General features: G+C 32.3%; 14 protein-coding genes, 2 long non-coding RNA genes and 1 pseudogene across 20 annotated transcripts; 8 read left to right on the top strand and 9 right to left on the bottom strand.

The window, feature by feature from the left end:
- The first annotated feature begins 10,218 nt into the window (after positions 1 to 10,218).
- On the top strand, positions 10,219 to 16,461 carry LOC100792741 (glutamate receptor 3.4). 2 transcript variants are annotated; one of them, XM_006582284.3, is made up of 7 exons: positions 10,219 to 10,438; positions 10,877 to 11,302; positions 11,957 to 13,302; positions 13,468 to 13,745; positions 14,083 to 14,114; positions 14,224 to 14,633; positions 15,756 to 16,461. In XM_006582284.3, the coding sequence occupies exons 2-7, from the start codon at positions 10,993 to 10,995 to the stop codon at positions 16,167 to 16,169; spliced, it is 2,790 nt and encodes a 929-aa protein (XP_006582347.1). In that variant the 5' UTR covers positions 10,219 to 10,438; positions 10,877 to 10,992; the 3' UTR covers positions 16,170 to 16,461. The 2 variants fall into 2 exon arrangements, with proteins under 2 accessions (XP_006582347.1, XP_006582348.1); XM_006582285.3 differs by lacking the exon at positions 10,219 to 10,438 and having other exon boundaries at positions 11,164 to 11,302; positions 11,965 to 13,302.
- Positions 16,462 to 18,595: 2,134 nt separating this feature from the next.
- Positions 18,596 to 21,977, top strand: LOC100792211 (septum-promoting GTP-binding protein 1). The gene is made up of 6 exons (XM_003527443.5): positions 18,596 to 19,272; positions 19,623 to 19,746; positions 19,874 to 19,970; positions 20,106 to 20,145; positions 20,243 to 20,326; positions 21,813 to 21,977. Exons 1-6 carry the CDS (start codon positions 18,943 to 18,945, stop codon positions 21,975 to 21,977), a joined length of 840 nt encoding a protein of 279 aa, XP_003527491.1. The 5' UTR covers positions 18,596 to 18,942.
- Positions 21,978 to 22,884: 907 nt separating this feature from the next.
- LOC100789905 (UPF0481 protein At3g47200-like) lies at positions 22,885 to 24,971 on the bottom strand (annotated as a pseudogene).
- A 3,941-nt stretch (positions 24,972 to 28,912) lies between these two features.
- Positions 28,913 to 30,823, bottom strand: LOC102668692 (putative UPF0481 protein At3g02645). Its single transcript, XM_006582281.4, has 2 exons — positions 29,382 to 30,823; positions 28,913 to 29,276 (listed from the first exon to the last, which is right to left on the bottom strand). The coding sequence occupies exon 1, from the start codon at positions 30,680 to 30,682 to the stop codon at positions 29,417 to 29,419; it is 1,266 nt and encodes a 421-aa protein (XP_006582344.1). The 5' UTR covers positions 30,683 to 30,823; the 3' UTR covers positions 28,913 to 29,276; positions 29,382 to 29,416.
- Positions 30,824 to 31,110: 287 nt separating this feature from the next.
- LOC113001903 (septum-promoting GTP-binding protein 1-like) lies at positions 31,111 to 38,048 on the top strand. The gene is made up of 4 exons (XM_041016749.1): positions 31,111 to 31,145; positions 31,281 to 31,320; positions 31,416 to 31,499; positions 37,884 to 38,048. The coding sequence occupies exons 1-4, from the start codon at positions 31,111 to 31,113 to the stop codon at positions 38,046 to 38,048; spliced, it is 324 nt and encodes a 107-aa protein (XP_040872683.1).
- LOC121175089 (uncharacterized) lies at positions 31,671 to 35,953 on the bottom strand. Its single transcript, XR_005892112.1, has 3 exons — positions 35,676 to 35,953; positions 34,877 to 34,940; positions 31,671 to 31,824 (listed from the first exon to the last, which is right to left on the bottom strand). It is a non-coding gene; the product is annotated as an uncharacterized lncRNA (long non-coding RNA).
- A 6,264-nt stretch (positions 38,049 to 44,312) lies between the features above and the next one.
- Positions 44,313 to 46,193, bottom strand: LOC100789378 (UPF0481 protein At3g47200). Its single transcript, XM_003526277.5, has 2 exons — positions 44,971 to 46,193; positions 44,313 to 44,864 (listed from the first exon to the last, which is right to left on the bottom strand). Exon 1 carries the CDS (start codon positions 45,984 to 45,986, stop codon positions 45,006 to 45,008), a length of 981 nt encoding a protein of 326 aa, XP_003526325.1. The 5' UTR covers positions 45,987 to 46,193; the 3' UTR covers positions 44,313 to 44,864; positions 44,971 to 45,005.
- Positions 46,194 to 47,889: 1,696 nt separating this feature from the next.
- Positions 47,890 to 50,403, bottom strand: LOC100788850 (uncharacterized). The gene is made up of 2 exons (XM_003526276.5): positions 49,003 to 50,403; positions 47,890 to 48,897 (listed from the first exon to the last, which is right to left on the bottom strand). The coding sequence occupies exon 1, from the start codon at positions 50,280 to 50,282 to the stop codon at positions 49,038 to 49,040; it is 1,245 nt and encodes a 414-aa protein (XP_003526324.1). The 5' UTR covers positions 50,283 to 50,403; the 3' UTR covers positions 47,890 to 48,897; positions 49,003 to 49,037.
- A 2,520-nt stretch (positions 50,404 to 52,923) lies between these two features.
- LOC106798988 (uncharacterized) lies at positions 52,924 to 56,769 on the top strand. The gene is made up of 3 exons (XR_001388832.2): positions 52,924 to 53,107; positions 53,200 to 53,362; positions 55,287 to 56,769. It is a non-coding gene; the product is annotated as an uncharacterized lncRNA (long non-coding RNA).
- On the bottom strand, positions 54,828 to 56,566 carry LOC102669263 (putative UPF0481 protein At3g02645). The gene is made up of 2 exons (XM_006582282.4): positions 55,281 to 56,566; positions 54,828 to 55,175 (listed from the first exon to the last, which is right to left on the bottom strand). The coding sequence occupies exon 1, from the start codon at positions 56,564 to 56,566 to the stop codon at positions 55,316 to 55,318; it is 1,251 nt and encodes a 416-aa protein (XP_006582345.1). The 3' UTR covers positions 54,828 to 55,175; positions 55,281 to 55,315.
- A 2,278-nt stretch (positions 56,770 to 59,047) lies between the features above and the next one.
- LOC100787781 (O-fucosyltransferase 1) lies at positions 59,048 to 64,935 on the top strand. Of its 3 annotated transcripts, XR_005892108.1 has the most exons (10): positions 59,048 to 59,231; positions 59,324 to 59,486; positions 59,751 to 59,829; positions 59,955 to 60,025; positions 60,255 to 60,343; positions 62,367 to 62,490; positions 62,578 to 62,861; positions 63,576 to 63,705; positions 63,879 to 64,576; positions 64,675 to 64,935. XR_005892108.1 is itself a non-coding variant. In XM_003526274.5 (9 exons), exons 1-9 carry the CDS (start codon positions 59,224 to 59,226, stop codon positions 64,464 to 64,466), a joined length of 1,536 nt encoding a protein of 511 aa, XP_003526322.1. In that variant the 5' UTR covers positions 59,048 to 59,223; the 3' UTR covers positions 64,467 to 64,935. The 3 variants fall into 3 exon arrangements, 2 of the variants coding, with proteins under 2 accessions (XP_003526322.1, XP_040872666.1); XM_003526274.5 differs by having other exon boundaries at positions 63,879 to 64,935; XM_041016732.1 differs by lacking the exon at positions 59,048 to 59,231 and having other exon boundaries at positions 59,383 to 59,486; positions 59,751 to 59,825; positions 63,879 to 64,935.
- A 1,676-nt stretch (positions 64,936 to 66,611) lies between these two features.
- LOC121172619 (putative UPF0481 protein At3g02645) lies at positions 66,612 to 68,630 on the bottom strand. The gene is made up of 2 exons (XM_041016743.1): positions 67,167 to 68,630; positions 66,612 to 67,061 (listed from the first exon to the last, which is right to left on the bottom strand). Exon 1 carries the CDS (start codon positions 68,453 to 68,455, stop codon positions 67,202 to 67,204), a length of 1,254 nt encoding a protein of 417 aa, XP_040872677.1. The 5' UTR covers positions 68,456 to 68,630; the 3' UTR covers positions 66,612 to 67,061; positions 67,167 to 67,201.
- A 5,840-nt stretch (positions 68,631 to 74,470) lies between these two features.
- On the top strand, positions 74,471 to 75,448 carry LOC102662783 (O-fucosyltransferase 1). Its single transcript, XM_041016748.1, has one exon. It carries the CDS (start codon positions 74,479 to 74,481, stop codon positions 74,977 to 74,979), a length of 501 nt encoding a protein of 166 aa, XP_040872682.1. The 5' UTR covers positions 74,471 to 74,478; the 3' UTR covers positions 74,980 to 75,448.
- Positions 75,449 to 77,259: 1,811 nt separating this feature from the next.
- Positions 77,260 to 79,217, bottom strand: LOC100787258 (UPF0481 protein At3g47200). Its single transcript, XM_003526273.5, has 2 exons — positions 77,719 to 79,217; positions 77,260 to 77,613 (listed from the first exon to the last, which is right to left on the bottom strand). The coding sequence occupies exon 1, from the start codon at positions 79,005 to 79,007 to the stop codon at positions 77,757 to 77,759; it is 1,251 nt and encodes a 416-aa protein (XP_003526321.1). The 5' UTR covers positions 79,008 to 79,217; the 3' UTR covers positions 77,260 to 77,613; positions 77,719 to 77,756.
- A 4,797-nt stretch (positions 79,218 to 84,014) lies between these two features.
- LOC102662304 (O-fucosyltransferase 1-like) lies at positions 84,015 to 84,911 on the top strand (the record flags this gene model as incomplete). Its single annotated transcript, XM_014777102.2, has 1 exon — positions 84,015 to 84,911. A coding segment is annotated over one exon (534 nt), but the record flags the coding sequence as incomplete, so codon positions are not given.
- A 1,635-nt stretch (positions 84,912 to 86,546) lies between these two features.
- On the top strand, positions 86,547 to 88,707 carry LOC100790628 (uncharacterized). The gene is made up of 2 exons (XM_003527440.5): positions 86,547 to 87,067; positions 88,305 to 88,707. The coding sequence occupies exons 1-2, from the start codon at positions 86,741 to 86,743 to the stop codon at positions 88,482 to 88,484; spliced, it is 507 nt and encodes a 168-aa protein (XP_003527488.1). The 5' UTR covers positions 86,547 to 86,740; the 3' UTR covers positions 88,485 to 88,707.
- Positions 88,708 to 93,296: 4,589 nt separating this feature from the next.
- On the bottom strand, positions 93,297 to 101,511 carry LOC100790101 (homeobox-leucine zipper protein HDG2). Of its 2 annotated transcripts, XM_014776825.3 has the most exons (13): positions 101,179 to 101,511; positions 100,355 to 100,607; positions 99,674 to 99,876; positions 99,275 to 99,392; positions 98,992 to 99,180; positions 98,175 to 98,621; positions 97,682 to 97,783; positions 97,376 to 97,576; positions 96,879 to 97,053; positions 96,002 to 96,273; positions 95,026 to 95,121; positions 94,505 to 94,906; positions 93,297 to 93,658 (listed from the first exon to the last, which is right to left on the bottom strand). In XM_014776825.3, the coding sequence occupies exons 2-12, from the start codon at positions 100,469 to 100,471 to the stop codon at positions 94,529 to 94,531; spliced, it is 2,298 nt and encodes a 765-aa protein (XP_014632311.1). In that variant the 5' UTR covers positions 100,472 to 100,607; positions 101,179 to 101,511; the 3' UTR covers positions 93,297 to 93,658; positions 94,505 to 94,528. The 2 variants fall into 2 exon arrangements, with proteins under 2 accessions (XP_014632311.1, XP_025984806.1); XM_026129021.2 differs by lacking the exon at positions 101,179 to 101,511 and having other exon boundaries at positions 99,674 to 99,942; positions 100,355 to 100,495.
- Between the last annotated feature and the right edge of the window lie 12,051 nt (positions 101,512 to 113,562).

The raw sequence follows: 113,562 nt of genomic DNA, 5'->3' as shown, positions 1-113,562 counted from the left end.
GGTGTTTGTTCGTCCGCCGCCGCCGGACACGGTTGGGCCACCGGACACGCGCTGTTAGACGCAGCCCACCAGCTGGACGCGGGCACGTTGAGTTCTCCTTCACATTTGCCGCTCTGCAAGCGAATCAAACACCATTGTCGGACCTCCGTCGCCGCTCGCAGAAGTGTCTAAGTCCCTCACTTACGATCCTAGCCGAGTTGCATCAGTGTCTTTGAAGCCATCACCGTAACTAATCCGTGGTCGCCGTAGCCGTGCCGCGCCACCGTCGCTCTGTCGACGTTTGCGCATGTGTGAGTGCGAGGTACGTACCTCCTCCCTCTCTCTCAACGTTCTGTTGCGTGCACAACGCGAAAAGCCCCTTTTTGCTTTAGAGTGAGAGAATGTGACTCGTTCATATCACTGTTCTCTTAGTTAATTTTTTTTGTTAGACCTGATGTTTTTTAGTCTTAGTATTTTTTTTGGACATATCTCTTGATGGTTCTTAATAGTTGGTATTTTTAAAAAAATTTATTATCATATGAATATATAAATTTTATTGTTATGTTTAGTTATTTAAATTTTTATCATATTCATATTGATCATATTTTACATATTTTGCATAGAGCTCTCCCTATTGGTGCAAGATAACCTCTGACCCCATAATTACAATGGTGTATGTTAGTTTTTCGATTGTATGATTACTATATATTAAAAACTGATTTGATTCTTTAAAGTGAGGAAATATATTTTAGAGAATAAAACAGAGTTAAAGTTGTTATTGATTAGATTTTGGAGAGCTTGTGTCAATCTTGGGTCAGAGGTTATCTTGCACCAATAGGGAGAGCTCTATGCAATTGGAAGAGATTGGACTCCAAAATTATCAGATAAAAAATCATCACAAGATGATATAGCCTGATGGGAAAAAAATAATCCAAAAATAGGGTAAAAAAAAGCCTATCCAGAATCCAGCAATACTAAAAAACAAAAGAAACATGAAATACATGAACCAATTGTGTAACTGATAACCATTAGAAATATCCACAAAGAGGTTGGAGAAGCCAAAAATATGAAGAAATTAGGCATAAAGTACATGACTATTGGCTATTGTGTCATGAAACAAGATAGCATGTTGGAGTAGTTATTATAAAAAAAAATGTTGGAGTACGTAGTTGACTTAAAAGAGATTTGGCAAACAAAGAGCATGCAAGACTTATAGCCCCTTGAACTAGCAGCAACAAACTAAATACTTGTAGATGGAGTGATGCAAATTAAAGCAACATTTGAGATTAAAGCCACAAGATTTAGAAGGAACTCAATATTTGCATGCTTCTCTGTCAACAATTTTGATGTATAAACTGAATTATAAGTAGTTAACCACAAATTAATTTGCACTACTATATTAAAATCAATAATTTCTTTATCTTGTGACTAAACTGTTTAGCAGAAAGGAATCTTAACATTAATTAGTAGCATAAAGAAAACACATTAAATGATAATCAAATTAAGTCTAGTATGATTAAGATTGCAGTTTGTTGAATCAACATTTTAGTTATATAATTGCAAACACTTGATACTATTGTGCAAACATGAAAGTGAAAAAAATTATGGATTGACATTGAACGCGGTCTCTAACACCTTTTTCTAAGTGTGTTTGTTTTAACATTTGTACACTTTCTAACGTAGTTCAATGTGACTAGGACGAAAAGATTGGATTGACATTAAATGGAAAAACAAACACAACTTAAGCCATAAAAATTCACATTGCTATGAATGTTAGTGCAAAAACAAAAGTGAAACACTAATTAATTTCAATTTAAATTTGGCATACGTGACTTCACTGTCACCATTTTGTTCAAAACAAAGTAAGAATCAAACTACTAAAGAAAACTCCAAGTATTTTTTTAAAACAATATATACTCTTCACAAATATTATAGTAGTAAAATATCGGATGCATTATCATAGTTAAAAAATTTAAAGGAGCATTTGTAAGAAATATAAAACCCCACTAAACATAAAATAGAAAAATAGAAGAATTAACTTCATTAAAATAAACATCGACACACTTCTCTGTCAATGTATAAACTAAAAAGAACAGGTAGTTACCACAAATTAGTGTATAGTGGCGAGGAATTTTGAGTAATATGCAGAAGTTTTAGGTTCAAACTCAATAAGATCATAGTTAAAAAGAAAAAGTGGGTGAGTATATATACGCACATGACGCATCTCTATATCATGTCAAAGCCAATTGAAAATTTTCCAAACACGGCACAAATTGTAGACAAATTTAGCTAGTTCCAAAAAAACTTGTTACATGCACATTCCAAGGAGATTTTAGATAATTTAACTACTAAAATAAATAGTCCTGATCCAAATAAATAAATAAATCGTCCAGTACAATATTGGTTCAACAACCAAAAATCATAGGTTTCCTAAGCTATTGGATAAGCCGCAAAGGTGCAAAATAATAAAATAAATAAAAATTAGCACTATAGTTAAAGTGAACCCAACAACGTATAAGGAAGGAAAGAATATGAGTATGAGATGTGTTAACATTTACCCAAAGGCAACAACGTGACCAAGTGCCTAGCAGCAATTTGGACGCAACATCACAACTCAACTAAGCGAAAATTTTAGGCCCAATTTATATATGTATAAAGAAAGCAAGAGCCAATATTAAAAATTTCATTTTATCTCAAAGGATCAATTTGATGAGAGAAGAATTAGTTAATATCAAATAAAAAATCTCAAATACCTTTTGGATGTAAAAAAAAAAACAAGACATTTATAAAATATCTTAATATTAAATTGTAGTTAATTGTGAAGTTCTCAAATAAGAGACAATTACTCAATGCACCTTATTTTTTGCTTGACACACTCCTAAAATTCTTAATGTTTCCTTCTTATCTTTCCTCTTCCAGGAAAATCCTACTTGCCTCTCCTCCAAACCTCCATGACCATCGCACCCCACCTCCACCCAATACCAACACCAACACCATTGTCACCCCTAAACACCACCTACACACTACACTGAACCCACCACCATGCCACCACCCAACCACCCACCACTTCTAGGCAAATCACTATGATCCACAAGCCTCCACATCCCATAAAACTCACCATCGTGCCACACCACCCACATATGGTTCTAGATTGAGTAATCCATAATACATTTGTATTATGAATTAAGTAATTCATAGTACCAATGTATTACGAATTACTCAATCCAAGACACATGTCAACTTATCTATAAGGGTTTGAGTGAGTATTGTGGATCATCCAACAAAGATAGGTCTCCAACTACATGCCAACTTATCTCTAAAGGGCGACCGGGCATCATTAAACTTGGCGACATACCAAGTTAATTTGTGCACCACATCTTTGACATTAAAGACCCGCAGCAATGCATACGTATCAACTATAGAGCCAACATGAATGTATATACCTAGACACCTGCCTCTTAAGGGTCAATGCTAATAGAACACGTGTAAAGAGCTATTAGATGGTATCTTGTATAAATAGAGATGAGCATATACTTAAACTCAAGTTCATGGTTAGGACGGAGTTAAGAAAACATGCAGAGTCATCCCTCCAATGTTTTTACAATGTGAACAAGTAAGTTTACTCTTATCTCATTCGAAAAACTATGCATTAAACTCAACATTTAAAAATTCATTAGGTCAGTCAAGTATGGCAAATTTAGGTAGTTTGTACAAAGTTCTAAATTAAAAATTTGTGGTCAATATATATATACAGTGACTTTTATGCTTCGTCTAGATTAATGAAGAAAAGAAAAAAGGAAAGGATGAAAGAATAAAGTATGTGACTCACGTGTTTCACTAATCAGAACCAATAGGTAAAGGATGTAAAAGACACGATCGTTGAATTTTGATTGCAGGTCTTCCTCCGGGTCCCACGTGCACATGATCCATTATTTGATATTGGAGCGCAGCTGGTTTTTACACACAGTGAAACTGCGTGGCTGTGTACGTATATATAATAGATATGATAGAATCTCAAGGTAAGCAAAATATTAAAGAATATGGACAAAACACATCTCATTATTAAGTCCCTACCAGAGGTAAATATGGACAAAACACGCCTCTGCGCTTGTTGTTCTTAATCATAGTATAGATCAGTTGTGTTAATAACATGAATATATATGCATAGATTTATGTAAATATTGACTCCATGCACATGACTAAATGATGCTTTTATAGTTTACATTTGTCTTAAATTAGAATTCATTAAGGACATTTTTGTAAAAAAAATTAATGTAAAAATCAGATTGAATTTTATAAAGAGTTTAATGAATATATATTGATATTGGATAAAACAGTTTAATTTTATACTATTATTTAATTATAAATTTTGGTTTAAATTATTTTAAAAAAATTATTTTAAACATTTATGCATAATGTGTTATAATTGGATAACTTTATCAATAAATAATTCTTTTTCTCTTTTATAAAAAAGAGCAAGTCACATTTTAATTTGAATGTATTATAAAGACTTAACATGTATAGCATTAAATTTATGTTAAATTGATATTTATTAGTACTTTATTTTCTAATGGGTGTAATCTTCTCACATTTTTAGAGAAGTCAAATTCTATTATGATACTTTTAAAACATTTACAAAGTCAATGTACGAAATCGTTTATTGTATGTATAGTATTTTAACCAATTGCAAGAGTAAATTCCATAGTTTATTAATATTTAAAAATAAATAAAAATAAGTATAAATGATTATTTAATTTAATATTCAAATAGAAGTATTGAAAAAATAAAGAGATCTTTTAATTTATTAATTATTTGCTTATTATAATTAAAAAAAAAAAATTCAAAACTTCTCTAACGTTAAAAAAAAAAACTAATTTAATATATTTTAAAGATGAATGCTAGGAATCTAGGCTGATTACCGCAATAATTTGGTGCACTTTCTACGCCAATTTATTTTCTTCTTTCATGTCTCGTTCAACAAGGTCTCCTCCCAGCTCAAAAACTCCATCCATGATCACATGTCGATGACTGTCATGTATATAACCTTCTTGTCCACTCTACTATTCAACTATTCTATTCTAAATAACTAAAAGTTGATATAGATAATACTATTAGACAAAAACAAATTAAATTTTTTATAATATTTTTTTCAATTTTCGTTTCAACTTTGTTTCCGTTGATTTATGTATTTTGTTGAAGCAACTTTTCAATTTATTAACAAATATTTATTAAATGATGAAGTCACTAAAGATTAAAAAAATAGTTTAAAACTTTTTTATTCTCAATAATTATACTACACTTAAAAAAAATATAAGAAAAAGAATATAGGAAATAAATTAATTACGAGAATAAAAAAGTAAGAAAAAGCAGGAGTGTCATTTGCTATTAAAACTTTTAGTACCATTATTTGCATGATTTTTTTTAACCAATAAATAAATAGCATTGACTAATTCGGATAAGGGTTTGACTTAATGGGTAGGAGAGAGAGAAAACTAAAACTAAAACACCAATCTCGTCGTCTTTCGAATTTGGATGCAATTATCATCCATTTTATCTTAACGCTGTCAGTACGGACCATTTATTGAGCAATAAATTTGCACGGTCAATATATTTATACTCCTTTAATAATTGGCCTGGGTGAAATTAATTTCATTTTTTTTAATTAATGTTTTAGATTCGAACATTGAATCTGGAAAAAAAAATTCAGATTTTATTAAAAGAGACCAACCAAAATTTTCAACAAATAAAATTATAAAATCAATAAATATTTTCAACAAATATTTCATCACCGTAATAATCTAAAAAACTATTTAAATGATCATAAATTAGAACTCTAACAAAATATACACAATGAAAATTGTGAAAGAAGAGCATATTATTAACCCTTTTCGTATTTAACTTGTTTCTCTTTTCGGAATTTTATGTTCCCCACTTTGTTCATTCATTTGACATATGAAAAATATCTTCATCACTATTTCAACTTTATTATGTAAAAAAAAACTTTATTGTGTAACCACCATTCATAGCTTTCACACTCACATTCGATCGAGAATTTAGATTTTCAGCCTTTGCTTTTTTTGTGAATTTACATTTTCAGCCTTTGAGAATTTTTTTTTAGAAATAAGTAGTGTAATGATATTACTTATAAGATACATGCTTAATAAGATAAAGTTTCACAATTTTATACTTATATATACTAACATTTATTTTCTATATATTTGTAAAAAAATTGTTTTGTTTATTATAGAGACACTTTTAAATTAATGTATGTGAAATATTTTTTTAAAAATAAGTTGAGGAAAATTAGAAAAATAAATAACTTAATTTATCAAATATTATTTTATAATTAATAAAATACAGTAAAAATAAAAATTACAGGTGTTTCAAATATTCATTTTTGAAAAATAAATATATTTAATTAATTAAAAAAATTATTATACTAGTAATTTGAAGCTATCCAATTGTACTTATTCTTAATTAAAGAAATTTGAGTAATGACTAAAGAATCAAGAAAAACATAAAATTATGTATAAATCAACAACAAATTAATGAGAAAAAACATTACTCTCTCCGTCCCAAATTTTAGTCTTTATTTTTATTAGATAGTTGTTGATGACATAACAATGACATTAACAATTCATAGACTTGTCATATCATCAAAAGGTCTATAATAATAATTATATGTAAATTTTTTGGTCAATTTTTTTTAAATCATCATTGGTTCAAAATAATTAATAAAGTCATATTAGTTTATGAGGAATTTAAAAATACAGTTTATCCAAAATTTTACATGTAATTATCTTATTAGACTCCTTGATGACGTGCTAATATTGTTATGTCATCAGTTAACACAGTTACTTAGTAATAAAGGTTTAAAAATAAAAAGTTACAAGGATAAAGTTGGGGTAAAATATGCCAAAATTAATTGTTGGAGGTAAAATTTACTAAAAAGTAAAAAGTGTAATTAAACCTTATTTTTTAGTAATAAAAAAAACTTAAATAGCTTTTTGATTCCTATAAAATAAATTTTTATAGTCATTCAAAAAACTTTGTTTTGATTTTAGTTTTTGTAATTTTAATTTTTAGTTTATTTCCAGTTATTGATGATGTAACAAAAAAAAAACATTGACTTAGCACATCATTAAGGAGTCTAATAGGTGACACTTTTTATGCATATTTGATTTTTGCACTTAAATTACATAACAATTATTTCATTTTCTCTCTTTTAATGCTCACGTTGATCCAAAAAGATAGGAATTTAGGTTTTTTTGGATTTTTAGCTTAAAGAAAGTTAAAGTTAGTGAATTCTACGATTCTTATAGAGTTTTATTACAATAACAATGATCAAAAGATGTGTGAAGAATTGGAGCAACTCATTCAGCACAAGAAGCCCAACATGAAGAAACATGTGTCAAGCATCTGGTGGTTTTCAAGCCAATTGTACGTACATGCACGCTTAGCACACACATGTACATGTAGGCTCAACACATTGTTAGTTAAGCTAGTTGTACTGTGTGGTGCTCAACCCGCATGCAGGCTTAGTATGTGATGACTTTTTGAAAAAAACACAAGAGTGCAAAGTTTCTGAGGTGGTTAAAAGGGCATTGTTCCATTGAACAAGTGGAGTTCGCCTAGAGTAGTTTTTTGAGACAAAAGTCACTTTGAGAGCTCTTTTTCTTAGATGTTCTTCATTTTCTTTGTTTCTTCTTATTTTGGGTCTCAGATGGCCATTAGAGGCAAACTTACTCATTTCCATTGTTAGGGGTTTGGATATAAAAACTCAATATAATGTTCTTTAATGTTCTTTAGTGTCTATTTAATGTTATTTTAGTATTGTTGCTTCCTTTCTATATTTATTGTTTTGTTCATGGTTTAATAACTAGGAAATGTTTTTACATCAAGGATGTGAAGGAACTTCGAAGTAATTCATATCTAGGGATGAAATGGTGTTTGTTAGCCTGATTTATGTATCTTTATTTTTAAAAGAAGTTACTTGGTTTAGCTTTTTAAGAGATTAGGAGTGAAATCAAGTGACTTAGGCTCTTTCACATGAGAGATCATGGTTAGAGTATATTAATTGGTGAAATTAATAGTTGGAATAATTTTAAATGATGAAAAAATTCCGTCAAAAGTAATTTTGGTAGGCCAAACACCTAACACTTCTCCAAAATTCTGCACCAAGTTATCATTTTTACACGAGAGCGTTTGTCCTTCTTGTCTCTAAACCTTGCTTGGTGAGTTTTATGTCTTAAACTTTAACATTTATGCACTTTCATTCTAGAATATATCAACTTTCCTCAATTAGTGTTGCTTAAAATTGGTATATACAAACTTTGAATCTAAGTAAAGTTCCTATAGAGTTGACACCAGATATTTTATTATTTATCATCATTTATTACTATTTGTACATATTGGTATATTTGTCAACAAGTTAGCAATAAGATTGTGATATGCAACTTTTTTATATATAAAATGTCTTTTAAAATCACCATCTATTCAAAATAATCAATAAAGTTATATTAGTTGATGAAAGATTTAAAAACACAATTTATCTAAAAAAAAATGTGATTATCATGTTAGACTTCTTGACAATGTGACAAGTCAATAAGTTATTATCATCAATATTATATTATGAGTTAACAATTTTACTTGAAAGTTTAATGTGTTATTGATGCATGTATCTTGTCACTCATATCAATTAATTAAGTTTATATATTTCTTAGATATATGTGTCAATAAGTTATATAATCGATAGAAAAAATGTCAACAATTTGTTAAATTAGAGACATGTTTGTTAGTAACTTTAGTCCTTAAGTTTATGTGAGCAATTAATTTCGTGACATTTTCGTCCCGAGTGTCAAGTAAACAAGTTTTCTAACGTTAATGAATGAAAATTAACAATGAGATGAATTTGTCTCATTTTTTATACTTTTGAAGATTAAATTTTACTTTTTTTATCTCTTAAAGAACATATTTGACCGTGTCACACACTTTTAAGAATGAAACTAACTATTTATCTTAAATTTTATTTTAAAAAATATAATAATTATCCCAATTGTTTTAAATTAAGTTTATTGAAAAAATAATGATCACTTGATCAATATCTCGAATTACTAATATTAAGAAATATTTTCTTAAAATTTATTTAAAAAATTGTTCAAAAAGTTAATTTCTTAAATAAATACCACTATCTTAATGAGTTCACCCAAAGAAAGAGTGTGTGCCCTTCTTTAATTCCGGGGAAATGAAAATTTGAATTCCACCAATCCACCATGGAAGATTCGAACGCAATCGTGGAAAATGAGAGACACGAGGATGACTCACACAAGTCACAACCAAACCAGTCTTTCTCAATGTTTTGGCTGCCCATGACTTTGTGTCCAGTTCCTCTTCCTCCCAAGATATGGCTTGTCTGCATTCACAGGTGCATTTAATATACTTTATTATTATACCTTTTTAATTATTTTTAAAAGATTACTTTTTAAAAATTTTAATTTAATATAAAGAAAAAATAACGTATACCCCATCTTTGAAATAAATTATTATCTTTAATTTTTTATTTTATTTTTTACCTATTTTTTTTTTTTTACTTTTTTAATTTATATCAATCTACTTTTTATTCAATCAAACAAATCTAACACTAATCATTGAATATATAGATCAATTGACATAGATTTATATTCAATTAATAAGAGATTTCCAGTTTAAGTCTAATCTTTAGTAAAATATACTTCTAAATAAATAAAAAATATACCTTCAATTAAATGTTATTATTTTTTAAAATTGAAAATCTGAATTGCCTGTGATCGATGGCGGCAGATTCACACTTCACTTTTAAAAATTACATGTAAATATATATAAATATATCGAATGTATAGATTTTATCCCCTTAATTTGGTATATTTAAATTCCTCCACCAATTTTTTTCTCCATTTCATGATAGTAATTATTAACTTTCATTTTTTAAATAAATTATTCCTCTTGACTTAGGATCCTACATGTGTTATGGCTTGCCACATAGATATTGATCAGACGATGGATACATATTACCTAGTATTCCTGATGATCTCATAATTTCTGGAATATTTGACTAGAAAGAAAAAAGAGATAAAGAAAAAAATAATAAACATGATAAATGATATAATTAAAAAGGTAAGAAAAAGTGTAAAACTGAGATGGAGGAGAAAATGAACAATAATAGTAAGATTCCTTTAATGTAAATGTAATTAGAAAAACTGAACCAAAATGAACACGTTGATTCCATCCCCGGAAACGTCAAAGATCTCTTTAAGCACGACCAAGTGTGCAATGAATATGCTTGAAAGCGAGTGAATGATTCTTTTCTTGAACCTAAGACACAGTAACTTCCTTTTTTCGCTGGTTATGTTCCAATGTTTCAGAACATCACTATTGCAAGCTTTTTTTTTTATCCCTTCAACTCTGGTCTTTCTTTCTTGAGGTAATCTCAGATATTCTCCTCTTCCTAACGTGCTATGCAGGTTTCTGTCACATATTATATTGATTTTTTTAATATTAATAATTAATAAATTAAACATGTGGGTTTTACTTCTCCAAGGCACCAACAAGTTGTTGGAACCTTTTAATATTTATTTTCAGTGGCTTATCTTTTGGAGTTTCTGGGCATGATTGGACTATTGCGGTTCACTCATATTTAGAATCACCAAAAGTTATATATGGACATGGAATTTTCTTGTTGAGTGCTTATTGAAAATCCTAGCTTTTCTGGGCTACCCCCTCCCAAAAACATAGAATCTTTAGGCGCATGGAGTCATGAGTTTTTCTTCTTTATCAAACTATGATGGTGCTTGCTTACTTTTGCTTACTTTTTGTGCTGTTGTTCCTCATGAAATGGCTTTGGCACTTGACTGGTGCTTAGTTCTCTGCGCTGAATGGTGGTGTAAGCTGAAGAAGAAGAATAACTGAAGCTGAGAGAGAGTTGTTGTATACTTTGAAGTTTGAATTTTGAAGGAAGGTTGGTTTCTCTTTGGCAGCATGGTTATGGGGAGAAGAACACTGTTGCTCTTGGTTTTGTGCTTGTGCTTGTGGATTCCCTTTGAAGTGGTGGGGAGAAAAGAACCTTTTTTTTCACCTACCAGTGTGAATTCCACTGTTTCTTCTAGACCCAAGGTTGTGAAGTTTGGTGCTCTCTTTACTATGGATTCTGTCATTGGAAGATCAGCTTTACCTGCAATTATGGCTGCTGTTAAGGATGTTAATTCCAGCACCAGCATTCTCCCTGGCATTGATCTGCAAGTAATTTTACGTGATACAAATTGCAGTGCTTTTCTTGGAACAATGGAAGGTATTTGCCAAAACTTGAAATTTCAGATGCTATCTCTCTCTTACCAAATTGGTTTTTCTTGACTTTGCTTGACAACTTTATGTATGTTAAAGTTCAAATGGTCAAGATTGACTCGTTTCTCACTGCTTATGATCTCATGGTCCCTGTAATGTGAGACGAGCTAATCTTACCATTCTATTCTAAGTGGGGTTTGGTAAAGGTTAGTTTTGCTTAAATCTAATCTTGACCACACATGTGTAATTAAATAGTTAGATTAGCTCTTCTCATCTCACACGGTGTCCTTCCATATCAATTGTTTATTGCAGAATTCTCTTTAAAGTTTGATTACCAATCTTGTCAAGTCACATTTTTCATGACTATCTACACCTAGAAAATCTGTATTGGACCAAAAACATTATGCTTGATTAATATTTAGGACATTTATAAATAGTTCTTTAGGTACTTTCAGTGCTGTTTTCCAATCAAAATTAGAGTTTACCTCGGTCATCTCCATAACAAAAGTTTGCATTGAAAGTTAACATCGACTATCAAGGTAAAACTTTCATCAGATTCTGATTGGAAAACAACTTCAAAAGTACCTAAGCAACTATATATCCATGTTTTGTCCTAATTAGGTGGAGTAAACAAGCTTGATTAATCTTGTTAATCATGTAGCTCTGCAGTTGATGGAGAATGATGTGGTTGCTGTTGTTGGTCCACTGTCATCTGGAATAGCTCATGTCATATCTCATGTTGTTAATGAACTCCATGTTCCTCTTTTATCATTTGGGGCAACTGATCCCACTCTATCTTCTCTACAATATCCGTATTTCGTCCGCACCACTCAGAACGACTATTTTCAGATGTATGCAATTGCAGACTTTGTTGATTATTACAGATGGAAGAAGGTAATTGCCATTTACATAGATGATGACAATGGAAGGAATGGAGTTTCTGTTTTGGGGGATGCAATGTCAAGGAAACGTGCCAAGATCTCTTACAAGGCTGCTTTCCCTCCTGGTGCCACAGAAAGTGATATCAGTGACTTGTTAAATGAGGTGAACTTAATGGAATCGCGTGTCTATGTTCTACATGTAAATCCTGATCATGGTTTAGCAATTTTCTCTATTGCCAAGAGGCTAAGAATGATGGACAGTGGATATGTTTGGATTGCAACAGATTGGCTTCCTTCAGTGCTGGATTCCTTTGATCTACCAGACACTGACACAATGGATCTCTTGCAAGGTGTTGTTGCATTTCATCATCACATTCCGGATACTGATCTCAAGAAGAGTTTTCTCTCCAGGTTGAAAAGCCAAAGAGACAATGAGACTGTGAGCTTCAATTCTTATGCACTTTATGCATATGATTCTGTTTGGTTAGCAGCTCGCGCCCTCGATGCTTATCTCAATGAAGGTGGAAATATATCTTTCTCCAGCGACCCTAAGTTGCGTGACACAAATGGAAGCATGCTGCAGTTAGCATCGCTTCGTACCTTTGATGGCGGCCCTCAGTTTCTCAAGACAATTTTGGGAATGAACTTCACTGGTCTGAGTGGTCAAGTTGAGTTTGACATGGAAAAGAATTTAGTCCGTCCAGCCTATGATATTCTAAATATTGGTGGCAGCGGATCCCATAGAATTGGTTATTGGTCAAATCACTCTGGTCTATCAGTTATAGCTCCTGAAGTTTTGTATGAGAAAAAACCATCCAAGACTTCTTTAAAGAGCAATCAACAACTCTACAGTGTGATATGGCCTGGAGAGGCTACAACTACACCAAGGGGATGGGTTTTTCCCAACAATGGACAGCCACTGAGGATAGCAGTGCCGAACCGAGTGAGCTTCAAGGATTTTGTTGCTAAAAGCAAGAACCCCCAAGGGGTACAAGGCTATTGCATTGATGTCTTTGAAGCAGCCTTAAACTTGTTGACTTATCCTGTCCCGCGACAATATATGTTGTTTGGAAATGGTGAAAGGAATCCTAGCTACAACGAGCTTGTGCAGCAAGTTGCACAGAATGTGAGTTTCTAAATCTTATGTTAGCATTGCTAATGCCATAATGTGTGTGTGGTCTAAAAAGGACTTCAAGCAGCAATAATATGGAAAGTTGGTCCTTTCCTTGATATGGTTTTTTAAATTCTGATAGTTTTGTTAATTTGGCTCTTTGACTCTTTCTTTGTTCAGAACTTTGATGCAGTTGTTGGAGATGTTACAATTGTCACAAATAGGACAAGGATTGTGGATTTTACTCAACCTTTCATGCCATCAGGGCTTGTTGTTGTTGTTCCTGTGGAGGAGGAGAAGTCAAGCCCTTGGTCTTTCCTTGTGCCGTTCACTACTCAAATGTGGTTGGTCACTGGTGCTTTCTTTCTCTTCGTTGGGACTGTTGTGTGGATTCTTGAGCACCGGCTCAATCCTGAGTTCCGTGGTTCTCCGAGGAAACAACTCATAACAGTGTTTTGGTTAGTATGTTTTCCGCATTTGAAAGCCTTTTTAATCTGAATCCTTTTTGTAGATGAAGAGACCCCTTTAAGATGGACACTGTTTATTGCAAGGGTGGGCCATTTCTACCATTGTTTTATCATATCATATCATATACAATAGTGGATTGTAATTTGTTAGTCAGAATTGAGGCAATTTATTTCTTTCATTGAGCTAATTTATAATTTCATATCTCCCAATCCTTAACCAATAAGCCTTTATCCGAGTATCCTGCCTCAGCTCCAAATAGGAGGTGTATGTATGCTTACTTTAACATCAAGTTAAATATTTTTGCTGAGATGAGTTCCTTTTTTGCAGGTTTAGTTTCTCAACAATGTTTTTCTCACACAGTACGTTTCATATAGATTCTTTCACACCCTCTTCAATTTTTACCTGTAACAGTCCTTATTTTGTGTTCTGCATGATGAAATTCTGACTTATTTGTTGACACTGACACAGGGGAGAATACTGTAAGTGGACTCGGGCGATTGGTGCTAATAATATGGCTCTTTGTGGTGTTGATCATAAATTCAAGCTACACAGCTAGCTTGACATCTATCCTCACTGTGCAGCAACTGTCATCACAAATTGCAGGAATTGACAGCTTGATCTCGAGTACTCAACCGATTGGAATTCAAGATGGGTCATTCGCGCGCAAGTATCTGATAGATGACCTCAACATAGCTGAATCTAGGATAGTTACATTGAAAAACATGGAGGATTATATTGATGCCCTTCGGCGTGGCCCTAAAGCTGGAGGGGTTGCAGCAGTTGTTGATGAGCTTCCTTATGTTGAGGTTTTGATGTCTAGCATTGACTGTAAGTTCACAATTGTTGGGCAGGAGTTCACAAAAAGTGGCTGGGGATTTGTAAGTATCTCTATTTTTTCATGTCTATGGTTAAGGATTCTATATGTTCATCCATTAAATAAGTTTATTAGAATATATTGTTGTTTTCCTGTTTTGTTAGAATACTAGAGTTGGAAAGTCTCTCTTAAGGGCAAATTACTTCAGAAATGGTGATTTGAAAACGTGTTTAAGAATGTTAAAAGATATGATTATATCTTTAAGTAAATATGGAAATAGGGAATAGCATAATCTTACCTTAATTACACTAGAGATTACTAACCTTAATTGTATCATTATTCTCATTATAAATAAAGGCTTAGTGTGGTCATCCTAGACACCCAACATTTCCTGAAATTCTATGAAGAAAAAAACTAAAAGATTAGAATGACTGATTTTGCTGTTCACTATTTTATCTCTCTCTCCTCCCATTTGAATGTGCAGTGCATTATTTTTGTTAGGATTGGTGACTATTCAGAATATCCTTAAGAATACAAGGTTGCTTTTATGTTATGATGCCTCCCTGGCTGTACAAGTAGAAAATTGGTTTATTCTGGCTTGAAAGAACATTAAACTAGAGTACAAGTATATATGAATGCTTTTAAAAACAATTTTCTTAAACAATACTACATTATTCAGCAATCAAATTTTCATCCAAAATCTATTAAGTTTTGAAAGTTGTTTCCAAAATAAGTGTTTTGAAAGACAAAAAACAGAAAAAAGCTGAGATGTTTTCTCATCTTTTTCATATGTTTTCATCTTCAACCTCCCTCAATTCCACACTCTCTACTTTGTACCTTACATAATGTTTATATGAAGACACTTTCTATGAAAAATAAGAAAATAAAGGTAGATCTAAGTTTATACATGAATTTTCACTATTTTTTTTAACCATATTATTGGTTCCAAGTATTCATTGAATTTGTCGATGATTAATTTTCATTTAGGAACTTAACTGGTCACTTTTAATGAGGGCTACCCTCTTAATCATGTTTCTTCAGTCCATAAGACTCAAACATGAGAGTGTGCTTGTTGGTGAATATTCTTTTACTATGAGTGTGCTTGTTGTGTCTATATCTTGTGAGAATTTTCTAAACATGGTTGGATATTGTTCTCAACTTCTCATGTTTGTTTACCTGACAACAGGCATTCCAAAGGGACTCTCCCCTTGCCATTGACTTGTCTACTGCCATCCTTCAACTCTCTGAGAGTGGGGACCTGCAAAAGATTCATGACAAATGGCTTAATAAAAAGGAGTGTTCAACCGTTGATACTGATTCAAACAAACTAGCTTTGACAAGCTTCTGGGGCCTCTTTCTGATATGTGGCATTGCATGTGTCATTGCCCTGACCATTTTCTTTGCTAGAATCTTCTGTCAATACAACAAATTCAGCCCAGAGCCTGATAAGATCGACGACAAGGAAATGCAACCGGTCAGGCCTAGACGTCCAAGTCGAACTCGTAGCATCAAGAAGTTGATGGTATTTGTAGATAGAAGAGAAGCAGATATCAAAGAGATACTTAGGGAAAACAAAAAAAGGAGACTCAGCATTGGATAAGCATTCTGTTTCATCAGTCACCTAGTTAGTTAACCAACCCTATGCATTTTGGTTGGTGCATCTTTTTTTTTATCCTTTTGGCAACCTTAGTGATAATAGTGTTGGCACAAATTAGTCTACACTAGTGAAGGTAAAATTCTTTCCTTCTTAGCAAGGAAACTGTGACAGCAAGAATGTCACCACAATAGTATTTGAAAAAGGAAAAAAAGAAAAAAAATCATGCTTTAGTTTGTACCTTCGTTTAGAAAAAGCTTGTGAAGGGAAACAAACACCCTAACCGCTATTCACATCATTGCATATTTGCTCTTTCATTTTCCAAGCTTTTTTGTTGGTCCTCTTATATGTTGAGTTTCATTATAATCATAAATATCAGCAAAGGTTTCAAGATCACCATGCTCAATGTTGCGTACGATGTAATGCGCACGAATTGTTAATTGACATCTATTTACAATAATTTACGTATTTTATTTAATTAGCTCATCTAGACTCTCATGACTTGATTTATACAGACCCCCTTGTATTTAGTAATGAAAATTTCTCTTAAAAAATTAAAAGAAAGTAGCAAATTCAAGCTTGATATGATCCTATGCGATCATTGCACGTATTCTTAGATGCTCTTCATCTTTGTTATTTAAGATTTTGTTTTAATATCAAAAAATAAATAAACAAGAGTTAGATTGTCAACATAATTCTTATATTCACGAATCTCTATAAATATAAGAGCTGCAGGACTGCATTGAATAATTTCTAGACTTTACTACATGGGTTTGTCGCTAGTAAGTTTCAAATTTGAGAAAATGATTCATCAAATGGGACCATTGTACACATGTTTTTCCATAGCAACACGTGGTCGATAATGTTGTCTTGTTTCTCAAAAGCCTCTTTTTACTCACCAAACTTAAAACGTAGGGAAGATATTTTTATAGTACCCTCACTGGTCTATTCACAATTGATATCCTTAATTACACTTGAATAACATTAGTACTATTTGTCGTTGAAGTTAATAATTAGATTTAGTCAACTTACAAGGAACACAATCAATTAGGCAGAATTCTATAGGAAATGAAAACCATTCTCTAATGGACATCTGTTAGAGAGTTAAGACAAAGGGTTACTTGGGTGGCAGCATGAGACCATAGATAACTGCCATCTGGCAGGGTAATTGAACCATCACTATCAATGTTGCTAACAACAAATAAAAACAAGGCTAAGGCAAAACGATTCTTCCATATAATAACATCTTTTTTTAGGAAATGAAAATTATACTCATGTACACATTTATCTTGCCCGTTCACAACTTATTTTAGACAATAATTCATTATTAGTTTCTCTTGTCTCTCCATCAAGTTTTTCTCTACAGCTAAAATTAGAATTGTTCATTATCAGTTTCTCTTCTTAAATTGTTGTATGAATAAATAGTGTATTAACTGACTCCATCAATTTTTTTTCTTCAGCTAAAACCAAAACCATCTATTATATTTTCTCTACTTAATTGTTATATCAATAAATAAATAATATACATACTTATAATATAAATAAATTTTATATTATTATTTAATCATTTTTATATAATATGTTTATTGACTTAAACAACAATTTTTTAAAAGTCATACAAATATTGGTTGGAAATCAAAGAGAAGTTATCACCGAATCCTCTCTATCTATTGTTATAAATTTTATTAATAATGTTTTTTATGTATATTACCGTGCATACAATTTAAACTCATTTTATATAATAACTAATTAAATACCAAGATATAAGCATCATGATAATTTGACTTAAGAGAATCCAAATTCATGAAATAAGTAATCTCAATAATTAATAAAAAGTAAATATTAATATTACATATACATAAATAAGAGGCTCCTAATACATAAATAAAACAAATAATCTCAAAAATTAATTAATCATTCAATATTTTTATAATTATTGTGCAAGAAAAACTTTTTTGTTCTAATATAATTGTCATGTTAGATTTAGATTTTCAATGTAACATTAATTATTATTATTTTACTTATAATTCTTATATATTAATGAAGAATTTTCAAATCTAAAGTAAACTAATAATAATATAAAATTAATTTTATAAATTTATTATTCTCTTTCATTTATTTATTATTATTAAACTATTTAAAACAATCATCATTATTATTTTCGGATGGAATAAATAATAAATAATCTCAATAATTAATTAATAAGTAATCTCATCTCAATAATTACTAAAAACTAAATATATTGAAACATCAATTATTGATTTTTCTTATCAATAACCAATAATTTACCTTTTTTTCACAGAAGAACAAAATCCATATATATATATATATATATATATATATATATATATCTTACAAAAAAGAAAAAAACTGTAGCCACTAATAAAAACGATTTAAAATTGTGCGGAATGAAGAGGGCAGTGTTCCATATTTTAACGGTCAACCGTGGCGTTAAAGTAGTGTTGCTGATTGGCACAAAAGTCGTTGGAAGATGTAACTGAAAAAGTGAAAACCCTTCACAGAATCAAGAGAAAAAAAATACAGAGGGAGAGGGAGAGTGAAATCCCGAAAACGCCCCTGCACATTAAAAAATGAGACAAGACACAACCTTGCTTTTCATTTTCATGGCTGAGAGGTTCACTCGTTGTTGCACTTGAGCCCATCCCCATCCCATATTCCATACAGAAAAAAATCTTCCATTTTGTTTCTTTTTTCTTATTTCCTCCGAAAAAGAACAACTTTTTTTTTAAAGAAGAAGAAGAAGAAAAACAAATAAAACATGTCCCACTTTGATCCGAAACTCAGCCGTTCCTCCACCCTCCGGCGACGGTTCCACCACCGCGTTTCCCTGCTCCAGCGGTGCCTCCTCCGCGTCCTCCACCGTATCCTCCTCTGCTCCGGAAGCAAGCCCACCAATGCCACGTACAGCATGCTGCCGCCGGCATTGCCCTCTCCGCCGCCGCCGATGGGATCCGACGGCGAGCTTGGTCGTGAAGAGATGGACCTTACTTCGTCGGCGGTGTTTCATACACATGACTTGGACTCTGATTTGGTTTCCTTGAAGATCAGCTTGTTGGGAGATTGCCAAATTGGAAAAACCAGCTTTCTGGTTGGTTCATCACTTTTTTTATTAATATTTATAGTTTAACCAACATGGATATTTTCTTATATTTTGATTCTATTGGGTTTAATCTGGAATGGGTTGAGTAAAAAATTTGTTTTTTTTTGTTTTGATTTAATTGTTAGTGTTTTTTTTTTTTTTTGGAATTTTGTTTCCTTGAGGATCAGCTTGTTGGGTGATTGCTAAATTGGAAAAACCAGCTTTTTAGATTAACCAACATGGATTTTTTTTTTTTTATATATTTTGGTTCTATGGGGTTTAATCTGAAATGGGTTGAGTAAAAAATATGCTCTTTTTTAAATTTAATTTTAGTTTTTTTTTTGTAATTTTGTTTTCAGGAGAAATATGTTGGGGATGAAAAAGATCAGCAGCAAGGGAACCAGAGGGAAGGGTTAAATCAGATGGACAAAACTTTGGTTGTTGAAGGGGCACGTATATCGTATTGTATCTGGGAAGTACAAGGTATATATAGAGAGAGAAGATCCCAGATTGTTTCTTGTGAATTTGGGATCACTTATGGTTATGGATGTGGCCAAAAAGAAAGATTGGTAATGGTTAATTATTGTATATTTGATTGTTATCTATGCAGGTGATGGAAAATCAGAAGACCAACTCCCAATGGCTTGTATGGACTCCGTGGCAATTTTGATTATGTTTGATCTAACAAGTCGATGCACATTAAACAGGTATCTTCTATGTTGTGTTACTTTTAAATTAAAAAATAATTAAAGCTTTTTCAAGAGCTAATTGCTAATATAAGATGAATTTTCCACCCTTTTTTGGGGGTGCTGTTCGTTTCGATTGTGGGTGTTTGATTTCAGTGTCGTGGGATGGTACAAAGAAGCCAGGAAATGGAATCAGGTACATATATTTATTTTTGGAACCAATAGCTTAAATTGTAGGCATGTGGATGCAGAGGAATGAGAATGTTATAGTGTTTTGTGCTCAATTTTTGTAGACGGCAATCCCAGTGTTGATTGGAACCAAGTTTGATGATTTCATTCAGCTCCCTATTGATTTGCAATGGACCATAGCCAATGAGGTAAGAATTCCAATATTTAACATCAAAATTGTAGTATAAGTATCATCTTTCTCATAACAAAAAAATCGTGCTGGTGATTCGTGATTATCTCTGGTTCAAGAGAGTGAAATCAAACATATATTCTCCGAGTAAATAAATTATTCCTATGTGAACATAAAAAGATTTTACACTCTTTCCTCAGTCGGTTCGCTAAATGTTTGTAAGTATGATTCCACATTTAAGAATTAATTTTGAATTAAACAACCTTAAAAAGTTTTTTGTGTTGAATCAATTTTTTTATATTAAATTTTTTTATTAATTTATTTTTAGAATAAAAATACTCAAACATAAAATCATTTACTTCAAAATTATAATCAAAATCATTTTTACCAAATCAATTTCATTCAAAGTGTTATAACGCATATATTGTTAAAATTGATTTTTTTTTAAAATTGATTTACTAAATCAATTACGTTCTTAAAAATCATGTATAACTTTTTACATGGTTAATTAATAAAAAAATCACATTCGAATTCAAAATAGTTATAATAAAAATCAATAAATTTATGAAACATGCTTATTTATAACTAGAAAAGAGTTTAGAAAGCTTTCATATAAACTAAATTCATTTCTTAAAGTAACTGAAAACTGAAATTTAGTCCGATTCTATTTAGTGACGTTTTTCAAATAGTTTTATTCCCAATCTTGTTTTAGATAATATATTACGAAAAAGTAAATTTGATTACAACTAATCAACGACCACGTCTTGTTTCAACATAACCACCTCAGTCTTAGAGCTGTTAAAGAGGATATAGTCCGAGGCATGAATGCCTTAGTAGCCTACATAATGATGATACTAGCAAGACTCGTCAATTTGTTTGTACATTCTTTACTGAGAAAATTCAATAAGGACCAAGAAACTTTCTAGTTGATGCTACAAAACAAAGCCTCTACTCCTTTTTATTTTAATTTTTTCATTCTTATGATTAAGCCACTATTTATAAAATGGTTGTTTTCGGTTGCAACGTCGATTCAAATGAAAGGGATTGATGGGATCACTGCAGACAGCATATAAAGAAACCCCTTCTTTTCCTAACACTTTAATTTGCAGTCACTATTAATTTCTCAGTAGGGTAGGGTAGGGTAGGCTAGTTAAAGATAATGTTAATTATACAAAACCAAGTAGAGTCATCTGCATAAAGCATAATCAAGTTATCATGGACCCCTTTATATATACACATATATGATTATGATATATATCTTTTTCTTTGTTTTATTTTTGGTAAATATGGACCCCATCTTAAATTATAATACATTGCATGTTTGATGATTCATTGAGCCCTAAGGCAGACAAGCCCAACCATATTCCCATACCCATTTATTTACAAGCAAGTTAAGCAAGGCATGTTGGAATGCTATGTAGGCTTTCCAAAATAGCTAAAGAAAAATTCTCAGGTTTTCAAGATAAGATTTGATGATGTGTGTTACGATGTGTGACATTGAACAGGCAAGAAAATATGCAAAGGCCCTCAATGCCACCTTGTTCTTTTCAAGTGCAACCTACAACATCAATGTGAACAAGATCTTCAAGTTCGTCACTGCTAAACTCTTTGACCTACCATGGACAGTGGAGAGGAATCTAACTGTTGGGGAACCCATCATTGACTTCTAAAACTGTAAATTACAGAGTTTTGAAGTTAAGTGATATATCAAAGTCAACCGGCTCCAGTAGGGGGTGTCATGAGTCAAAATCTCACTCACTCTTGGGACAATAGAGTTGTTAGGTTTAGACACATGTCAATTCCTATGGAAGTTACAAGGTTCTTCAATCGTCACCACCAACAATAAGGTTTTACAAGGGAGAGGAATAAAGGGCAAGGGAGAAATAAAAGAAATTGAAACAAAGGAGAGGACTATAATGGTTTTGTAGCATAACAAGAGAAGGGAACTAATGCATTATTGAGTACAATTTAGTCAATGGTGCTCTTGTCTTGATACTGAGGAACGTGACCTGTGAGTTACTGTCAAAGGCACATAGAAAATGAGATTAGGATGTTCCAAATCTCCTTTTGTTTCATTTTTATTTCTCATCCAGTTTTGAATAAGTTCTGGTAATCCAAAGCTTCTTCTGAATAAATAGATCATTTCATATGGTTCCCTTGTTTCTGTCACTCAAGTCTCAAGTCCTACACTAATGATGGTATTTCTAATATCAAACAGTGATGAATAGAATTCAATGAAAATATTCAAGAATCGGCCAAGCAACTTCAGATTACAACAATGGTGTTATAGGGCCCTCATTTTTTTTAACCAAGTAAACAATTGAGACAAATATAAAGTCGGATTGATTTTACAAAACCCAACTTGAAATTTATATTTTGACTTTCTCTTTTAGAAAGAAAAAAAAAGACTAATTAAAATTATCTCTTGGTCTCATCATCTTAATATTGTTCTGAAAGCCTTTTATAGTTTATAGAAAGTGATACAACTTTCCCAATTTCACCTCTCTTTTGATCAAACTGTAAATAGGTATACGGTTGTGTTGGAACTTTTGTTCCTCCCTCCCTGAAATAGCTATAATTCCCACAAATATCAAAAGCAACACAAGACAAAATCAGGGGTTCTAATTGGAAAACTTTAATAAGACTAGGTATGCATCAGGACATCATCATCTCACAAATATCAAAAGCAACACAAGACAAAAGCAACACAACACAAATATCAAATAGCTATAAACTTAAACTAGGTAAATATCAGGACATCAATCTCACAAATATCAAAAGCAACAGAACACAAATTTCAAATAGCTATAAAATTAAACTAGGTATGTATCAGGACATCATCATCTCACAAATCTGAAGCAGGGTAAGCTACTTTAGATCATATTTTGCACCATAGACACAGACTTCAAGAGGCAACACTGAATAACTTGATGCATACCTATAGTAATTTTGGGAGGGACTAATAAATTAATCTGTTTCAACACCTGAAATAAGGAAGCCATTGAAACGTTTTGAGACAAAATGAATATTGCAGTAAAAATGGAAAAGAATAAGAAAAAAAATTCAGCATTTAACAATAACTAAATTTACCTGCAGGTCATTGGGAGAGAGCCTGGTGACATATTCTATTGATGTATTACTTGCAAGATAGATAAAACTGTTTGAACAAAAGAGAGAATGAGAAGAATAATCGCAGCAGTGGAAGCAGCAGTTTGCCAAGGACCTCTACAATAATCTCGCCTCAGAGTCGACTTCAACTTACGCCAAGGATTTTTATGAAAAGCATTCAACTTTTCACAGACATCAAGGTATTGAGAACTGGTATCATTTGATGTCGCAATATCTTTCATAAGGCCATTAATCATGGTAGCCACTGAATCAGTGTCCCCTAGCCAATTAATAAAGACTCTCTCTTGAACTAGTATATCCACATCTCTGTTGGTGTTGACAAGGAAGTCTAAAAAACAAACGTAGTCCGTAATGTAAGATTGGAAAGGATAGTGACACTGCTCCAATGCCACCATATTGCGAAACAAAGTTTCAGTCGGATCTTCCACTACCAACTGCGGAATTTCAAGAACCCGTCCCGAAAAGTCTAACTTTAGTAAACAAGACTCACTTTCAAGAACCTTAAACCTCAATCCTGCTTCTGATAACTCAGTGGCACTAGGAAGATGTTTTATTATTTTACCATCAATCCTAGACGGCAGAGGATCTTGCAAGTGAAAAGTTCTTATCAGATCAGTGAAGTGCCTTATTCTGTTAATATTGTTAAAGTTTAAGCCTGATCTATTGAACTCTTTAAAAAAGCTAAACGTAAGCTTAAGAAATGAGGGACCACCCCGTGAAGAGAAGGACAGATTAAAGAGTCTCTCTAGAACAAAAAAAGGAACCTGGTTCTCAAGTAACAACAAATCAAAATATTATGCTCTTCCCCCTCCAAGGTTTTGAAAGATACATGTCCTCTTTCCGTTCTCCACTATCGAATCTGTAAAAGAGCTCAAGTATGAAAGCACAATCCACAAAGATTATTTTGACCAGTTGCTCCTTGCTGAACTCAAGAGTGTGTGAATAACAGCGACGAAACTCGGGCTCCATCTCTTCAATCTGTCCGATAAAACTGTACAAAGTTGTTTGAGTTCGTTTGAGAAATGCCTTGGAGTAAAAGAGTTTGTGTTTCTCCATGTCTTGGAGGTGAGGATGGCCGTGGTGAAAAGGGCCAATAGAAACAACCTCTGGGGTGTAGGCTTCTTCGTTGTGTCTTCGGATACTTAACGGCACTTTGTAAATGCAACACTCAGTAGTTACGGGTGCCTTTGCCCCCTCCAGCATCTCCTCAATATTGATCCTAACAACATCACCCTTGTATGCCATTCTAGCTAGTGATCAAAATAACCAAACTCCAAAGTGGTTACATTATTTGTTTAGATTGATCCTTTTGGCAACCTTAGTGATAATAGTGTTGGCACAAATTAGTCTACACTAGTAAAGGTAAAATTCTTTCCTTCTTAGCAAGGAAACTGTGACACCAAGAATGTCACCACAATAGTATTTGAAAAAGAAAAAAAAGAAGAAAAAAAATCATGCTTTGGTTTGTACCTTTCTTTAGAAAAAGCTTGTGAAGGGAAACAAACACGCTAACCGCTATTCACATCATTGCATATATGCTCTTTCATTTTCCAAGCTTTTTTGGTGGTCCTCTTATATGTTGAGTTTCATTATAATCATAAATATCAGCAAAGGTTTCAAGATCACCATGCTCAATGTTGCATACGATGTAATGCGCACGAATTGTTATTTAATCATATATCTAATTTATATAATATGTTTATTGACTTAAATAATAATTTCTTAAAAGTCATATAAATATTGGTTGGAAATCAAAGAGAAGTTATCATCGCATCCTCTCTATCTATTGTTATAAATTTTATTAAAAATGTTTTTTATGTATATTAACCGTATATACAATTTAAACTCATTACATAATAACTAATGAAATACTAAGATATAAGCATCATGATAATTTTACTTAAGAGGATCCTAATTCATGAAATAAGTAATCTCAATAATTAATAAAAAGTAAATATTAATATTATATATACATAAATAAGAGGATCCTAATACATAAACAAAATAAGTAATCTCAAAAATTAATTAATCCCTCTATCTTTTTATAATTTTCGTGCAAGTAAAACTTTTTTGTTGTAATATAATTGTCATGTTAGATTTTTAATGTAACATTAATTATTATTTTTTTCACTTATAATTCTTATATATTAATGATGAATTTTTAAATCTTAAATAAACTAATGGTAATATAAGATTAATTTTATAAATTTATTATTCTCTTTCATTTATTTATTATTATTAAATTGTGTAAAACAATCATGATTATTATTTTGGGATGGAATAAATAATAAATAATCTCAATAATTATATATACATAAATAAGAGGATCCTAATACATAAACAAAACAAGTAATTTCAATAATTAATTAAGGTTTAATTACCCATTTAGTCCCTATAATTTCCAAACTTATCCATTTTAATTCTTATAGTTAATAAATGATTTCCTGTAGTTTACCATTTAATTCTCAATAGGTCCTTACCATTAAAATTGTCTAATACCTTTAAATTATTATTGTTAGTCGTCCTTCCCCGGAGCTCCCTTTCTTCTGGCAGTCCCCACCGACAAGGACTATGGCTCCTATCCCTCCGCAACCATTAACGTAACTATGACCCTTGACACCAACTATTTCCGCGGCACCATGGATGAAACAAATGCACAGTTTTGCAATCCCATAACAAAACATTAAAAATTATTTTTTGTGATACTGATTTGTAATACTCAAAAGCACATTTGATCTGTGGCCCAAACAAAATCTTTTGCTTGCCTTCTTTTTGTTTTGTTTTGTTCCATTCACCTTGTTCTATGTTCATCTCCAGCACCCCTTGATTCATTCGTTAAAAAGCCACAAACTTCAATTGATGATGGGGTTCCTCTACCTTTCTTGTAGAGTCGAATCCGCTATCTTAACCTCCAATTATGTGTCATCTTCCAAAGAGAAATGCAACAACATCAAGATCCAAGAGTTTTTGTACAGTGACCTCGATGCTGCCATCAATGGCTTCTCCAACCGCAAGCTCCTCGGCAAAGGGAGCCACAACTATGTCTACAAAGCCGTCGTTCGTGGTTGTCCCGTGGCGGTGAAGCATCCTTCGCGGCCACAACATCATCATAACAATGTTTCCCAACGGCCTATCTCTTGTTCTTCTTCCTCTGCACCCTCCGAGGTCAACAATGAGATTGACATCTTCCTTTGCATTCATGGTGTCGCGGAGGTAGTTGGTGTCGAGGGTCATGACTACGTTAATGGTGGCGGAGGGAGAGGAGCCACAGTCCTTGTCGATGAGGGTCTCCCGAAAGAGAGGGAGCTCCCGGGAAGGACGGCTAGTAATAATAATTTAACGGTCCTATTGAAAATTAAATGGTAAAGTACTAAAAAATTTACTTATTAACTATAGAGACTAAAATGGATAAATTTGAAAACTACATAGACTAAATGGATAATTAAACCATTAATTAATAAGTAATCTCATCTCAATAATTACTAAAAAGTAAATTTATTGAAACATCAATTATTGATTTTTCTTATCAATAACCAATAACTTACCTTTTTTTCACAGAACAAAATTCTTATATATATATATATATATATATATCATATCTTACAAAAACAAAAAACTGTAGCCACTAATAAAAACTATTTAAGATTGTGGGAATAAAATGGGGAGTGTTCCATATTTTAACGGTCAAGGTGACCTTAAAGTAGTGTTGCTAATTGGCACAATAGTCGTTGGAAGATGTAACCGAAAAAGTGAAAACCCTTCACAGAATCAAGAAAAAAAAATACAGATGGAGATGGAGAGCGAAATCCCGAAAACGCCCCTGCGCATTAAAAGATGAGGCAACACACAACCTTGCTTTTCATTTTCATGGCTGAGAGAGGTTCACTCGCTGTTGCACTTGAGCCCATCCCCATCCCATATTCCATACAGAAAAAAAACTTCCATTTTGTTTCTTTTTTTCTTATTTCCTCCGAAAAAGAACAACTTTTTTTTTTTAAAGAAGAAGAATAAGAAAAACAAATAAAACATGTTCCACTTTGATTGGAAACTCAGCCATTCCTCCACCCTCCGGCGACGGTTCCACCACCGCGTTTCCCTGCTCCAGCGGTGCCTCCTCCGCGTCCTCCACCGTATCCTCCTCTGCTCCGGAAGCAAGGCCACCAAGGCATGTTTGATGATTCATTGAGCCCTAAGGCAGACAAGCCCAACCATATTATACCCATTTATTTACAAGCAAGTTAAGCAAGGCATGTTGGAATGCTATGTAGGCTTTCCAAAATAGCTACAGAAAAATTCTCAGGTTTTCAAGATAAGATTTGATGATGATGATGATGTGTGTTGCAATGTGTGACATTGAACAGGAAAGAAAATATGCAAAGGCCCTCAATGCCACCTTGTTCTTTTCAAGTGCAACCTACAACATCAATGTGAACAAGATCTTCAAGTTCATCACTGCTAAACTCTTTGACCTACCATGGACAGTGGAGAGGAATCTAACTGTTGGGGAACCCATCATTGACTTCTCAAACTGTAAATTGCATAGAGTTTTGAAGTTAAGTGATATATCAAAGTCAACCGGCTCCAGTAGGGGGTGTCATGAGTCAAAATCTCCCTCGCTCTTGGGGCAATAGAGTTGTTAGGTTTAGACACATGTCAATTCCTATGGAAGTTACAAGGTTCTTCAATCATCACCACCAACAATAAGGTTTTACAAGGGAGAGGAATAAAGGGCAAGGGAGAAATAAAAGAAATTGAAACAAAGGAGAGGACTATAATGGTTTTGTAGCATAACAAGAGAAGGGAACTAATGCATTATTGAGTACAATTTAGTCTATGGTGCTCTTGTCTTGATACTGAGGAAGTGACCAGTGAGTTACTGTCAAAAGCACATAGAAAATGAGATTAGGATGTTCCAAATCTCCTTTTGTTTCATTTTTATTTCTCACCCAGTTTTGAATAAGCTCTGCTAATCCAAAGCTTCTTCTGACTAAATAGATCATTTCATATGATTCCCTTGTTTCTGTCACTCAAGTCTCAAGTCCTACACTAATGATGGGATTTCTAATATCAAACAGTGATGAATAGAATTCAATGAAAATATTCAAGAATCGGGCAAGCAACTTCAGATTACAAAAATGGTGTTATAGGGCCCTCATTTTCTTTTAATCAAGTAAACAATTGAGACAAATATAAAGTCGGATTGATTTTACAAAACCCAACCTGAAATTTATATTTTGACTTTCTCTTTTAGAAAGAAAAAAAAAGAGTAATTAAAATTATCTCTTGGTCTCATCATCTTAATATTATTCTGAAAGCCTTTTATAGTTTATAGAAAGTGATACAACTTTCCCAATTTCACCTTTCTTTTGATCAAACTGTAAATAGGTATACGGCTGTGTTGGAACTTTTGTTCCTCCCTGAAATTGGTATAATTCCCACAAATATCATAAGCAACACAAGACAAAAGCAGGGGTTGTAATTGGAAAACTTTAATCAGACTAGGTATGCATCAGGACATCATCATCTCACAAATATCAAAAGCAACACAAGACAAAAGCAACATAACACAAATATCAAATAGCTATAAACTTAAACTAGGTAAATATCAGGACATCATCATCTCACAAATATCAAAAGCAACAGAACACAAATTTCAAATAGTTATAAAATTAAACTAGGTATGTATCAGGACATCATCATCTCACAAATCTGAAGCTGGGTAAGCTACTTTAGATCATATTTTGCACCATAGACACAGACTTCAAGAGGCAACACTGAATAACTTGATGCATACCCATAGTAATTTTGGGAAGGACTAATAAATTAATCTGTTTCAACACCTGAAATAAGGAAGCCATTGAAACGTTTTGAGACAAAAGGAATATTGCAGTAAAAATGGAAAAGAATAAGAAAAAAATTCAGCATTTAACAATAACTAAACTTACCTGCAGGTCTTTGGGAGAGGGCCTGGAGACATATTCTATTGACGTATTACTTGCAAGATAGAACAAACTGTTTGAACAAAAGAGAGAATGAGAAGAATAATTGCAGCAATGGAAGCAGCAGTTTGCCAAGGACCTCTACAATAATCTCGCCTCAGAGCTGACTTCAACTTACGCCAAGGATTTTTATGAAAAGCATTCAACTTCTCACTGACATCAAGGTATTGAGAACTGATATTATTTGATATCGTAATATTTTTCATAAGGCCATTAATCATGGTAGCCACAGAATCAGTGTCCCCTAGCCTATTAAGAAAGACTCTCTGTTGAACTAGTATATCCACATCTCTGTTGGTGTTTACAAGGAAGTCTAAAAAATCAACGTAGTCCGTAATGTAAGTTTGGAAAGGATAGTGACACTGCTCCAATGCCACCATATTGCGAAACAAAGTTTCAGTCCCATCTTCCACTTCCAACTGCGGGATTTCAAGAACCCGTCCCGAAAAGTCTAACTTTAGTAAACAAGACTCACTTTCAATAACCTTAAACCTCAATCCTGCTTCTGATAACTCAGTGACACTAGGAAGATGTTTTAATACTTTACCATCAATCCTAGACGGCAGAGGATCTTGCAAGTGAAAAGTTCTTATCAGATCTGTGAAGTGCCTTATTCTGTTAATATTGTTGAAGTTTAACCGTGACCTATTGAACTCTTCAAAAAAGTCAAACGTAAGCTCAAGAAATGAAGGGAAGTGACCACCCCGTGAAGAGAAGGACAGATTAAAGAGTCTCTCAAGAACAAAAAAAGGAACCTGGTTCTCAAGTAACAACAAATCATACACTATGTTACTCGTCAACCAAGGTTTTGGAAGACACATGTCGTCCTCTTTCCATTCTCGATAGTGGTATCTGCAAAAGAGCTCTAGTATAAAAGCACAATCCATAAAGATTATTTTGACCAGTTGCTCCATGCTGAACTCAAGAGTGTGTGAATAAGAGCGACGAAACTCGGGCTCCATCTCTTGAATGTTGCCGATCAAAGTGTCCAAAGTTGTTTGAGTTCGTTTGAGAAAAGCCTTGGAGTAAAAGAGTTTGTGTTTCTCCATGTCTTGGAGGCGAGGATGGCCGTGGTGAAAAGGGCCAATAGAAACAACCTCTGGGGTGTAGGCTTTTTCGTTGTGTCTTCGGATACTAAACGGCACTTTGTAAATGCAACACTCAGTAATTAGGGGTGCCTTTGCCCCCTCCAGCATCTCCAGCATCTCCTCAATATTGATCTTAACAACATCACCGTTGTTTGCCATTCTAGCTAGTGATCGAAATAGCCAAAGGCCCAAGTGGTTACATTATTTGTTTAGATTGAATGTCAAGTTCTTAATTGTAGCGAAAGTTCTTTATGGTTGACGTTGACGAAAACAAAGTATTCCCAATTTCTCCTTTCCCCCCCCCCCCCCCCCCCCCCCCCTCTCTCTGTTAAATAATTAGATGCTCTTCATCTTTGTTATTTAAGATTTTGTTTTAATATCAAAAAATAAATTCACAAGAGTTAGATTGTCAACATAATTCTTATATTCTTAGAATGTTTTTTTAATGTATATTAACCGTGTATACAATTTAAACTCATATTATATAATAACTAATGAAATACTAAGATATAAGCATCATGATAATTTGACTTAAGAGGATCCTAATTCATGAAATAAGTAATCCCAATAATTAATAAAAAGTAAATATGTTTGATCTAACAAGTCGACGCACATTAAACAGGTATCTTCTATGTTGTGTTACTTTTAAATTAAAAATTAATTAAAGCTTTTTCAAGAGCTAATTGCTAATATAAGATGAATTTTCCACCAATTTTTGGGGGTGCTTTTCGTTTCGATTGTGGGTGTTTGATTTCAGTGTCGTGGGATGGTACAAAGAAGCCAGGAAATGGAATCAGGTACGTATAATTTTTTTTGGCGCCAATAGCTTAAATTGTAGGCATGTGGATGCTGAGGACTGGAAATGTTAGTGTTTTGTGCTAAATTTTTGAAGACGGCAATTCCAGTGTTGATTGGAACCAAGTTTGATGATTTCATTCAGCTCCCTATTGATTTGCAATGGACCATAGCCAATGAGGTAAGGATTCCAATATTTAACATCAAAATTGCAATTTAAGTATGATCTTCCTCGTAACAAAAGGGGAGTGAAATCAAACATATTCTTTCATTAAATAAATTGTTTCTACATATTCTTCCACTAAATAACATAAATATAAGAAGATTTTAAACTGTTTCCTTAGTCCTTTGTTTTCCATTCTCCATTACAGAATCTGCAAAAGAGCTTAAGTATGAAAGCACAATCCACGAAGATTATTTTGACCAGTTGCTCCTTGCTGAACTCAAGAATGTGTGAATAAAAGTGACAAAACTCGGGCTCCATCTCTTGAATATTGCCAATCAAACTGTTAAAAAAATGATATCCGATAGCTTTCATTGATATGAAACAGTGAATAAATACATGATCCTCTCTATCATCTTTTTATGATTATTGAGGATAAAATATCAGAACAAAATCACAAATAAAAAGGAGAAAATATACAAGGATTTGAATCAATTACAATTTAAATTCAAATCATAGGTAATCTCTACAATTAATGGATTCTAACACCCCCATCTCAAGTTGGTGCATAAATGTCACACATTTCCAACTTGTCAAGAGAATTACTAAGGGTCTTGGATGCTACTGCCTTGGTCAGCATATCAACAAGTTGTTGTTCTGATTTTACAAAAGGAAAGATGATAATATCATCTTCAATCTTCTCTTTGATGAAATGTCTATCAATTTCCACATGATTTGTACGATCATGTTGGACGGGATTGTTAGCAATCTCTATGGCTGATTTATTATCACAATAAAGCTTCATTGCATCCTTTTGTTCATATCCAATATCCTTTAAGAGACTTCTAATCCATAACAGTTAACATATTCCAACTGTCATCCCTCTAAACTCCGCTTCAGCACTTGATCTAGCAACTAGTTGTTGCTTTTTACTTTTTCAAGTTACTAGATTTCCTCCCACAAAAGTGAAGTAGCCAGCAGTAGATCTTCTGTCATCTGCTGATTCAGCCCAATCAACATCCGTATAACCCTCAACTTTGAGGTGACCATGATTTGAGAATAACAAACCTTTTCTTGGTGTAGATTTTAAGTACCTTCATATCCGTTCAACAACATCCATATGTGGTTTTTTTGGGTCATGCATAAATTGGCCCACGACATTGACTGCATATGCTATGTCTGGTCTAGTATGAGACAAGTAAATTAGCTTTTCCACTAATCTTTGATATCTTCCTCTATCTTTACTGGTTGCATCAACACAATGAAAATTCTTGTAGTTTTGTTCTATAGGAGTATCAATTGGTTTACACCCAAGCATTCATGTTTCAACTAACAAGTCTAAAACATACTTTCTTTGAGAAAGAAAGATATCATGCTTGGACCTTGCAACTTCGATCCCTAAAAAATATTTGAGATCTCCAAGCTGTTTCATGTCAAATTTAGAAGCTAAATGTCTCTATAAGCTTAAAATTTCATGAGGATCATTTCTAGTCACAATCATATCATCAACATATATTATCAATGCAGTGACTTTACCTTGATTATGCTTGAGAAACAAGGTGTGATCAGAATTGCTTTGTGTGTAACTGAAAAACTTCATAGACTTTGTAAATCTTCCAAACCAAGCTCTTGGTGATTGTTTCAATCCATATAGGGCCTTTTTAAGCTTACACACCAAAGGAATATTTGAGTACTTTGGTATACCGGGAGGAGGATCCATATAAACTTCTTCCATTAAATCTCCATGTAAAAAAACATTTTTTACATTGAATTGAAGAAGTGACCCATCTTGATTTACTGCTAGTAATAATAACACCCTCATTGTATTGAATTTTGCAACTGATGCAAAGGTTTCTTGGTAATCAACCCTAAAGGATTGAGTGTAACCCTTTGCAACTAGCCTTGCTTTATATCTCTCCACACTTCCATGAGCTTTATGTTTGACGGTAAACACCTATCTACAACAAACTGTACTTTTTCCATCTGGTAAGGTTACAAGTTCCCAAGTAGCATTTTTCTCCAAAGCTTCCATTTTTGTTTTCATTGCTTGGATCCACCTAGAATCTGTTAGAGCTTCCTACAAACTACTAGAAGTAAAGGCAGTAGATAATTGAGATACAAAATTGACATATGACTTGGACAGCCTTTCAGATAACACATAGTTGTTTATGGGATATTTGACTTTACAATTAATAATGGGTTCATACTTAATTGGGGGTTTTCCTCTATTAATACAATGTGGAAGAGTGTAAGGGCTCACTATAGGGTCAGAATTTGGGGTAGAAAAGACATTGCAATGTATATCAGTACTATCATCTTCGACCATATTCTCATTTACATTATTCTGAATTTGATCCTCCATGTTCTCATCTCCATTATCTTGAATTCCATCATCTGTTGTTGTTGGCATAACATCACATAATTTGATATCTTTGTCAAGTCTATCATGATTTTGTACCTCCAAATCACCCCCCCCTGTCTTTGAGGTGAAGAATGAAGTGTTTTCAAGGAAAAAAATAGTTCATGCTCATGAAATGTAACATCCATTGATACAAAAAATCTTTTTGTAGATGGATGATAGGTTCTAATTTTGTTTGTTGGTGAGGATGCAAATGCACATATATGACACAACAAAAAATATGAGGTGGTAAATGATTGACAAAATTAAGGGTGAAATGATGAGAAAGGGCATCAAGAGGTCCCTCAAGTTTAACACACTTGAGGGAACTCTGTTAATAAGATAAACTGCAGAGCTTAAAGCTTCACCCCATAAGTAAAAAGGAATATTACCGCCAATCAATAGTGATCTAGTAACCTCCAAAAGATGTGTATTTTTTCTCTCAGCTACTCCATTTTGTTGAGGGGAATTAGGACGTGATGTTTGATGAAGAATACCAACAGATTTCATAAAATTTGTCAACTCATTTTTGTAGTATTCTCCTCCATTATCAGACCTGACTATCTTTATTAGAGTATTAAATTGTATGCTTATCATTTTGTGAAAAACCTTACGCACATCACTTTTGTGTTTAAGAAGATATAACCAAGTCATTTTTGTCCCGTCATCCACAAATGTCACAAACCATTGCATTCCATTATGTGTGTGAAGAGGGGTAGATCCCCAAACATCAGAGTGAATAATAGAGAAAGGAGCATTAGCTCTATTGTTATTTATAGAAAAGTAACGCAATGACTTTTTGTCATTACACAAGTTTCACATTTAAAATAAGAGATATGACAATGGTTAAACAATGAAGGAAATAATCTCTTAAGATAGCTAAAAGATGGATGTTCTAATCGCTTATGTCATTGTCAAATATTTCTTTTATTCTTAGTTTGTATTTCATCACTTATAGAGTGAGTCAATATTTTTCCTTTGATATATTGAGAATTACCTTCAAGATAGCATAATCCTTCACTTCTTTTATCACTGCTAATCTTCTTCTTCGTATGTATATTCTGTAGAGTACAATATGTGGGAAAGAACAAGAAAATACAGTTATGGAGCTGAGTTAATTGACTAACAAAGAGAAGATTGCAATTGAGAGAAGGAACAAAAAGCACATTAGAAATGGATAACAAGGGAGAAATGGATACTATACCACTACCCATAACTGGGGAACAAACACTGTTAGCGTTTATAATGACTGAAATAGAACTATTAGAGGAAAACTAGGTAAACATATTTCTATTACAAGTCATATGGTTTGTTGCACCTTTGTCAATTATCCAATCCCCTTAATAGTAACAGAAAAATCCCAAATTGGTTGAAATGTTCTAACAAATCCAGTAGCAACGGTGGAGTTGTCCTTAGGAGACTTCACCTTTTTTCCTTTTTGGTGCCATTCAGGATAACTTGTATCATCAAGACACTCAGGTGTAAGGATTGAAGACAAATTCTGCATATGTGGAGCAGAATTTGATTCATTAAACCTATTCTTCATTTTCATATTCAAAAGCTAATCTCTAATTCCTAAAGAAGGAAGGTAATTGGAGTTCTGATACCATGTTAAGAAAATGGTATCTGGTAGCTTTCATTGATATGAAACAATGAATAAATACATGATCTTTTCTATCATCTTTTTATGATTATTGAGAATAAAACATCATAACAGAATCACAAATAAAATAGGTAAAAATATACAAAAAATTGGATCAATTATAACTTAAGTTTAAATCATAGTTAATCCATACCATTAATGGATTCTAAAATTGTTCAAAGTTGTTTGAGTTCGAGAAAAGCCTTGGAGTAAAAGAGTTTGTGTTTCTCCATGTCTTTGAGGCGAGGATGACCGTTGTGAAAAGCGCCAATAGAAACAACCTCTGGGGTGTAGGTTTTTTCGTTGTGTCTTCAGATACTAAACGGCACTTTGTAGATGCTACACTCAGTAGTTACGGGTTCCTTTGCCCCCTCCAAACATCACCGTTGTTTGCCATTCTTGCTAGTGAACAAAATAACCAAACTCCAAAGTGGTTAGATTATTTTTTTAGATTGAATGTCAAGTCCTTATTTGTATATTTATAGCCAAAGTTCTTTCTCTTTCTTGTGTTCGTACGTTTGCAGCCTTTGTTTTAATATCTACTAATAAATGTCTCATCACTACTACGGTTGACGTTGACGAAGACAAAGTATTCCCAATTTCAGCAGCCCTCTCTGTTAAATTGCAAGCAAAATCACCACATTTACTTATTGGGTTTCACTCAATAAATATACAAAATGATTTCCAAAATTTAATTGGGTCACTTAATTAAAATTTGGCTCGTGGGAACAAAAATATTAAATCATACATTCAACTCATATTTTAATAAGATAAAATACTTTATTCACAAAATACATTCAACATAGAATAAAATAAATAAAATGCAGGTAAAATTGAAAATTTTGATTAAAATTACATATTTTTTAAAATAGAACAATCAATAATGAAAAAAGTGAAACGTAAGCTCAAGAAATGAAGGGAAGTCAACACCCCGTGAAGAGAAGGACAAATTAAAGAGTCTCTCAAGAACAAAAAAAGGAACCTGGTTCTCAAGTAACAACAAATCATATCTTATGCTCGTCCTCCTCCAAGGTTTTGAAAGACACGTGTCGTCTTCTTTCCATCCTCGATTACAGAATCTGCAAAAGAGCTCAAGTATAAAAGCACAATCCACAAAGATTATCTTGACCAGTTGTTCCATGCTAAACTCAAGAGAGTGTGAATAACAGCAACGAAACTCGGGCTCCATCTCTTGAATCTTGTCGATCAAACCATCCAAAGTTGTTTGAGTTCGTTTGAGAAAAGCCTTGGAGTAAAAGAGTTTGTGTTTCTCCATGTCTTGGAGGCGAGGGTGGTCGTGGGAACAAAATTATTAAATCATACATTCAACTCATATTTTAACAAGATAAAATACTTTATTCACAAAATACATTCAACATAGAATAAAATAAATAAAATGCAGGTAAAATTGAAAATTTTGATCAAAATTACATGTTTAAATTAAAATATCGATATCAATTATATATTTTTTACACATCAGTGCTTAAGTCTTAATTGTATATGTAGCAAAGTTCTTTCTCTTTCTGGTGTTCGTAAGTTGCAATCAATAGAACAATCAATAATGAAAAAATACAATCAATAATGAAAAAAGTGAAACGTAAGCTCAAGAAATGAAAAAATTACATATTTTTTAAAATAGAACAATCAATAATTTTTATTTTTAAAAGGAGGATTAAATTTGTGAATTCAACCAAATAGAAAGCCCAAAATTATATTTTGTAGAATGTGTTTGGTTTTCTTATTGGTAGGGTACTAACAATTCTAGAATGTGTTTGGTTTTACAACCGGAATGATAAGAAATGAGAATTGATTTTAACTATAGCGGAATTTTGTTTTATATATATAAAACATATAGAACATGGATATTAAGTAAAATTAATTTTGTCTCAAAAACTTCAGTTTGATCACAAGTCATACGAAGTAACTTTTTGTTGAGTCGGAGAATTTACCAAATTTTATAACTAACTTGTATTCAAGACCAAAACATTCAAACACAGATAACTTTACCTGAAATTTAATTGACAAATGTTAAACATACCTTCTTTAATTATTTAATATACCTCTTTTTTTTCTATTTTTGTTATTAAATTTATTTAAATAACCCAACCACTTTCCTTCCTTCCATCTAAATATTGTAAAACATGTCTCACACATACAACATTGTCCACACAAACATCAAACTAAGAACCACCATCGACAGGGTCAGCATGTGCCTAAGGGACTACTTCATGTACATGGTGTACCCAACTATAAGCAGCTATGCTGTAATACATCGATTATGCAAAGGCAAGAAATTCTCAGGTTTTCAAGATAGGATTTGATGATGATGATGATGTGTGTTGCGATGTGTGACATTGAAAAGGCAAGAAAATATGCAAAGGCCCTCAATGCCACCTTGTTCTTTTCAAGTGCAACCTACAACATCAATGTGAACAAGATCTTCAAGTTCATCACAGCTAAACTCTTTGACCTACCATGGACAGTGGAGAGGAATCTACCTGTTGGGGAACCCATCATTGACTTCTAAAACTGTAAATTACATAGAGTTTTGAAGTTAAGTGATATATCAAAGTCAACCGGCTCCAGTAGGGGGTGTCATGAGTCAAAATCTCACTCACTCTAGGGGCAATAGAGTTGTTAGGTTTAGACACATGTCAATTCCTATGGAAGTTACAAGGTTCTTCAATCATCACCACCAACAATAAGGTTTTACAAGGGAGAGGAATAAAGGGCAAGCGAGAAATAAAAGAAATTGAAACAAAGGAGAGGACTATAAGGGTTTTGTAGCATAACAAGAGAAGGGAACTAATGCATTATTTAGTCTATGGTACTCTTGTCTTGATACTGAGGAAGTGACCAGTGAGTTACTGTCAAAAGCACATAGAAAACGAGATTAGGATGTTCCAAATCTCCTTTTGTTTCATTTTTATTTTTCACCCAGTTTTGAATAAGTTCTGGTAATCCAAAGCTTCTTCTGAATAAATACATCATTTCATATGGTTCCCTTGTTTCTGTCACTCAAGTCTTAAGTCCTACACTAACGATGGTATTTCTAATATCAAACAGTGATGAATAGAATTCAATGAAAATATTCAAGAATCGGACAAGCAACTTCAGATTAAAAAAATGGTGTTATAGGGCCCTCATTTTTTTTAATCAAGTAAACAATTGAGACAAATATAAAGTCGGATTGATTTTACAAAACCCAACTTGAAATTTATATTTTGACTCTCTTTTAGAAAGAAAAAAAAGAGTAATTACAATTATCTCTTGGTCTCATCATCTTAATATTATTCTGAAAGCCTTTTATAGTTTATTGGAAGTGATACAACTTTCCCAATTTCACCTCTCTTTTGATCAAACTGTAAATAGGTATACGGCTTTGTTGGAACTTTTGTTCCTCCCTCCCTGAAATAGCTATAATTCCCACAAATATCAAAAGCAACACAAGACAAAATCAGGGGTTCTAATTGGAAAACTTTAATCAGACTAGGTACGCATCAGGATATCATCATCTCACAAATATCAAAAGCAACACAACACAAATATCAAATAGCTATAAACTTAAACTAGGTAAATTTCTAATGCATGTGAATAACAGTTAATACCCAACCTTAAGTCCAATAGGTCTTGCAAACAAACTCACCACATTTACTATGAACAATCAATAATTTCTATTTTATAAAGGATGATTAAATTTGTAAATTGAACAAAATAGAAAGCCCACAATTATATTTTGTAGAATGTGTTTGGTTTTACTATGGTTGACGAAGACAAAGTATTCGAATAACAGATGAGATATTATGGTTGACGAAGACAAAGTATTCCCAATTTCAGCAACGTAACTCTCTCCCTCTTCCCTCTCTGTTAAATACATGCCAATAACAGCTATAAATCCTAGTCATAATTTGGCATAAAGATTTATCTTAGTAACTTCCACTTAATTTTAATAAGTTACTTCAACTACAAAATATATCTCTAGCTGTTGGATGAAGCACTGAATCCTCGAACTCTACGCGAGTCAACTGGGAATTCTACCTTTCTTTAAATAAATAGAATCCAAATATCCAACATTATGATTTTTAACTTTTTTTTAACAATTTCTTTTCTCTTTTCAATATTGTAATAACTTTTTCCTTAATATACTGTTGCCATTTTTATATTTTAACTAGAAAACACAAGGAGACATGTAAAGAGATAGAAAATGAGTTATTTGAGTAAGTATGAGAGTTGTTGTAAACTCTTTTGATACTTTTATTTGATTATTCTTCTCTAAAATATTAATTAATATGTTTTTTATATTCAATTGCTGTATTGTGCAATTTTTCCTGAATCTAGTGTCTTGCCTGAATTTTTTCAGATGTTTTTCTCAACATTTTGAAAATTTGTTTCTGACAAGAATAAAGTTTTAATTTTTTTAAGAAAATTATATGTTCCAGAAACAATTTTTGAAAATGTCCAGAAAAATTAAACTTGTTCTAAGAAATACTTTCCAGAATAGTTTTTTTTTTTAATTTCAAAAAATGTTTTTCAAAATACAAAATAGTATTCCAAAAAGTACTTTAAAAATGTTAAAAAAAGAAATGTTTTTGGAAAATTGTTTTTTTAATGTTAAAAACAAAACATCATTGTAAAGATTACATCATGCATTAATAATTTTGTATTAATGTTATCATTATAAATGGTACATATGATAATAAATTTTAAAAAACAAATTGGAGTGTACTTAACAAAATGGAAGTGAGATGTCCCCCATACACTTTCACTATTGTTTTCTGCACTTACCACTGCATTATGGAAAATCATTCCATATTGTAATTCAATGTGCACAGCTTATTTCAAAATACAAATTATATTTTGGAATGGACTTTCTAATCAAAACTTGGGAAGTGTGAAAAATAATAGTGGGAGTGTAACATTCCATTTTTCGTAAGCTAATTTAAAAAGAATTATTATTTATAAATAAATAAAGTTTTAGAAAAAAGATGAGATTTTATAAATAAATAAATAAGGAGATATAATTATTAATTAAAATAATGGTTTGAGAGAAAATAAAAAAGATATTTTATTTATTTGTTTGATAGAGAATAAAATAGAGTTTATTTTTATAAAATAATAAATAAATAAATAGAGTAAACCTAACTAAAAATAGTGTTAGGTCAGTTTTAACACTGACGGTGCCTCTTCTTTTTCTCATTTTCGTTTTCCGCTTCTCCTTTCAAAGCCCTCTCTTTTTCCAGTAGACTACCAAACCTATTTCAAAAAAATGACGATCTCAAATTCATTATCCGTTGGATTGTCATGAAATTTAAAAATCATGTTCGAAACTCAATTACGAGCATTCTCACCATTGGGAATTACGAAAAGATGTCGGAGATGAGAGAATATTATTCGCATCGTGACTTTTTGTTTTCCCGCATAAACCTAGAGCTGTCTCAGTAAAACTATGATCCCGAATTACTTAATCGTTAGATTTTCACGAAATTTTGATATGTTGTTCTGAATTCAATTTCTAGCACCTTAACCGTTGGGATTTGTGAGATAATAATCTTGGAGGGAGAAAAAGGAATCTCATGAAGACAGTACAAATGGAGGCTTTAATCCCTTTTCCGTCTCTCTGACGTTTGAAAACTCTATCGGAGGAGTCGGAGGAAAAACTGGAGGAATCTCAGGGAATCGCTAGAGATGTTGTTATCGCTGTCGGAAGACACGTGAGTCCGCTTAGAGGTAAGGGATGAGTTATTCACAATTGGGGGTTAGTGATAACATGTGTAGGAATCCTTAGAGGATTAAATTATTGTTTTATTTTGGGATGTTTATTAAATTACAATTTTTCCTTTATGATTATAAATAAAATATTGATGTTCTAATGAGAATTGCTTGATAAATTGTGCTCTTGATATTTGTATATTTTGACCTATGATTTTGATATAATTGTGTAATATTATTTGAGGGGTTTTACTTCCCAGGTTGTGATAATCTTTTGTATAAATTGTTATATTGAGGATATGAAATGATGATTCAAATTGTGAGTATGTGGTGAATTGAACATGTGATGAATGATGGAATACATGTATATTGAAATGTGTATTGTGTTGTGAGCTATGAATTGTGCAATCACATAACTGTAAGACCCTTTAAGGGCGACGAGTTTTGCATGACGAGTATTGTAATGAGATCCATTGTGGGAACCCGATGAGTTTAATCACAAGCGCGACGAGTTAAAATGATTTTGAAAATAATTGAGTAGTTGTGTGTATTGCATAGTTCATAGGTAAAGTGTCTGTGATTCATGAAGTGTGATGACATGTTAAATTGAGATTATACCATTGTGATTGAGATCGAGTGTATGTGATAAATTGAGTATGTACGTAATTGTGATGTTGTTTGCATTGAGTTATGAACTACGAATTGTACAATCACACGACTTTGAGATCCTTTAAGGGCAGTGAGTTAATTATAAGACCCTTAAAGAGCGGTGAGTTAATTATAAGACCCTTTAAGGACGGTGAGTTAATTATAAGACACTTTAAGGATGGTGAGTTAATACTAAGACCCTTTAAGGGCGACGAGTTAAAACTATTTTGAGAATAATTGAGGAGTCGTGTGTTTTGTACAGTTCATAGATAGAGTCTGTGTGCTAAAATATTTTCTGGATTGGACCTGAATCAGGAGGGAGAGACCCTGACGGACTCTTCAGAGTGTAGCCCTTGATGGTCACCCAGTTTGAGTGCTCCTTTAAGTCTATGTTGATCCCATATGGTTGGAGCATTCTCGCAAAACAATGTGATCCTGACTGGTCTCCCTATGATATTACCTAGTGAGAGTGACTTGACTTGCTAGTGTGTGGTTTGTCTTGTCATATACTCCTAGGCGCCCGACGAGGTTTTTCACTGACATGGTATCACATTGCATATAGGCTTGAGTCTTAGCATAACTGTTGCATACGCTTGCTAATTATTTATTATGAAATTGATGTGCTATTATGTCTTGATCGGAGTGTGTGATTCTTGTGTATTATGATTGATGATTGAAAAGTGAATTTTGAATGCAAAGAGGTGAAATAATGTGAGCTATGCTAAGTAAATTGTATTTGGCTACTATATGTTGTCTTATTTCTCTCTAGTAGTTAGGAATGTGATAACTCACTCCCGGTTTGTTATTTGTGTTTGGATCCTGTGATGATCTTGAACTTTGTGTTCGGGGGAGCAGATGACTAAGTGAATTGCTTTAAGGAATATTGTGTTGAAGGACGTCGGGACACAATGATGTGATAGGATGTGAGATTGGGGTGTAAGGTGTCATAGGGAGTGCATGAAGTTTTACCTCAAAATTGTATATAGCAAAAGCTCCCATGAAGGCATTTACTTCTTGCATTAGCCATTTTTCTTCTACGCACAGTAGTGAGAGGGAAATTCCAAAAAATCCTTCCATAAGTCTCATACAGATTTGCAATCCGTATATGAATTCACAGTCCAGATTGGCAATCAGTATACAGATTCACAATCTGTATGTGTCCGAATTCGCAATCCGTATGCATACGGATTGTCAATCCATATGCCAATATGGATTATGGATTTCCTTAAAAATATGTTTTATGAATAAATTTAAAATTAATAACCCATGCAAGACTCGAACCTGTGACACAATGCTCTAACAAACTGAGTTGATAGGTCAATTATATTATAAAATAATTAATGTCGCTATATATAACACTAAAATCTCTAATGTATATTTAATGCACATGTAAGTTTACATAATAAATTTTGTGACAATTAATTTTGACTTAATAATTAATTTTTATACATATATAAATTTTTATTAAACCTATGATTCGTACGAGTAAGTCTCTTACGGATTACGAATCCATAAGCTTATGGATTATGAATTTGTAAGAAGTTTACGAATCCGTAAGCTTCCTGATTATGAATCCGTAAGTCTCTGGGTGCAACACGTGGCTTCTAAAACTCTTTGACCTACCATGGACAGTGGAGAGGAATCTACCTGTTTGGGAACCCATCATTGACTTCTAAAACTGTAAATTACATAGAGTTTTGAAGTTAAGTGATATATCAAAGTCAACCGGCTCCCGTAGGGGGTGTCATGAGTCAAAATCTCACTCACTCTTGGGGCAATAGAGTTGTTAGGTTTAGACACATGTCAATTCCTATGGAAGTTACAAGGTTCTTCAATCGTCACCACCAACAATAAGGGTTTACAAGGGAGAGGAATAAAGGGCAAGGGAGAAATAAAAGAAATTGAAACAAAGGAGAGGACTATAAGGGTTTTGTAGCATAACAAGAGAAGGGAACTAATGCATTATTGAGTACAATTTAGTCAATGGTGCTCTTGTCTTGATACTGAGGAACGTGACCTGTGAGTTACTGTCAAAGGCACATAGAAAATGTAGGATGTTCCAAATCTCCTTTTGTTTCATTTTTATTTCTCATCCAGTTTTGAATAAGTTCTGGTAATCCAAAGCTTCTTCTGAATAAATAGATCATTTCATATGGTTCCCTTGTTTCTGTCACTCAAGTCTCAAGTCCTACACTAATGATGATATTTCTAATATCAAACAGTGATGAATAGAATTCAATGAAAATATTCAAGAATCGGCCAAGCAACTTCAGATTACAACAATGGTGTTATAGGGCCCTCATTTATTTTTAACCAAGTAAACAATGGAGACAAATATAAAGTCGGATTGATTTTACAAAACCCAACTTGAAATTTATACATTGACTTTCACTTTTAGAAAGAAAAAAAAAAGTAATTAAAATTATCTCTTGGTCTCATCATCTTAATATTGTTCTGAAAGCCTTTTATAATTTATAGAAAGTGATACAACTTTCCCAATTTCACCTCTCTTTTGATCAAACTGTAAATAGGTATACGGTTGTGTTGGAACTTTTGTTCCTCCCTCCCTGAAATAGCTATAATTCCCACAAATATCAAAAGCAACACAAGACAAAATCAGGGGTTCTAATTGGAAAACTTTAATCAGACTAGGTACGCATCAGGATATCATCATCTCACAAATATCAAAAGCAACACAAGACAAAAGCAACACAACACAAATATCAAATAGCTATAAACTTAAACTAGGTAAATATCAGGACATCAATCTCACAAATATCAAAAGCAACAGAACACAAATTTCAAATAGCTATAAAATTAAACTAGGTACGTATCAGGACATCATCATCTTACAAATCTGAAGCAGGGTAAGCTACTTTAGATCATATTTTGCACCATAGACAGACTTCAAGAGGCAACACTGAATAACTTGATGCATACCCATAGTAATTTCGGGAAGGACTAATAAATTAATCTGTTTCAACACCTGAAATAAGGAAGCCATTGAAACGTTTTGAGACAAAAGGAATATTGCAGTAAAAATGGAAAAGAATAAGAAAAAAAAATCAGCATTTAACAATAACTAAATTTACCAGCAGATCTTTGGGAGAGGGCCTGGAGACATATTCTATTGATGTATTACTTGCAAGATAGAACAAACTGTTTGAACAAAAGAGAGAATGAGAAGAATAACCGCAGCAGTGGAAGCAGCAGTTTGCCAAGGACCTCTACAATAATCTCGCCTCAGAGCCGACTTCAACTTACGCCAAGGATTTTTATGAAAAGCATTCAACTTTTCACTGACATCAAGGTATTGAGAACTGGTATTAATTGGTGTCGTAATATTTTTCATAAGGCCATTAATCATGGTAGCCACAGAATCAGTGTCCCCTAGCCAATTAATAAAGACTCTCTCTTGAACTAGTATATCCACATCTCTGTTGGTGTTTACAAGGAAGTCTAAAAAACCAACGTAGTCCGTAATGTAAGATTGGAAAAGATAGTGACACTGCTCCAATGCCACCATATTGCGAAACAAAGTTTCAGTCAAATCATCCACTACCAACTGCGGGATTTCAAGAACCCGTCCCGAAAAGTCTAACTTTAGTAAACAAGACTCACTTTCAAGAACCTTAAACCTCAATCCTGCTTCTGATAACTCAGTGGCACTAGGAAGATGTTTAATTGTGTTACCAGGAGTCCTAGGCGGCAGAGGATGTTGCAAATGAAAGGTTCTTATCAGATCCGTGAAGTGCCTTACTCTGATAATATTGTTAACGTTTAAGCGTGATGTATTGAAGTCATTAAAAACGTGAAATGTAAGCTTAAGAAATGAAGGGAAGTCATCACCCCGTGAAGAGAAGGACAGCTTAAAGAGTCTCTCAAGAACAGAAAAAGGAACCTGGTTCTCAAGTAGCAACAAATCATACACTATGCTACTCGTCAACCGAAGGTTTGAAAGATGCATGTCGTCATCGTCCCATTCTTGATCATGGACTCTGCAAAAGAGCTCAAGTATAAAAGCACAATCCACAAAGATTATTTTGACGAGTTGCTCCTTGCTGAACTCAAGAGTGTGTGAATAACAGCGACGAAACTCGGGCTCCATCTCTTCAATCTTGCCGATAAAACTGTCCAAAGTTGTTTGAGTTCGTTGGAGAAAAGCGTTGGAGTAAAAGAGTTTGTGTTTCTCACAGTCCAAAGTGGTTAGATTATTTGTTTAGATTGAATGTCAAGTCCTTATTTGTATATTTACAGCCAGAGTTCTTTCTCTTTCTGTTGTTCGTACGGTGCATGCCTTTGTTTTAATATCTACTAATAAATGTCTCATCAACTACTATGGTTGACGTTGACGAAGACAAAGTATTCCCAATTTCAGCATGAGCATCCCTCTCATCAACTACTATGATTGACGTTGACGAAGACAAAGTATTTCCAATTTCAGCATATGGTTGACGTTGACGAAGACAAAGTATTTCCAATTTCAGCATATGGTTGACGTTGAGGAAGACAAAGTATTTCCAATTTCAGCATATGGTTGACGTTGAGGAAGACAAAGTATTTCCAATTTCAGCATTTGGTTGACGTTGACGAAGACAAAGTATTTCCAATTTCAGCATATGGTTGACGTTGAGGAAGACAAAGTATTTCCAATTTCAGCATTTGGTTGACGTTGACGAAGACAAAGTATTTCCAATTTCAGCATATGGTTGACGTTGAGGAAGACAAAGTATTTCCAATTTCAGCATATGGTTGACGTTGAGGAAGACAAAGTATTTCCAATTTCAGCATATGGTTGACGTTGACGAAGACAATTTCAGCATATGGTTGACGTTGACGAAGACAAAGTATTTCCAATTTCAGCATATGGTTGACGTTGAGGAAGACAAAGTATTTCCAATTTCAGCATATGGTTGACGTTGAGGAAGACAAAGTATTTCCAATTTCAGCATTTGGTTGACGTTGACGAAGACAAAGTATTTCCAATTTCAGCATATGGTTGACGTTGAGGAAGACAAAGTATTTCCAATTTCAGCATATGGTTGACGTTGACGAAGACAAAGTATTTCCAATTTCAGCATATGGTTGACGTTGAGGAAGACAAAGTATTTCCAATTTCAGCATTTGGTTGACGTTGACGAAGACAAAGTATTTCCAATTTCAGCATATGGTTGACGTTGACGAAGACAAAGTATTCCCAATTTCAGCATGATACCCAACCTTAAGTCCAATAGGCCTTGCAAGCAAACTCACCACATTTCTATTTTAAAAAGGACGATTAAATTTGTGGATTCAACAAAATAGAAAGCACAAAATTATATTTTGTAGAATGTGTTTGGTTTTACAACTGGAATGATGAGAAATGAGAATTGATTTTAACTATAGCTGAGTTTTGTTATATATATATATATATATATATATATATATATATATATATGTTAAGTAAAATTAATTTTCAAAAACTTCAGTTTATATATATATATATATATATATATGTTAAGTAAAATTAATTTTCAAAAACTTCAGTTTGATCACATACGAAGTAACTTTTCGTTCAGTCGGAGAATTTACCAAGTTTTATAGCTAACTTGTATTCAAGACCAAAACATTCAAACACAAATAACTTTAACTGAAATTTAATTGACAGTGGAAAGGAATCTAACTTACTAATCTCTCTTTGCTAATCTAACTTGTATTCAAGACCAAAACATTCAAACACAAATAACTTTTCGTCACTACTAAACTCTTTGACCTACCATGGACAGTAGAGAGGAATCTAACTGTTGGGGAACCCATCATTGACTTCTAAAACTGTAAATTACATAGAGTTTTGAAGTTAAGTGATATATCAAAGTCAACCGGCTCCAGTAGGGGGTGTCATGAGTCAAAATCTCACTCACTCTTGGGGCGATAGAGTTGTTAGGTTTAGACACATGTCAATTCCTATGGAAGTTACAAGGTTCTTCAATCATCACCACCAACAATAAGGTTTTACAAGGGAGAGGAATAAAGGGCAAGGGAGAAATAAAAGAAATTGAAACAAAGGAGAGGGCTATAAGGGTTTTGTAGCATAACAAGAGAAGGGAACTAATGCATTATTTAGTCTATGGTGCTCTTGTCTTGATACTGAGGAAGTGACCTGTGAGTTACTGTCAAAAGCACATAGAAAATGAGATTAGGATGTTCCAAATCTCCTTTGTTTCATTTTTATTTCTCACCCAGTTTTGAATAAGTTCTGGTAATCCAAAGCTTCTTCTGAATAAATACATCATTTTATATGGTTCCCTTGTTTCTGTCACTCAAGTCTCAAGTCCTACACTAATGATGGGATTTCTAATATCAAACAGTGATGAATAGAATTCAATGAAAATATTCAATAATCGGGCAAGCAACTTCAGATTACAAAAATGGTGTTATAGGGCCCTCATTTTTTTTAATCAAGTAAACAATTGAGACATATAAAGTCAGTTTGATTTTACAAAACCCAACTTCAAATTTATATTTTGACTTTCTCTTTTAGAAAGAAAAAAAGAAAGAGTAATTAAAATTATCTCTTGGTCTCATCATCTTAATATTGTTCTGAAAGCCTTTTATAGTTTATAGAAAGTGATACAACTTTCCCAATTTCACCTCTCTTTTGATCAAACTGTAAATAGGTATACGGCTGTCTTGGAACTTTTGTTCCTCCCTGAAATAGCTATAATTACCACAAATATGAAAAGTAACACAAGACAAAATCAGGGGTTGTAATTGGAAAACTTTAATCAGACTAGGTATGCATCAGGACATCATCATCTCACAAATATCAAAAGCAACACAACACAAATATCAAATAGCTATAAAATTAAACTAGCTAGGTATGTATCAGGACATCATCATCTCACAAATCTGAAGCAGGGTAATCTACTTTAGATCATATTTTGCACCATAGACACAGACTTCAAGAGGCAACACTGAATAACTTGATGCATACCCATAGTAATTTTGGGAAGGACTAATAAATTAATCTGTTTCAACACCTGAAATAAGGAAGCCATTGAAACGTTTTGAGACAGAAGGAATATTGCAGTAAAAATGGAAAAGAATAAGAAAAAAGTTCAGCATTTAACAATAACTAAATTTACCTGCAGGTCTTTGGGAGAGAGCCTGGAGACATATTCTATTGATGTATTACTTGCAAGATAGAACAAACTGTTTGAACAAAAGAGAGAATGAGAAGAATAACCGCAGCAGTGGAAGCAGCAGTTTGCCAAGGACCTCTACAATAATCTCGCCTCAGAGTCGACTTCAACTTATGCCAAGGATTTTCATGAAAAGCATTCAACTTCTCACTGACATCAAGGTATTGAGAACTGATATTATTTGATATGGTAATATTTTTCATAAGGCCATTAATCATGGTAGCCACACAATCAGTGTTCCCTAGCCAATTAAGAAAGACCCTCTCTCGAACTAGTATATCCACATCTCTGTTGGTGTTTACAAGGAAGTCCAAAAAATCAACGTAGTCCGTAATGTAAGATTGGAAAGGATAGTGACACTGCTCCAATGCCATCATATTGCGAAACAAAGTTTCAGTCCGATCATCCACTACCAACTGCGGGATTTCAAGAACCTCTCCCGAAAAGTCTAACTTTAGTAAACAAGACTCACTTTCAAGAACCTTAAACTTCAATCCTGCTTCTGATAACTCAGTGACACTAGGAAGATGTTCTATTATGTTACCATCAATCCTAGACGGCAGAGGATCTTGCAAGTGAAAAGTTCTTATCAGATCCGTGAAGTGCATTATTCTGTTAATATTGTTAAAGTTTAAGCCTGATCTATTGAACTGTTGAAAAAAGTGAAACGTAAGCGCAAGGAATGAAGGTGAAGAGAAGGACAGATTAAAGAGTCTCTCAAGAACGAAAAAAGGAACCTGGTTCTCAAGTAACAACAAATCATACATTATGTTATTCGACAACCAAGGTTTTGAAAGACACATGTCGTCGTCCTCTTTCAATAATTGATCATGGACTCTGCAAAAGAGCTCAAGTATAAAAGCACAATCCACAAAGATTATTTTGACCAGTTGCTCATTGCTGAACTCAAGAGTGTGTGAATAGCAGCGACGAAACTCGGGCTCCATCTCTTGAATGTTGCCGATCAAACTACCCACAGTTGTTTGAGTTCGTTTGAGAAAAGCCATGGAGTAGAAGAGTTTGTGTTTCTCCATGTCTTGGAGGTGAGGATGGCCGTGGTGAAAAGGGCCAATAGAAACAACCTTTGGGGTGTAGGCTTCTTCGTTGTGTCTTCGGATACTAAACGGCACTTTGTAGATGCAACACTCAGTAGTTACGGGTGCCCATGCCCCCTTCAGCATCTCCTCAATATTGATCTCAACAGCATCACCGTTATTTGTCATTCTAGCTAGTGATCAAAATAACCAAACTCCAAAGTGGTTAGATTATTTGGTTAGATTGAATGTCAAGTCCTTATTTGTATATTTGTAGCCAAAGTTCTTTCTCTTTCTGGTGTTCGTACGTTGCATATCTTTGTTTTAATATCTACTCATAAATGTCTCGTCAACTACTATGGTTGACGTTGACGACGACAAAGTATTCCCAATTTCAGCATTCCTATCTGTTAAATGCATGTGAATAGCAGTTAATGCCCAACCTTAAGTCCAATAGGCCTTGCAAGCAAACTCACCACATTTACTCATTGGGTTTCACTCAATAAATATACAAAATGATTTCCAAAATTTAAATTGGATCACTTAATTAAAATTTGGCTCGTGGGAGCAAAAATATTAAATCATACATTCAACTCATATTTTAATAAGATAAAATACTTTATTCACAAAATATATTCAACATAGAATAAAATGCAGGTAAAATTGAAAATTTTCATCAAAATTACATTTTTTGAAATAGAACAATCAATAATTTCTATTTTATAAAGGAGGATTAAATTTGTGAATTGAACAAAATAGAAAGGCCACAATTATATTTTGTAGAATGTGTTTGGTTTTACTATGGTTGACGAAGACAAATATTCGAATAACAGATGAGATATTAAAGCTGACATAGATGCTGCTATGTCTTCCCATGTATTTAACAGATGAGATATTATGGTTGACGAAGACAAAGTATTCCCAATTTCAGCAACGTAACTCTCTCCCTCTTCCCTCTCTGTTAAATACATGCCAATAACAGCAATAAATCCTAGTCATAATTTGGCATAAAGATTTATCTTAGTAACTTCCACTTAATTTTAAATACATCTGTAGCTGTTGGATGAAGTACTGAGCCCTCAAACTTTACGCGAGACAAGTGGGAATTCTGCCTTTCTTTAAGTAAATAGAATCCTAATATCCAACATTACGAATTTTAACTTTTTTTTAACAATTTCTTTTCTCTTTTCAATATTGTAATATCTTTTTCCTTAATATACTGTTGCCATTTTTATATTTTAACTAGAAAAGAGAAGGAGACATATAAAGAGATAGAAAATGAGTTATTTGAGAAGTATGTGAATTGTTGTAAACTCTTTTGATATTTTGATTATTCTTCTCTAAAATATTAATTATATGTTTTTTATATTCAATTGCTTCAGTATTGTGCAATTTTTCCTGAATCTAGTGTCTTGCCTGAATTTTTTCAGATGTTTTTCTCAACATTTTGAAAATTTGTTTCTGACAAGAATAAAGTTTTAATTTTTTTTTAAAATTATATGTCCCAGAAACAATTTTTGAAAATGTCCATAAAAAATAAACTTGTTCTAAGAAATACTTTCCAGAACAGTTTTTTTTTTTAAATTTCAAAAAATGTTTTTCAAAACTATTCCAAAATACTTTAAAAAATGTTAAAAAAAAGAAATGTGTTTGGAAAATTATTTGTTTGAATGTTAAAAATAAAACATCATTGTAAAGATTATATCATGCATTAATAATTTTGTATTAATGTTATCATTATAAAGGTTACATATGATAATAAATTTTAAAAAACAAATTGGAGTGTACTTAACAAAATGGAAGTGAGATGTTCCCCATACACTTTCACTATTGTTTTCTGCACTTACCATTGCATTATGGAAAATCATTCCGTATTGTAATTCAATGTGGACAACTTATTTCAAAATACAAATTGTATTTTGGAATGGACTTTCCATAATGCAATCAAAACTTGGGAAGTGTGAAAAATAATAGTGGGAGTGCATGAAGTTTTACCTCAAGATTGTATATAGCAAAAGCTCCCATAAAGGCATTTACTTCTTGCACTAGCCATTTTTCTTCTACTCACAGTAGTGAAAGGGAAATTGTAAAAACATCCTTCCATAACTCTCATACAGATTTGCAATCCGTATATGAATTCATCGTCCAGATTGGCAATCAGTATACAGATTCACAATCTGTATGTGTCTGGATTCGCAATCCATATGCATACGGATTATCAATGCATATGCCAATACGGATTATGGATTTTCTTAAAAATATGTATTATGAATTAATTTAAAATTAATAACTCATGCAAGACTCGAACCTGTGACACATCGCTCTAACAAACTGAGTTAATAGGTCAATTATATTATAAAATAATTAATGTCGCTATATATAACACTAAAATTTCTAATGTATATTTAATGCACATGTAAGTTTACATAATAAATTTTGTGACAATTAATTTTGACTTAATAATTAATTTTTATACATATATAAATTTTTATTAAACCTATGATTCGTACGAGTAAGTCTCTTACGGATTACGAATCCATAAGCTTACGGATTATGAATCTGTAAGAAGCTTACGAATCCGTAAGCTTCCTGATTATGAATCCGTAAGTCTCTTGTGGATTACGAATTTGTATGTTTATTAGAAGGGGTAATTTTGGAAAATTTGAAAAAGGGATGGTGTAGAAGAAATCTACACAGTACAGGAAGAAAAGGCCTCCAATGAACTAGTTAAAGCCCAACTTTTTAGTCCAATACAATCTCTATAGCCCACTCCAAACCCACCCATAAGCCCATACCCCCCTGTCCCCATCGATTAGTCCATTCCATTTTCTGTAATTATTATTTCAATTCAATGACGGTGATTACGTTTCACCTTCTTTCTCCCACCACCACATATCCATCGGCCACCGCCACTTAGATCGCCGGCGCTCTCAGCCGCAACCACCATTCCAATCCCTACTTCACCACGGAAGCGTAACACAACAGAGGCATTATTGAATCTTAACCATGAGGAGGTATTGTTAGTTCAAACAACAACGGTTCCATTCAATGCTAATTTTCATTTCGATTCGATTCTTAAACGCCGACGTTTTGTTGTTATTTGCAGAACTGGCTTTCACAAGAGGCAAAGCAGAGGAGGAGGCTCAGGATTCAAAGGAATGATCGTGAAGTTGTCAGTTGCTGCTGTGGTGCTCTTGATCTGCACGCTCTCATTGTTCTTCTCCTCAACAGGAACTTCTTCCAATCTTCAATCCAACTATTGCTCTGAGGTTCGTGCAATTCGTTCAGAATCCTTTATTGACACGAACACGAAAACGTGATGGATCACCTTTTGAAGATTTCAGACTTAGAAATTAAGTTTAATTTTCATTTTAGAAGGATATTGATTTTTAGTTTTCATCTATTGAAAAAGATTTTTGAAGTAATTGGACCTTTGCTAATCATATCATTATACATTTGTTGGATCTTATATATTAATGATGAATTTTCAAATCTAAAATAAACTAATAATATAAAATCATGATTATTATTTTGGGATGGAATAAATAATAAATAATCTCTAATTATATATAGATAAAAAAGAGGATCCTAATAAATAAACAAAATAAGTAATCTTAACAATTAACAATTAATTAATAAGTAATCTCATCTCAATAATTACTAAAAAGTAAATATATTGAAACATCAATTATTGATTTTTCTTATCAATAACCAATAATTTACCTTTTTTTCACAGAAGAACAAAATCCATATATATATATATATATATATATATCATATCTTACAAAAAAAAAAAAAAACTGTAGCCACTAATAAAAACGATTTAAAATTGTGGGGAATGAAAAGGGCAGTGTTCCATATTTTAACGGTCAACCGGGGCGTTAAAGTAGTGTTGCTGATTGGCACAAAAGTCGTTGGAAGATGTAACTGAAAAAGTGAAAACCCTTCACAGAATCAAGAGAAAAAAAAATACAGAGGGAGAGGGAGAGCGAAATCCCGAAAACGCCCCTGCGCATTCAAAAGTGAGACAACACACAACCTTGCTTTTCATTTTCATGGCTGAGAGGTTCACTCGTTGTTGCACTTGAGCCCATCCCCATCCCATATTCCATTCAGAAAAAAACTTCCATTTTGTTTCTTTTTTCTTATTTCCTCCGAAAAAGAACAACTTTTTTTTAAAGAAGAAGAAGAAGAAAAACAAATAAAACAAGTCCCACTTTGATCCGAAACTCAGCCGTTCCTCCACCCTCCGGCGACGGTTCCACCACCGCGTTTCCCTGCTCCAGCGGTGCCTCCTCCGCGTCCTCCACCGTATCCTCCTCTGCTCCGGAAGCAAGCCCACCAATGCCACGTACAGCATGCTGCCGCCAGCATTACCCTCTCCGCCGCCGCCGGTGGGATCCGACGGCGAGCTCATTTTCTTAAATCAAGTAAACAATTGAGACAAATATAAAGTCGGATTGATTTTACAAAACCCAACATGAAATTTATATTTTGACTCTCTCTTTTAGAAGAAAAAAAAGAGTAACTAAAATTATCTCTTGGTCTCATCATCTTAATATTGTTTTGAAAGACTTTTATAGTTTATAGAAAGTGATACAACTTTCCCAATTTCACCTCTCTTTTGATCAAACTGTAAATAGGTATACGGCTGTGGTTGATATTTTGTTCCTCCCTGAAATAGCTATAATTCCCACAAATATCAAAAGCAACACAAGACAAAATCAGGGGTTCTAATTGGAAAACTTTAATCAGACTAGGTATGCATCAGGACATCATCATCTCACAAATATCAAAAGCAACACAACACGAATATCAAATAGCTATAAACTTAAACTAGGTAAATATCAGGACATCATCATCTCACAAATATCAAAAGCAACACAACACAAATTTCAAATAGCTATAAAATTAAACTAGGTACGTATCAGGACATCATCATCTCACAAATCTGAAGCAGGGTAAGCTACTTTAGATCATATTTTGCACCATAGACACAGACTTCAAGAGGCAGCACTGAATAAATTGATGCATATCCATAGTAATTTTGGGAAGGACTAATAAATTAATCTGTTTCAACACCTGAAATAAGGAAGCCTTTGAAACGTTTTGAGACAAAAGGAATATTGCAGTAAAAATGGAAAAGAATAGGAAAAAATTTCAGCATTTAACAATAACTAAATTTACCCGCAGGTCTTTGGGAGAGGGCCTGGAGACATATTCTATTGATGTATTACTTGCAAGATAGAACAAACTGTTTGAACAAAAGAGAGAATGAGAAGAATAACCGCAGCAGTGGAAGCAGCAGTTTGCCAAGGACCTCTACAATAATCTCGCCTCAGAGCCGACTTCAACTTACGCCAAGGATTTTTATGTAAAGCATTCAACTTTCCACTGACATCAAGGTATTTAGAACTGATATTTGGTAGTACAATATCCTTCACAAGGCCATTAATCATGGTAGCCACAGAATCAGTGTCCCCTAGCCAATTAAGAAAGACTCTCTCTTGAACCAGTATATCCACATCTCTGTTGGTGTTTACAAGGAAGTCTAAAAAATGAAGGTAGTCCGTAATGTAAGATTGGAAAGGATAGTGACACTGCTCCAATGCCACCATATTGCGAAACAAAGTTTCAGTCGAATCATGCACTACCAACTGCGGGATTTCAAGAACCCGTCCCGAAAAGTCAAACTTTAGTAAACAAGACTCACTTTCAAGAACCTTAAACCTCAATCCTGCTTCTGATAACTCGGTGACACTAGGAAGATGTTTTATTATTTTACCATCAATCCTAGACGGCAGAGGATCTTGCAAGTGAAAAGTTCTTATCAGATCCGTGAAGTGCCTTATTCTGTTGTTATTGTTAAAGTTTAAGCTTGATCTATTGATCCATCTAAAAAAGTGAAACGTAAACTGAAGAAATGAAGGGAAGTCATCGCCCCGTGAAGAGAAGGACAGATTAAAGAGTCTCTCAAGAACAAAAAAAGGAACCTGGTTCTCAAGTAACAACAAATCATATCTCATGCTCCTCATCGTCAAAGGTTTTGAAAGATACATGTCCTCTTTCCATTCTCCACTACCGAATCTGCAAAAGAGCTCAAGTATGAAAGCACAATCCACAAAGATTATTTTGACCAGTTGCTCCTTGCTGAACTCAAGAGTGTGTGAATAACAGCGACGAAGCTCGGGCTCCATCTCTTCAATCTTGCCGATAAAACTGTCCGAAGTTGTTTGAGATCGTTGGAGAAAAGCCATGGAGTAAAAGAGTTTGTGTTTCTCCATGTCTTGGAGGCGAGGATGGCCGTGGTGAAAAGGGCCAATAGAAACACCCTTTGGGGTGTAGGCTTCTTCGTTGTGTCTTCGGATACTAAACGGCACTTTGTAGATGCAACACTCAGCAGTTACGGGTGCCCTTGCCCCCTCCAGCATCTCCTTAACATTGATCCTAACAACATCACCCTTGTATTCCATTCTAGCTAGTGATCAAAATAACCAAACTCCAAAGTGGTTAGATTATTTGTTTAGATTGAATGTCAAGTCCTTATTTGTATATTTGTAGCCAAAGTTCTTTCTCTTCGTGTTGTTCGTAGGTTGCATGCCTTTGTTTCAATATCTAGTAATAAATGTCTCATCAACTACTATGGTTGACGTTGACGAAGACAAAGTATTCCCAATTTCAGCAGCCCTCTCTGGTAAATGCATGTTAATAACAGCTAATACCCAACCTTAAGTCCAATAGGCCTTGCAAGCAAACTCACCACATTTACATATTGGGTTTCACTCAATAAATATACAAAATGATTTCCAAAATTTAAATTGGATCACTTAATTAAAATTTGGCTCGTGGGAACAAAAATATTAAACCATACATTCAACTCATATTTTAATAAGATAAAATACTTTATTCACAAAATACATTCAACAGAGAATAAAATAAATAAAATACACGTAAAATTGAAAATTTAGATCAAAATCACATGTTTAAATTAAAATATTGATATCAATTATATATTTTTTCCACATCGGTGCTTAAGTCTTAATTGTATATATATGTAGCAAAGTTCTTTCTCTTTCTGGTGTTCGTACGTTGCATGCGTTTTTTTTTATACTACCTGTCCGGAGTGGCCAGCTAGCATCTCTGTCAGCTTTAATATCTAGTAATAAATGTCTCATCTACTACTATGGTTGACGAAGACAAAGTATTCCCAATTTCAGCAACGTAACTCTCTCCCTCTTCCCTCTCTGTTAAATACATGCGAATAACAGCTATAAATCCTAGTCATAATTTGGCATAAAGATTCATCTTAGTAACTTCCACTTAATTTTAATAAGTTACTTCAACTACAAAATATATCTCTAGCTGTTGGATGAAGCACTGAGCCCTCAAACTCTACGCGAGTCAAGTGGAAATTCTGCATTTCTTTACGTAAAAAAGAATCCTAATATCCAACATTACGAATTTTAACTTTTTTTTAACGATTTCTTTTCTCTTTTCAATACTAATATCTTTTTCCTTAATATATTGTTGCCATTTTTATATTTTAACTAGAAAACACAAGGAGACATGTAAAGAGATAGAAAATGAGTTATTTGAGGAAGTATGTGAGTTGTTGTAAACTCTCTTGATACTTTTATTTGATTATTCTTCTCTAAAATATTAATTATATGTTTTTTCAATTCAATTGCTTCAGTATTGTGCAATTTTTCTTGAATCTAGTGTCTTGCCTGAATTTTTTTAGATGTTCTAAGAAATACTTTCCAGAACAATTTTTTTTTAATTTCAAAAAATGTTTTTCAAATTAAAACACAAAATAGGATTCCAAAAAGTACTTTAAAAAATGTTAAAAAAATAAATGTGTTTGGGAAATTATTTTTTTGAATGTTAAAAACAAAACATCATTGTAAAGATTACATCATGCATTAATAATTTTGTATTAATGTTATAAGTATAAAGGGTATATATGATAATAAATTAAAAAAAAATTGGAGTGTACTTAACAAAATGGAAGTGAGATGTTGCCCCATACACTTTCACTCCTGTTTCCTGCACTTTTGATTGCATTGTGGAAAATCATTCCGTATTGTAATTCAATATGGACAGCTTATTTCAAAATACAAATTCTATTTTGGAATGGACTTTCCATAATGCAATCAAAACTTGGGAAGTGCGGAAAATAATAGTGGGAGCGCATGAAGTTTTACCTTAAAATTGTATAGAGCAAAAGCTCCCATGAAGGCATTTATTTCTTGCACCAACCATTTTTCTTCTACACATAACAATGAGAGGAAAATTCCAAAAACACCCTTTCATAAGGCTTATACAGATTGGCAATCCGTATGCCAATATGGATTATGGATTTTTTTTAAAAATATAGTTTATGAATTAATTTAAAATTAATGACCAATGCAAGATTCGAACCTGTGACACAATGCTCTAACAAACTAAGTTAATGAGTCAATTATGTTATAAAATAATTAATGTCGCTATATATAACACTACAATTTCTAATGTATATTTAATAAACATATAAGTTTACATAATAAATTTTGTGACGATTAATTTTGATTTAATAATTAATTTTTTTACATATATAATTTTTTATTAAACCTATGATTCGTACGAGTAAGTCTCTTATAGATTACGAATCCATAAGTCTCTTACAGATTACGAATCTGTAAGAAGCTTACGGATTATGAATTTGTAAGCTTATTAATTATGAATCTGTAAGTCTCTTATGGATTATGAAGTTGTATGTTTATTAGAAGGGGTAATTTTGGAATATTCGAAAAAGTGATGGTGTAAAAGAAATCTAACGGTGCAGGAAGAAAAGGCCTCCAGTGAACTAGTTAAAGCCCAAAATTCTTAGTCCAATACAATCTGTAGCCCATTCTCCAAACCCACCCAGAAACCCATACCCCCCTGTCCACAATCGATTAGTCCATTCCATTTTCTGTAATTATTATTTCAATTCAATGACGGTGATTACGTTTCACCTTCTTTCTCCCACCACCACATATCCACCGGCCACCGCCACTTAGATCGCCGGCGCTCTCAGTCGCAACCACCATTCCATTCCCTACTTCACCACTGAAGCGTAACACAACAGAGGCATTATTGAATCTTAACCATGAGGAGGTATTGTTAGTTCAAACAACAACGGTTCCATTCAATGCTAATTTTCATTTCGATTCGATTCTTAAACGCCGACGTTTTGTTGTTATTTGCAGAACTGGCTTTCACAGGAGGCAAAGTGGAGGAGGAGGCTCAGGATTCAAAGGAATGATCGTGAAGTTGTCGGTTGCTGCTGTGGTGCTCTTGATCTGCACGCTCTCATTGTTCTTCTCCTCAACAGGAACTTCTTCCAATCTTCAATCCAACTATCGCTCCGAGGTTCGTGCAATTCGTTCAGAATCCTTTATTGATACGAACACGGAAACGTGACGGATCACCTTTTGATGACTTCAGATTTAGAAATTGATTTTAGTTTTCATTTTAGAAGGATATTGATTTTAGTTCTCATCTATCGCAAAAGATTTTTGAAGTAATTGGACCTTTGCTGGATCATATCATTATACATTTTATTTTTATGGTGAAATGGAATTTGTACTTGTTATTTCATGTAATTCAGCAATTTGTTATTCATTTTCCGTTCAGATCCGTTTAGAAGAGCTTTGGAGCAACGCAGGTTCCGGTGGTTGGCGGCCGTCGTCTGCTCCGAGAACTCATTGGGCCCGTATCTATCTATTCTTGTAGTTACAGACTGTTTCTGATGCAAAAGTTTATTCGTATCTGAATTTAATGTTCTTTCTAGAACTTACTTTCTGATGCTGTTTTTGTTTGGTGTTGTTTTTGTCTCAGCTCCTCCGACTGAGAGCAACGGCTATTTGCGTGTTCGATGTAATGGTGGCCTGAATCAGCAGCGTAGTGCGGTTTGTACCTCAGTCTCTCTAAACTGTAGTAGACTTTTGGATTCACTTAAACTGCTGCTGAGTATTTGCATTGTGTCTGCTTACTAAGCTAGGTAAATTGAATTTAGTGCTGTTGATAGGATGAGGCTTCCTATGTGTATGCTGGTGCTATTCTGTGCATGTGTGTATATATATATATATGTTGATATTGCTATTGCTATACTGATAAATTTGTATTTCAATGCTATAGATCTCTAATGCTGTTCTTGCTGCGCGAATCATGAATGCTACACTTGTGCTACCTGAGTTGGATGCAAACTCCTTTTGGCATGATGACAGGTAACTGTCTTAAGACTCTTAACTTCTAATTTTTGTCTGACTTCTGAACTGCAGCATGCATCCATCTACTCCTAGACTTGGATTTTTTTATTTTTGAGAAAAATACCAGAAGATAACTTATTTTATCCCTTGAACATATATGTTGGCTGTTCAATTGGAATGGGATGATGGATTAGTAATATAATATATAATATACTTGACAAATTTGTTATTACTATTAGGCATTTGTTATTGTATTATATTAAGAAACAATTAACTCTTTTTTGGTAGTGAATGCATTAACTTTTATATTTTTTTAATTATAAATTAAAATCACTTTTGTTTTGTATGTTTAGATATATGCATTTATCATCTAAACTTGAATTTGGTATTAACTTGTGCGTTAATTTATCAAATTTGTTTTTAATTTGGCTAGGAAAACATGTGTTTCTACTAAAAACAAAGGTTTTTTATTTGGAGTAAATTACACTAACTCCCCTCCCTTGATGCTTCTTGAGATTGCACATGACCCCTTGCATTAGTAATGTTTATCACAAGTTCACAACCCCCTTATAGGGGTACAGCATTTTGTTTTCTAAACAATTAATTTCTGTAATGTATAGTGGTGTCAGTGTAATGTTTTCCAACAATCAAAGGGAGTTAGTGTACGGGTAAAAAAAGAGAGGGGTATCATGGAGAATTTGACAAAACTTTAGGGGACTTAATGCAATTTACTTTTTTTTTTAAATTGTTTCCTTAGGGCACCCATTGTCGAAACCACTATGATTATTATTATTATTTTACAGGGAGACAGAGAATAGATAATATGTTGATTTTCACAAATAAATTTGGAAGATAGTTTCCTGTTTAGTTCTTATATATCTGATAGAAAGTAATTGCTAGACTGTCTTTTTTAATTTTTTTTACAGCAAGTGAGGACAACCATCAGTGAGTTACCATTTAATAAAGGAATTTCCTTTTTCCTCATCTAAATTGTCATTAGAAGTTAAGAATTGCTTGAGTGCATTTTTCTCAGAAGCATATTGATGTGGTTATCTCTGGGTTTTCTCTCTTTTCTGTGTGTGTGCAATTGCTTAGGTATATACCTGTTCATGCTCTTGGCTAAGGTAGCACAATTCTGTACTTTTCTATAAACTTGCATTATATAAGCTTGCTCATTTATCAGAGATTTGGATGCTTATTAAACTCTTTAAACTTCCTTGGTAGACGCACAAAAATGAGTTGGATTTACCATCCAAATCCACATATAGCATGGTTCACTTAAACTTCAGACTAAGTTTCTTAAGTTCAATTGTTTGTGTTTTGTTAATTAGAATCTTTTTTGTATTTAAGAAAAGATGCATATAATGCACCTATCTAAAGAGAAAATTCAATTTTATGGCATGACAATTTTCTTTTTAAATTTAAATAAGATATTTAAACTTACTTATTAATCTTTTGTTAAGTTCACTGATCTAAAGAAAAATAAAAAAAAATCTTTTGTTAAGTTCTTCACAAGTAGGAGTAGGTTAAGTGGTGGACCTTAGTAGCTAATTTGTATTTTGTAGAGACAAGTTTATCCTCCCCTTTTGGTTTAGTGCATGCCTCTGGTTTAGCTTATTTTAAAGAGTGCTAGCAAAACATTCTCTTAACACATTCCTTATAACACTTTATTTTTGGTTAAATTTATTGGAAACTACAAAATCATGAGTCAAACTCATTAAATAAGAAGTAGGACACACAAAATTGCAATTGGCAATATTTTTCAACCAATAATGAGAGTTTGTTGCTTGCATTTTTATTTAGAAGAAATAATCACTTATTTTTGGTAGCTTCCTGAGAGAGTTATTGAAACACTAGTAAGTGATTATTTCCCCTGAAAGATCTTCTGCAAATAAATGGACTTTTTGGAAAAGTAGGAAAGATCCCAAATGGGGAACCCCCTTTCTATAATAGTATAGATAGTGGCTTAATTGATTCTTAATTTGTGATGAACCAGAGTCACACTACACTAAATAGGTGCCTTATTTTTAATTACAAGCAGTGGTTTCCATGGTATCTATGATGTTGAACATTTCATCAAAACACTGAGGTATGATGTAAAGATTGTTGAAAGCATTCCAGAAAATCAGAAAAATGGCAAAAAGAAGAAAATAAAGCCATTTCAGGTAGACTATAATAATTTGGTTGTCAATCAGTAGTTTGAAATTATTTCAATTTATTGAATAATTTGTTCAAATGTTATTTTCACACAGCTTCGTCCTCCTAGAGATGCTCCTGTAAGTTGGTATACTACTGATGCTCTGAAGAAAATGAAGGAACATGGTGCCATCTATCTTACTCCCTTTTCACATCGCTTAGCTGAAGAAATTGACAATCCTGAGTACCAAAGGTTGAGGTGTAGAGTCAACTATCATGCTTTAAGATTTAAGCCACATATCGTGAAGTTAAGTCAATCAATAGTTGAAAAGCTACGCGAACAAGGTCCCTTCATGTCCATACATCTTCGGTTTGAGATGGACATGTTGTCATTTGCTGGGTAAGTTATCTGGGTTGGACTGGACAATTATGTTTATGTGTCTATTGACTTTGAATGTGATATAAATATTGTGTAATTGTTGTTTTATGTCCTATAATATCAAGAGTTAATTGCACGTTTTTATTTGATTTAAAGCAATGGATGTCTATGCCAAAGCTTAATAAAAAACCATAGACCAAATGTGTGGGATTTTCCTTGTTATCATTGTCAGAAACCAGATGCCTGTGTATATATCCAGTCTTATTTATAAGACTCAATTATCTAATTCATTAAGATTAAGGAAAGTGGTTAATTTAGTTGATAGTAATAAGTGCCTTAAATTTATATTTTTTTCTTCTAAAACTACCATTGTCATTAATACCCCGCTTTCTCTCCCTTCTATTTATATCCTCTTGTTATATCTTGAATAGTGTTTATATCAGCATTTGTAGAAATTATAGGGATTTAGGTAGGAAGGAGAGAGAAAATTGAGATTCTAAATAATATTCTTGTATATAAGGATGTGATTGTGATTGTGATTGTGATTGTGATGTGATGGATAAGACAAAACAGTAATCCATATTTATACTACTACTAGTTAATATGTACTGCAAGTGCTGATTCAAGAGTCTGTTTTATTGGTAGATAAATGAACTCAATTCCCCCCTCCCCCCAAAACATAATGGGATGCTACTTTTTCTGAACTACTCATCTTGAATATGAATGTGATTGTAGATGCTTCGATATATTTACACCTGAGGAGCAAAAGATTTTGAAGAAGTACCGAAAAGAAAATTTTGCACCTAAAAGACTTGTCTATAATGAAAGAAGGGCTATTGGGAAATGCCCGTTGACTCCTCAGGAGGTAAAAATTAGTTTTGCTTTCATTGTTCTTTAATTTGTTTCTCAGGGTCTGGTAAAAGGACTAACCTTTACATGCATGCTGGTGATAACAAATTTTAAATTTGTTAAAGATTATGACTATGATATTATTCCAATGTTTAAATTGGATGTACATTTATGTGTTTCTCATTGCAGGTTGGTCTTATTTTGCGTGCATTGGGTTTTGACAATTCTACCAGGATATATCTTGCAGCTGGTGAATTGTTCGGCGGGGATCGATTTATGAAACCATTTCGAAGTTTGTTCCCTCGACTCGAGAATCATTCTTCTGTTGAAAACTCTGAAGAGCTTGCTGAAAACACTAGGGGATTGGCTGGTTCTGCTGTGGATTACATGGTCTGTCTTCTTTCTGACATTTTCATGCCAACTTATGATGGCCCAAGCAACTTTGCCAACAATCTCCTTGGACATCGCCTTTACTATGGCTTCCGGACTACTATCAGACCTGATAGAAAATCTCTTGCCCCTATCTTCATCGATAGGGAGAATGGGCAGACGGCTGGTTTTGAGGAAGCTGTTAGGAAAGTCATGCTCAAAACAAACTTTGGAGAACCTCACAAGCGTGTTTCTCCAGAGTCTTTCTACACTAATTCTTGGCCTGAATGCTTCTGCCAAATATCCGCACAGAACCCTGCAGACAAATGTCCCCCAAATGACATTTTAAATATTATGAACGACGAATTACAGAAAACAGAGACCGACACAAATTCTACAATATCCTGAGCCAAGTTGTGTGGCATTGGGCTAATGGTTCTTCAACTCTGCAGTAATGAACTGCTGTGGGCCAAAGCGAAAAGGAATGAAGTCCTATTACTGGAGCTCCAGATTTGCAGGTGATCATTTTTGTCTCAAATGATTTACTTTACCGAGGGAATGATGTGGTTAGACATCGAGAATTCAAGGTGCTGATTGGTATATTTGCATTCTTTAGCTTCATGTAGACAATAGGAGGAAGATCACACGGATTGGATAGAAAGCGGGGTATGTAACTGGAGTTATATTTTTCAGCAAAAATCAACTAAAATTGTAATTGTTCTTCAATCTGTCATAGAAAGGCACTTCTAGTTACCTAGGGAAGGATGAAAACTCTGGCAGAGTTATGGTATAGATCTTTGGAGTGCTGGAAAAAACCAGATGTGCTAAATTTATGTTCTTTTATTTATTTAATCTTTTTTTGGGGTTGCCATGAAAATGAACTTGTTCAAGTATTTCCACAATTCTATATTTCCTCTCTGAAAACAGTAAACGTGATCTGATATCTATCTAATGACTGATGTCAATGCTAAACTGTAGCAGGGACTAAAATTGTAAAATAAAATTTTATAGGAATCAAAATCATAAAAAAAAATTTATAGGGAATAAAACTATAAAATGAATATATAAATGTATATAATAGAAATTAGAAATATATTTAAGTCTTTTGATTATTATATGAAAAATATCGATGGGCATACATGAGATATGGAAAAGCATGTTGAAATAAAGGAGATGAAATTCAATAAAATTTTGAAGAATGAAAATTGTATATTTATGGAATTTAAACTATAAAAAATTATTGTGTAGAATCAATATAAATTTTATTAAAAATGTTTTTTATGTATATTAACCGTGCATACAATTTAAGCTCATATTATATAATAACTAATGAAATACTAAGATATAAGCATCATGATAATTTGACTTAAGAGGATCCTAATTCATGAAATAAGTAATCTCAATAATTAATAAAAATTAAATATTAATATTATATATACATAAATAAGAGGATCCTAATACATAAATAAAACAAGTAATCTCAAAAATTAATTAATCCCTCTATCTTTTTATAATTATCCTGCAAGAAAAAGTTTTTTGTTCTAATATAATTATCATGTTACTAACATTAATTATTATTTTTTCACTTATAGTTCTTATATATTGATAATAAATTGTCAAATCTAAAATAAATTAATGATAATATAAGATTAATTTTATAAATTTATTATTCTTTTCATTTATTTATTATTATTAAACAGTGTAAAACAATGATGATTATTATTTTGGGAAGGAATAAATAATAAATAATCTCAATAATTAATTAATAAGTAATCTCATCTCAATAATTACTAAAATGTAAATACATTGAAACATCAATTATTGATTTTTCTTATCAATAACCAATAATTTACCCTTTTTTCACAGAAGAACAAAATCCATATATATATATATATATATATATATCTTAAAAAAGAAGAAAACTGTAGCCACTAATAAAAACGATTTAAAATTGTGGGGGGAAGTGTTCCATATTTTAACGGTCAACCGTGGCGTTAAAGTAGTGTTGCTGATTGGCACAAAAGTCGTTGAAAGACTTCCATTTTGAAAGAACTAGGTATACACCCCTACGCATTCAAAAATGAGACAAGACACAACCTTGCTTTACATTTTCATGGCTGAGAGGTTCACTCGTTGTTGCACTTGAGCCCATCCCCATCCCATATTCCATTCAGAAAAAAAAAAACTTCCATTTTGTTTCTTTTTTCTTATTTCCTCCGAAAAAGAACAACATTTTTTTTAAAGAAGAAGAAGAAAAAAAACAAATAAAATATGTCCCACTTTGATCGGAAACTCAGCCGTTCCTCCACCCTCCGGCGACGGTTCCACCACCGCGTTTCCCTGCTCCAGCGGTGCCTCCTCCGCGTCCTCCACCGTATCCTCCTCTTCTCCGGAAGCAAGGCCACCAATGCCACGCACAGCATGCTGCCGCCGGCATTGCCCTCTCTGCCGCCGCGGTGGGATCCAACGGCGAGCTAATTTTTTATAATCAAGTAAACAATTGAGACAAATATAAAGTCGGATTGATTTTACAAAACCCAACTTGAAATTTATATTTTGACTTTCTCTTTTAGAAAGAAAAAAAAGAGTAATCAAAATTATCTCTTGGTCTCAACATCTTAATATTGTTCAAACTGTAAATAGGTATACGGCTGTGTCGGAACTTTTGTTCCTCCCTAAAATAGCTATAATTCCCACAAATATCAAAAGCAACACGACAAAATCAGGGGTTGTAATTGGAAAACTTTAATCAGACTAGGTATGCATCAGGACATCATCATCTCACAAATATAAAAAACAACACAACACAAATATCAAATAGCTATAAAATTAAACTAGGTATGTATCATTACATCATCATCATCTCTCAAATCTGAAGCAGGGTAAGCTACTTCAGATCATATTTTGCACCATAGACACAGACTTCAAGAGGCAGCACTAAATAACTTGATGCATACCCATAGCAATTTTGGGAAGGACTAATAAATTAATCTGTTTGAACATCTGAAATAAGGAAGCCATTGAAACGTTTTGAGACAGAAGGAATATTGCGGTAAAAATGGAAAAGAATAAGAAAAAAATTCAGCATTTAACAATAACTAAATTTACCTGCAGGTCTTTGGGAGAGGGCCTGGAGAGATATTCTATTGATGTATTACTTGCAAGATGGAACAAACTGTTTGAACAAAAGAGAGAACGAGAAGAATAATCGCAGCACTGGAAGCAGCAGTTTGCCAAGGACCTCTACAATAATCTCGCCTCAGAGTCGACTTCAACTTACGCCAAGGATTTTTATGAAAAGCATTCAACTTTTCACTGACATCAAAGTATTGAGAACTGGTATTATTTGGTGTCGCAATATCTTTCATAAGGCCATTAATCATGGTAGCCACAGAATCAGTGTCCCCTAGCCAATTAAGAAAGACTCTCTCTTGAACCAGTATATCCACATCTCTGTTGGTGTTTACAAGGAAGTCTAAAAAACCAACGTAGTCCGTAATGTAAGATTCTTCAGGACAGTGGCACTGCTCCAATGCCACCATATTGCGAAACAAAGTTTCAGTCCCATCTTCCACTACCAACTGCGGGATTTCAAGAACCCGTCCCGAAAAGTCAAACTTTAGTAAACATGACTCACTTTCAAGAACCTTAAACCTCAATCCTGCTTCTGATAACTCGGTGACACTAGGAAGATGTTTTATCATTTTACCATCAATCCTAGACGGCAGAGGATCTTGCAAGAGAAAAGTTCTTATCAGATCAGTGAAGTGCCTTATTCTGTTAATATTGTTAAAGTTTAAGCTTGATCTATTGAACCATCCAAAAAAGTGAAACGTAAACTCAAGAAATGAAGGGAAGTCATCGCCCTGTGAAGAGAAGGACAGATTAAAGAGTCTCTCAAGAACAAAAAAAGGAACCTGGTTCTCAAGTAACAACAAATCATATCTCATGCTCCTCCTCGTCAAAGGTTTTGAAAGATACATGTCCTCTTTCCATTCTCCACTACCGAATCTGTAAAAGAGCTCAAGTATGAAAGCACAATCCACAAAGATTATTTTGACCAGTTGCTCCTTGCTGAACTCAAGAGTGTGTGAATAACAGCGACGAAACTCGGGCTCCATCTCTTCAATCTTGCCGATAAAACTGTCCGAAGTTGTTTGAGTTCGTTGGAGAAAAGCCATGGAGTAAAAGAGTTTGTGTTTCTGCATGTCTTGGAGGCGAGGATGGCGGTGGTGAAAAGGGCCAATAGAAACAACCTTTGGGGTGTAGGCTTCTTCGTTGTGTCTTCGGATACTAAACGGCACTTTGTAGATGCAACACTCAGTGGTTACGGGTTCCCTTGCCCCCTCCAGCATCTCCGCAACATTGATCCTAACAACATCACCGCTGTATGCCATTCTAGCTAGTGATCAAAATAAACAAACTCCAAAGTGGTTAGATTGAATGTCAAGTCCTTATTTGTATATTTGTAGCCAAAGTTCTTTCTCTTTCTGGTGTTCATACGGTGCATGCCTTTGTTTTATTATCTGCTAATAAATGTCTCATCAACTACTATGATAGACGTTGACCACGACAAAGTATTCCCAATTTCAGCAGCCCTCTCTGTTAAATGCATGTGAATAACAGCTAATGATCAAAATAGACAAAGGCCCAAGTGGTTAGATTATTTGTTTAGATTGAATATGTTAAGTCCTTAATTGTAGCGAAAGTTCTTTATGCTTGACTTTGAGGAAGACAAAGTATTCCCAATTTCAGCAGTTCTCTCCCTGTTCCCTCTCTCTCTCTGTTAAATACATGCGAATAACAGCCATAAATCCTAATCAAAATTTGGCATAAAGATTTATCTTAGTAACTTCCACTTAATTTTAATAAGTTACTTCAACTATAAAATATATCTGTAGCTATTGGATGAAGCAATGAGCCCTCAAACACTAGGCGAGTCAAGTTGGAATTATGCCTTTCTTTAAGTATAAAAGTAACCTAATATCCAACCACTATGGATTTTAACTTTTTTTTTTGACAATTTATTTTCTCTTTTCATTAGTAATATCTTTTTCCTTAATATATTGTTGGCATTTTTATATTTTAACAAGAAAATAGAGAAGGAGACATGTAAAGAGGTAAGAATGAGATGTTTGAGCAAATATGTGATTGTGATAAACTCTTTGATATTTTTATTTGATTTCTACTGAAAAAAAATATAAAAAGAAGCAGGGATTTCAGTATCTTTCAAAGATTTCATCTCTTTTTATTATCCTTCTCTAAAGATTGTTTTCCCTTCTTTTTCCTGACCTTATGAAGTGTTTTGCTATATTCACATCATTGCATATATGCTCTTTCTTTTTCCAAGCTTTTTTGGGGTCCTCTTATAAGTTGAGTTTCATTATAATCATAAATATCAGCAGGGGTTTCAAGATCGCCATGCTCAATGTGGCATACGATGTTAATGCGCACGAATTGTTAATTGAAATCTATTCAAGTTTAATGTGTGCTCGTGCTAGTTGAATGATGATTTTATTAGGATAGCTTGGTTTTTTTTATGTGATAATTGAAGACAATAAAAAATTTATGATAATTCAAGCATTTTATTCAACTAACTGATCTAGACCATCATGTAATTATAATGATTCCCTTGTGTTTAGTAATGAAAATGTTTCTTCAAAAATGAAAAGAAAGTAGCAAATTTAAGCTTGATATGATCCTATGCCATCATTTCAAGTATTCTTAGATGCTCTTCATCTTTGTTATTTAAGATTTTGTTTTAATCTCAAAAAATAAATAAACAAGAGTTAGATTGTCAGCATAATTCTTATATTCTTAGAACGTTTTTTTAATGTATATTAACCGTGTATACAATTTAAACTCATATTATATAATAACTAATGAAATACTAAGATATAAGCATCATGATAATTTGACTGAAGAGGATCCTAATTCATGAAATAAGTAATCTCAATAATTAATAAAAAGTAAATATGTTTGATCTAACAAGCCGATGCACATTAAACAGGTATCTTCTATGTTGTGTTACTTTTAAATTAAAAAATAATTAAAGCTAAGAGCTAATTGCTAATATAAGATGAATTTTCCACAATTTTTTGGGGGTGCTTTTCGTTTCGATTGTGGGTGTTTGATTTCAGTGTCGAGGGATGGTACAAAGAAGCCAGGAAATGGAATCAGGTACGTATATTTTTTTTTTGGCACCAATAGCTTAAATTGTAGGCATGTGGATGCAGAGGAATGGGAATGTTAGTGTTTTGTGCTCAATTTTTGTAGACGGCAATTCCAGTGTTGATCGGAACCAAGTTTGATGCTTCATTCAGCTCTCTATTGATTTGCAATGGACCATAGCCAATGAGGTAAGGATTCCAATATTAACATCAAAATTGCAGTTTAAGTATGATCTTCCTCATAACAAAAGGGGAGTGAAATCAAACATATTATTTCATTAAATAAATTGTTTCTACTTATTATTCCACTAAATAACGTGAATATAAGATTTTAAACGGTTTCCTTAGTTCTTTGTTTTCCATTCTCCATTACAGAATCTACAAAAGAGCTCAAGTATGAAAGCACAATCCACAAAGATTATTTTGACCAGTTGCTCCTTGTTGAACTTAAGAATGTGTAAATAAGAGTGATGAAACTCATCTCCTGAATGTTGTCGATCAACCTGTTAAGAAAATGGTATCCGATAGCTTTCATTGATATGAAATGGTGAATAAATACATGATCCTCCCTACCATCTTTTTATGATTATTGAGGACAAAATATCAAAACAAAATCACAAATAAAAAGAAAAAAATGTACAAGGATTTGGATCAATTATAATTTAAATTCAAATCATAGGTAATCCCTACAATTAATGGATTCTAACACCCCATCTCAAGTTGGTGCATAAATGTCACACATTCCCAACTTGTCAAAATAATTACTAAGGGTCTTGGATGCTGCTGCCTTGGTCAGCATATCAACAAGTTGTTGTTCTGATTTTACAAAAGGAAAGACAATAATATCATCTTCAATCTTCTCTTTGATGAAATGTCTATCAATTTCCACATGTTTTGTACGATCATGTTGGACGGGGTTGTTAGCAATCTCTATGGCTGATTTATTATCACAATAAAGCTTCATTGCATCCTTTTGTTCATATCCAATATTCTTTAAGAGACTTCTAATCCATAACAGTTCACATATTCCCATTGTCATCCCTCTAAACTTCGCTTCGGCACTTGATCTAGCAACTAATTGTTGCTTTTTACTTTTTCAAGTTACTAGATTTCCTCCCACAAAAGTGAAATAGTCAGCGGTAGACCTTTTGTCATCTGCTGATTCAGCCCAATCAGCATCCGTATAACCCTCAACTTTGAGGTGACCATGATTTGAGAATAACAAACTTTTTCCTGGTGCAGATTTTAAGTACCTTAATATTCGTTCAACAACATCCATATGTGGTTTTTTTGGGTCATGCATAAATTGGCTCACGACATTGACTGCATATGTTATGTCTGGTCTAGTATGAGACAAGTAAATTAGTTTTTCCACTAGTCTTTGATATATTCCTCTATCTGCACTGGTTGCATCAACACAATGAAAATTCTTGTGGTTTTGTTCTATGAGAGTATCAATTGGTTTACACCTAGGAATTCATGTTTCAGCTAACAAGTCTAAAACATACTTTCTTTGAGAAAGAAAGATACCATGCTTGGACCTTGCAACTTCGATTCCTAACAAAATATTTGAGATCTTCAAGCTGTTTCATGTCAAATTTAGAAGCTAAATGTCTTTGTAAGCTTAAAATTTTATCAGGATCATTTCTAGTCACAATCATATCATCAACATATATTATCAATGTAGTTACTTTACCTTGATTATTCTTGAAAAACAAGGTGTGATCAGAATTTCTTTGTGTGTAACCGAAAAACTTCTTGGACTTCGTAAATCCTCCAAACCAAGCTCTTGGTGATTGTTTCAATCCATATAGAGCCTTTTTAAGCTTACACACCAAAGGAATATTTGAGTACTTTGGTATACCGGGAGAAGGATCCATATAAACTTCTTCCATTAAATCTCCATGTAAAAAAATATTTTTTACATCGAATTGAAGAAGGTGGTCCATCTTGATTTACTGCTAGTAATAATAACACCCTCACTGTATTGAATTTTGCAACTGGTGCAAAGGTTTCTTGGTAATCAACCCTAAAGGATTGAGTGTAACCCTTTGCAACTAGCCTTGCTTTATATCTCTCCACACTTCCATCAGTTTTATGTTTGACGGTAAACACCTATCTACAACAAACTGTACTCTTTCCATCTGGTAAGGTTACAAGTTCCCAAGTAGCATTTTTCTCCAATGCTTCCATTTTTGTTTTCATTGCTTGGATCCACTTAGAATCTGCTAGAGCTTCCTGCAAACTACTAGAAGTAAAGGCAGTAGATAATTGAGATACAAAATTGACATATGACTTGGATAGCCTTTCAGAGAACACATAGTTGTTTATGGGGTATTTGACTTTACAATTAAGAATGAGTTCATACTTAATTGGGGGTTGTCCTCTATTAATACAAGGTGGAAGAGTGTAAGGGCTCACTATAGGGTCAGAATTTGGGGTAGAAAAGACATTGCATTGTATATCAGTACTATCATCTTCGACCATATTCTCATTTACATTATTCTGAATTTGATCCTCCATGTTCTCATTTCCATTATCTTGAATTCCATCATCTATTGTTGTTGGCATAACATCAAATAACTTGATATCTTTGTCAAGTCTATCATGATTTTGCACCTCCAAATCACCCCCCTCCCCCCCGCTTTGAGGTGAAGAATGAAGTGTTTTCAAGGGAAAAAACAATTCATGCTCATGAAATGTAACATCCATTGATACAATTTTTTTTTGTAGATGGATGATTGGCCTTATATTTCTTTTGAGTGGTGTTGTATCCCACAAAAACACATTTCATTACTCTAGATTCTAATTTTGTCCGCTGGTGAGGATGCAAATGCACATATATGACACAACAAAAAATATAGGGTGGTAAATGATTAACAAAATTAAGGGTGAAATGATGAGAAAGGGCATCAAGAGGTCTCTTAAAGTTTAACACACTTGAGGGAACTCTGTTAATAAGATAAACTGCAGAGCCTAAAGCTTCACCCCATAAGTAAAAAGGAATATTACCGCCAATCAATAGTGATCTAGTAACCTCTAAAAGATGTCTATTTTTTCTCTTGGCTACTCCATTTTGTTGAGGGGAATTAGGATGTGATGTTTGATGAAGAATACCAACAGATTTCATAAAATTTGTCAACTCATTTTTGTAGTATTATCCTCCATTATCAGACCTGACTGTCTTTATTAAAGTGTTAAATTGTGTGTTTATCATTTTGTGAAAAAATTGAAAAACCTTACGCACATCACTTTTGCGTTTAAGAATATATAACCAAGTCATTCTTGTACAGTCATCCACAAATGTCACAAACCATCGCATTTCATTATGTGTGTGAAGAGAGGTAGGTCCCCAAACATCAGAGTGAATAATAGAGAAAGGAGCATTAGCTCTATTGTTATTTATAGAAAAAGTAACACGATGACTTTTTGCTATTACACAAGTTTCACATTTAAAATCAGAGATATGATAATGGTTAAACAATGAAGGAAATAATCTTTTAAGATAGCTAAAAGATGGATGTCCTAATTGCTTATGTCATTGCCAAATATCTCTTATATTCTTAGCTTGTGTTTCATCACTTATAGATTGAGCCAATATTTTTCCTTTGGTATATTGAGAATTACCTTCAAGATAGTATAATCCTTCACTTCTTTTACCACTCCTATATGTATATTCTATAGAGTACAATATGTGAGAAAGAACAAGAAAACACAGTTATGAGACTATGTTAATTGACTAACAGAGAAAAGATTGTAATTGAGAGAATGAACAAAAAGCACATTAGAAATGGATAACAAGGGAGAAATGGATACTATACCACTACCCATAACTAGAGAAAACACACCATTAGCGTTTACAATGACTGAAACATAACTATTAGAGGAAAACTGAGTAAACATATTTCTATCACAAGTCATATGATTTATTACACCTATATAAATTATTCAATCATTATCCTTAATAATAACAGAAAAACTCCAAATTGGTTGAAATGTACCAACAAATCCAGTAACAACAGCGGAGTTGTCCTTGGGAGACTTCACCTTTTTTTCTTTTTGGTGTCATTCAAGATAACTTGAATCATCAAGACACTCAGTTTAAGGATTAAAAACAAATCCTGTATATGTGGAATAAAATCTGATTCATTTGACCTATTCTCCATTTTCATACTCAAAAGCTAATCTCTAATTCCTAAAGAAGAAATGATATATCTTTAGCTGGTGAATTGTTCGATGGGGATTGATTTATGAAACCATTTCAAAGTTTGTTCCCTCGACTCGAGAATCATTCTTCTGTTGAAAACTCTGAAGAGCTTGCTGAAAACACTAGGGGATTGGCTGGTTCTGCTGTGGATTACATGGTCTGTCTTCTTTCTGACATTTTCATGCCAACTTATGATGGCCCAAGCAACTTTGCCAACAATCTCCTTGGACATCGCCTTTACTATGGCTTCCGGACTACTATCAGACCTGATAGAAAATCTCTTGCCCCTATCTTCGTTGATAGGGAGAATGGGCGGACGGCTGGTTTTGAGGAAGCTGTTAGGAAAGTCATGCTCAAAACAAACTTTGGAGAACCTCACAAGCGTGTTTCTCCAGAGTCTTTCTACACTAATTCTTGGCCTGAATGCTTCTGCCAAATATCCGCACAGAACTCTGCAGACAAATGTCCCCCAAATGACATTTTAAATATTATGAACGACGAATTACAGAAAACAGAGACCGACACAAACTCTACAATATCCTGAGCCAAGTTGTGTGGCATTGGGCTAATGGTTCTTCAACTCTGCAGTAATGAACTGCTGTGGGCCAAAGCGAAAAGGAATGAAGTCCTATTACTGGAGCTCCAGATTTGCAGGTGATCATTTTTGTCTCAAATGATTTACTTTACCGAGGGAATGATGTGGTTAGACATCGAGAATTCAAGGTGCTGATTGGTATATTTGCATTCTTTAGCTTCATGTAGACAATAGGAGGAAGATCACACGGATTGGATAGAAAGCGGGGTATGTAACTGGAGTTATATTTTTCAGCAAAAATCAACTAAAATTGTAATTGTTCTTCAATCTGTCATAGAAAGGCACTTCTAGTTACCTAGGGAAGGATGAAAACTCTGGCAGAGTTATGGTATAGATCTTTGGAGTGCTGGAAAAAACCAGATGTGCTAAATTTATGTTCTTTTATTTATTTAATCTTTTTTTGGGGTTGCCATGAAAATGAACTTGTTCAAGTATTTCCACAATTCTATATTTCCTCTTTGAAAACAGTAAAGGTGATCTATCTATCTAATGACTGATGTCGATGCTATAAACTGTAGCAGGGTCTAAAATTGTAAAATAAAATTTTATAGGAATCAAAATCATAAAAAAAAAATTATAGGAAATAAAATTATAAAATAAATATATAAATATATATAATAGGAATTAGAAACATATTTAAGTCTTTTGATTATTATATGAAAAATATCGATGGGCATACATGAGATATGGAAAAGCATGTTGAAATAAACGAGATGAAATTCAATAAAATTTTGAAGAATGAAAATTGTATATTTAAGGAATCTAAACTATAAAAAATTATTGTGTAGAATCAATATAGATTTTATTAATAATGTTTTTTTTATGTATATTAACCGTGCATACAATTTAAGCTCATATTATATAATAAGTAATGAAATACTAAGAGCATCATGATAATTTGACTTAAGAGGATCCTAATTCATGAAATAAGAAATCTCAATAATTAATAAAAATTAAATATTAATATTATATATACATAAATAAGAGGATCCTAATACATAAATAAAATAAGTAATCTCAAAAATTAATTAATCCCTCTATCTTTTTATAATTGTCCTGCAAGAAAAAGTTTTTTTGTTCTAATATAATTATAATGTTACTAACATTAATTATTATTTTTTCACTTATAGTTATTATATATTAATGACAATTTGTCAAATCCAAAAATAAACTAATGAAAATATAAGATTAATTTTATAAATTTATTATTCTCTTTCATTTATTTATTATTATTAAACTGTGTAAAACAATCATGATTATTATTTTGGGATGGAATAAATAATAAATAATATCAATAATTATATATACATAAATAAGAGGATCCTAATACATAAGCAAAACAAGTAATCTGAATAATTAATTAATAAGTAATCTCATCTCAATAATTATTAAAAAGTAAATATATTGAAACATCAATTATTGATTTTTCTTATCAATAACGAATAATTTACCTTTTTTTCATAGAAGAACAAACAGAGAGAAGAGGGAGAGCGAAATCCCGAAAACGCCCCTCCGCATTAAAAAATGAGAAAACTCACAACCTTGCTTTTCATTTTCATGGCTGAGAGAGGTTCACTCGTCGTTGCACTTGAGCCCATCCCCATCCCATATTCCATACAGAAAAAAACTTCCATTTTGTTTCTTTTTTCTTATTTCCTCCGAAAAAGAACAACTTTTTTTTTAAAAGAAGAAAAACAAATAAAACATGTCCCACTTTGATCCGAAACTCAGCCGTTCCTCCACCCTCCGGCGACGGTTCCACCACCGCGTTTCCCTGCTCCGGCGGTTCCTCCTCCGCGTCCTCCACCGTATCCTCCTCTGCTCCGGAAGCAAGCCCACCAATGCCACGTACAGCATGCTGCCGCCGGCATTGCCCTCTCCTCCGCCGCCGGTGGGATCCGACGGCGAGCTAATTTTTTTTAATCAAGTAAACAATTGAAACAAATATAAAGTCGGATTGATTTTACAAAACCCAACTTGAAATTTATATTTTGACTTTCTCTTTTAGAAAGAAAAAAAAAGAGTCATTAAAATTATCTCTTGGTCTCATCATCTTATTATTGTTCAAAGCCTTTTATAGTTTATAGAAAATGATACAACTTTCCCAATTTCACCCCTCTTTTGATCAATCTGAAAAGAGGTATACGGCTTTGTTGGAACTTTTGTTCCTCCCTGAAATATCTATAATTCCCACAAATATCAAAAGCAACACAAGACAAAATCAGGGGTTGTAATTCGAAAACTTTAATCAGACTAGGTATATATGCATCAGGACATCATCATCTCACAAATATCAAAAGCAACACAACACGAATATCAAATAGCTATAAACTTAAACTAGGTAAATATCAGGACATCATCATCTCACAAATATCTAAAGCAACACAATACAAATATGAAATAGCTATAAAATTAAACTAGGTATGTATCAGGACATCATCATCTCACAAATCTGAAGCAGGGTAAGCTACTTTAGATCATATTTTGCACCATAGACACAGACTTCAAGAGGCAACACTGAATAACTTGATGCATACCCATAGTAATTTCGGGAAGGACTAATAAATTAATCTGTTTCAACACCTGAAATAAGGAAGCCATTGAAACGTTTTGAGACAAAAGGAATATTGCAGTAAAAATGGAAAAGAATAAGAAAAAAATTCAGCATTTAACAATAACTAGATTTACCTGCAGGTCTTTGGGAGAGGGCCTGGAGACATATTCTATTAATATATTACTTGCAAGATAGAACAAACTGTTTGAACAAAAGAGAGAATGAGAAGAATAATTGCAGCAATGGAAGCAGCAGTTTGCCAAGGACCTCTACAATAATCTCGTCTCAGAGCCGATATCAACTTACGACAAGGATTTTTATGAAAAGCATTCAACTTTTCACTGACATCAAAGTATTGAGAACTGATATTATTTGATGTCGTAATATTTTTCATAAGGCCATTAATCATCATAGCCACAGAATCAGTGTCCCCTAGCCAATTAATAAAGACTCTCTCTTGAACTAGTATATCCACATCTCTGTTGGTGTTTACAAGGAAGTCTAAAAAACAAACGTAGTCCGTAATGTAAGATTGGAAATGATAGTGACACTGCTCCAATGCCACCATATTGCGAAACAAAGTTTCAGTCGGATCTTCCACTACCAACTGCGGGATTTCAAGAACCCGTCCGGAAAAGTCTAACTTTAGTAAACAAGACTCACTTTCAAGAACCTTAAACCTCAATCCTGCTTCTGATAACTCAGTGGCACTAGGAAGATGTTTTATTATGTTACCATCAATCCTAGACGGCAGAGGATCTTGCAAGTGAAAAGTTCTTATCAGATCTGTGAAGTGGCTTATTTTTTGAATATTTCCCATGTCTAATTGTGATCTATTGAAATGTCGAAAAAAGTGAAACGTACGCTCAAGTAATGAACGGTCATCATTCAGTAAACGGAAGGACAGATTATAGAGACTCTGAAGAACAAAAAAAGGAACCTGGTTCTCAAGTAACAACAAATCATACTGTATACTATCCCTCAAAGGAGGGATAGAAAGACACATCACGTCCTGGTTCAATCCTTGATCATGGTCTCTGCAGAAGAGCTCAAGTATAAAAGCACAATCCACAAAGATTATTTTGACGAGTTGCTCCTTGCTGAACTCAAGAGTGTGTGAATAACAGCGACGAAACTTGGGCTCCATCTCATCAATCCATCCGATAAAACTGTCCAAAGTTGTTTGAGATCGTTCGAGAAAAGCCTTGGAGTAATAGATTTTGTGTTCCTCCATGTCTCGGAGGCGAGGATGGCCGTGGTGAAAAGGGCCAATAGAAATAACCTTTGGGGTGTAGGCTTCTTCGTTGTGTCTTCGGATACTAAACGGCACTTTGTAGATGCAACACTCAGTAATTACGGGTGCCCATGCCCCCTTCAGCATCTCCTCAATATTGATCTCAACAACATCACCGTCGTATGCCATTGTAGCTAGTGATCAAAATAACCAAACTCCAAAGTGGTTAGATTATTTGTTTAGATTGAATGTCAAGTCCTTATTTGTATATTTGTAGCCAAAGTTCTTTCTCTTTCTGGTGTTCGTAAGTTGCATATCTTTGTTTTAATATCTACTCATAAATGTCTCATCAACTACTATGGTTGACGTTGACGAAGACAAAGTATTCCCAATTTCAGCAGTTCTCTCCTTGTTCCCTCTCTCTCTGTTAAATACATGCGAATAACAGCCATAAATCCTAATCAAAATTTGGCATAAAGATTTATCTTAGTAACTTCCACTTAATTTTAATAAGTTACTTCAACTACAAAATATATCTGTAGCTATTGGATGAAGCAATGAGCCCTCAAACACTAGGCGAGTCAAGTGGGAATTATGCCTTTCTTTAAGTATAAAAGTAACCTAATATCCAACCACTATGGATTTTAACTTTTTTTTTTTTTACAATTTATTTTCTCTTTTCATTAGTAATATCTTTTTCCTTAATATATTGTTGGCATTTTTATATTTTAACTAGAAAATAGAGAAGGAGACATGTAAAGAGGTAAGAATGAGATGTTTGAGCAAATATGTGATTGTGATAAACTCTTTGATATTTTTATTTGATTTCTACTGAAAAAAATATAAAAAGAAGCAGGGATTTCAGTATCTTTCAAAGATTTCATCTCTTTTTATTATCCTTCTCTAAAGATTGTTTTCCCTTCTTTTTCCTGACCTTATGATTTCAGTGTCGTGGGATGGTACAAAGAAGCCAGGAAATGGAATCAGGTACGTATATTTTTTTTTGGCACCAATAGCTTAAATTGTAGGCATGTGGATGCAGAGGAATGGGAATGCTAGTGTTTTGTGCTCAATTTTTGTAGACGGCAATTCCAGTGTTGATCGGAACCAAGTTTGATGCTTCATTCAGCTCTCTATTGATTTGCAATGGACCATAGCCAATGAGGTAAGGATTCCAATATTTAACATCAAAATTGCAGTTTAAGTATGATCTTCCTCATAACAAAAGGGGAGTGAAATCAAACATATTATTTCATTAAATAAATTGTTTCTACGTATTATTCCACTAAATAACGTGAATATAAGATTTTAAACGGTTTCCTTAGTTCTTTGTTTTCCATTCTCCATTACAGAATCTAGAAAAGAGCTCAAGTATGAAAGCACAATCCACAAAGATTATTTTGACCAGTTGCTCCTTGTTGAACTCAAGAATGTGTAAATAACAGTGATGAAACTCATCTCCTGAATGTTGTCGATCAAACTCTTAAGAAAATGGTATTCGGTAGCTTTCATTGATATGAAATGGTGAATAAATACATGATCCTCTCTACCATCTTTTTATGATTATTGAGGATAAAATATCAGAACAAAATCACAAACAAAAAGAAAAAAATATACAAGGATTTGGATCAATTACAATTTAAATTCAAATCATAGGTAATCCCTACAATTAATGGATTCTAACACCCCATCTCAAATTGGTGCATAAATGTCACACATTCTCAACTTGTCAAAATAATTACTAAGGGTCTTGGATGCTACTGCCTTGGTCAGCATATCAACAAGTTGTTGTTCTAATTTTACAAAAGGAAAGACAATAATATCATCTTCAATCTTCTCTTTGATGAAATGTCTGTCAATTTTCACATGTTTTGTACGATCATGTTGGACGGGGTTGTTGGCAATCTCTATGACTGATTTATTATCACAATAAAGCTTCATTGCATCCTTTTGTTCATATCCAATATCCTTTAAGAGACTTCTAATCCATAACAGTTCACATATTCCAATTGTCATCCCTCTAAACTTCGCTTCGACACTTGATCTAACAACTAATTGTTGCTTTTTACTTTTTCAAGTTATTAGATTTCCTCCCACAAAAGTGAAATAGTCAGCGGTAGACCTTCTGTCATCTGCTGATTCAGCCCAATCAACATCCGTATAACCCTCAACTTTAAGGTGACCATGATTTGAAAATAACAAACTTTTTCCTAGTGCAGATTTTAAGTACCTTAATATCGGTTCAACAACATCCATATGTGGTTTTTTTGGGTCATGCATAAATTGGCTCACGACATTGACTGCATATGTTATGTCTGGTCTAGTATGAGACAAGTAAATTAGTTTTCCCACTAGTCTTTGATATCTTCCTCTATCTGCACTGGTTGCATCAACACAATGAAAATTCTTGTGATTTTGTTCTATGAGAGTATCAATTGGTTTACACCCAGGCATTCATGTTTCAGCTAACAAGTCTAAAACATACTTTCTTTGAGAAAGAAAGATACCATGCTTGGACCTTGCAACTTCGATTCCTAAAAAATATTTGAGATCTCCAAGCTGTTTCATGTCAAGTTTAGAAGCTAAATGTCTCTGTAAGCTTAAAATTTTATCAGGATCATTTCCAGTCACAATCATATCATCAACATATATTATCAATGTAGTTACTTTACCTTGATTATGCTTGAGAAACAAGGTGTGATTAGAATTGTTTTATGTGTAACCGAAAAACTTCATAGACTTCGTAAATCCTCCAAACCAAGCTCTTGGTGATTGTTTCAATCCATATAGAACCTTTTTAAGCTTATACACCAAAGGAATATTTGAGTACTTTGGTATACCGGGAGGAGGATCCATATAAACTTCTTCCATTAAATCTCCATGTAAAAAATTATTTTTTACATCGAATTGAAGAAGGTGATCCATCTTGATTTACTGCTAGTAATAATAACACCCTCACTGTATTGAGTTTTGCAACTGGTGCAAAGGTTTCTTGGTAATCAACCCTAAAGGATTGAGTGTAACCCTTTGCAACTAGCCTTGCTTTATATCTCTCCACTCTTCCATCAGCTTTATGTTTGACAGTAAACACTTATCTACAACAAATTGTACTATTTTCATCTAGTAAGGTTACAAGTTTCCAAGTAGTATTTTTCTCCAATGCTTGCATTTTTGTTTTCATTGCCTGGATCCACCTAGAATCCACTAGAGCTTCCTGCAAACTACTAGAAGTAAAGGCAGTAGATAATTGAGATACAAAATTGACATATGACTTGGACAACCTTTCAGATAACACATAATTGTTTATGGGGTATTTGACTTTACAATTAAGAATGGGTTCATACTTAATTGGGGGTTGTCCTCTATTAATACGAGGTGGAAGAGTGTAAGGGCTCACTATAGGGTCAGAATTTGGGGTAGAAAAGACATTGCATTGTATATCAGTATTATCATCTTCGACCATATTCTCATTTACATTATTCTGAATTTGATCCTCCATGTTCTCATCTCCATTATCTTGAATTCCATCATCTATTGTTGTTGGCATAACATCAAATAACTTGATATCTTTGTCAAGTCTATCATGATTTTGCACCTCCAAATCACCCCCCTCCCCCCCGCTTTGAGGTGAAGAATGAAGTGTTTTCAAGGGAAAAAACAATTCATGCTCATGAAATGTAACATCCATTGATACAATTTTTTTTTGTAGATGGATGATTGGCCTTATACTTCTTTTGAGTGGTGTTGTATCCCACAAAAACACATTTCATTACTCTAGATTCTAATTTTTTCCGCTGGTGAGGATGCAAATGCACATATATGGCACAACAAAAAATATAGGGTGGTAAATGATTGACAAAATTAAGGGTGAAATGATGAGAAAGGGTATCAAGAGGTCTCTTAAAGTTTAACACACTTGAGGGAACTCTATTAATAAGATAAACTGCAGAGCCTAAAGCTTCACCCCATAAGTAAAAAGGAATATTACCGCCAATCAATAGTGATCTAGTAACCTCTAAAAGATGTCTATTTTTTCTCTTGGCTATGCCATTTTGTTGAGGGAAATTAGGATGTGATGTTTGATGAAGAATACCAGCAGATTTCATAAAATTTGTCAACTCATTTTTGTAGTATTATCCTCCATTATCAGACATGACTATCTTTATTAAAGTATTAAATTGTGTGCTTATCATTTTGTGAAAAAATTGAAAAACCTTACGCACATCACTTTTGCGTTTAAGAATGTATAATCAAGTCATTCTTGTACAGTCATCCACAAATGTCACAAACCATCGCATTTCATTATGTGTGTGAAGAAGGGTAGGTCCCCAAACATCAGAGTGAATAATAGAGAAAGGGGCATTAGCTCTATTGTTATTTATAGGAAAAGTAACACGATGACTTTTTGCCATTACACAAGTTTCACATTTAAAATCAGAGATATGACAATGGTTAAACAATGAAAGAAATAATCTTTTAAGATGGCTAAAAGATGGATGTCCTAATTGCTTATGTCATTGCCAAATATCTCTTATATTCTTAGCTTGTGTTTCATCACTTATAGAGTGAGCCAATATTTTTCCTTTGGTATATTGAGAATTACCTTCAAGATAGTATAATCCTTCACTTCTTTTACCACGGCTAATCTTCTCATTCGTATGTATATTCTTTAGAGTACAATATGTGGGAAAGAACAAGAAAACACTTATGAGACTAAGATAATTGACTAACAGAGAAAAGATTGTAATTGAGAGAAGGAACAAAAAGCACATTAGAAATGGATAACAAGGGAGAAATGGATACTGTACCACTACCCAACTAGAGAAGACACACCATTAGCGTTTACAATGACTGAAACATAACTATTAGAGGAAATCTGGGTAAACATATTTCTATCACAAGTCATATGGTTTATTGCACCTGTATCAATTATCCAATCATTATCCTTAATAGTAACAGAAAAACCCCAAATTGGTTGAAATGTACCAACAAATCCAGTAACAACAGTGGAGTTGTCCTTGGGAGACTTCACCTTTTTTCTTTTTGGTGCCATTTAGGATAACTTGTATCATCAAAACGCTCAGGTTTAAGGATTGAAGACAAATCCTGCATATGTGGAACAAAATCTGATTCATTTGACCTATTCTTCATTTTCATACTCAAAAGCTAATCTCTAATTCCTAAAGAAGAAATGATATAGCTAGTGAATTGTTCGACGGGGATCGATTTATGAAACCATTTCAAAGTTTCTTCCCTCAACTCGAGAATCATTCATCTGTTGAAAACTCTAAAGAGCTTGCTGAAAACACTAGGGGATTGGCAGGTTCTGCTGTGGATTACATGGTTTGTCTTCTTTCTGACATTTTCATGCCAACTTATGATGGCCCAAGCAACTTTGCCAACAATCTCCTTGGACATCGCCTTTACTATGGCTTCCGGACTACTATCAGACCTGGTAGAAAATCTCTTGCCCCTATCTTCATCGATAGGGAGAATGGGCGGACGGCTGGTTTTGAGGAAACTGTTAGGAAAGTCATGCTCAAAACAAACTTTGGAGAACCTCACAAGCGTGTTTCTCCAGAGTCTTTCTATACTAATTCTTGGCCTGAATGCTTCTGCCAAATATCCGCACAGAACCCTGCAGACAAATGTCCCCCAAATGACATTTTAAATATTATGAACGACGAATTACAGAAAACAGAGACCGACACAAATTCTACAATATCCTGAGCCAAGTTGTGTGGCATTGGGCTAATGGTTCTTCAACTCTGCAGTAATGAACTGCTGTGGGCCAAAGCGAAAAGGAATGAAGTCCTATAACTGGAGCTCCAGATTTGCAGGTGATCATTTTTGTCTCAAATGATTTACTTTACCGAGGGAATGATGTTGTTAGACATCGAGAATTCAAGGTGCTGATTGATATATTTGCATTCTTTAGTTTCATGTAGACAATAGGAGGAAGATCACACGGATTGGATAGAAAGCGGGGTATGTAACTGGAGTTATATTTTTCAGCAAAAATCAACTAAAATTGTAATTGTTCTTCAATCTGTCATAGAAAGGCACTTCTAGTTACCTAGGGAAGGATGAAAACTCTGTCACAGTTATGGTATAGATCTTTGGAGTGCTGGAAAAAACCAGATGTGCTAAATTTATGTTCTTTTATTTATTTAATCTTTTTTTGGGGTTGGCATGAAAATGAACTTGTTCAAGTATTTCCACAATTCTATATTTCCTCTTTGAAAACATTGAAAACAGTAAACGTGATCTGATACCTATCTAATGACTGATGTCAATGCTAAACTGTAACAGGGACTAAAATTGTAAAATAAAATTTTATAGGAACTAAAATCATAAGAAATTTTTTATAGGGAATAAAACTATAAAATGAATATATAAATGTATATAATAGGAATTAGAAACATATTTAATTCTTTTAATTATTATATGAAAAATATCAATTATACATGAGATATGGAAAAGCATGTTCAAATGAAGGAGATGAAATTCAATAAAATTTTGAAGAATGAAAATTGTATATTTAAGGAATTTAAACTAAAAAAAATTATTGTGTAGAATCAATATAAATCTTCAATTTATATGGTTGTCAAACCTCAATCCTCCATATTTATGTATTTGTACCTCCTTCGCCATATTTGGCATTTTTATTAACAATACACCACTTTGCCTAAAAAAATAATCAATACACCACTTAACAATACACCACGTTAGCTTTTTTAAGAATTTACCATAATTTTTCTTAATAATACATCACATCACTTTGCCTAAAAAAATCAATCCTAGATAATGCCTGAAAATGATTTTTAAACTTTTTGTTAGACACAAATTCTTCTCTGCAATGCAAGACTGAACCTAGTTATTGTGTTCAAATTATATATATTTTTAATGGAAGCGGGATGTCGTAGGAAGTGATTTTGAGATTTGATTTGCGATACTTGATCATAGACTAAGTATAGGGATAAACAGTTAAGATAGTATGAAAACCTACTTGGACGTTATGAACTGTATGGGAGGAATATTTCTCAACTAAAATGATTTAAAAGAGATAGCAAGACGAAAAGAGAAGATACAATTAACACTATATTTTGGATAAGCAGGGAGGTTTAAATTCATTAAGTGGAATTATATATAATTTAATTTTTTTGTAATTAATCCTAAAGATCATGCCATCCTAAAGCTTTTTTTTTTATTCAATTAAGTTGTTACCAAATTCAGCACATTTGTTGTTCAAGAACAATTGCAGATGTGCGATTGATTTTTCTCTAAGGTCCGAATTGCACTAATTAGATCTGCTAGGTATCATGGTGTAATTTTTTTTGTATATATATATATATATATTATTTATTTTTAATCATAAAAAAATATCTTTTAAACATATTAACAAAAAATCATGTTCATCTATTAAACAGAGAGACTAAAACCATTTGATTGGACCAAAAAGTTATTGAGTCGAGTGATATTAATTTTGATCCTGATTTTAAGTTGAAGTGTTTTGGATAACAAAAATTTTAGTTGGAAGGAAAAAAATTACACTAAAATTGGCCAGTAAAATTTATGGAGATGAAAATTAATCATAAAAAACATACGGATGAAAAAAAAATATCACGAAATCAGAAGTGCAGTAAAAAAAAAAAACAGATATGTGCCGTTCAAACTTCAAAGAACTCCTTAAAAAAACCCATCACCCTATTTTAAGGAAAATAAAACATTTCTAAAAATGGCAAGGAAATCATGGAAAATGCAATCCTTATTTATTAATTGATAATTAATGGAAGAGGAGGATCATACAATACAATACAAGGATTCAAATTCGAATTCAATCCAGCACCAACAAGATCCCTCTTTTCCAACAAACCCATCATCTCCCATTCACCCCTTTATTTGAAAGAAGGAATAATCAAATGGGTGGTTGCGTTTTGAAGCTAGTAGACGCCGTTCTGTTTCTGTTCTTCCTCCTAATAGCGGTGGTGGCTCCTCTGATCGACGCTCAAACGTGTCTTCCTCTCTCTTACTTCCCCGACATCCTCGTCCAACTCAAGGAACATTACACCAAAGACTACGGCGATTACCTTGTCGCCGAAAAGCCGCACTTTTTCGTAGGCCTTGTTTGGCTCGAGCTTCTCTTCCAATGGCCCCTTGCACTCCTCAGCCTCTACGCCATTCTCACTTCCAAGCCTTGGTTCAACACCACTTGCTTGATCTACGGTGTCTCTGTCACTACCTCCATGGTAATCTATCTATCACCTTTCAATTCTTATTTTTCTTCTTCAAAGTTTTTATTTTTTCGTTTTAAAACTTTTGTCCTCCGTAATAGTCCTGCGAGCAAGATTGCAAAGAATACTTTTGTTTATCTATCTATCTGTCTATCACCTTTCAATTAAGATTTTGCTTGTTAAAAGTTTTTTCCCCCTCTCATTTTAAAGCTTTGTCGGCCATTATAGTCGTGCTCTGTCCTGCTACGAGCGAGAGATTGCGGAGAATACTTGTGTTTCTATTAGAAGAAAAAAATTTCCCTTTTTAAATGACCCCGTTTTTATTTTGGTTTTAAATATTGGTCTCGTCACGTTTGTTGATATCGCTACAAATTGCAGACAAATGTGGTCGATGCAGTCACAATTGCAGTTGTAGAAAGTTAAAAAAACCTTGATGTTGAGGCACAAATCAAGGTCGCGGGCCGTTTTTTAAAATCTTATCGCGTGTTTGTGTGGATCCTGTGGTATTACAAATGATTAGGCTTCTGGGGGAAGAGAGAAAATGGATGTTATTCTCTTTTTCTGATGTTTGGATTTAGAAAAAGTCTAACTTTTATAGAACTACTAGCAACCGTTCATTTAGAAGCAAAATATTTGTTTACAGGGATCTGTTAGTTGTTGTTAGATTCATACTCATCATTTGGTCTGTTGTCTTGTGCCATGCATTTTCATTTGAAGATATTCTTGGTTATTATTACTTGTACCAGGAGAAAAAATGGTGGTTTTTGCAGCTTTTAGATCATGTTGAATTGAGTATAAAGTTTGCTATCTGAATATAATGAAAACAAAAATTGGGGTTATGATATTTTGTAGCTTAGATTTAAAATTTAAGCAGAAACTATGGTACATATATTTTTCTGACAATCAGGTGCTTGCTTAGGTATTAATTACATTACAAAACTGTAATCTCTCTGGTTTGTTCTCTAATCAAAATTGGAGCTTCTTCTCAATAATCCATGTAATCTTTTAATGCAAACTTTTATTATGTGAATTACCGAGGTGAAACTCCTATTTTGATTAGAAAACAGTACAAACCCAAGGAACTGTATCTAAGTTTTGTCCTTTGACTTTTTACAATTGCATTTGTTTCACTAAAGTTGGAGGTGTAATAATATTCTCCATCCCAATTTTTGCCAATAAAAAAATAAAAATAAAACTCCATCCCAACCATAGATGGTGTAACAAAGAGACTTTGGTTGTTTGTGGGTTGCAGGTTGCTATATTATCAGAAATGATGAATTCCAAGAGGGCATCTGAGAAGCTATTGACAATTTATGCCTCTTTCCTGGGTTTGGGTGTTCTGGCTTTGCTGCGAGGGTTGCTGACATGTTCATCCAAATCATCTTCAGCTCTAGGCAAAAGATCTGCGTTGGCGAGGAAAAAGCGAGCTTGAAATTGTGAGATTGATTCAAACATGAGAAAATGGAAAGAGGAGCATAGTTATAGTGTGACGGGATGAAGCATGCCAAGGTCCCCTCCGTTAACCAAATTTTTGTATTTTTTATATATTTAACTTAGTCCCCTTTGACAGATTTTCTATCACGAGAACATCAAATTCCATCAGGTTGCATATTTGCTATGAGAAGAAATAAAATGCTAGCTAGCTACTTGGATTAGTTGGTGTTGGTGGCAACAGATTCAGATATAAAAAGATGAGACAAAGAGCAAACAAATCAGAAAAAGAATACATATAAATAAAGTGAATTCCCTGCATATTTGTGATATAAATTGCTTGTGACATAAGGTGTGTTGAGTTAAGTTGTGTATTTGAAAAGATATGAATTCCTACTATCCTTTTCTTATGGCTAACCATTCTTTTTTTACACAAATCAGTGTAACAACTACTTCTGACTATGCATACTTTTAAAGTTAGGATAGCTTAAGCTGTTTATAACTAGAGTTGTTACAAGCAATTGAACAATCTTTAGTTAAAATGATTATCCGTAGAAATGAAAGGTAGCAACATGTCTTAATTGGTGTTTTGCTAAGAGACAGGGCATAACTAACTAAAGATTGTTCGTAGAAAAATCTGCAAAATTGAATAATCTTTGGTTAGTTTTGCTTTGTCTCTTAGCAAAACATCAATTAATTAGGTATGTTCAGCGTATGCATGTAATAATTTACCTGGATGATCCAGTTGTCGCTAAGATGTAAAGTTCTAATAACTGGCACATGAAAGGATCAAAATTTTATACAACTATAAGAGCACTTAGGTTTTATATCCATAATAAAATTCCTTATTAACATCTTCACTGCTTCTTTGGTGATGATGATTTTTGTTAAATTTATGGTTGTAATACTTTTCTTATTTACTATTACTGTTACAATGATGTTTAATTGTTCAACTAGCTTATTTGCGTCAGAAAGTAATGTTCTTATTGGTGAGTTTATATTTACTTTTATTTTGGGCAAAACTGTATTCTTTAAGTTAGTGATTGCATATCTTTTGATGACAGCATGTATGAGTGTCATGATGTGTTATCATTTCTAATGTATTTGCACTTAAATATGAATGGAAGCATGCAAAACAACATTATGCAACAAATACGAAAATTGTTGTGCTCTCTCATCTTCTTCTCTACTCTTTATGTTTTATGGTTTTTATGTTTATTGTTATCTGCATTTAACAATTTTCATCATTAGAAAGATAAAATGGTCTCCAGAAGAAGTCAATAGAATGCATGTTGAACGCTAGATAGATAGATATCTTATCACTTACTCTCTTCAATAAGATCATGATATAAGAAGGTATTTGGTTACCAATCAGCCAAAGAAATGTAAGACATCTTGACTTAAACGCATGAGTGTTAGGGTCGTGTTTAGAAGTTTTGAGGCACAAGGGGAAACTTTTACACAAACTTAATATAATATAAATGATAAACTTTTCTCTTTTTTCTTAATTTTTCAAAACAAAATCCATACTTTTTATTTAACATTTCCCATCTCTACAGAGTATAATAATAAAAAAAAGCAACAACGCAAAATTTAAATAAAATAATAGTAGCCAGGAAATGCATGTACTGATATCAGTATGTTAACTGCTTGTACTAAGATTAATATGTTAATCATACAATATGAGCTTTTCAAGATGGAAGATGATAAGACCATAGATGAAATGTTTGAAAGGTTTCAAATTAATCTTGATGGTCTTTGGACTTCAGTAAAGAGTACAACATAAAAGAGAGTACCATGAAATTACTGAAGAATCTTCCCAACCCAAAATGGTTCTTTAATGTTAATTATATGCTTAATTTTTTTCCGATAAATATTAATTTTTGCTATGAAAGGAGATCAAATCTGTAATCTTTTTTTTTTCTTTCCTTCTCTCTTAATCAATCAACCCAGTTGGTTGGCTTCACGTCATTGTTGCCTTTGAGGTCCCCAGTGGACCTGGATTTTGAATATTACCGGAGGAAGTAGTTATAGCCAACGTTATGATGCTAACGGTTTGGCCGAGAAAAATAAAAGAAAGCAATATCAACAAACAGTTTGATTGAAAGTTTTCACATATTGGAATGTCTAGGATTGTGATTACAAATGCAACTTTAATTCGAATTGAACCCTGAATCACACTTCGTAATTTTGGATGTAATAACGAATTCGAATCCAATCTCTTATGAAGTTGTCTTATGACAATTTACCATCCAGACCAAGAATCCTAAATTAAACTTTAATTGTTAATCATTCCTCTTAGTTTAATTAATAGATGTTGGTCAATGGTGATGAACTATTAATCATTTTCCCTTAATTAACCGAGGATGATTAATAATTAGGCTTAATTATATTTTTTATTCTCAACTTTTTAATTTTTTTGGTGATTTTACCTTCAATTTTTAATTTGAGACATTTTACTCTCAACTTTTAAGAAATTTGAGAATTTTACCCTAGTCATTTTTTCATTAATAAAAAATAATTGGGATAAAATTTGCTAAAAATTAAAGGTTGAACGTAAAATTTGCCAAAAAAAATTGAGGATATAAATTGTAATTATGCTAAGAGTAAAATGAAAAAGGATAAAATTAAAAAAATTTCAAAAATTAAGGATAAAATACAAAAAATTAATTTATTGGGAATAAATTTTCTAAAAATTAAAAAATTGAGATAAAAATGTAATTAAGACTAATAAATAATTAATCTATTAGAGGTTCAGTAAACACGGTTGTTCATGTGATGTTATTTTAAACCCATTTATTTGATAGATCCACCGATTAATCATGAAGCTGGTGGCTGATCGTTAATTGATTCAAAACAAGTTCAAATTGATCAATTCTAAACATGAAATAATAATAATGGAATAATTCAATTCACTGAATAACAATTGATTTCAATTAAAATAAGAAATTGGGGTTCAAAGCATAGATTATGATTATTTGCGGCAAAACTAGCTAAAAAACTAACTAAAAGTGGGTAGTTGAAAACTAATTTATTATATTATAAGTACTCAATAAAACTAATTATTGAACTAGTTAAAAAATATAAAATGACTTAAATATAATAAAATCATGATTTTTTTTGAAAAATTAAAATTTATTTAAAAAATGATATGTAGGAAATTTGATAAATATATAAGAATAAAAATAGAAGAAAATATGAGTTGTTTGGTCAAACTACTTTGGTTATGTTTGGTCAAATTAATTGAAAAACTAGCTTATTAAATTATAAATATTTGATAAAACTGATTGAAGTAGTTAAAAGTATAAAACAGATTAAAACAATAAAATTATGATTTATTTAAAAAAGATAAATAAAAAATTTGATAAATATATTAAAGATAAAAGATAAGAAACTATAAAAAGTTAAAACCTAGACCTTAACCTTTTGAAAAACATTACTTGAAATAACCTTATAAGAAATGCTAGATGGTACTAAGAAGCTCATAAAAAAACTTGTTTATTAAATAGATAAATGAATTTTTTGACTAATAAAAAAGGTTAAAAATTAATTGAAATGTACTGTCAAACGTAACCTTTAAATATTATTTTAAAAAAATACTAGAAACTATTAAAAAAAATTATTTATCAAACAATTAAATAAATTTTTAAGGTAATAAAAAAACTAAAAACTAACAAATATTTTACCCAACAACATATCACAACTTAGCTTTGGAATTTAACTAGTGATAGACATGTAGAAGTATAAAACATTAAATGAAAGCATAAAGACGAAAAAAAAAAAAAGAGGAAAATTCTTTACAAATATTAACTCCCTCCATATTCCTCACGCTCTTCCCAGTTTGTAGACCTTTCACTCGCATTAAGTCACTAGTCACTGAGAGAATGTAGTTCTAAAACAAAGCAAATGATCACTCTAAAACCTAGCTGTGTTGTCATTTAAAGAGTGAGTTCGGCTCCTAAACCATCATGCCACCATCCCGGGTCCAATAAAGTATTAAAAATTTAGACCGAAAATCAAAGTTGACAAATTCTCATGCCAGGCGAGCACGCGACCATGTGCTTGAATATGTTTAGGTTTATTTTGCAGGTGTTCTTAAAGGCCAGGTTATGTAATTTACATAGTCTTAATTTCCAAAAAGGGGTAAATGGGAGCAGCTTATTGTCTCTCGTTTAGCTTTTCTTGTCATGGACATGTATTAGGCTGAGTATTACCCATCCCAAGTTCAAGCAATTGCTCCTATAAAAAAATAGTTCAAGCAATTGTTGATGAGGAATATAATTGTTAATTTTCACTAACACATCAATAGTTTTGATCATAAAGAAAATGATTGTTAATTTGAATTTAATATTTATTGTAAATTTTATGTATTAATGAAAAATCTATTCATTTCTCAAGTGAATTATCTCATTAGTTGAAAAAAATTATCTCTTCTATTATTGTATTAACATATAACTACTTAAACCATTAATTATATAGATATTCTTGAAATAATTTAAATTTTGTCATTAATTAAAAGTGGCTAATTTAACTATTTTTTTTATATAGGATAGGAGTGGAGGAGGTAGTACTAATTTAAGAGACTTAATTTACCTTCTACCTTTGTTAATTAATACAATAAATCATTCCGCACATAACCCATCACTGCCACCTTCATCATCAAATATTTAGGTAGCGAGTAAAAAATAACAAGTTAGTAGTTAATTATGTTAATTAATGGGTGTCATCTTACTCGCGGAAAGGAAAAATCCATTGCAAAACCTTTTAAAAAAGGAGGTTTGGTGAGAAATTAGTCTGGGTACTAAATGCAAACTTCCCACCAACTAGTGCCAGTGCTACTACTTCTAAATCACACAAAATCAGAAATTGAAAAAGACAAGAGTTTTACATTAATGTTAAACCCTAGTTACTCAAAAGGTTAATCCTAGCTGGCTATATATGTAGTCTTGGAAATGGTAAAGGGTAGCAAGATCTTAAAATGTGCTCTTAACGTTTACTATATCTAGGGAAGTCAATTCCCGAACCTTAATCCTCTCATAACTCTTTTGGAGTACTGAGAAGGAATCATGCAAGGTGCGCTCTTGACTTCTCCCCGTCTTTGTAATATAAGCCGAGGTTCCTCGCCACCTTTTGATTTTCCACCATACAATGTGTCCCTTTGATCCTTCTTGTAAACTGCAACAGAGTTGTCACGTAAAACAAACCATTAGATTAGTAGAAACAAGTATAGGTTGAAGAGTTTCATATACAAGGGAAAACCGACATTAGATTATGCAAGGGTGAGTCTAATTCAGTTTACTTTGCTTACAATAATAATATTTGGATATCCAAAATATTAGTTGACACTTAATGTTATAAAAAAGTGATGCAAAGCAATATAGAGGAGGGAGGAAGAAAGAAAAATTATGAAGGCTATTAATTAGGTGTTTGAAAAAAAAAATAGAATGTTAAAAAATTGTATCCATTACACAAGAGTATTAATGCATGAGTAGTCAACACTTCTTCACTCTAAATATCTGTTAACACTTTTTCTTTTCTTTTTCTTACATATCTTATCATCTATGACATTTACACTTTTCTTTCTTAATTCTCTCTTTCTCTTACTGAGTGTCATCTAGAGTTGATGCACTGATCTTTATTTCTTTCACAAACAATACATATTTTATAGTTTTCTGAATTAACTAAAAAAAGTAATAATTATTATTATTTACTTTAGATAAACCTCCTATAAGCAAGCAAGCATGATTTTATAGTTTTAAATAGCGATCCATAATTGTAATTACAATCGTAACATCAAGATATTTTAACACTTCACAATCGCATCAAGACCTCAATACAAAGGTTTTCTTGCGTATCCTGACCGCAATTGCTCACCATAATGTTAAAGATTTCAAGGTATTCCATGCATGATTTGACACAAATTCTTAAAACCCAACATGCATTAGGAGGCATAAACATGACACCAGAACCACCAAAAATCAAGGAAAAAGGTATGCATGCACAGGGCCATCATGAACGTACCGCAGAATCCAAAAGCCTTGAAGCTCAAGCAGGTTCACCAGACAAAGAAGCCTTGATTCTCTCAACAGTGCATGCAATGAGATTGTTGACAGTGGCCACAGATCCAAGAGAAAGCTTAGCGGTTGGAACAGAATCGACCAATATTTGAAAGGCAACAGTTAAGAGAGATCCACTACTAGGGCTAGTTTCGCCAATGACGCCACCACCACTTCCATGCGATGTGGTTCCATCTGGGAGAATAGCAAACCCTGAAGGAAGAAGTGCAACATAATCTGGGTCTCCACCGTTTAGAACCACATTCATCGCAACAATGTCCACTGGAGCATAAATTACAAAAGAGCCTGTTGAATCGGTGCAACTCTCTTGTAATATCAACATGTTGCTCTGGCTTGAATTTGCACTCTACATGGTTAATTATGACTTGCTTGATTAGTCATGCACATCTCACTAAATTTAATTTAATGGGAATGTTTCAAATTGACAAATAGTGAAAATAAATTTAAAAAAAAATTGAAACATACATTTACTCGTAGTAGAGATACACAGTTTCCAGTGTCTCTTCCGTTTGCAATGTGTGCCATTTCTTGGACAACTCCACCATTGGAAAGAATATCCCACTGTTATTTAAGAGGTTGAAAATGTTAAAATGACAAACATACAATATACAAATATTCTAATAGATATAACCCACAAACGCATGCCTGCGCTTTATCACTTGAGAATGAATTTAATTTATTGATTAAATTTTTAAAATAATCATTAAAAAATCAAGAATTTTAAATAATAAAATACTTTTACACTACCAGTAATTTCTGTTTAAATTCTTTAAAAAATTAATAAAACATCCATTCATTTTGTAACAACACTTGCTTGCAGTCAAAGAGCAACTCTTAATTTATTAACATAATTCTATTTTTTAATAAAAAAGTTTTGTTAAGATCGCATTGACTTAATATCGCCGTTGAACTTGATTAATTTTTTATCAATAGAAGTTGATGATTTGTGAAAAGACGTGCGTAAGAAAAAGAAATGAATAATTTCTTATCAAACACAAATATGCATGGTACACATTTTGTTGACATATGTTAATCACGTTACATCAATAGAATCAGAACATATAGGTGTGCAGAAAATGAAATGGGACCAATTAGATAATAAACACCAGCTAAATGTAAATTGCTTTGTTTGTGTAAAAGTAGATATCTATCGTTATTCTACCTAACACTTTTTCATCTAACATATCCCGGGCCTTTATTGAAAAGGAGGGGTATCTATCATGCGGTCTTAGGCAATTTGAAAAAGATATGCATGCAATCCAAAGCATTTGATGACAATTGGTGTAAAAACTATAGGCAAGTCAAATCATAATAATAAATCCACCAAGTAAGCAAGATTACCAAATGAGGTTGTCTATTAATTAATAATGGGTCTATGAACACACAATAATTCACACTAAAACGTTATTAAAACTTAGCTTTTTGGAATTTTTGCACATACCTCATTCCTAGAGTTTTCGTCACGGAGGAAGTCAAAGACTCGTTTAGGAGGAACAGGAAGCCAAAAAGAAGTGGCAGCACTGAGAACAATGCCAGGGGGTCTTCCAGGGTCATCCACACTCTTTCGAGTCATAACCCTTACATCATCAGCACCTGTCCCTGAGAGTGTTGTCCATGTGTGAGCAGTGGAAGCACTCACTCCAGCACAAAAGCTTATCACCATTCTTTCAGCCAGCTTCATCATGCTTTTTCTCCCTTCTTGGTTTGTTATCACTATTTATAGCATAGTAAGAAGAATAAAAAAGTTAATTTTAAGATACAAAATTCAAAGACTTTAAGGAAGGCTACAGTTTTTTCCTTATAATAAGGAAATTTTATTTGTTTATTAAAAAAAATGTGTTTATTTAAAATTATTTTTTTAAGTTTAAACAAACTCACTTGTTATCATAAGTTAAAATTTATAAAAAAAAGTACAGGATAATAATATAAACATTTTAAATTACTAAATAGTAAAGAGTTTTCCTAAAAAAATTAATTATATCATTTTATTTGAATCCTACTTTGTAATTTGATTTTAAGAGTTTCAATTAATTTTAATTAAGAATAAAGATGTGCACCATGTATGGACACCTTATGTGCCACTTAAAGAGAGATTGAGAGAGAGATTGAATTATGCCATTGCCATGTGATATAAAATGTATGATAAAGAGAGAGATAAAAAAAAATTAAGAAAGATCAAAAGAATGTTTGTGACACCATTACCCTTTAATATAACTAATTATAAACAGCGTGGTAAAAAAAGAAAGTTTTTTATTTATTTATTTTTATTTTTCGAGACTAAAGAATGTGTAGAACAAGAAATGAGCATTTGTAAATACCACCAACATCTACAGTGGGAATGTTTGTTGCCATGGCACTAGCGAGTCTTTCACATTGTCGATCTAAGGTTGCTACCAAACGTTTTGCACCAAATGCATGTCCGGAGCTAACAAGCTGCTTGTAAAGATTGTGAACACCTCTATCATCCACTTCCACATGCTCAACCCATGTGACCTAATAATACATAGAGATTCTAGAATAATTAAGCCACATTAATTAACAGGAAAAATAAAACAAAAAGGTACGGCCTAGTGCACAAGGTTATAGGAAAGGTCAATGTAACCGGCCGGTCTCACTAGTTCAACAACCTTAATTAACATTGATTACAAAGTACAGATAAAAACCAAACATGTATAAAATCAGTAATTACAAGTATACAAGTATTGAAAATGTTATCTAATTACAATTTATCATATTAGATAATTTATAATTAGATGATAATCTTACTCTTGGCAGTATACAAGTATTACATTCTTATTATACTAGTGTCTCGTACCTTTGAATAGCCATTTGGCATTTCTTGAATTAGGCAGCCAGAAGGCCTTCTTCTACATCTGGCTGAAGGACTTGGGCGCAAATTATCCAAAGAAACATCCACAACAGCCCAAGTCCCATCTCCATGTTGCTTACAATACCTTACAAAATAACTCTCACGAGTTGGCACAAGTGGTGTAGGTAGTTGTAGTTCTGCTGTCATCTATATGCGCAGAAAAAAAAAATGGTTCATTTGCTTCTTTAGCATAACTCCATAGTATGTTAAACTACTTTAACAAATAAAATATGTGCTTATAAATATATGTACCACTTGTAAGGCACCATTGTAGTTCCCGGCAACCCCTGTTGATAACACTTCTAGAGTCATGGCTCTTGAGACTATACCAGAGAACACTGTGGACCATTGGTTCTGAAAAGAACAAAGAAATCAAATGTCAAAGTCCACAGAAATAACCTATTTTAGATCCACAACATAGATAGATAGCATAGAACAACTGCAATTATTTAACACCCTAAGAGTGTAAACATGCATTTAACTCTCAGTTTCTTTCTATCCTTTTCTTGCAACATCATATTAGTCACATTTATCATTATTGTTATATCTCTTCATTTTCTACGGTCCACATCATTTATTATATTTATCAGTTGTAGTCTCTTCCGTTAACTTTTTTCTTTGAATCTCTTCTTTCCACCCATACGTGTACCTTGGAACATTTTCCTTCTTTTCTCTCTCCAGGGTAGACACCTAAATGGTGTCCACAAAACCTTTTTGAAACTAGAGTAAGAGAATAGAAACATACCACATCCATGAGAATCTCAACGAGGTTGACATGGTTCATGATAACAACAGCAGTTTCTCTTGAAGCTTCACATTTGAAGCCACTAGGTTTTGGACCAATACCTCGAGGAAAAGACCTAATGTACTCATCCTCATTGAGCATAGTGGATGTGCCATCAAGTGTAGTTAACCAAAGAGGCTCACCCATTTGTGCCATTCCAATAAGCTCCTCCATAGCTGCAACAGCTAGCTCTATGATTATTGGCTTATCAGCTTCAGTGGGTCCACTGATTGACCTAAGAAGATCCCCAGCTCCATACATGTCCACACCAATCCCTGGTTGGCCTCCAAAACCAGCACCACCAACACCAATTTCTAATGGACGAGGAGGGAGAGAAGGAGAAATATTTGAATAATTCACCACAGGCTTCCCTACATACTTTGCAGCAATTGCTGAAATCCGATCAATCTGGAAAGAAATATTAAAAATAAAGTCAAAAAATGTCAGAGATAATCAAATTTCCTACCCAATATCAAGAAAATTTAACTCATATAGTTAAATAGAATACATAATTATTATAAAAAAAATTACACTAATATTGATTCATACAAATAAAAAAATATCCTAGTGTTTGGGGTTTGCTACTGTTAGGTCATTGCTAATATAATATAATGAGTCGAAATGTGTGTACTCAATAAAAAAGGACAATGCATGCTCTTTTAATATTTATTTTAATTAAGGTCCTTACTTTGGACCAACGAGTAGTAGCTATAGAACAATTAAAACACACAGAGTGTCATACACATAAAATGTTGCTACTTAATTAATTGATGTATACCTCTTCTCTTAGCCTTGCGTTTTCAAGTCTCAAGTGATGTTCATCGAATGACATTTCTCCTATAGCAGTTGGTCCACCACAATTGGGACACGAAGCATTGCTAAGTGCCTCCCTATACCTCATGTTATCTGCTCGAAGCTTCTCGTTTTCGGTTCTAAGATTTGTATTCTCGTGCCGCTCGTGTTGTGTCTGCAACAACAAAACACCACCCCCTTTTAAGAACAACTCAAAAAAAGAAAAGCAAAACTTAATATATACATATGCACCAAAGGTATACACACACCTTCATCTGAGTACGCTTGTTCTGAAACCAAAACTTAACCTGCAATGGCTCTAACCCTAATTCCCTGCTCAGTTCCTTCCTTTGCTTATCATCTGGGTGCGGACACTCCTTGAAAAAACTGCAAAAACAAAATCCATCCAATTTTATATTAAAGAATTACAAAAGAAGAAAAAGAAATACAAGAGACTGTTTCAGTTTAATCAGATGCCTCAAATTTAAATACTCAAAGAAACACATTGTTATCTATATAATTTCTATGTAAACTCAGAACAAAATTGTTGTTGTGTTAAGTACTCAAAGAAGCACTTTGTCATCTACATTATCTTTATCTGCCTCAAACAAAATTGTTTCTAGTACTGAAAAAAAACATGGAGTTGGGATTTGTTTGGAAAAACTTACGCTTCCATTTCTTGGATCTGGTGTTGGGTGTGGCGGTGGTAACGTTTCTTTTTGTTGGGACGAGGGTCTTGGTCTTCACCGGAGGCACCTTCATGGTTTTCACTACCGGACTTGGTGGCACTGTCGAACTCATCCTCACGGATTCGAGGAATCTCACTCTCGGGAGTGTTCTGACCCATCTCCAACGCGTCCATCAGGTTCGGCTGGAACATTATGATTATTGCTACGGATCTTTTAAGGTTCCGGAGAGAGGATTATAGTTTCTCAATCTAACAAAAACACAATTCAAACACATGTAGTATAGTACGGTTCTCTCTCAGAGAAAAAGACACAACAAACATATCAACATTTTCTTTTCTTTCTTTCTTGTTTTTTTTAAAGAAAGTTTAATTTTTTTTTTCTTTTGACTTTTTTATGGAGAAAAATAACGCAGTTTTGGGGAAACGCGGATTTGTAATATCGAGAAGGATATTTGGTCTGGTTGGTTTAATTTGTGATGCAAATGTGATCGACTGATCGTTAAAAAAGTGAAAATTTTGAGATGGGTCAATTTTGTTTCAAAAATTTTAATGAAAAAAGGGTGAAAAATTAAAGAGGTGGACAATTGTGAAAAAAAAAAAAAAGAGAAGGTAAGAGAGTCAAAAGAGTTGAAAGAGAAGGTGAAAAGTTAAAAGCACCGACCTGGGCAAGAGTGAAAGGTGATGAAGATGATCCAAAAAACCCTCCAACGTTGTTGTTGTTCCTTGCTATCATCGAAGGCATGTTTCTCGCCGGAATCATCATAATAACGGCTTGCATACTTCACATGCCTCAAAAACCACCACCAACAAGTATATGTAGAATTGACTCTTTCTCTCTCTATATATATCACTTTCTCTCTCCTAAGAGGTTCTTGGATAGAGAAAAAGCTTAAGAAGTTGAGCCCTTGGATTTTCTGTCAGATAGCAATGTCAAAGCGAGTAAGTGTGTGTGTTACTACAAAAAAACTCAGTGATACAAACGTGACCTCCAAGAGAAAAAAAAGATTAAAGAGAAAAAAACTTAATCAAAATTTCGAAACAAATATACGCTATGCATATATCATATCAAAATATATGAATTAAAAAGCAAAGAAATATTGTAACCCTTATCTGATCTTGTCTTTTCGCAAAACAAAATCAAAACTTTTTTAAAGAAAATATAACACCCACGAAGATCTCGGAGAAAATCCTACAACGCATATCCTATATATCAGGATATTTTTCTTTTTTTTTCTTGCAGACCTAATAACGTTCCTTTTCTCACAGCCCTAGCTACAAGTGACTCACCTGAAAAATGTTAGAACTCACAAAAAAAAAAAAAAAAATTGTACCAAACAGTTTCATTAGTTAGTTTCTTTTTTTTTTCTTTAAAAAAAAACAATGACCTTAGACAACCTTAACAAAAAAAACATGAATGTTACAGAGATTCACGCAGTGACCCTGGTTGCGACAGAAGTTTTACAAACAAGATTTTTTTTAACTTACCAGTGAGAGTGGGAGTAGAAGATGAAGGTGTAGATCTGTTTTGGGTTGAAAAGAGATGACCGTTTTGAAGGAAGGGTTTGGGACAGTTTTGAAAAAAAAAATGTTTACTTATATGGTAAAAAAGAAAAGAAAAAGAAGCTATGGCATGAAGAGGTGTTACAGAGAGAAAGTGAGGAGAAGAAGAAGAGATAGGGACAAGGGCATTGAAGGAGGAGAGGGAAGTGGGGAACAAATGGAGGAAAATGTGGCAGCGAAGAGTAATTGCAGAGCGTATTGAGAGGGTGCAATTGCATTTAATGGAGGGCAAAAGAGGTGTAATTGATAGAGAGGGGAGAGAGAAAGAGACGCAGCATATTTTTGGTGTATAAAACTACTAATAAATTTTTTGCGAGTTGACGGTGCAATGCAACGAATGACGGCTACCAAACAAATGCTACTAAATTGCTACTAAGTGCTGGTATCTTGAAATTAATTTGTGCGTGTCACTCCCATTCATTTCTTCTTCTCTTTTGCAGTTTTTCCGATCGGATAAGTATAGAGTTTGTTTTTTTTTCCCCCATTAAGACAAGTGTAATTGGTTCAAGAATTGAAAGAGTTCTTAGTATTGAAATTAAATGTTATTAATGTGCTTTAATGTGATTTTTAATATGTTTTTAATGTCACTTTTAATGATGTTTTATGAATATATATATATATATATATATATATATATATATATATATAATATTACATATTAAAAATCTTTTAGATATGATTTTTAAAGTAATTATTATAAAAATAAGAATATTATCTTACATGATAAATTATACACTATTTAAAATATATTTAACAAGATATTTTAATTAGTTTTTAATTTTTTTACTAGTTTAAAAATTTGGTAAATAAGTTTTTATTTAACAACTCTAAGGATTTTTGAAACACTAAAGTTATATTTTTAAAAATGTTAGTTTTTTTTTGTAACTTTTTATATTTATTATGTTATTGTTGTTGAATATTTATTAGAATTTTTTTTAATCTATTTTATATAAGGAAAAAATTCATTATTTTTAACTTTTTATATATAATAGAGTTTTCTCATTTTTACCATTTTATTATATATGATATTGATAGTGATATATAATAAAATAGAAGTTGATATATTAAAAAGTGTTACCTTAAGTAACGTTTTAAAAAATGTTAGAAGTTATTAAAAATTTTAAGTTATATTTTTTAAAACACTAGTTTTTATAACTTTTTGTATTTATTCTTTTTTGTTCTTTAACATTTATAAGTTTTCCTTTTTAATCTTTTTTATTTAAGAAAAAAAAATTAACTTTTTTACATATGATAGAATTTTCTCATTTTTACCATTTTATTATATATGATATTGATGGTGATATATAATAAGTTTATGTAGATTTTTTTATATTTCATAAATAAAAAGCTACAAATGTTTAAAATTAATTTAATACTAACATTATAAATATTATAGTTCTTTTTATAGAAAAAAGTCAAATTAAAAGTTGTATAAAAATATGTCCATGTAATTTTATATTGTTCAGTTACTTTAATAAATAATTTTATCAACCATTTTATGATTTAATAAGATATATTTTCAACATTCAACTACTAATTAACTTTTTGACTTTAGTTAGTTTTGTCAAAACTAGTAAAAAAACTAGCTAGAAGTAGGCAAGCTAGTTGGTAAACCGGAAACTAAAAAATTAGTTTGTTGAAGTAGGTGAAAAATATAAAATGATAAAAAAAATAATAAAATCATAATTTATTTTAAGAAAAGATAACAAAGAAAATAAATAAATATATTAATAATAAAATTGAAAGAAAATATAAAAAATTAGAATTCAGAAGGTAATATCTTAAAAGAATGTTAGGTGTTTCAAAAAACGTTAAAATACTACTAAAAAACTTATTTATAGAAAATTAAACAAATATTTTAGTTAGTAAAAAAATAATAACTAATTGAAATATCTTATCAAACATAATCATAATTTAGATAACACTAAAAAAAGTATACATTTCATAATATTTTAATTAAATTAAGCATAAAACTTTTTAATACAACATATAACCTTTTTATATATTTTTAATATTTTTCCATAATCATATATTTTTATATTTCTTTGAATGTGTTAAATTGATATATTTTATTAATTAACCATATTAAAGAAGATTCTTAGTTTTTGAATTTCTTTAATTAATACTTGAGTTTCTTTTATTAACATTACATGATAATATATTTTCAAGTTATTAAGAAAAAAAATATTCTCATGATTATATTTTTAATATTTTCTTTATATTTAAAAGTATCCATAGAATATACTTATTAATATTTGATATAAAAAAAATACTTACTAATAAATTTAATTACTCATTTATTCTTTATAATTTTTAAATTTATCCATTTTAATCGTATAAGTGGATTATTTAATTCATGAAATCTAATAAGTGAATCTGTTAGTACAAACAATAAAAACTCTTATTAATATATTTAGAACTATAATAGTAAATGGATAATTAAACCCTTATTAATATAATTTGATTACAATGCAGTGTAACGTACGGTGTTAGCTAGTCAATTCGTAACGTAAGATTGATTAAAAATATGAATTTCTGTCTACATATAAAAAAATGTGGTATAACTGTGCGAGTCAATTCGTAAAACGGAAGAATTTATTTTTCTAAATAAATATTGTATAGTACATTATTATAAATAATTACAATTTAAGTCTTTTTGTTCTATGCACTTTAATTTATATTTGGCGTGGAGAGTCTTATACCAATGTATGAACAAATTTTATGATCAGTGCAAGTATTTGAACCGCATCTGCATCTTATGACTCGGGAAATTTTGTTAGATAGCGCATAGCGGAAGCCAATTTGTACTTTTTTCTGACTAAATATTAGTTTGAACAATTATAATTAAATTTATAGTAGCTTCATTAAAAGAAACTCAACCAAAAGAATTTCATTAAAGAAATGATATATAATTAACAGACACTATAAAGTTCACCTGCATGAAGAATAATCCAACCTAAGAAATACTAAAAGACTATATATCCTCAATTCCTCATAAGACTAATTGGCATCACCTTACTCTTTCAAGAATTTTTTACACATATTAAATTTTATTAATCTAATTATTATTTTATTAAATTGATCTCACAAAATTTATAAAATTTATATAATTTCAGAATTAATCGATTATTTTATTTTTATGTGTTAAAATAAAAGGTAAAATTTATATTATTGAGTTATATATCTTTATACACGAGAATAGAAAAACGCTTTTTAAACTAGAAATTCTTGAAAAATTTATATAGCATGTAAAATATTAGTATTTTTGTAATACTGAGATAAACATTGTAAATTGTTTTTTATAGAACCTATATCAAGAAAACATTGTTTTTTTTATCAGTTATACTAATAACTGATTTAGAAAGTATATTTTCTACCTATTCGATCTTCTGCAACTAATCTAAAATATTAATGCTCTTTGTGACTTTTAAAATTTTTAATAAGGCTTTCTCGATTAGTTGTACTATGTAATGATCTAAAAGGTATTTTATAGATCGACTATTGATACAATTGATCTAAAATGTTGATGTTGTTTGAAGCTTTTGACATTTCTAAAAAGACTATCTATTATCTAATCATGGTGACTTCTATAATGGTATATTCAATGAGGAGCAAGAAAGAGATCGTGCATCTTTTTATGATTTATCACATAGGCCAGGTCAAAGTAGTGCAAGAAATTTGTTTGTAACAAATAACTTAGAATGTTCCTCCCAAAAAAAAAACTTAGAATGCTCCTCTAAAACGAAGGGGTGTATTTTAAAGGATAAAATGCACAAACAATTGTTTATTAAAAAAATTGAAGGTTCAAATTTGTCATAAAATCAAATACATATTTTTCTAATTAATAATTATTGTTGCACTTTATCTTCTAATGTGCATTCTTGTTACTTTAGAGGAGTCAAATCCTTATAATATGATTCTAACTCTTCTAAAGATAGTGAGTGTACTTTGAAGGATAAAGTGTACTTATAATCGTTAATTATAAAATAAATGGTTAAAAATTGTGACCAAATCAAATACTTAGTTTTCCTTTTTTTTTCTTTCTTAAATCTAATAGAAATTCAAAACCTTTTATAAAGTAATATCATTTTCCTTCTCTTTTGTTCCTTACATATGTTATTGTAAATCTTTCATTCAAGTTCTATTCAATTGTGATAAATTTATCATCATTGCATTGTACACTTTAATCCATTATGCATGTCTTTAAAGGATCAAGACTCAGTACTTAATAATGCCCTTACTCTTCATAGGTTTCTTTTATATGGCTACAAATAGAGCTACGCATTTGAGTTTGGGCCCACAGGCCACCCGCATAACCCACAACTTACACGGTATATGCGCTTTGTTTTTTTTAGATCGTATAAATTATGAGCTTTTTATCTCAATCCATTTAACCCTCGAGTTAAACAGACATGTTTGGGCTCCCACGAGATTTGTTATACCTTAGTATAAAAAAATCAATAGTTTAGTTTAGTAAAAATAAAATAAAAAAATATATATTATTTCGTTCATTCTCCCTTCGTTTCAATTGTATAAAATGATAACAAACGATTTTTTATTTGATTTTTAGCCACTTTTTTAGTTTGACTTTTCAGAAAATTGTTTAAAATTTTAGATTTTTTTGTGCCTAAAATAATTCTTTAAATTTTAGTTTGACCTAAAATAATTCTTTAAAAAAATATTTGTATTTTAATGGAGAGAACTATATATTGGGTCACATATATGACTTTTTTTATAAAAAAAAAATGTAGCCATTTTTGCTTTATAAAAACTAAAGATAAATATTTTTTTTTATGGACCTAAAACTTGAGTTTTAATTATTTTATCCTTAAGTGGATTTGGAGGGATTTATGATTTGCACTTCATGAGTCATGATCTCCTTTGGTGACGTTCACATCAAGATTTTATATCTTCATAAGGCTAGGCGTTCTAGTTACTTCACTTAGCCTATCTAGTCATGTTTTGTGTGTCTTCATTACTTTCGCTTGGCAAGATATCACGGTGCTTAGAACACCTTCATCTTTTTTCTAGATTTTATTGTTCTTCGTTACAGAGACAAGGTCTCACTCAGCGCGCACGAGCCTTCACATAATTCGTTCATGGTTTCTTGTTTTTCATATTTTGCATAATGTACAAACCTTTTAAACACTATTAACAACCCATTTCAACATCATATGCATGTATACTAATAAACCAAAACGTTAAATAGCTACAAAATCATCGTAACTCATAATTTTTCCAAGCTTGCATAATGTTGGATAACAACCAACTCATATTCAACATGTTAAACAATATTTTCATTCATCATACAAAAAGATAAAACACTAAGGGTTACTTCCCTTACTTTTGGAGGTCTTATAGAGGGGTTTTCTAAGGAAGAAGATTAAGAAAGCTTCAATAAAGGACGGGCTCTTCAATTCCCACAAATCAACAGCTCAAGGATGGTGAAAAAGTTCTGAAAGTTCGGCTAATTAGGCTATTTAAAGAGGGATTTTATTAACCATGGGTTTTAAGTCCATAAAAAATAGGAACTTGCTTTTGCCAAAAAGGATAAATGATGGGCTAAACACTGTTCATCGCAGATGGGAAAATTCATCTTAAATTTCAAATCACAAAAGGTAAGGTAATTAGCCATAAGTAATAATGTTACGTTTTTTGCCAAAAATACAAAGTCAACTGGTAATGACCTCGATCAACAAGTTAATTCATAATTGTGTAGGAAAACGTGTCAATCACACTTTGATCCTGTTTCATGGCATTCTTCTTTTCAATCGCTTACCCTTTGAGTGTACACTTACACTGACACCGTATATATAATCAATTCTAGTAGGATTTCTCCATATCAAATTTGCATGGAAAAAAATATGCAATGCTAATTTAATTAAATATTTTCATGAAAATCAAATTAAATTAGTCTCATAATTATCTCCAATCACTTAATTAATCACGGCATAATAAACACAACAACGTTACAGTATTTGCTCAAATTATATTGAATTTCTCTTGTGCAATTCTATAAATGCACAATGATTTTTTCTTCAATAAAGAAAATATATATGTAAAAAAGCTTTTAGATATAAGTGAATTTAAAGAACTTTTTCTTCTTCTCTTCCTTCATTATAAATCCAAATATTCAAGAATATACTAATGAAAAATTTTAACTTAAAAATAACTTGTTAATTAAAAAATGATAAAAAAAAACCAAACAACTTTAATTTTAAAGTTCTTGTTTATAACTTTAACTTTATAATACAAATGCTATCAATGACTTTTTGTTTTCCCGAAAATTAATTTGTCACCTATAAAAAATCGAAAAATATATATATATATTTTTTAATAAGTGTATGATGATCTTAACAAATTTGAGCTGTGAAATGATTATTGACATGGTAAGAAAGTGCACCTAAATCATCACAACTTTCCACTCATGCCAAATCATGGCCTTTCCCCCCAGCCGTACAAATTATATTAACCACATATATGCCCTTTCCTGCAATTTTCCATTTTCCCTTGCTCTGTATTAAATGTTTCTGGGCCATGCAGGATCTGCATGTCAAATGCTATTTACTACGCTCATGTCAATATCATTTTTTAAAAAAGTTTTGTACTCGAAACTGGGAGAATTTTAAGAAAGCGTTAGTAAGGAGAGACAAATTAATTTTTCACGACGCATGTATTAACACTCACATCACTTAAGTACATTTTACTGTTTAGATTGATATATATTTTTATATAAAAACCTATGTTTTATATATTTTCTTTATTATTATTTTTTTAATTTTGAGTTTTCTTTTTATTTTCATATATACATAAGAGAGGGGGGCAAGGTCTTGCTTGCCTCTCCTCTATGCATTGACATTCACAGTGTAGAAAAATTTAATAGTTAAATTGTTAAATTAAAATATGATTTTAATATATGATAATAATGGAAAATAGTTTTACATTTATTTAGTTACAAATTATCATTGATATAATTTTTTAGGTAATTATAATCAATATTAATAAATTTATTATACACAATAATTTATGATTTGATAATAATATAAATTTTTTTTACACTATATAATCTATAAATTTTTTTCTCTTATAATATTATAATTTCTTTAAAATGATATGCATGAAGTTCTTAAAATAAATTGGGGGAGGGAGTTAGATATCATCGGATTTAATTTCTCTAAAATGAGAATTAACATTTGAAAAATATCAAAATGAGAGCCCATCCATCGTTGATTTGAATGGATTAAATTTATATAAACCACAAGTGTTATTTATAAAAGACAATCTTATTCACTAGGAGTGAGTATAAGGGTGAATAAGTTATATAGGATTTATCTTTGTCTATACTTGACCCACAATTTTGATCGATTCATTTATTTTAAACCTGAAGCTCACGTGATCAAGACTGGGTCAATCTGACCTTTAATGCAATATATTGAGTTTAACATTATGTATAGTTAAATTATAGAATAAAAGAAATACAAAACTTAATTAATTAGGATATATTTAATAATATATATTTTAAAATAAACAATTTCATTATAAATATAGTATCATGTTATACAAAATATTAACTATTAAATAAAAGTTTTATTAATACACAATTATTAAAAACTATGTTTTTAAAGAAATATTAAATAATAAATCGAGTAGGGATGATCCGAAACATAACTCGAACTCGTTCTAAAAAATACACCAAGTTTATTTTAAAAAATGAACCCGTCCAAATCAACCTCTGATCTGATCAAGTCATGCTTAAACTATTCAAGACTAATGAACAACAAACTCATACTAACTTAAACCCTCCCACAACTAAACTGGCCTTAATGAAATATAAGAAATTATTAAAAATACATCCTCTAAAACATTCTTTTGAAACTCTGTTATTTGCTAAGAAATATAGAAAATTATAAATTTTGATAGGTTTCTATTTTATCATTTCTCATTTAAGGAGTCTTTTTTCTAATTTTGTATTTTCAATAAATTTTAAATAATAATAAAGTATATGCTAGAAAAAATTTACTCTCCAATAGGAGTATTAGAGAACATTTTCTAGCCGTTCTCAAATTATAAATATACATATTTTTTAAAGAAAACACTCTTAAATTATTTCATTGAGAATAACATTAATACAATTTGAAATAACATAAATATTTACTCCTGATTTTTTCCATTTCAAAAAAATAATAAATTATTATTTATTTATTATAAAAAATCTAAAAAATTTATTTTTTATTTGTATGAATCAGAGACGATATCAAAAAATTTATAACTCTCACTTATCCTAGTTAATCAATTATGTTAGACTTATTTGATAGTAAAAAATCTGATTTGAAACTAAATATAAATTTTTTTATTATACAAAGAGTTGTTGTTTTCCGAATCCCTAAACAAGTGTTATTGAAGGGACTGGAGATGATTATAATTTTTAAATTATAAAAAACACACTATAACAATCTTTGTAGTAATGAGCTGCGCAACATTAGCGAGACAAAAGTTAAAGGACGCCAATAGCACACAAAAGAAATGAGTTTTCAAATATGATATTTAATATTTTAGTAAAAAATCTACATATTGTAAGAAGATGAAATGCACAATATTTATGGACTATTTGTTAGTATATATTAAAAAGAAAATTGTTAAAAATTAGTATAAATTCAATTATTAATTTATATTCATGACACATAAGGAAAACGTTTCATGTTTTGATAAATTATTAATATTTAACATATTAGAACATCAAATTATAAATGTTTTGTATAAAAATTAATAAAATATAATTACTAGATAAATTTTTTTTTTTATGGTTGGCCTCCTCTCATCACAGGATCCGCCATGATTATATCTTCTAAATTTAAAAGTTTGGTATAATAAATATTATTTCAATGTCAAACATATTTAAATTCCGATGTATCATTTGACTCCAAATGTGTTCTTTATGCAATAACTGTTTTTTTTTTTTTTTTGACAATTAAGCTCTTATAAGCGAGTCATGGGTGGAGCGCGGGACATTGATCATTGATGGAACTTGGCCGATACCCTTGTCGTTTTCTGTTTTTTTTTTCGTAAGGATTATATTGTTAGTTTTTTTTTTTTTTAAATTATGTTTTTCATTTAAAAAGTACTAATATTAGATGTTAGTTTTTGTTAATAGATGATTCAAACTCACAATCTATTTTTCTCTTCTTACCATATCTTTATTATTAAATTAACTTTATATCTCTTATGAATAAATTAGTTGTTAATTATTAATTTGTTGTTTGTTGAAGGATCAAATTCACAACATTTTTCTTTTTTTTTCTTCTTTTATCATTAAACTAACTTTATAATTGTAATTTAAATGAAGTTGGCTAACTGATTGAGAACAGAAGAAACATTACTAAAAGTAACTAACACAATTTTCTGACAAAAATTAATCTTCACAAAAATTAATGAATATTTCATATTAATAATGATGAAAAAAAAGGCAGAGAGGTCACCGAGGGCAGAAGGAAGTCGTAAGTGGCCATGTGATAGCAGTTCATCAGTCTGAGAATGGACCCTACCTTCCCCATGCTGCACGCCACACGCCACTTCGTTGCATTGCATTGCATATATGAAAATGAAATATGAATAAAATAAATAAATATATCTTCTAGTTCTAGAACCAAATTCATCATCTTCAATTCTTCATTCTTATCACGAGACACGTGCTCAATCCAACACTCTTCACCACATCTGAAAATAAATGATTTCATCTTCAAATTTTACACTACAACATTATCGTGTCAAAATAAGAAATTTTAGGAGAGCAAAGCACCCAAACCCTCTTACGAAAAAAGACCCAAATTCATAATAAAAATAAAAGCACTTAAAAGATTGACAATAGAATTAGGTAATATATAATATAAACAGTTCCACTCCTCTATGAAATAAAAAACTATTGTGGTTTCATTTAAAACATAATAATTTGCTTTATATTTTATGCGTATGGAACTCATAATAAGTTAGGGAGTGTTTGGTTTGGTTTTCATTTTCACTTAAAACAGAAAATGGTGATGAAAATGTGTTTGGTTGAATTTTTAAAAACATTTTTAGTGAAAATGAAAACAGTGTGTTCAGTTGAGAACAAAAATTTTATTTCAAATAAAATGAAATTGCGGTGATAATAAATGTAATTTTAAACAAATCTAAAATTACAAAAAAACAAGAAGTTAATATATCATAAATTTTCAATATTTTTATTTCATTAAAACAGAAAATAAAACGTTAAACCAAACATGTTTTCAGAATTTTAATCTTTTGAAAATGAAAACAGTTTTCAAAAAATTAAAACAGAAAATAAAAATGCAAATCAAACACAACTTTAATTTTTTTTTTTTAACTTTGATTACGGATTTTGAAGATCTAGAGTTTGCAGCTGTTGTTGTTTGTGTAGCAAGATCGATCAGTTAGAAAATTGGTTGGACTATAAGTTTGATTTTCATTTGTCTTATATTAGCAGTTGTGTGCTGTCGGGTTTTGTTAAGATTGTTCCAATTGCTGCGTCTTATCCAATTCCAATTTTGCAGAGAAAAATAAAACTAGTTTTCATGTCATAAACAGTTTGCTTAAAATGACAACAAAAAAGCATAAACAAAAATGACAACAAAAATAGCGAATTCCATTGGATAAGGAATCTAGCCACATTAAATTTTTGTAACGTGGTAATTAATGGTAGACCTAAGCAGGGAGAGAGGAAAAGGGTGTCTATTGCTCCACATAAATTATATACATATATATATATATATATATATATATATATATATATATATATATATATATATATATATATATATATATAGCAACATACGTACGTGCTGATGCTTAAACCAATAGCAGCCCTCGTTTTGCATTCAAATTCAGTCAAGCATTCAAGTTTACTATATGGTGGAGTAACTGTGTGGAGCTAGACATTCTACTCTATTTGCTTAGGCCTTCACTCATTATCGTCATTATAAAAAAGTAATATAGCTAGATTCACTATAAAATAATCTGGCTAGCTAGTAATTAATATTAACTTCATAGTAAATGACTGATTTTGTTATAGAAATATACAACTAAAATAAGCATATTTAAAACCAAAATCATTTCTATAAAAACTTTTCAAATTTTTTTAGGTAAATTATACTATTTTTTTAATAGAAGATTACACTATTCTTTCTTCATACAATATGTTTAGTTATATATATTACATTTTTCCGTCTTTCTTCACAGACTTAAACTTTTTTCATATTATATTTTAACCTATTTCAGTGCAACGAAGAGTATATAGATTTTCTCTAATTTCATTAGAACTATTGAACATCATTAATAACTAATTTGAATTTATATTATAAAATTTGGGATTTAAAAGTTTTAATGTAGAGTTTGAGGAAAATTTTAAACTTCACAATGGTAATATTTAAAACTTTGTTTCATATTTTATAATTTTAAATTCGATAGTAAGATATTTAAAGCTAATTGTCAGAGCCTCGATCGCTACAAGTTGTAAAAGAGAAGAAGATAGTCACAAAAGGCACATTTATATATTTTTGTGTTAAAGAAATTAGAAGAGGAGATGACGTCCTAGAATTCAAAGCAGAAAATTTTCATCCACTAAAAGAACATTTATAAAAAAAAACTTAAATTTAAATATATTTTTAATCCTTATAATTTATTTATTATTTTTATAATTTTATAAAAAAATTTAGTTCTCTTAAATATGTCCTTTTTTTTTTGTCTGCAATTGAAATTTTGTTAAAGGCACAAGTTGTGCAGCAAATGAACCGTACATAAGCTGAGCACTAGCATGGGCAATAAATGTCCCAACGAAGGCTCAAACCAAATCCCACCAGCTAAACTAAATTTACAAAACAACCCAACATTAAGTCAACCCAACGATACTACCAAGGATTCACACTCAACTTTAAAAATCCAAATTCAAATCAATAACCCGAATCTTAACGCATAGTATATATACAAACAACATGCAATGCATAGCAGAAGATACAGATCGATCCAGAAGATACAATTCAAATCAATGAAGCATTTTAGTTGATTCACGCGTTCAGTAGTAATTTTAATTTTTGATTTTCTATTTATATATTTGGGGTAGTTGGGCGTTTCATTTATGATCTGGAATTTAGTTTTATTTATTGATGATTATATTTTGTTCATTTATTCCTCCACCCAAAATATATCAGCCAGGTTCTGTCAAAATTACACGTCCATTTGCTGTGTAGACCACTGTGAAGTGAGTCCATATTCGTATACATGTAGCTAGCTGCAGCTGTCATGGCGAGAAACACAACT

This window comes from Glycine max, chromosome 6 (genome assembly GCF_000004515.6).
Source record: "Glycine max cultivar Williams 82 chromosome 6, Glycine_max_v4.0, whole genome shotgun sequence".
Lineage (NCBI taxonomy): Eukaryota > Viridiplantae > Streptophyta > Magnoliopsida > Fabales > Fabaceae > Glycine > Glycine max.
This window is presented reverse-complemented; position numbering and strand designations above follow the sequence as displayed.

Coding starts and splice junctions, on each gene's coding strand:
- LOC100788850 (XM_003526276.5), bottom strand. CDS start 50,282: ATGACAAATAACGGTGATGCTGTTGAGATCAATATTGAGGAGATGCTG.
- LOC121172619 (XM_041016743.1), bottom strand. CDS start 68,455: ATGGCATACAGCGGTGATGTTGTTAGGATCAATGTTGCGGAGATGCTG.
- LOC100789378 (XM_003526277.5), bottom strand. CDS start 45,986: ATGGAGCCCGAGTTTCGTCGCTGTTATTCACACACTCTTGAGTTCAGC.
- LOC102662783 (XM_041016748.1), top strand. CDS start 74,479: ATGAAACCATTTCAAAGTTTGTTCCCTCGACTCGAGAATCATTCTTCT.
- LOC102669263 (XM_006582282.4), bottom strand. CDS start 56,566: ATGGAATACAAGGGTGATGTTGTTAGGATCAATGTTAAGGAGATGCTG.
- LOC100792211 (XM_003527443.5), top strand. CDS start 18,943: ATGTCCCACTTTGATCCGAAACTCAGCCGTTCCTCCACCCTCCGGCGA. Junction 19,747..19,873: donor TTGTATCTGGGAAGTACAAG/GTATATATAGAG, acceptor TTATCTATGCAG/GTGATGGAAAATCAGAAGAC. Junction 19,971..20,105: donor AGTCGATGCACATTAAACAG/GTATCTTCTATG, acceptor GTTTGATTTCAG/TGTCGTGGGATGGTACAAAG.
- LOC100792741 (XM_006582284.3), top strand. CDS start 10,993: ATGGTTATGGGGAGAAGAACACTGTTGCTCTTGGTTTTGTGCTTGTGC. Junction 11,303..11,956: donor TTTTCTTGGAACAATGGAAG/GTATTTGCCAAA, acceptor TTAATCATGTAG/CTCTGCAGTTGATGGAGAAT. Junction 14,634..15,755: donor CAAAAAGTGGCTGGGGATTT/GTAAGTATCTCT, acceptor ACCTGACAACAG/GCATTCCAAAGGGACTCTCC.
- LOC102668692 (XM_006582281.4), bottom strand. CDS start 30,682: ATGGCAAACAACGGTGATGTTGTTAAGATCAATATTGAGGAGATGCTG.
- LOC113001903 (XM_041016749.1), top strand. CDS start 31,111: ATGTTTGATCTAACAAGTCGACGCACATTAAACAG. Junction 31,321..31,415: donor AAGCCAGGAAATGGAATCAG/GTACGTATAATT, acceptor AAATTTTTGAAG/ACGGCAATTCCAGTGTTGAT. Junction 31,500..37,883: donor AATGGACCATAGCCAATGAG/GTAAGGATTCCA, acceptor GACATTGAAAAG/GCAAGAAAATATGCAAAGGC.
- LOC100790101 (XM_014776825.3), bottom strand. CDS start 100,471: ATGCAAGCCGTTATTATGATGATTCCGGCGAGAAACATGCCTTCGATG. Junction 99,393..99,673: donor CAGATCCAAGAAATGGAAGC/GTAAGTTTTTCC, acceptor TTGTTTTTGCAG/TTTTTTCAAGGAGTGTCCGC. Junction 98,622..98,991: donor ACGCAAGGCTAAGAGAAGAG/GTATACATCAAT, acceptor ATTTCTTTCCAG/ATTGATCGGATTTCAGCAAT.
- LOC100787258 (XM_003526273.5), bottom strand. CDS start 79,007: ATGGCATACGACGGTGATGTTGTTGAGATCAATATTGAGGAGATGCTG.
- LOC100790628 (XM_003527440.5), top strand. CDS start 86,741: ATGGGTGGTTGCGTTTTGAAGCTAGTAGACGCCGTTCTGTTTCTGTTC. Junction 87,068..88,304: donor TCTCTGTCACTACCTCCATG/GTAATCTATCTA, acceptor TGTGGGTTGCAG/GTTGCTATATTATCAGAAAT.
- LOC100787781 (XM_003526274.5), top strand. Junction 59,487..59,750: donor AATCCAACTATCGCTCCGAG/GTTCGTGCAATT, acceptor TTTTCCGTTCAG/ATCCGTTTAGAAGAGCTTTG. Junction 59,830..59,954: donor TCCGAGAACTCATTGGGCCC/GTATCTATCTAT, acceptor TTTTTGTCTCAG/CTCCTCCGACTGAGAGCAAC.